This window comes from Ambystoma mexicanum, chromosome 14 (genome assembly GCF_040938575.1).
Source record: "Ambystoma mexicanum isolate Mex_15411 chromosome 14, UKY_AmexF1_1, whole genome shotgun sequence".
NCBI classification, from domain to species: Eukaryota; Metazoa; Chordata; class Amphibia; order Caudata; family Ambystomatidae; genus Ambystoma; species Ambystoma mexicanum.
The window spans coordinates 97,855,398-97,999,576 of NC_090940.1; the positions used below are offsets into that span (position 1 = coordinate 97,855,398).

The 144,179-nt window shown below is 46.7% G+C and overlaps 1 long non-coding RNA gene across 1 annotated transcript; it reads right to left on the reverse strand.

Moving 5' to 3' along the window:
• Positions 1-13,351: 13,351 nt before the first annotated feature.
• LOC138527247 (uncharacterized) lies at positions 13,352-103,378 on the reverse strand. Its single transcript, XR_011283827.1, has 3 exons — positions 103,274-103,378; positions 25,251-25,287; positions 13,352-14,333 (listed from the first exon to the last, which is right to left on the reverse strand). It is a non-coding gene; the product is annotated as an uncharacterized lncRNA (long non-coding RNA).
• Positions 103,379-144,179: the final 40,801 nt, after the last annotated feature.

Below are 144,179 nucleotides of genomic sequence, written 5' to 3' on the forward strand. Positions count from 1 at the left end.
ACACTTTACCTCCATAGGTAACCTTCTTCCTCATTCTGTAACACACTCCTGTTTTTTATGTGGAAAATGACACGTGAAGGCAAAAAACTTAGCTAAGCCTTTGTAGGTTAGCCGAATAAAACTGATATTTTTGAGAATTTCACTTTCTTGGACTTTCGTATTAAAGGAACAGCATTCAAAAACAACTTTTTTGGCATCAAGTTCAATTGGATTGCATTTAGGAACTGGTAGTTCAATTAAGCAATAAAGTCTGAGGTGGATGGACATTAACTGTCAGGCAATGGTCCCGGTGCTATGTGGGCCCTGGCATCATTTCTTGACTGATAATACCTGCCACAGACTGTTTTATAACTACTAGCATCCTGGCCTTTCGGGATTTGTGATAGTTTTTTAAAGTAGAGAAACGACACAGTGGCTGTTTCTCAACGTAAAAAAAAAAATACTAAACAAAATGGCCACCATGGATTGAAGGAGAAGGGAACTAAATGTAGTCCCATCTCCCTTTCCATTGCGTCCTTTGCCATGGAGGGAAAGAGGTAGAACTGCAGGTGTTTCGGGCGCTTTCGACGGATAAGGTGGCCACATGTAAGTTGATCCTGGTTTGGAAGGGTTTGGGGAGTGGGTGAGAAAGGTGTAAGTGTTGAGTGAGTGGGTGAGTGTGTGGGAGAATAGGGCACCGGGCCAGCGAAGGCTTATGCCCAGACTGGGAAGATGGTGGCCTCTTGCTTCTCAGGAGTCTCGGAATGCGGCCAGTGCAATGAGGCCCACCTTCCAAGCGTCCTGATTGGTTCAGAGGCCCAATCACATGACCTCTTGGATGCTAATAAAATGAAATGAAATTATATTTTATTTATATCGCGCTCGTACACAAGTGTTTCAGAGCGCGATAAAGGCAAAGGCAACACTAAAGAGTGATGGCTGAAAGGCATGGAATAAATCACAACTACAGGCATTGTCCTTGGCAACACTTCAAAGCATCTTTTGTTAGCCTGTCTTACTATAACAGAAGGGAAAACACCATATGAAAATTAGGCTTGGCCCCACCCCAAGGGGAAGTCCAGCAGAGGCATAGCCAGGATTTTCTAACAAGTGGGGCCTGAAGGTAACGCAGTTGGGCCCACTACAGTGACATTAACATCTGTAAATGCTCATACAGCGCTGCAGAGAAGGCATTTACAGATTCTGGGTGGGCCTTGCCCGCTCAGGCCCAACCCTGCCTGGACCTCTGCAGTCCAGTCCAAACTGCTAAGTCACATTCCTTCTGTAGAGACTACAAGCAACCCCAAACATGTGTAAACCTCATTGGGGTCATCAGAGAGATGTTGCTTGGGTATATAGGCACAGCAGGCTCTGGGCACACTTACGTGCGTACCTATCCACCCTATGGTGACAAATGCAACACTGAAGAGTGATGGCTGGAAGGCTTGGAATGAATCACAACAAAAGGCATTACTCTGGGAAAACCTCCAAATATTGTGTCTCCCATAGTAAGAGGGGGTATTACAAGATGTGGGTCCCTTGCCTGCTACACCACTGGAAACTAAGGGTCTCCTTACAGATGAGGTCCAACAAGGCCGAAGCATGTCTGGGGTTGCTTGTGTTTCCATGGAGCGGGGATGCAGCTCAGCGCGACGTTGGACTGCTCTGATTGGTGGCAGTACCAAGAGTGATTTGCCTATGGCCGATCCCCTTCTGCAATGGCGCAGATGAGATAAACACTGGGGCGGGGAAGGTTGCCTAGAACAGTGCCCGTGGTTAAGATGAATTCAAAACCTTCCACCCATCACAATTTTTAGTTATAATAACTGCAAAGGTACTACTTTGCTGACTGCCAAACATTGCATTTTAGCTCCAGGCAAGACCAACAGTGAACATGGTTGAAAGTCCATAGAGCAGTGTGGTGCATTTTGCCTGTGAAAGCAGAATATCGCCTCCATCCTGAATTTTCATGAGCGTGAATTGCAATCCTAATTTCAGCCACCTGCTTTGATGAGGGATGGGGCAAGTATTTATGCCAGACCAGGCGAGGCGCCATTTTGTCACTGGGATGAGGAAGAGCTTGGGGGACTGGGGCCAGGTAGGGAATGTGAGACTCACGAAAGTGGCACATTTCATGTTTTAGGGCAAATATTGCACCCGAGTATGGCCCTCTGCAAGCGGCACCCAATGCTGTCACTTAAAACTACCTTATAGTGGCACTATAAATAAATAAGTAAACTATGTCTGTTCTATAAGCACAATGATATTAAAAAAATCACGGTAGCTATAGCAGCGAAGATTGCATATTCCCGATGAAGAGTATGCAACGCTCAACCTTTAAGAATTATTTTAATTCCGTGGAGAGGGTAGCATGCTTGAGCAAAACTGCATGTTATCCAGAGAGGAACTAGCCCGCGGGAAAAAAATGTGACAGTCTGATGGAAAAGAACCTGGGAAGCTACTTACCTTCTAATGAGAAACCTGCTACTCACCAAAATATACTTCGAAATCATGCCAGGCGGGAGCCGGAGACGGTCTACAGGCGTAATTTGCAATCTGTATTTTTTCCCGCTTTCTATGTCCATTTCCGGTGCTCTGTTGGAGTAAACGGCGCATTCCGAATCAAATCAAGAGCGAGAGAAATTAGAAACGTAGACTCTGCCAGATCTGGTTTTCAAGAAGGTTTTGATAGCATTGTGTTATTAGCCGCTATGACCTGCGTCGGGAAAACACCGAGCAGCAGGTGCAGAGGCTGGCATGGCACCAGCCGCAGATATCAGAGTAATGGGGCCTATTAAAATATATATTAGTACTAATTTCCTTTTACTCATGTTCCGACATTATCACATCCAGTTAGAAATGCCAATTTTGAGCTCCAATAAAGTGGGGGAATAGTGTGCAGGGCCATTTTCCTATGGTTTTGAACTAGTAATACAATTTGATTGGTGTATACAAAATGAGCACTGGGGGAGCGTGCAAAGTTAGCAGTTTTGGCTGTGTACGCCTTGCATGTGGGCGTGTCTGGGGCGTTCCGGCCACGACTTGCGAATATGGTTACTTTGTGCAGTGAATTCCATGAATACGCATGGCGTGCATTTTTTATTCAGAGCGCAGCGTCGCGCAGTGTCCTTGTCAGCGCACGGCCCTTGCAGGATTTCTGCGCACATTTTCATGAATCAGGCCTTTTGTGTGCAGACTGCCCATGCCCAGGAGCGCAACCCTCACCCGTGCAAACAGTAAACTATATATCACACGAGAGCAGCAGACATATGCCTCTCGCCTCCAGTTAAGGAAAAGACACTGCTGCTAGAACAGGATCTGCCCAGCACCCTGCTCTGGAAGTATGGGAAAGGCAACTCTTCAGTAGGGATGTGCTGGGAAGGGAGAATCATGTCCCTACAGAAGCAGTTTACTGTGTGAATGGAATATATACAATATAGATGTTTTCAGTGAAAACACTTTCGTTACAGGAGAATCAGTCCAGCCTTTCAAAACCCTAGAAATTCAGGGAAAATACTTCGGGTGAAGTGCCGCTAAGTGGCCACTTTAATGCTATGACACCTTCACTCCGATCCACCAATTCCACAGTTTATGAGCACACCAAGGACATCACATATGACATCATTGTTGACATCACTAGGCACTATAACATATGGATGACATCACTGATGGCATCACATGTGATTTCACATTAGACGTCACGTGTGATAGTGCTGGAAACTACTCAGAGAGATTGCTCAATTTAGAGACATGACAACCATTGGATGAGGAAGAGGAGGAGTGACTGGGATGAGGAAGACCATGAGTGACTAAGAAAAGGAAGAGCATGAGGAGCTGCAATGAGGAAGAGCATGAAGAAGCAGACCAAGAACAAGCATGAGGGACTGCAACAATGAAGATGAGGGAGAGTGATGAGGGAGAGTATGAGAGAGAGCAACAAGGAAAAGGGATTGCGCAGAGGAAGAGCGTGATAGACTGGGACGCCAGGAGGAGCATTAGGGAATACAAGGAAGAGCAAGAGGGACTGCGATGGGGAACAGCATGAGCGATTGTGATGAGGAAGAACATGAGGGTCTGTGATGATGAAGGGCATGGCGGACTGTGACAACATGAGGGATTACAACAATTAAGACTATGAAGAATTGTGATGAGGACGAGCATGAGGAACTGGGACAAGGAAGAGCATGAAGCAATGCTAGACGAGGAATAGCATAAGGGACTGTGTTGAGGAAGAGAAAGAGGGACTGGTGCAAGGAAGAGCTTGATGGATGGCACAGAAGAAGAGCAAGAAGGACTGGGGCAAGGAAGAGCATGAGGGGTGGCACAGAAGAAGAGCATGAGGGATTGGGCTAGGAAGAGCATGATGGATGGCACAGAAGAAGAGCATGAGGGACTGGGGCAAAGAAGAGCATGATGAATGTCACAGTAGAGCATGAGGGACTGGGGCAAGGAAGAGCATGAGGGGTGGCACAGAAGAAGAGCATGATGGACTGGGGCAAAGAAGAGCATGAGGGATGGCACAGAAGAAGGGCATGAGGGACTTGGGCAAGAAAGAGCATGATGGACAGCACACATGAAGAGCAAGAAGGACTGAGCAAGCAAGAGCATGAAGGATGGCACAGAAGTAGAGGAAGAAGGACTGGGGCAAGGAAGAGCATGAGAGAGGGCACATAAGTAGAGGAAGAGGACCTAGGGCAAGGAAGAGCATGAGGGATGGCACAGAAGAAGAGCATGAGGGACTGAGGTAAGGAAGAGCATGAGGGGTGGCACAAAAGAAGAGCATGAGGGACTGGGGCAGGGAAGAGCATGAAGGACAGCACAAACGTAGAGCATGAGGGATTGGGGCAAGGAAGGGCATGAGGGACAGCACAGAAGAAGAGCACAGTGGACTGGGGCAAAGAAGAGCATGATGAACAGCACAGAAGAGCAAGAGGAACTGGGGTAAGGTAGTGAAAGTGGGACTGGGGTGAGGAAGAACACGAGGGACCGGGGCAAGGTAGAGAATGTGAGACTGGGATGAGGAAGAACACAAGGGACTGGGGCAAGATAGAGAATTTGGGACTGGGATGAGGAAGAACACGAGGGACTGGGGCAAGGTAGAGAATGTTGGGCTCGGATGAGAAAGAACACAAGGGACTGTGGCAAGGCAAATAATGTGGAATTGGGATGAGGAAGAACATGGTTGACTGCACAAAAAAATTGCAATGAGGGACAGCAAGGAAGAGGGCAGTAGGGTAGGTGCTGATGTGTCTGGGTTCGAGGGTGAGCTGCAGATGAGGTGCAAGGTGAGGTAAGTGCTATGCGGCCAGGCGCCACGTTGGGTGGAAAGTGTAAATCTCCAGTGCAGAGGATGTACCGAGGCAAGTGCTGAAGGAAGAAAGATGCTGGGGAGATTGGGGGTGCATGGCCAGAGGCCGAGAGGATGCATAAGGGTCCAAGACACCAATCACAGCAACAGTGGGATTAGCAGAGGAAGGAAGAAGAGAAAGAGGAGGAAAAGAGGAGAGTCTTCAGGTGTTTTTAGAACTTCAAAAGGTCCTGCTAAAGATGCAGTGTGAGGGGAGGGCTGTTCCAGAGGAGGGAGCCAGCAGAGGAATGCGAGCAACCTCCTGCTCTCTGGTTAGTGAAACGCTTTACACACAGAGAGTTGGTGCCAGAGGAGCATAGAGGTCTAGAAGGAGACTATTTGGTGAGAGAGAGTTGCAGATAGTGTGGTCTCTTGCCCCAGATAGCCTTGTGGATGATGCAGAGGGATTTGAATGTGATCCGTCCAGCAACTGGAGTCAGTGGAGACTGTTTAGGCCAGGAGAGATGCGGTCCCTGGGTTTACAGCCAATGTTAGTCTCTCTGCTCTATTCTGGATTAGCTGAAGGAGTCTCAGAGTGGAAGAAGCTAGATTGAGGCGGAGGAGGCTGTTACAGTAGTCAAGCCTAGAGAGAACCAGGGCTCCGGAAACCTTGAGCTTCTGGGGAAAGGTGAGAAATGGGAGAATTCCTTTGAGAAGGAAGAGTTGGAAGTGGGACTTGTTAGCAATGTCCTGAGTGTGACGGAGGAAGGATAAAGAGGAGTCAAAGATGACTCCAAGGTTTCTGGCTTCAGAAGAAGGAGCAGGGGAAAGCCCAAGGCGGGAGTCCAGAGAGAAGGGAAGACAGAGGGAGCAAGGCATCCATTAAAAAGGATCTCAGTTTTGCTGGCATTGAGGCAGAGACCATTGGAAGATGACCAAGCCTGGAAGGCAGACAGGCAGTCAGGAATGAAGGAAGGTGCGAGTGAGTCAGCCGGAAGTCTGAAAAAGCTATCAGTGTGGTCTGCATACCACTGGAAGTTGGGGAGAAGGAGGAGATGAGTTGTACCAGATGAACAAGGTAAATGTTAAAGAGTCAGGGGGAGAGGACGATCCCTGGGGGACACCACAGGTGGAGTAGGAAGTAGGAGAGGAGAAGGTGCCCAGGATAACATGGGTAGAACGTCCAGTTAGGAAAGAAGTCAGCCATTCCAGTGTCCATTCCAAGATACCAAGGGTATCATGCAGCCTCTGTATGAGGATGGAATGGTTGACAGTGTCAAAGGTAGAAGAGAGATCAAGTAGAATGAGGACAGCTGGGGAGTTGGAATCCAGGGATGTGAGCAGTTCCTGTGTGCCTCTGGATGCTCAGAATCCAGAATGATGATTGTGTAGACCACTGAAAAGTTCAGTGTGCTAGTTCAGTTGGGGCACGGCCAGCTTCTCCAGCAGTTTCCCTGGGAAGGGGGTGATTGAAATAGGGTGGTAGTTGGCAGGGCAGGTAGGGTCTGGTGAAGGATTTTTCAATAGTGGGCGCACAATGGAGTGCTTGAGGAGGGGAAAGAGCCAGTGGCAAAAGAGTGGTTGCAGAAATCGGCGAGTGTGGGGGCAAGAGAACCAATGTTGTCCTTGAAAGTTCTGGACAAGCAGGAGGGAACCTGTTTGGAAGAAGCCTTCGTAGAGCTGACAACTCTGGTAACTTCTTCAGATGTGACAGGGGTGAAGCAGGAGAAGGGAGAAAGAGGAGGGGGAGTGGCCAAGAAAGGCAAGGGGGTGTGAAATGGATTAGGTTGGTGAGTAACACGGGTATTCAGGATGTCGTGAGTGTTGGTGGCAAAGAGCGTGGCCAGTGCATTGCAGAGGACCTGGGAAGGAAGAGGGGAGGACGAGACTGCAGAAGGGTTGGCTAGCTACATGCAGATTTTGAAATGTTCAGCCTTGTTATTGGCTGCACCTGATACCCGTGCCTTAATGTGGGCCCTTTTCTTGGCATGGATCGCAAGTCTGTATTGCCTTTGGAGCAGGCGGCAGGCTAGTTTGTCAGAGAGTGAACCTGAGGTTTGCCACTTCCATTCTGCTGCTCTGCACTGTCCTTTCAGGGCTGCAAGTACAGAGTCATACCAGGTGTTATGCTTAGAGGCAGGTTTCAGGCAGATCGTCATGACTGGGGCAAGGATGTCAAGGGTATTGGTGATTGCTGAGTGAAGATCGCAGAGAGTAGAGTCTGAGGTGGAGTCTGAGATAGGGGGGAAGGAGGATGAAGATAGAGGCAAAGGCAGCGACTGACATCCGTTTCATCGGGCAAATGTTTGAGAGTGAGGTGCGTTAGGAGGGCCCAAGGGACCCAGGTTGGAGGAGAGGAGAGCATGGTCTGACCAGGAGAGAGGGATGACCAGGGGGGAGCGAGTGAGAGGTCGGTGTGGATGATGGTGTCCAGGGTGTGTCCAGCTGAGTGGGTTGGGCTGGAGGGGAGGATCGTGAGGGAGAGAGAGGTGTAGAGGTCAATGAAAAGAGTGGATGCTGAGGCAGAGGCTTCCAATTGGATGTGGAAGTCACCCAAGAGGAGGAGGTTGGAAGTGGAAGAAAGTAAAGAGGAGCAGAAATCAGTCTATTCAGAGAGGAACAGGGTGGTATCACCTGGAGGCTGGTAGATGGTAACAATGATCAGAGTGGAGGAGGGAGAGATGACCAACTTGCAGACCAGGCTCTCGAAGGAAGTATAGAGTTGGGTGGGTACGATGGAAGAAGGAACCCAGTCAGAATAGATCAAGGTGACCCCTTCGCCAGCATTGTGAGGTCGAGGCTTGGAAAAGATCTTGAAGCCGACAGGAAGGAGGGAGTCAAAAGCAGTGACTGAGCTGGCATTGAACTAAGTCTCAGTGAGAGCAAGAAAGTCGACAGGCCAAGCATGGTGTGTTTCTGTCTTTCATCAACAATGTGTGCATGAGAGAGGCTACTAGTAGTAGAAGGGGTCCTCTTTTGTCTCCATCAAAATGTTGACAGGTGGGCATGCCCCCTTTTTCCAGTCTTAGTCCTTCCCTTTTGATATGCTTTGATATAAATTATATGTTTTGATATAAACATAATATACATTTTATATAAAAATGATATGAGCCATTTTTTATATTGATTTTGTATCATATGTATCAAATGTATATTTGATATAAAGTGTGTATAATTTATATCAGTTTTGAATTAATGTGAATATACATTTTATATAAAATCTATCTAAAGATGGGAGCAGTGATCGACTATGTTGCTTGGTCGAGCACCGAGAGGGAAGTGAGGTCTGAAGACAGGGACTGTGAATCTAGGGTTTTGCAGAGTGACGCAGTGATGACATCGCAGAGGAGTTCCGCTGCAATGTGATAGGAAGTGGAATATGCCATAAAACAATTTTGATATATTTTTAATATAACATTTATATATGAATCGATATAGAAATTGATATTTCGGGTATACAAAAGGATATACAAGTTAATATAAAACATATTTTTGATATATAAATGTATATAAACAATAGTAAAAATTATGTTTTTGATATAGAAATGTATATGCAAATTATTTTTTATATACAATTAATATAACATTTGTATATAAAGTTCAACCAAAGTTTTGATATCAAACATGAGCTTGAATAGAGAGTGTAAATAATGCAAAGCAGTTTGCTTTATAAGGAAAGTATACTTACCAGAGTCTGTATAAAAGTTGAAGCTACTGACTTTGACAACACGTTCCTTTTTAAATAATGAAAAACTGTTCACTTAATAAGTAAACTATGTTTCCCAGAGCCCGTACAAAAGTCAAAGTATTGCTTTTGTTGAATCTTCAGAATTTCATGTGCAGCCTGCATGTGTCTCTCTGCAGCTCTGTGTCCCAGCAAACAGGGGTTGACAGGGGAACTGCTGTGGGAGGGTGTTTTGTACTGCTCAGCCACAGATGATTTAGACACAGTGGAATGTTAGGAATCCCAGCAATTCTGATGACTCACACCAAGGCTCATACGGGCAGCAGGAAAAAACACATACAGGGCTTTATATTTAGCTTGCTAGAATACTGCGACAGATGTGTAAACACACCCAGGGAAATAGACAAGGACATTTGTTTATCAACTAAACCCAAGTTCTGGAATGCTGGCACAGGAGACATCTGCAGGCTGCACTTAATTTGCTGAGTATGCAGGAAATAGAATGTTGTGTTTTGTTGATAAGAAAAGTGTCTCTGGATCCAGCAAACAGCTAAAATGAGATTGTTACAAAACCCCCCACACATGAGTTCAGGAAATCTGTATGTGCTGATAAGAAATGTGTCTCAGGTCCGAGGAAATAGCAAAAATGTGATTGTTACAAAATCCTTACATGTGGGTTCAGAAAGCCCTGGTGTGTTGATAAGAAAAGTGGCACTTAGTCCCATGCAACAGCTAAAATTGGATAGTTACAAACACAATTTCCCAAGTAAGCAGAAATACATAAATCTGTGTGTGTTGATAGGGAAACTGCTCAAGGAAGGGTTGTGTTTTCACCCCTTAAAAGCGGGGTCTGACTCCAGCAGGGGTATTGCCAACCCCACTGTCAGAGTGCTGGCCTGATGATCCCCGTGCAGTGACACTAATTGACTTGGAACAGCTGATTGCAAGTGGATAGGGAAACTTTGCTTTTTGGCTGGATTTGATCATGATACAGGGAGACCCCTGCAAAGTCTTTTAATTAGAAACTGGGCCTGCTGTTTGTTTGGAGTTTATTTTATCAACATCAAAATGGTGACATTGGGGGCATTTTAAGAAATGTGCCTTAATATATTGTTTTTGTATTTTTCTAAAAATGTACAATTTATCTGGATTTATTCAAGCATTGATAGGGCTTTTTAAAACTGTATTTATTGATATTAAGGCCCTTTTTGAGACAGGCCGGGGGTGCAGTCACTCAAAGGCACTAGTCTGGGCATTTTAAAACTTTACAGCTATGTACATTTAATGACGTGTTATTAAATATACAGCTTGCCTAGAATGATCTGTGGTTTTGCATCTCAGCTAGGATAATGCAGGGGCATTGGTAGAACCAGAGAGAGAGAGAAAGAGAGAGAGAGAGAGAGAGAAAGAAAGAGAGAGAGGGAGAAAGAGAGAGAGTGTGTGTGTGTGTGCGTGTGAGATATCACATTAGAACAGTTTTTGAGATTTTGACTGCAGCACTTGGAAACAACGTAAAGTCACTGACCTATATTCAGAATCTGGAATTTCGCTGAGTCTCTGATGGTACAAACATTTTCATACTATGCAAAGAATGCATGTCTAGTTAATGTTCAATTTTGTATTTATTTCTTTTGTATGGGCTCACCGCTGCCCTTTTAGCCATCCCAAATATTCAGTTCTTAAAAAGAAAACAAAGTCTGTGCACAAAATGAACCCTGACTGCACTTTTGGTGCCCCTGTCTTTTTGTGATGTGACATATTTGCACACACACAATGGAGTGATTTAGTTTCACAGTGTGTGAAATAATTAGATTGTATTCAATTGCATGCAATGTGAAATTAGTATTTGAGTATGTGTCAAAGATCACATGTTTTGTTTAATAAAAGAACGCTGGAATGGTGTATTTTTTAAAAGGGAACCAAGTGCCTGGGTGCTGCATCTTACTTGATAGGTTTGGGGATGTGTAAAGTTGGCTTCTTTCAAGTCAAAATGACTGTACCAGTGCATGTTTTAAATTGTGCTGGATTTGTTCTATAAGTAGGTGCTAGAATTTATATTATTCCATGCGCAGTGTTGCACAAAGTAAAACAAAATGTGTCCATTCTCTATCTGCAAGGGAAGCACAGAGTGTTGGCCCGCATCTTTACATCTTTTAAAGCAGTGCTTTGTTAATTGTATGTTGGTAATATAAAATATAGTTCTAACTTTTGCAATGTTGTGCACAATAGTGACACGCCCCAATAGGCTGCGGATTTGGGTATGTGTCAAAGATCACACATCTGGTGAAGTGGTGTAGCCGTGATTCTTTTATATAAACATATTGAAATTGAATTTCCTTAGGGGCCCTGTACTTGGTTGTTACATTGGATTTAATATGTTAATGCTAACATTGCAACACACCGTGATTATTGTAATGCCCTGATGCTCATTGTGTAAAAGATGCTTTATTCTCAGTCTATATTTTCTTCTTGTATTTTAGTGACATAATTTACCCCAACAGATGGATGGCACAACCAGCAGACTCTCAGGATGTGGGTTGTGGCAACCAACAACCAGCAGCTGCTGGATTAATGGCGATTAACTCATCTAATGCAACATGCCCCATCTGGTTTAGGGGCCAGCAAGACCCAAGGATGATGGGAGTTAGCTACAGTTTCAGAATGATCTATGGTGGCACTTCAAAATGGGTCAACGGATGGGGCAGTTCAAAGATGGAGATTGTTGTTTTGATTTCTCAATGGAGCTCGGTAATCAGTGTCTCACGGAATATCGCGGCATGGATTTCGCTGCTTTATTGTCACAAGGGCTTATACATTTGGGACAGCACCGCTAACAAGGCTCAATCATGGAACACTATAGGTAGTGGTATTGCGTCCCCAAACGACACTACAGGAGGCGACAGAGGCCGCAACAGTTTTTAAGTGTGAAGCATTGTCCTACAGGTTTCCACCCCCTAATTTTTTCACAGCGTCCCTGCCGTCTATACCTTTAAATCATCTAGGTCACACAGGCGATGCGCCCGTCCCAGCTGAATGTCTGAGAGTTGGTTATTTGAATCTACATGTTTATTTTTCTCTGCATTAAAACCTTTTCTCTATGCATTAAACTGATTGAGCATACACTTTTTTCCTTTCTGTATTAAATGTGTCTTTCTACATAAAAAAATATGTTTTCAAAATCATTAAATGGTCTGGGTCTTTATTACGTGTTTCTAGTTATCATGTAAAATCACCCATTGCTTGTTGATTTTTAAAGCTATTTTATTCAGAGGTGTAATGCTAGGATGTGGTGGGGCCAGCAATCTGATATGGGCTAAATAAACGGTATTACCCAAATTGACCTTTTACAATTGACCTTTTGCACAATTGACCTAACTATAGTGGTCCTAATTGACCTTCTGCACAATTGACCTTTATATTATTTTAGTTATTTTATATATGTATTGGGTTTGTTTTGGATTATAAATAATATAATGGAATTGGGTGGGGGACTGCAGGGGGTTTTGGAGTGGGTGGGGGGTTGCGGGGGATTCCCCCTGCATATATATCCTAATTGACCTTCTAAATTAGGTCAATTCTCCCGATGTCAATTCTCCCGAGGTCAATTGTGAAAAGGTCAATTAGTATACAACCAAATAAACAGTTTGTATGTTTTAATCACATGTTGTAGGTTAAGACACAGTACAACTCTGTTTCTGTTACAGATGCTAGCTTTTTAATTTTCACAGATGATGCTACATGCGCTTAACATCAGGGCTCAAGTCGCGGGTACAGGCGGGTGGGCGGAGTCCACAACCTTTTTTCAGAGGGTGGACTCAGTCCCTCCCAGCTCTTTGAATTTATGAATTAAAGCAGACCTCTGGGATTGAACTACAGTGGTTTGCAGGCCGGACACTTCACCACTGCAGTACGTAACATGATGAAAAATAACAAAACAACTAAAGGTGCAATTTCCCATGTCAGTTAAGCAAGTTCCAGGGAAAACATTTTTATTGGTTCTTGAAGTTTAAAACATGCACACCTTTTAACGTTTTAAAAACACAGAAGAAAATATCCTCACTTGGTTTTGTGTGTGTGTTGATTTTATGAAAGGCAAATGCCATTCGTCCTGTGCAATTTGGGTGGTTATGCAAAGTAAATTTTATGAAATGTGGATATTTCACCTTGATAGTCTAAATTCTGGTGACGTCACATCCCATTGCGTTTGTTGATGAGTCCCCCCACTTTAATTTTTAGGACTTGACCCTTGCTTAACATCCTTCCATACCTGTCAACGTCCCTTTGTCTTAATATATTTCCAACAACTTCATGCCTGGGCATATTCGCCTCATAACAGCTGAACATAAAGATGCAAACTAGGTGTTATAAACAACACATTTTTATTAACATTTAAAACAGCCATATTTATTCAGATTTTATTCACAATAGTCTGGGTTATCAGATGTTGTACGACGATCCTATCAGCTACAAAATGTGCGGTAGCAGCAGCCAACACATGGCATGTTGCTTCTGCACTTTTATTTTTTTTAAAGCCATCCTTCCTTGGCATTTTAAGGCCTCATTCATCTCCCTACGTTGCAAACTAAGTTGAGAACTCTAAACATTTACATGTATGTTCATATAAATATTGGTGCATTTTGTGCAGACTGTTGCTGAGAGATAATTGTGTATGCGTATACAGCGTCCTATACATGTAAATGTTTCTCCTGGCATCGTGACAGAGTAACAAGTTTGGACAGAACAGTTTTTGTGATCACTTTAACAAAAATGACCTAAGCTCCGTGCACACTTTTGAGTATAAAACTATGCAAAATGAGTACTCTCTCTCTGTTTATCTTGCAATTTTTCTCATATTTGATTTATTTAAACACAAAGTATAAATGATGGTGGCAGATGTCACACATCAGTTTAAAGTTTCTTGAATACTCAAAATGTAAATCTTTCTACAATTTGGCATTACCTCATGCTTTAGGTAATGTCAAATTGTAGAAAGATTTACATTTTGAGTATTCAAGAAATACCTCTTGTGACAACATAGCAGCAACATCTGTGACGGCTCCTTGGGTCTGCATCCATATGCCGAGACATTTCCTGAGACACTGATTACCCAGCACCATTAAGAAGTAGAAAAAAAACAATCCCCATCTTTGAACTGCCCTATCCGCTGACCCATTTTAAAGTGCCAACATAACATAGGTCATTCTGAAACTGTGGCTGACCCCCATCATCCTTGGGTCTTGCTGGCGCCTAAACCAGATGGGGTGTGTTGCATTAGATTAATCAATCACCATAAATCCAACACCTGCCGGTTCTCAGTTGCCGCAACCCACGTGCAGAGAGTCTGCCATCTGTGCCATCCATCTGTTGGGGTAGACAATGTCACTAAAAATACAAGAATAAATATAGATTCAGAATAAAGCATCTTTTACACAATAAGCATCAGCGCATTACAATATTAACCAACAATAGTACAACTGCAGCAACACACAGTGTGTTGCAATGCCAGCGTCAACATATTAAATCCAATGTAATAACCAAGTTTCAATCTGTTAATATAAAAGAATCACGGCTACATGACTTCACCAGATGTGTGATTTTTGACACATACTCAAATTCACAGCATCTTGGGGCATGTCAATATTGTAGAAAACATTGCAAAAGTTAGAACCATACTTTAAATTGCTAGCATACAATTAAAAAGGTGCAGCTTTAAAAGATGTAAAGATGCAGGCCACAACTCTGCGCTTCCCTTGCAGATAGAGAATGGACACTTTTTGTTTTTCTTTGTGCCACTCTACGCACAAAATACAATACAATGTAGCACCTACTTGGAATTACAAAATGAATCCAAGAAAATCTAAAACATGCACTCGTACAGTCATTGGCACTTGAAAGTAAACATATTTTACACATCCACAAACCTGAAGTAAGATGTAGCACCCTGCCACTTCCAAACCTTTAAAAATAATACACCATTACAACATTCTTTTATTAAACGCAACATATGCGATCTTTGGCACATAGTCAAATACTAACTTCACATTGCACGCATTTGAATACAATCTGATTATTTCACACACTAAAAATATTGTATTGGTGCTGTGGAACTAGAACACTGCATTGTGTGTGTGCAAAAATGTTGCATCACAAAAAGACAAGTGCATCAAAAGTGCATTCAGGGTTTATTTTGTGCAATGACTTTTGCTTTTTTTAACTGAATGTTTAGGACAGCTGTAACGGTTGTGGTGAGCCCATAAAAAATAAATAAAACATGGCATATTAACTAGAAATGCATTCCTTGCAGAATATGAAAATGTTTGCACCACCAGAGACTCAGTTATATTCCAGATTACAGAAATATATATATATATATATACACACACACACACACACACACACACACACACACACACACGCACGCACACACATTCTATCAACATCTCTGCATTATCCTGACTGATATGCAAAACCACAGAGCATTCCAAGCACACTTTACATTTAAAAACATGTCATTAAAATTGCATAGCTGTTTAGTTTAAATATGCACAGCCTAGTGCCTTTGAGTGCCTCCTCACCCCAGGCCTGTCTCAAAAAAGGCCTTTATATCAATTAATACAGCAATAAAAGCCTTATCAATGCTTGAATACAACCACATGAATTGTACATTTTTAGAAAAATACTAAAACAATACACTAAAGTGCCTTTCTTAAAATACTCCCAAGCTCACCTTTTTGGTGTTGTTTAAATAAACTCCAAATAAACAGCAGACCCAATTGCCAATTAAAATGCTTTGCATGAGTCACCCGGTATCACGATTAAATCCAGCTGAAAAGCAAGGTTTCCCCAGCAATTAGCAATAAGCTGTTCCAAGTCAATAAGTGTCACTGCACAGGGATCCTCATGCCAGCACTCTGATAGTTGGTTGGCAATACCCCTGCTGGAGTTAGACTCCCCTTTTAAGGAATGAAAACACAACTCCCCCCTGAGCAGTCTTCTTATTAACACATACAGATTTATTTATTTCTGCTTACTTGGGGAATGGGTTTTGTAACAATCAAATTCTAGCTGTTTCATGGGTCCAGTGCCACTTTTCTTATCAACACACCAGGGCTTCCTGAATCCATGTGTGGGGATGTTTTGTAACAATCTAATGTTTGCTGTTTCTTGGGTCCAGAGACACTTGTCTTATCAACACGTACAGATTTCCTGTACTCATGTGCGTGGGGTTTTGTAACAATCTTATTTTAGCAGTTTCCTGAGTTCAGAGACACTATTATTATCAACAAAACACAGAATTCTATTTCCTGCATACTCTGCAAATTAAGCTCAGCCTGCAGATGTTTCCTGTGCCTGCATCACGCCAGTTGGGTTTAGTTGGGATAAACAAATGTCCTTGTTTATTTCCCTGGGTGTGTTTACACAGTTGTTGCAGTATTCCAGGGAGCTAAATATAAAGCCCTGTCTGTGTTTCCTGCTGCCTGCTCGAGCCTTGGTGTGAGTCATCAGAATTGCTGGGATTCCTGGCATTCCATTGTGTATTAATCATCTTTGGTTGAGCAGTACACAGCAGTTCCCCTGTCAGACCCTGTTTGCTGGGACACAAAGCTGCTGAGGGACACATTAATGTAACCGGGGGGGGGGCGTTCTACCCTTAAATTTTCAGTATTTGCAATTATTTTATGCAAAAACATTTATACCTTTGCACTATGCTAATGGGACAAGACCATCTTTGTCTCATAGATATGCAGCCTAAAAATACACACTCTAAACTGTAATTTGCACGTGAGATGCTGTAGATTCAATAAAAGCAATACTTTGACTTTTGTACAGGCTCTGGGAAACACAGTTTACTTTTAAAGTGAACTGTTTTTCATTATTTATAAAGAAGCACGCCTTGTCAAAGTCAGTAGCTTGAACTTTTGTACAGACTCTGGTAACAAGACTTTCATTATAAAGCAAACAGCTTTTCATTAGTTACACTCTGTATCAAAGCTCATCTACATGCAACATATAACATTGATATACATTTGTATTTCCAAAAATATTGTTTATGAAAAAATTGTATATCAAACATGTTTGATGTCAACATTTTGGGGGAACGGTATATAAAAATGTTATATTTAAAAAATATACATTTCTATGTACATTTCTATACAAAAATATAATTTTTAATATTAATATTCATATACATTTCTATTTCAAAAAATATTGTTTATAAAAAAAGTATATGAGAAATATAAATGTTTACATTAATGTTCATATACATGTTATATTAAAGAGGGATCAACATTGTTTGATGGCATTTTTTGCTTCCTATAACATTGTGGAGGTACCCCTCTGTGACGTCATTACCGTATCACTCTGCAAAACCCTAGATTTACAGCCCCTGTCTTCAGAGCTCACTTTGCTCTCGGCGCTCGACCAATCAACATCGTTGACTTCTGCTCCCATCTTTATATAGATTTTATATGAAATTTGTTTTCATTTTATATCAAAACACATGTAAATCATACACACTTTATATCAAATATACATTTGATATAAAATCGATATCAAAAAGTGTTCATATTTTATATCAAATGTATATTAAGTTTGTATCAAAGCATATCAAAAGGGAGAGGGACTAAGTCCGGAAAAAAGGCCATGCCCCCTGTCAACATTTTGATGGAGACAAAAGAGGTCCCCTTCTACTACCCAGCTATGCATTCCCTGACAACTACCTTTAGGGGATACATGAGCTTTGAGCTCACTGGCCAGCATTGAAGGACTGTGGGAGCTCTGGGTGGTCCCCCTTTAACTTCCTCCAGGGGTTACATCATGAAGCGGGTGGCCCGCCCTGGCCCCTAGAATTTCCAAGTCTCCCTTTACTGGTGGGGCCACTCTGGCTCCATCAAACTGACCACGCTGACATTCATACCTCTAACCAGTGTTGGTCATTGGGCCAGATTTTTCCAGGTCTGAATTCAGGCAAAATATGTCGCCCCGGATTTGAGCAAACCATGTATGCCCTTCAAAGGTTTGAAAGTTTTTAAGGTGCTTTTGTTGATGCCGAAATTGGATTTGAACACAGGTCCTCAGGATGAAAGTCAAGAAACTTCCAAGCTAGACCACTTGAACACCTTGTTAAGATGCATGTGAATATCAATCTGTTAAGAGTGCATGCTCCAGGAAATATTTATTCAATCTTTGTAGGTTTAGAAGGTGGGCACCTTTTATACTGTGCGAGCAGCATCATAGGAAACACCCCTCTAGTGGGTTATTTTCTATGTGTTAATACCTAATTCATCTCCTCAAAAGGAAAAATGTTTATTTATGGGCAGGGCTTAGAAAATTCTCCTGCGTTCACCAACTCCCCGACCGCCTGTCTTCCCCAGTGCAAACTCCCAGATAATAATTTCCATTTCCAGCACTGCCTCTAACCTACAGTCTGATTAATGAGGTGGCTGCGTCAGAGCCTTTTCTTTTTAACCATTTCACATTAATTTGGCTGAAGGATCAACGGGGAGGTGGTCCGGTTGCGAGATCCACTGTTGGTTTTAGCCAGAGGATGGTGTCAGGCAATGTCCCAGCCAGCCATTTTGGCAATCAAATACACACAGTTTTATTTGCCGGTTTAAGGCAGGTTGCTTTATCTACACACAAAAATATAACCAGGAGCCCTCTGTCCCTTGACCATGAGTCCTGCTGCAGGTGCCCTTCCCTGATTTAACAATTTCATACATTTTCTACAGGGCTGTTGTGACCCTCTCTCTTCCTCCAATTGTTCTCGTGCATCAATCGGCACTATGCTCCTATGACATAAATATTCTATCTCATCATCTTTTAATCCCCTACTCCCGTTCATTTCTTCTTCTCTTCTCCCTCAATTCATCTTCGTCTAACCTTCTTTGCAACCTACGTACTTTAATTCTTTAGTCTTCTATCTCTTCTCGTTTCTTCTCTTCTAATCTCTCCTTTTCTTTCTTTGCCTCATATCTTCTTCGTTCTTCCCTTCGCTTGCATTCTTCATCCCCTTCTTCTATGTATGCCCTTTCCTCTTCCTTCTCTTTCTTTTCCCGCTCTTCTCTTTCCTCTCTTTCTCATACCCCATTAATGCCCTTATCGTCTAGCTGAAGTAATATTTGTCCTCCCATCCAATGATTCTGTGCTATCATTAGTCCCTTAGCTTTATCCTTTATTTATTTCTATTTCTTTGCTTCTTCCTCTATCTCCATTTGTCTGTCTTGCCTATCCTTTCAGTCATCACGCTGTTTACTTTCATTGCGTGTTGATATATCTTTTCTCTGCTTTTGCTCTCTTCCGCATTATCCTCACTGTTATAAGCAGGGGGTGCATACATTGGATTAACATACCCAGCTGCTGCTTTTAATTCCTTTAGAGGGTATATTCCCTTCTCCTCTGCATCTACTGTAAGGACGGCATGGTATCAACAGTAAGACAGACAAGTGACCACAGTTCAAGGCTGTTTCTTGAACTTCAACAAGGGTGTGATAAACACCTCTCCAATCCTAATTATACAGATGGGAGCAAGCTACGACTATCAAATAATAATAAATCAGTCCTAGTGGTGTATCTTCAAAATAAAAGAGCCTATACTAAAAAACCTATTGCCAATCCTTCCCTCTACATACAAACAGCTTGGTGGGTAATGTTACAAAAAGAAAGAACCGTTCAAAGTGATATGTCAGGATGTTCAGGCCATTGGCCTCCCTTCCCCATGTTTTTAGCACTGGACAAGGTGGTTCACTCGAGTGTAGCACAGTTTCTCGCTTCTTTAGCATGAGAATACAGTTCAATCATAGCATCGGGACCATCTGTATGTAAGTCTCTTTACTCCTCAAAGTCTTTTCATTCAGAGGGCCTGATGCAACCAAACAAAAACAATAAGTTATTTTCCTCCTTGCATTTCTACAAGTATTCACTTTAGGTGACTCACTATTCACCCATATCCCCCTCAGTTGGGCTCAGATCGCTTTAGTACAATGTGCTTTCCCTTTTGATCCCCCTCAGTCGGGCTCAGATCTCTTTAGCACAATATTCACAGGATATTCTTTTGGCGACTCACGGTTCACGGCGGATCCCCCTCAGCCAGGCTCAGGTTCCCTATTAAACACAATTAGTCTCCCTGAGCCAGGCTCGGACCAATTTCAATCAAGTATCGAAGACTTTCGAATGTGCACAGGGTGTAGCTTGACCCGTTGTTGCACGACTTTGATTTTACAATTCCTTCTCTTTACATTTGTCCCCTTCGGGTTTGGACACCTAACAGAGTCTTCTGAATGAGCACCCAAGTGGTGCTAGACAACTCCGTTTACAGTATCTATCGTCACTTCAAAGTTCAGTCACTCATTTAGTGCTGTAATTATGTTTGCATCACTTGCCACATACGCCTAATGAACTGTCTTCTTGTGTTCCAGACAGCCCGGGTTGGTATCAGTCTCTCCAACTCACCGGCTGTGCTGTCTTCTCTGGCTTTTCTTTGTTGTAGGAGCCAAGGACAGTAACATGGAGGCAACTGCTTCTCCCGCCTTGACTATCAACGAGGGAGACCCATGGGTAATTTCAACACACAATGCCGGAGTGTTCAGCTTTGATTCCAGCTCTTACGTTTTCTACTCTCAAAGGCTCATAAAAGTTATGGTATTTTGGTGAAAAGGTCAAGGGCTCTTCCTTTGTGCTCCTTTTCGGTCTCAACGTCTTTCGCCTTGTATTAAACTGCCATCTTGGAGCCGTTGCTTCCTCGTGTGCTTTGCCTCACTCAGAGTATGCTTGTGTACTCTGCCTTTTATCTGTGTGGGGAAGTGTGATGGAAGTCAGGTGTGTGGAATGATCAGTAATTGCCTGGCCCTGCCTGACCATCGTGTTGGGACATGTCAGGTATACGGCTCGGGTGTTAGTCTGTTTTCCCTCACAGTGAGTTGCCCGTGAGAAAGTGTTTGTGTTGGAAAAGGGGGGTTTGAATCCCTAAGTATCCTACCTGGTAGGATGGGGTAAAGGTCTTACAGGGAAGGGGCTACTGCGTCTTGCCGTCTGGTGTCCCACTGCCACTCCCCAAAGACCTCCCATCCAGGAGATCCTCCTGTACTGGTCCACCCCCAAGAACTGGATCCAAAAGAGATGGGCGTGTCCAGGCCACCTGGATGACAGATCCCCAGGGACTAGCAGGTGAGACACCGTCAGGTGTCTCACACTACGCTCTTATCTTCAGGAGGGGAAAGGGGAGCCGAAGGCGTTTTAATCTCCCCTTTATGCTGAACAAGCATCCACTCCCTCTCGGCTGGATCTTCTCTCTCACTCTAGTACATCTTCCATAATTCTAAAATGGCCAGACTTTTCTGTAATGTTTTTCCCTTATATGTGGCATGCAAATACGTTTCCATATGCCGCAATAAGGTTTTCGACAGCAAACCCTCCTGGTGCAATTGCATGAGTGTCTTATTAGTCGCCCATTCCGAATTATATTTCCTTATCTTCGCTGTGTATCTCGGCAATGTCTTACACAGGTGTAAAAGAGGAGTGTCCCCCATGATGATGAGTCGATTTCAACCGTCAATATTTACCCGTCCTTTTATTTGATTATTTATTTTATCAAATATACCACACCATTAAACCATCAATCACTGTTTATAATCCCAAAAAGAAACATTTTAACTGCTTACTTTTTTATTTAAAAATCTATGCAATGATATTCTGTTTACTCCTTTGTTTACACTTTCTATCTAGTTTTGTTATCTCATTCTTTTATTATTGGTATTTTAAGGGTCTCTTCTTTATATTAATTTCCTTTAATTTTTATCCTCCTGATTGACGTCAATCTCTTGGTCCAAATGTTTACCAATCTCCTTAATCTTTTACTATTGTTTTAGATGTATAACTCTAAATACAACAAAAGCTTTATATTGACATTTTTATAACCGCACACATGTGCATTACTTCAATTTTACTGCGCATTACTTCCTTTAATATTTTTAGTAAATGTATCCCTTCTCTGCTTAACTCCATTTTTGGAGTTTGATACGCACTCTTCTGTGGGCCTTGTCTCAGGAATTCTTAACACCCATTTTTGGGGTCTTTACTTGTAGTGCATACCCTTCTCTTCCCTTTGACCCAGGAATTGAGGTATCCACTTCTTCTCTTTATAAACTTCCCAAAGAAATCCTGTTACTTGTTATATGTATCATTTACAACACACTCCCTCTCCCTATTTTTGCCACCTTCATTGTTCTACTTACATCTGTGACTCAGCTCGAGTCCCTTGGCATCGATTCTCCCTTAACCGACCAGTTTGCCTTCCATCCACGGGGTACCTGCGGGGTCCGGACAGTAATTTCATCAAAGGGGCACCTGCCAACTGAATCTTATTGCACGTGACTCTGCGTGTCGATCTCCACATGAAGCTCTGTGGTCTTCGGGCTAATGGCGGGAGCAGCCAAGCGTCCGGGGGTCTGGATCTGGCCTAGGTCAATTACACTAACTATCCGCAACGCTACCAAAATATGCTCTAGTACCTTGAAGCGTCTTTTGCGCTAGATGGAATTATAAATAATGATCTTAGACCAAATAATCAGTCAGACTCAAGGAATATGGCATAGTACTACCTTATTCTCATTTAAGAAAGCAGGGAGAACTGACGGGCATCAGACTGATGCATGCAGACTCACACAGAGACATCATTCTATGTGGCAAATTATAAAACCTATTGAGGGAAAGGATTGGTTAAGGAAACTTATCCACGTATAGAACATATACGAATGAATACATCATTGGCTGCCCCTTGTCTGTAGGACACACCTTGAACTACCTCTAAATATGTGTAGTACTGATTATAGCGGACAAAATTGCAGTGGATTGGTCTATGCCACATTGTATGTTAGATTGCCCCTTAGACCCACCTACTGGTGGAATACTATCCCAGCCTTCGACTTTCGGCTCTTTAGCAGCAAGTACGTGAAATGAAACGCAGGGGTTTGAATCCCGTCAGACTACTCCCTGTTTTCCCAATTAGTCCATCACCTCTCATTGGTCGGCCATAAACCCAAGTCTTCTATTTGTAGTTGACCTTGCAGCCTGCTCACTGCCCTGGAAAATTCAAGGGAGTGTGGACACATCGCTATCTTTGTCTGAGGCTCTAATGAATAACCCTTGTTTTCGACTTCTGGGTCACATGTGAAGAGACCACGACTGTGTCAATTTCAGCCTTCTATTTACTGCTATTTGATTCAATTATGCAGGGTGCTGTTACTGCTCTTGGCCTCTAGAGACGTGCTCACTTTACCTTGTATAGACTTCATAAACTTTTAATTGTCCGATACTTTTTCCATTGCAGATGTTTTCTTCTTTAATCTAAGAGAAATGTGCCCTTCGTTCATAGCTTATCCTGGTTAACTCTCCCTGTGCCTTACAAATATGCCTTAAAATAGCATCCTTGATCCTTGGCCAACATAGTCTTCCTGTTGTTCTGCACACAGAGCTTTCCAGTCTCTCCTGATTCTGTAACCTTGGTCTGTCTCTGAGGTAGCTTGGTTCAATTCAACTTGAGCCAGCGTCCATTTTCCTATCATGGACGTCCTTACCACGCTATATATTCCTCTATAGCAAGTCTCTATATGTTTCCTTACTACCTTGCGCTACTGCATATTTACAATTATTGACCGGTATGTTTCTTCATCTTCTTTGTATTCACAATTACTTTAATTTTAGGTACAAGTTTCTCTTGATGCTTCAGTTACATTGTTACTCTTAAGAATGTTCATATCATTTCAGCATAGGTTCATATATCCTCTTTATGACATCACTCTGCCCTGGTCAGATTTCTCTTTAATGTTCCATGATGTCCATAGGTGCATGCTGACATCCTTCCATGCAGCATCCTTCCACACGTTCAGTGCGAGGGAACATTCTGTATGGCTCTCTGAGTGTATAGCATCTCTCATATAGCATACTTGATGCAGTATAGGAATGATACAGGGGATCCCATGTCCTTCTCTTCTTCTACTGTTCCACTATGACAGCACTGAGGGGGCATGAGCTAGGGCAAATGCATCCACCTGCTCCTCTACAGACCCATCACAGTTTCAATCCTGGTACCAAGCTGGCCTCTCGAGGGCAGGACAAATGTGGGGCGCGGCTAGCTTTTTATCCATAAAGCGATTGGAAGTATGCCTACATATAGGTAGACTCTCCATCTTTCTGTACTTGCAGCTGAAAGGGGTGCTTACGAAGCCAAGCTGGGTGGAGAATCTGCAAAGGGATCCCACCTCCTTTGAAAGAATACAGTTGCAGAGCACAAACACGAAGGGTCGGATAGCTAAGCTATATGGGGAACTAAGGTGCAACAACCCTGTTGGCATCATGCTGATGAGGGCTAAATGGCTTGAAGACAATAGGGATATATCCGATCAGTTGTGGTCTAGGATTTGTAGGATGGCTAAAGCTGTCCATGGTTACTCTGCAATATAGAATGTAGGAAGTCAAACTGATACATCGATGGCACTATCCCCCTGCCACAGTGGCCAGATTGTACCCGGGAGCGGACTTACACTGCCTGAAATGTGAGCAACCGCAGCATGACTGTTATCATGTGTGCTGGGATTTCTCTCACATACATTAGGTACTGGGCAGAAGTCTTGGAATGGCTAATAAATGTGGATGGGATACAAAGGAAACTATTGCCATGGTTATTGTTATTTGGGGTGTGTGTGGAGGAAGAAGAAGAGGAGGAGGGCCATATGATGCGCACCTTTTTAGTAATGCTTAGAAGCTGCATTGCGCAACATTGGAAAAGAGACAAAATTCCTACTGAAAAAGAATGGGTGCAGAAAGTGAGGGCCATCTTTAATATTGAGTACTACCACATTTACCGGATGAGGCAGGCACAAACATAGAGGGAGCCTGGCTTCCATCTTTCACCAAATACAGGCGGTAACCTGCCATGGGAGAGCTAACAAACTGAATATGTATGTGTCGGAATTTCAAGTTGTTTCCACTGCATTACATTGGGGCGGATGGGATGAAATGTACAAGAGTCGGGTGTTATTTGAATGAAAGGTGTTTAAATGCAAAATATTACATTAAGAAAATGATAATGAAATATGATTTTGAACAAAAAAAATAGTGATTATTCAGTACATGTCATTTGATGTAACGTGAAAGAGCGTTTTAGCTTGTATGAACTCCTGCTCAAGTTAAATCATTTTTATTGAATGATATCGTTAAAAGAGACAAATCAATGCAGATAATTAAAATGCATAGTGCAGTGAAAGAAACATTCATTATTTTGTAAGAAAGAGTGATACTTACAAAATGGAGCTACTAAGATCATATGAATAAATGTTAACTGTAAGACAAAGAAATAACCAGTGAATGAAGAAAGCGAATAATAAGGGAACAAGACAAGAAACATGAGGGCTAGAAGACACACATTTAATATAATAACAATGATGCAAGAAATGACTAAAATACAGTTCATGGGGGGTTTAGAAACATTAACATTTTCATCAGTTTGGTTGGGTGCAAAGACAGGATTGGAGTTGTTGTGGTAATTCACAAAAATTAACAACATATACTGTCAAGATCTTTGGTCAGAACCCTTGTAGATCATCTAGTATATATTATTACAAGTAAATATGCACTGTCTTTCATGTTAGAGTAACACTCAATTTAGTTAAATGAAAACACTTTTTTTTTTAACAGCAGCCACAACGTAGCCCGATGCATTTCGGATATCAATATCCATCTTTGGGGACTTTAATTGATTGTCTGTTTTTGATCTAAAAACGATCAACTGAAAAAATGCCACTACCAGGAATAAACTATCCGGGAATCGGGTCTATCTGCAAAATAAAAGTGCATTGACAAAGAATATTTTGTTCTTAATTGCAATGATTACATATCAAACTACGTTACTTGAAAGTGAATATAAAAATAACCGGAATTAGGGCTGCTGTAATGTGGATTCCCCACCAAAGCGTAGCACACAGCAGTGTGCGGATCACACAGATGGAGATGAATTCAAAATGATCAAATGCAGAGACGTCAGTGATGGCGATTCTGCGGCAGTAAGAAACACTTTGCCAGATGACATGAACATTATGGAACAGAATGAACCAAATAAGAAGAACACAAAAGATTTCAATCCCTACAGAATCACCACCTTGAGTTGTGTAAGGGTAAAAAGATGAGGTGTCTATTGGAATATCTTAACGTTGTTAATAAAGTACATAATTACAACACAAAGATCTCAGTTGTTGATACAAAGTCATTGGGCCTCATTACGAATGTGGCGGCTGAGGAATGAACGGTGCCGGTAAGGGGCCGGCACCGTTCATTCTGAGCCGCCACATTACGAGGTCTGCAGCGGGTACCACTCTGGACACCTGGCCAGACCAGACGTGCAGAGCGGGACCCGCTAGCAGACCAGGATGCTAACAACGGGCCCGTCATTAACGGGCCCGTTGTTAGCATCCTCCCCATTCCCTACCGGGTCCGGGTCCCACGAAAGGGAACTCCAAGGTCGGAATGGCCCGGTAAGTCCCCTTTTGTGGGACCCGGACCTGTACCTGAGTTTGGAGGTAGCCTTGCCACTAAAAACGGCATGGCTACATTTAAACTCGTAACGAGGCCCATTGTCTGTGATCTAAGCCCATGATCTGAATAGTTTAGGTACCATTGCGTAAATGACATCATCCGATGAATTGAAAAGCAGTAACAATTGTCTGTTCAAATCCATCAATTCAGATACATGCATTATTTCATAGGAAACAGTTTACATTAAGTTCCTTGTTCTTCCCTCTTGGTATCATAGAGTCAAGTCTGTGCATCCAGAAGGCTCCTGTCTGGTCTAAGCATTGTGCAATAATGAATTCAGCAATCTTGGTCTGTAACAACTATAGGACCTGGAACCTTGTCTGTGATGTTTGATGTTTCAGTTCAAGGAAATTACATGTCACTGATGACTTTATATTTTTCATCCTACACATGATGCTATAACCAACATTCGAGCTATCTCAAGTGGCAAAACCTTTCTACGGAAAATCTTTTCCCCAGAATGAGGATGATATACGATGCTTCCATTAGTTATTTTGCTGCAGTTGGTACATTGTAAGCAGAGAAAGATGCCCGTCCTAGCGAAAGTTACCTTGGTTTTCTGCCTTCGTGTATCTACTGACATGTCTTCAACATCTTTGCTTATAGAAAATGCAAATACAGGAGGTTCTTTAAAAGGTGTGCTCAATTTATTGTCGTTGTGTAAACACATTATGTATAAGCGCTATATACATAAACTATCATATCATATCATTGGAGAAAATATTCCAGTGTTTCCTTACTTTGTGACTGTTCGATACATACACCAAATGTGGTTGCGGCCTATGTTTCAAGGTGTGTAATATCTCGTGTCTTGTTACATTATCCAATCCGTGCTTGAGTCTTCCTTGTAGCCCTGTTCTAAACATTTGAGTGACATCTCCTCTAATTGCTTAGAACATTCTATTTCGTCAGTAGCCATCTCCTTTACTCTTAAAAATGGACTATATGGTAAACCTTTCAGTGTGTCTGGTGGATGAAAGCTTAATCTGTGTAACTAGGGGTGTTGCGAGGTCTGGAAAAGATCCGGGGCTAGGCTAATGTCAGGACTGGATGGACTCGGGGTAGCTCGCTTTTTGGTTGTAGCCCCGAGCTTCTATACGTGGCTACAACCAAAAGACACAGGGCTATAGCCCCCGCCTGAAACACCCCCCCCCCGCCTAGCAACACCTCTGTGGGTAACAGATTTTGAGATCTATTGGCTTGCAGTACTGATTGGCGACCAGTTTATCTCCCTGTATTCCCATGAGTACGTCTAGAACTGTAACTGGTGTTATGCCAATGTCTGCTGTGAACTGTATGCGTTTGTCAAGCTGATTGGTGGTTGGGGGGACATCACCCCAGGTCTCAAGCAACAGTATGGGCCTCATTATGACCCTGTCAGTACGGTAACAACGGTGCTGGTAGGCTTACTGGCACCGTTGTTACCGGACCGGCAGAGAACAAGTTTGCAGGCAGGATGCCCTCCCACCTGCCACGTCTGTACTGGAGGGAGGAACAGCACCCGTTCGCAGACTTTCACGGTAGCACCGGCACTGTTATTAATGGTGCCGGTGCTACCGTCTTCCCCATTCCCATTGAGTCCTACGGGACTCAAATGGGAATGGGGATTTACCATTTACCGGCGCCTGACTTCCAGGAACACAGGGGTCATAATCCCCCTGTGTTTCCGGGAAGCCAGGTGCCAGTAAATCTTACAACTCCGGGGGCAACCTGATGATTTTACCGGCATAGCTACCGCCGGGTTTGTAATGAGGCCCTATATCTACATTTTGTCAGAGCTCTCAAGTTTCCCAGGGCTATATGTGAAACCTTAGAGCTCTGATATTGTATGTTTCTAAAATTGGTAAAAGGTACAGTCAGTCAATTTTGGCTTTATTTCGATCCTTGGATCATAAAAGCAACAACACAAAAATAAATTTTAAAAAGCAACTACTGGCCAAAGGGTCCTTGAGTCATAACAATTTACATAATATATAACAATTGAATATAATCCTAAAATGGCAAAAAACGCAAAACTTAATCGCATAGAATCAATGCTTAAGGTCACACGGCTGCATGATAAAATCACCAAATGTGGGTATCTTAGTATTGAAAAAATTAATTATAAACTTAATTTTGAATTCTTCGTGCGTATATGCTTGGGCATAAAAAACTATACCAGTTATTTAAAAGAACCAAAGGTAAAATAACATCGCTATAAAATTCATCTTCAAGCTATGTAAGGTTACGGAAAGGTTTTTAAATGCATACGCTCTGCTACATAATCACTATTGTATAATACTAATGTCAGTGTCTCGGTAGACTCTAAAACTACTAACACATTCGATATTAACATGCATAGGTCTCAGTCTAGGCTAATAAGGAGGCCACTTAATACTGCCCTCCATTGTCCCCATCCCCGTTTCCCCTCCTCCTCCCTGCGCTGACAACCACACAGCTGTCAAATAGCCCTGTCTCTTGCGTGGCACCTTCAGTCAGTCCTGTTTTTCCCATTGCATGCTGGGACTTGTAGGCCCATACTTTCAAAGGGAAAAGTAAAACTACAACTCACTGGAAAATGCTCTCCTCGTTTTGATAAGCTTATGGCTCCACGGCTGTTTGCATGCATAAATGTTATTAAGGATTGGAATAATGTCTACTTTATGGCAACTTTTTCAGCATTCTGTTATAATTTATTAACGCGGATGGGTTATTCGGAAACGGAAGTAAGGAATAACCCAGATAACATAAAGAGTGCGCTGTATAGGTTGGACTGGATGGCAATAATCGAAGGAATGCATGGCTATCAGTCATTGAAACACCTTCACGAGGCCGTAAAAAGATTGGCCTTTTGGCACCTTATCTTTGATTACCTACATACACTCTTCCTCGTCCCAGCACTTATCAATGAGGTGTCCTACCTCCATACAGGAACCCTCTTTCTACTTCTAATTTCCTCAGGCCCCGCCCCCTCCACATAACAGCCCGCCTTCCCCAAGACCCAACAGTTTGTTTTTTTCCTGCCTTTGGGCACGGACTCTGTCGAGTGTGTTGAGTGTGGCGTTCTTGTGAAATACCTTGTTGCTACTGTCTAAATGTGTGTATTTCAATAAATTGGTGTTGGTGGGGTTGCATTTTCCATTTGCCGTTTGGTGTTTTTCTTTGCGCTCGGCCCATTCTCTCTGGAGTTGACACACCTGGGACGAGGAAGAGTGGATGTGGAGGTAATGTTCCGATTACTTACCAGTAATCTTCATCACTCCTAGTCTTTCTCTTCCTCATCCCAGCACGAGTTTCCCGCCTCAACCTTCCCCGTATTGAATGGGCCTATTGGGCTGTGTTACATACTGTTGGGTCTTGGGGAAGGTGGGCTGTTATGCCCAGGGGCTGGAGGGGGAGGGGCCTGAGGAAATTAGAAGTAGAAAGAGGGTTCCTGTATGGAGGTCGGACAGCTCATTGAAAAGTGCTGGGATTGGGAAGAGAAGGACTAGGAGTAATTAAGGATACCGGTAATCTGAGCATTAAATACAAATAGAACAATACGCAGTCCTTTAAGTGGGCTGGGGCCGGGCCCCGGCAGTCTCCAAAAAGTGGGGCTGAGCCGGGGCCCTGCCGGGGCCCCCAGTCCCACCGCACGCAACATTGGCGGGATGCATTATCCCGTCGCGGCCGCAGCCGCGACGGGAGATGCGCCTGCCATGAAGTCAGGCTAGCTGACAGAAGTGGCAGCCAACCACAGCGATGCTGTGCCTGGCTGCGACTTCTGTCAGTCATAGTAACTGCCTCTGGTGACCCCTCGCGCGAGGGGTCATCAGAGGCAGTTACTGTTCCTTTGTTTCCCCAGGTCGCCGAGGCGTCTTTAACCCTCGGCGAACCTGGGGATTCCTCGACATATTTCGAGGTTTATAAAAGATGGCCTGCAAAGTACACAAACCATAGTAAGGTACGCACACAGATATATAACACGTATATATATTTGTGTGCAGACCTTACGATTTGCGTGCTTTTTAGGCCACGCCCCTCCCAGAAGCCACGCCCCCAAATGAGGGCCCCCTCTCGATTTCTTACCCCACTTAAAGCCCTGACAATACGTATCTGTATTTAACAAAGCAAGTTTTATTTAAATATGTTTCACTGGAGTGTAGAGTGTCTGGGTGACTATTCTGTGAAAAGCCAAAGGAATTGGGCCTCATTCCGAGTACGGCGCTAACCAATGGCGCTATTAACGCCTTGGTTGACGCCGTACCCGGACCGGCAGCGCCTTGGTGGTTGGCGGAATTACCGTCCCATTCCAAGGTTGGCGGGGCGGTAATTCCCCAATCCCCATTTACCCTTCCCCATTCCCATTCCTGCCCCATAGGGCATAATGGGAGTGGGGAAGGCGTCAATTACGCCACCGTAAATTACGGTGGCGTAATTAACATCAAGGTCCCTTAGCGCCATGGTATTTAACGCCTGCTAAAAGCAGGTGTTAAAAGCACCATGGCGCTAAGGGAACTCGGAGTATGGCGGTAAGGGATTACCGCCACCGCTCTCGTTAGCGGTGGCCGCTATCCCTTACCGCCATACTCGGAATGAGGCCCATTGTCTTTTGAGGGCTATCGCCTTGATTGTTTTAGCAGTGGCTGCTTTTATGAAAAGCTTGAATTGGGATTAATAATTGTGAGAGTTTGTTGTTTATATAATGATTTTGATCAACATGTTTTTAATCTATTAGATTTGTAGGACAAAGGTTTTGTTTTAACCATACGAAAAAGATATTTTTTTGTGTTAAAAATGTAAATAAAAAAACGACTTCCTGCATTCAATGGAAAAAACCAGCACTGGGTCGAGGTGCCATACGGCAACTTGCAGGGGTGGACTGGGAACCAAAAGAGGCCCTGGAAATAATTTACAAAGTGGCCCCATATTGCACATTTTCAGCAAGCCCAGCACCTTTGCTGTGAGAACATTTGGAAATACCACACAAAAGAGGCCCAGGGTGCAGAGGTCTACTGGGAAATCTCCAGAGTTCCCTATAGGCCAGTCCACCCCTGGAAACTTGGCAGCCATGGCAACCTTACCGGGCATATGTTCATAACGCCCACAGGTTTTCGCTCTTCGCACTCTGGGATTTGTAGACCTACATTTAAAATGGGAAAGATAAAACTACAACGCCCAGAATTCCCCCCAAAACAGGACACGGTGGCTTTCTCGTGTGTGGAAACTATAATGGGGAAACTTGGAAGCTCTGCGAGTTTCTGGGTTTCATGGCTGACACATGGGCTTTTAATGTTCTGTATGATTTTTTTTGGCAAGTGACAGCAGCCTTGCCATCACAGTTTACCACGAAGCCTTTTTTTATTAATGCACCCATGTTTACTTCCCAAAAAACACGAAAAAGGTGCTCAAGTGCTTGTGGCGAAGTCTTCTGTATTGACATATTGGATGGTATCGCACGTGTCAGTTTTTCCAGGGGAAGTACTTCTTTCCTTTCATTTTTTGGCACTAGGTTCGGTCCACGCACGTGCTTTCAGATGGCACCGCACGTGCGCTGCTGGGAGGGTTTAAGGCTCGACCCCCAGCACACAGCCTTGAAGTACAGACCACCTGCGGCGACGTGATTCACGCCCCTGGGCTGCTAATGAGGCCAGCTGTCGCGCGGGCGCACACCATGCAGGCAGAGATCGGGCGCAAAGAAGGAGATGTCTGAAGTCATCAGACTTGCTTTTTCCTTGCACAAAAAAACGCGCACTTAACATATTTGCACATATCGTTCTGCATATTTACTTAAAGAGGCTGTAAGAATGCCGAATACGAATGTCTGCCTCTTCCCATTCCGGTATGGGAAAACAGCTGTGTATATTCAATGCCTAGACACCAATTAAGCACATGAAAAGAATATGGCGGCCGGAGGCTCGGTAGGAGTCTGGCCTGAGATTATAACAGATGTCTGGCGTGGGATATCTTGAAATGCGCTCGCTGATTGGTATGTTGCGAACTGGTTCAGCCTATAGCGTTACTATAAATGTAACCAAGAGATACCCAATGCAGCAGACCCTCAGCCTAAAATCTCTATCAACTGACAGGGGCGGAGGGAGGGTGGAGAATGATGGGCTGATCAGAAGAAGAGCTAATCTGGTGGGCGCCAGATGACGTCACAATACTACTACTACTGGCTTTCACTTCTCAGTCAATTGCCTCCGGGGAGTTGGGGTGTTGGGTCATTTCAATTAAATGAAATGGACTAAAGTAAAACGAAGTTAAAAGCAAAGCCCAGAACTATTTCTAATTGCAGACACTAGTCCATCCCTGATGTTACCTTTGCATTCTGGGACTTGTAGTCCTGGATTTCCCCCATTATAAACCCTGGACTAAAAGTTCAAGAATGCCAAGTTAAAACTGGACTGGTGTCTGCTGAATGGTATGGATAATGTTGGCATGTACGGGAGCTGGATGTCACTCGTGAAATGGAGTTCCCCGGGAACCCTAATCTATATATGCCTAGCAAGCATCATGACTTCCCTTGGGAGCAATAATATCCCTGGTGTATCTACTTAAAGCCCATATTTACTTTTTATTGGCCTTAAACTTACCTAATGGAGGGGAGTGGCAAACAAGGGCACCCAAGATGACTGGGCCCATAACGAGCGTTATTGTCCACATGCCAACATGCCCCCTTTCAATTTGGGAACTGATAGACCCATACATGGCCCATTTTATTCAAGAGATGCTAGTCCAGGTCTGGTTTTAACTTTGCATTAGTCTCAGATTTCCCCATTGTAAACCCAGGACTACAGGTACCAGAATGCAAAATGAAAACCAGGACTGGGCTAGCATTTCCCGACTGGAATGGGGCATGTTTGCATTCATGTAGTCCAGCTTTTTAGTTTGAGCTATTGGGTGGCGCTTAGCCACCTATAAGCCTAAACTATTGTATTAGAGTACAGCTAGAGAGAAATGGCATGTGAGGAGGAACACAAAGCTTTTAGGTCTGGTATGGATATTTACCCACTCATTAACTGCCCATGGCCATGCTGATTCCTATGGCCATTCCCACCCACTTCCTGCACCCCCACTCCCTCTGCTTAAAACACATCTTTCTATGATCTTTGAGCTAGCTTTATCAAGCCTTGCCATTAAATGCTGTGCCCAAAGTGCCTACCAGTGTTTTTTCAAAGCAGCCGTCTCATAGTTACTAACTTAATTGGAACTGTAAATGCGCTACTCGTGTAATACAAATGTCTTAACCATCTTTGCCTCGAGCCAATCGATTTATAAGCAGTATGATATGAAATGGCATTTATAACGCACCTATACACAAATGTTTCAAAGCGCGACTGTGGACTGCGTGTTCTTCACTGAAGTCCTGTTAAAAACATTGATGTCCAGTTAATACCAATGGTAGTGCCTCGAAAATGCCTTTCCCATGCTTACACAAAAGCCAAAATGGTTGCCATTGTTGCAGTCTGGGACTTGTGGTCCTTCAATTATAATGGGAATATCCAGGACTACAAGCCCCAGAATGCAAAGTATAAAGCCCGGACTGAACACCCATCTCCCAAATGAAACAGAGCCTGTCGGAATGTATGGTCATTGAGCGGCTGTATTTTTGCCAAAATGTTGAAATATGTTGGAACATTTCAGGAACATATATTGTGATATTTCATTTCTATTTATTTTAAGTTAAATACTGTCTGCAAAGCAAAGTTCAAAGATCAAATTCAGACGTCCTGATTCTGTAGTGTGGGCAGCGAGCCCAGAAAACAGTCCCATAGTGTCCATCGGTCCACACACCCAAGAGGTAGGCAACATCTGTGCTATTTGCGAATTCCATGTTGCGCTGGGCAAAGAAAGTGCACACAATGAGAAGTTATTAGTGTATGTTCAGTTCAGAATAATTCAAAGTCAATAATCTACACTAGTAGTACACACTTGCAAACCTTGGGTAGTTAAGTGCTTGCCTCAGAGATCAGCTTACACCCACCAGTCGCAGGTTCAAAGGCCAGCAGGGTTAACTCAGCCCTTCATCCATCAGAGCATGGTGCATTGAGTGCCGTCACCTTGGGTAATAATATCACAGCACAAAGGAGCAGGCGCAAGTTGCCATTTCAAAAGATGGTTGTTTTATACATTATTTCAATACATTAGCACGACCCAAAACCGGTGCTGGTTCGTATGTGAAAGTGCTGGAATGTATTGGCAGAGCCAGCTTGGACATATTTTCGTATAATGATAATGATGTGTTATTTATATAGCGCCTTAATCCAAAACGCTTTACTGAGCACATAGTATCATTGCTTGCATTAGTACCCGGCGAGGGACAATGAGCTTGTAACAAGCGAGCTCACTGGCACTCCCTGGGTCGTTACCAGCCCGGCAAAGTCTTTGTCAGCCGGTCCTAGCCACGTCCTGGCTGCCATGGACAGGGAGAAGGGACTATGTGTAATCCCATTTCCCTGACGACCATCTTTAAAAAAAATGTTGTATTCACATTTCAATGGCCACCATGCAAAGGAAGACGGGGCTACGTGTAGTCCCTTCTCTCCGTTCCATGGTGGCCAAAGGTTTTTTTTCTCTTCTTTTTTTTTCTTTTTGAATGGCTGTCTTGGAAAGGGAGAAGGGACTATGTATACTTCCTTCACCACGTTCTTTGGTAACGCAACTTAAAAAAAGACACTATTAGTACCCCGGTCACATGGGCCAGGATACTTATAGCAATAAACCCCTCGCTGGTGGGGGTGGGGGGTGGCATTGCCGTTTCAGGTAATGCCCGGGGGCTGAATTAAGGCCCTTGCGTCCCTCGGATCCGGAACTATGGGTCTCGGGGGGGGGGGATTACCTAAAACAGTAATGCCCCCGCAGCTCAAGGCTTATTGCTTAAAGCAAACACAGCACAGCCCGTTTGAACGTTTTTTTTTTTTATAGTGGCATATAGCATGGGGGAAACGCATCATGGAAATGCGTAAGAAAATACGCCTGTGCGCTCTTGGTAACTTGCATCTATTGGATGTTTTTCATTTGTCACCCTGCTTTGTTGTACCCAATCTTTCACAGAAAGTGTGCTGTTTATTTCTCCTGTAAACACTATTGTCTTCATATGTAACCTGCAAGTACCTTTGTTGTGACAGTGCCACGATGCCTAAGGGCTGTTGTGCGCTTTAGAAATGCTAATAAATAAATAAATAAATAAATAAGGCACCATTTTAACCCTTATTCAAGAATGTCTTGGGGAAAACACTCCCCCACCTCCAATAAAAAAAAAATCACCAGCCCCCTCTTGACGCTGCTTGAAACTGTTCCTCTGATGGGGAGTTCTCACAGCCAGGAAGTCCATTGTGCTTTGGTCCAGACAAAGCGCAGGAAATGGGACACACTCTTTCCTGCAGAGAATCACACAGTGGAGGAAGCGTGTTGCCGTTTTCCTCCCAGGTTTTCTTTTAGCATGACTTTTTATTTTCCCACGTGTTTCCATTGTGGATAACGTTTTCTCATTTGCCCTCCAACCTCCCAACACTAACACTCTTCCACACACACACACCATATACACACCAACTGTACCACGCAGTCAGCAATTTAAAAACCCCTCCCTGCAGGCATCAAGAAACAGAACTCTCATCTACAACAACTTACATACCACCTCCCTGGGCAATGCATCCTGGCACCATGGGTAGACAAGGCTCCCTTCTGGACACAAAATGATAATAATGTGCATTTATATAGCGCTACGAACTCTCAGGCATCTGAGCGCTGCTTATTATTACCCACGGTGTGTGGTGCTCATTTATTGACCTCAGACGTATGAAAGGCTGAGTTTGGCCCTGCCGGGATTCGAACCTGCGTCGGTGGCATGTTCTGCATGGATGTCAAAGCGAGCGCTAAACTCGCTGTGCTATTTGACAGGCAAATCATCTATGCACTCGACACAGACCACCTAGAAACAGACCTGCACCCAGATGCCAGATAATTCTGATCAGCAGGCATCAATAAAACAGCCAGGCTATCATAGTGTTCCCTACTCTTCCCACTAACTGAACCCGCCCCGCTCGCTTTCGGATTGGCCAGAGTGACTATAGACTATGCAAATGGTAGCGCTGCACGGTATTAATCCCAGCAACACAACATTACAAAAGAATGCTAGGAAGGCCTGAGCAACATCTTTTATTTCCTTCAGAGTTTCAAAAGGATTCACAACACCGCCTGGAGACGACTTCAGAGTGCACAAAAACAAAGTGGCTCATTACGAGTTTGGCGGCATTTCGACAATCAATCTGCCGAAAATACTGCCAAACTCGATTACCGTTACTGCCACTTGGTCCCATGGATTTACTGCAGGATTACAATTAGTGGTAGGCAGTGTTAGTCCCCATTTGTGGAGTAATTCCACCGGTGGTAATTCCACCGATTTTGCAGATTTTTGGCTATAAGGTGGAAGATTTACCTCCAACTTTTTGCTGGCAGTAAATCCTCCACCGTACCACCAAACTTGTAGTATGGTGGTGCAGCAATGCGGCAGTAACGGAATTACTACCATGTTACCGCGGTTCTTTCCTGCACCAACGCACTCATGATGAGGCCCAAAGTCTAATTGGAAAAACAGTGACTGTAGGTAGCTAGAGTCCGTCGGAGTATGGGGGAATGGTCCCCGTCACTGACTGCTTGAGAAAACCCCAGGCACAGTTCATTCGAAAGTGCTTGTGGGCAGTAAGTGCTCGACTGGATCTATCGGGAAAGTGCTTGTGGGCAGTAAGTGCTCCACTGGATCAATCGGGAAAGTGCTTGTGGGCAGTAAGTACTCAACTGGAAGTATCGGGAAGGTGCTTGTGGGCAGTAAGTGCATGACTGGGTGTATCGGGAAAGTGCTCGTCGGCAGTAAGTGCTCGACTGGATGTTATCGGGAAAGTGCTCGTGGGCAGTAAGTGCTCGACTGTATGTAGCGACTGGGTGTATCAGGAAAGTGATTGTGGCCAGTAAGTGCTCAACTGGATGTATCAGGTCCATCACTCCTGGTCTTTCATTGGAAGCCAGTCTGGAAGGTTATGTTTTTGAGAGCTTCTGGAATCAGCAGTAACCTGGTTTTACTGGTAGTTGTGGGGCGAGTTCCAGGTTTTGCAAGCAACCTGTCACCATGCTTCAGATTGGCGGATCAGCTGAGAGTTGGGACAGAGGTTTCGGGCTGGTGCGTAGCAGGAGAGGCCACTTTCATAGGTTCTTCAGGACCTTCTGTTCGTAGAAGACTATGCCCCGAGGGGCAGGTCCCTGGAAATGCGCCCATAGGAAAAAAAATGTCGCCCTCAGTAGTGCAGCACCGCAGTTACTTACCATTGTGGTGAGCGGTGGACAAGAAAGTAAAAAAGAAAAAATAAACACCCTGCAACGTCAGCTCTGACCCACGTAAGGGGGAGGAACCGACACAGCAAGAGATAGTGTGGAGTCGGGGCTGCAAACAGAAGTGTGCCGCAGTAAAGGTAAGTGGGGGGGTCAGGTAAGGGAATGCGGGACAGGGTAAAGTGATCTATTTGATTACTGCACTGTGCCGTCATTGGCACCAACAGTCTTTGAGGCAGTTGATTGCAACAGGCCTGGTGTTGGCGCAAACACCAAAAGGGATGTGCACAAGACGAGATCAGGGCACAGATCATCCAACACTGCTCGGCGGTGGCGGTGTGCGCCACCAGATTCTAAGGGAGTCAGACATTCCCGTACACAGAATCCTGGAGCTAAGAAGAACCAGGAGCTCTTCACGTCCAGAGCGGCGCAGATGGAAGAGGCGTCAAAAGGAGGACACTCGGAGCGGGTGCAGGCAGTGTCGACGAAATGATGGCCATGATCTTGCAGGAGATAGAAGACCTGGTGCCGGAAGAACACCAGAAGCCGTGCGACGCCTGTGGTGGCTCGGCACATCATGACCAGCCGTGCCCAGAAGCTGGAGCGGGCCGTGCAGCAAGCTCAACCATTATGCCAAGGTGTGGAGGGCACCTTGGCAGTCCGCGCAAACACCCCGACCGCCCCCGACACCGCCCAGGCCTCTGTACTAGCAGGTGACCGTGGTGGATGAAGACGGGAGGCCAGGATCCGCGTCCCTTCAAGGATGGAAGGAGCAGGTGACATAGAGGAGGCATTCTTTATTCAGCGATATGCCTGGACTCCAGGCAACAGCGAAGGAAGCCCTGGTGCTCGATCACCATCATGAAAAAGAGGATATCGATTCTGTGGACACAGGAGCCTCAGTCAACGTGACGCCGGCAGCCGAGTTCATGAAGCCTTCACCAGCACTACCAGTGCTGCCGTGCCCGAGCCTTCGCATCTTCCTATAAGGTGGCTCCTCACCACTACCTCTGGATGGGTTCTTTGTCACATCGGTGCAACACGAAGATGTCATCATACAGGCAAGATATTGGAGAGGAAAAAGGTTAGGGTAGGGAAGACAAAGAATTTGCTTTATTACACAGACAGATCGAAGCTGCACTCCATATCATACAGATGTTCTTTTTATATCTGGTGCTTCATGCTGGATTACTCTTGCTTCGAAGTGCTGCAATAGGTGTTCTTATTAACTATTTTAATGATACTTCATGTATTGATCTTGGAAGGATGAAGGGCTCAGTCGAGTCAGTGTCTTGCAGGCTGAACTCAGACGTATTAGGCAAGCACTTAACTGACTGAGCTATCCTGCCAGCATTGCGCTATAGACCTACTATAGAAATGCATTCAAAGGGGAAATGAGGGTTGTTTAGTTATTTGAAAGCTTGATCGAGACCGGATACATTCCCTATCGATTGAAAAGACGGGCAAAGAGTGACATGGCCTGGATGCCATAGCTCACATTATACCAATTGGGGGTCATATGCATCATACATTATTATATACATTGACTATTATTACATAATCAGAAAAACAGACAGATGCTTCTGGGCCATGCACATCCTGCAGGAAAGGCTTTGGATTACTTCAAAAAGAGGAGGAGTTTAAGGGCCTCTGAAAATGTTGCATAGGACCTCATTACAAGTTTGATGTTATTTAGGTAGTAAATACCCTGAAATACTGCAAAATGGAATTAGCATTAATCCCATTGGTCCTGCAGATTTACTGTGGGATTACATGTGGTGGTAAAGTGTTGTAAGGCCCCATTTGTAAAGTCCACAGGACTCCATGGGTATTGCGGCAGAATTACCGCCGGCAGTAACTTAGCTTCTTTTGCCGATTTTTGGCAGTACGGTGGCGGATTTACCTCCAGCATTATGCTGGAGAAAATTCTCCACTTTACCACCAAACCTATAGTACAGCAGTGCGGAAATACAGCATCAATGTAATTGCCACCACGTTTCCCGCTGTTTTTTAATGCTCTGTCATATTTGCAATGACGCCCAATGTGCTCTCAAAATGGAGAAAAATATAACGGTGTAAAGAGATTCCCAGTTAAGGATGGGGAGGTGTGTGCGTGCGTGTGTGTGTGTGTGTAGTTGGGGGGGGGGTGGGGTTGTTAATCAGCACCCACTGGAAATTTGATATCCCTGAAGTTCATTTCATGGTGTTTGAGCCTCACGCGTTTACCTGAATGGATCCATAAACTTTCAACGGATCTTGCAACAGGTGCCTGCAAATGACACCACAGTATAATAATTTGTTTTTAATAATAATTTGTTTGTTTATATAGCGCTTTAATATAAAGTGCTTTACATAGGACGGTTTATAGTCATAATATCGAAAACAAAATTTAGAATTACAGAAATGTCGAATTCAAAAATGTCGAATTCAAAAATGTCGAAATCACATACATATAATAGAAAAAGTCATTAATTCGAAAAAATGTCGAAAAAAAATCAAAAAACCAATGCTAAAATAACTATGTAAAATGTCACAAATACTAACGTTTTTTATGGGGGGTCCCCCCCAACCACCCATCCCAAACCCCTACCCCAACCCCCCCTCCCCATCCCCCCCAACACCCCCCATGGATATACCTTTAATTTAAAAATAAAAATATTTAATAAAACATTAATTAATTAATTATTTTAAAAAAACACCCCAAACCCCTACCCCAACCCCCCTCCCTCCTCCCCATCCCCCCCACCCACCATGGATATACCTTTCATTATTTAAAAAAATATGTTATCGACTTTTTTGTAATTCGACATTTTTATTTTCGAATAAATATTTTCGACATTTTGACTTTCGAAAATATTGTATTCGAAAATATAACTGGACACCACATAGGACATATTCGCATACATTACATACAGTACACTCTTGGAATTTGAGATGAAGGGAAAAATGGACCGATTCACGGCAAGGATTCGCGTTACCCAAACCAGGGGGACGCGCTGACACCAGGGGAGTCGACGCGGGAATGGCAGTTTTTGCCGCAATACATTCTGTCGAAAGAGAATTCCATGCGTTTTTCAATGGATTTTGCTGCATATATATGTGGGGGGTGGGTTTAGGCAAATATGGGATTAAAGGAGGGCTGGGGGTGTCTCTTCCGCGTATATATGCGGCAAAATACCTATGGGTTAGGCGCGCTTTACAAATGCTAAATAAATAAATAGAATCCGCCTGTCAAAAAAGAAAATCGATGAATTCTCCTTCAAGGAAATGTATTCGAGCAAATCAGCTTAACCAGTCGAGACACCATGGGAAGTGTCTTTTGGCTGGTTGTGAGCGTCTGTGTTCGTAGGCCCCTCCACTCACACGCAGGTTTTTCTAACTCAAGCATGCAGCTGCCAACTGTTGCTAGACCAGGAGGGGTTGCCCAAAGTCCAGGAAGCACCTGGGCAGCTTTCTGGAGCGGGTGACTGGTGGGTCTTGGTCCCAACTCCAAAGCTCCTAACAAACAGATCATGTTCTTTGGGCGACGAGCGTTGTTGTCTTGATGGGCAAACACCTAGGAGAGCCCAGTAGGCACAGCCCTCGTGTGAGGCCTATTGCTGCCCTTAGTCTGGCAACTGCTCCCCAAAGTAGAAGACGTGGTGAGCCAATAGTTACCCGCCCCCGCTGCCAGCACTGCCCAACTCACTTAATACATAGATCTATATAATGGGATCTATAGTACAGGTACCTAAATCAGCAATCCCACGAGATGGACAAAGTCAGGCAAGTGGCAGAGAAACGCTTTAAAAAAGGGGTGGTGCTCCAAGTTGAAGCTCAATTAGCAGTGCTTTAAGTGGCATTGTAAAATGAGCCGGGACTCATCAGGGTCCTGCCTCAGAACGAGATTTCTGAGCCTGCAGGGGCTCGGCCCTGGCCTACTTAAAGCCCTACTGATGAGGCAACACGAGGAAGGGTAGCCTGGAGGTCCGGGTTCTGGGTTACGGTCAGCCTGAGCTGATGTGTCAGGCTAGTATTTCACATGTACATGATGGTGGGCGGTTTAAACGAGTTGGCAGAGTGCCCAGCAGATGAAAGGGGGTGGTTTTAGTGGCATGGTGACCCTCCGGCAGCTCGCAATTTGAGATACGGGTGGTGGCTGGAAAAAAATAAATAAAACAGGGTTAGGAAACCTGCACAGGTTAGGGCCTAAATTAGGAACAAGTTCTCACCTGGTGTCAATGTGGCATACTGCACGATTTGAAGGCCATTCAAAAGCAGAACCTGAACACAAAGGGTTAAACATGAGAAGGGGGTTAAAATCCTCAAATATGCATATATGGGTAGTTAATATACTCGCTGGCAAGGAATCTGAGCAAAAAAATGCCTTGTTAAATGACATCATTGGGATACCCTCATAGATCTAGCAAGCTATTAGGTCCGGCTGAAAAAGTGTGGGGGCCCATTTCAAAATGATGATTGGGGATCCGCTGCTTAGAGCAAAACCAGTCTGAGGCACTCCTGGTGTGTATACAGTACAATAGCGACAAAGATACGGTTAATAGCCACTGATTATCACATGGTGGCCAGCCAGCAGGGAGCTTAAACACTAAATGCTAACTGAAGAGCTATAAACCCTTCTTTGTCAGCCAGGGGCTGATGTGGAGTATCCAGTGTTAGAAGGCAATGAGGTGATAACACTTCTGTATATCCCGTGGGAAGAGAAAACACAGCTTGCCCGAGAATTAAAGTAATTAAATGAATATATTGCTGTGTTAGAATAGTGACTGGCAACTTTGGGGCAGTTGCTGAGGCCTGTTACGGAGTGTGTGGGCATCATGTCAGGTGACCTACGTTGGCCGCCATTAATAAAGGGGAGGTCTTCCCACCAGGGGACAGATACTCCCGGTTGCACACCTAAGACGTCTCGTGTCTTTATTCCCTGGGCCGGAGCTCGCCGCCCCAGGCCTACAACAACTGGCGACGACGAGGTGGAGGGGAGTCCCAGGCATGCCGTGCAGAGTGTGAGCTACGGCACTCCTCAGCAATCCGGACACGCTGCTGGCCGGCCTCAGGCCCAGCCACAATGGAGGTGGCAGCGCGAGTGTCGGCGCAAGGCGTGGCTTCCCGTGTTGGTTGCGCGCCCTGCTGGTTCATCCTCGCCCGAGGCAGCCAGGTACGTTTGTGCCCCAAGCGTGGCGCTCTCACTGTACAACGGAAGCAACAGTAGCAAGCAGACGAGGGGGAGGACCGCCCGCTGCCCTACGCATGAGAGAGACATTAGAATAACAAAAAAGAAACTGTTCACTTAACAGCAGGGGGAGGTGGTGATAATGCGTTGCCCCCCAAACACCCACAGGCTGACAATCTAGCCACGGAGGAGCCTGGAAGGCCCAGCTACACGGGAGAGGGCCACCCTGTTCCCTCACAGCCACGCTAGCTGGGTGCACGCAGAGCTCTCACCACCAGGGGCGCCCCAGTGGTAGCATCCCTGAAAGTGACCGACAGGGGTGCTCATGCTGCGGGGGAGGTGAAGGAAGCTGGCCAACGGGCCCCAACCACCACATCCACCAGAGAACAATTGGGTGACTCGGCTAGCAGCCCGAAAGGCATTACAGGGGCACTTGTGCCGCAGAGTGCGACAGCATGGGGAGGGCACACTCGCACAGGCGGAGGAACAACCCTGCCAACATGGGGGATGAGGACCACGATAGCGGAGCATGCGCCTCAACTGTCCCTGTCAGCGGCCCAGAGTGTGGGGCGCAGTAGCTCCGGCGCGGCCCGCGACACGCCCCAAAGCTTCACTGGGTGTTCAGTACCCAAGTTCGATGTCACAGGTGCCGCGGCCACCCTTGGACCATGGTGGGACATGTGGGTGGAAGGGCTGGCGATTTACTTTGCCACGGTCAAGGAGGATGATGACACAGCTCAGAGGGCCATGCTCATATTTTATACGGGCAGCGAGGTACACCAGATCTTCAAACCATTGCGACCTGGAGGTGTCTCGTACAGAGTAAGAGGAGTACTTCCGACCACTGGTCAACAGGGACTACGAGAGATTTCACCTGCGACAGGCCCACCAGGATCCGGCTGAGTCACTAGATGCATACCATGCTCGGCTACGGAGGCTAGCCATGACCTGTCAGCTAATAGACGAGACGGACGAGATCAGGGCACAGATCATCCAACACTGCCCGGCGGGGGCGGTGCGCCGCCAGATTCTAAGGGAGTCAGACATTCCCTTACACAGAATCCTGGAGCTAGGAAGAACCAGGAGCTCTTCACGTCCAGAGCGGCGCAGATGGAAGAAGCGTTAAAAGGAGGACTCTCGGAGCGGGTGCAGGCAGTGTCGACGAAATGATGGCCATGATCCTGCAGGAGATAGAAGGCAGGGTGCCGGAGGAATGCCAGAAGCCGTGCGATGCCTGTGGTGGCTCGGCACATCATGACCAGCCGTGCCCAGCAGCGGAAGCCACGTGCGGGCCGTGCAGCAAGCTCAACCATTATGCCAAGGTGTGGAGGGCACCTTGGCAGTCTGCGCAAACACCCCGACACCGCCCAGGCCTCTGTACTGGCAGGTGACCGTGGTGGATGAAGACAGGAGGCCAGGACCTGCGTCCCTTCAAGGATGGAAGGAGCAGGTGACATAGAGGAGGCATTCTTTATTTTAGCGATATGCCTGGACTCCAGGCAACAGCGAAGGAAGCCCTGGTGCTTGATCACCATCAATGACAAGAGGATATCGATTCTGTGGACACAGGAGTCTCAGTCAACGTGATGCCGGCAGCCGAGTTCATGAAGCTTTCACCAGCACTACCAGTGCTGCAGTGCCCGACCCTTCACATCTTCCTATACGGTGGCTCCTCACCACTACCTCTGGATGGGTTCTTTGTCACATCGGTGCAACACGAAGATGTCATCATGCAGGCCAAGTTCTATGTGGCAAAAGAGACCTTGCTCTGCAAGGCAACGGCGGATGATCTTCGACTGGTGCACTTCGCCTTCCAAGTATGCCACCAGGGCATAGGCTGTCTGCTGATGCAGTTCCCAGGCCTAGTCAAGGGAGTGGGCTGCCTAAAAGGACAGGTGGTGCGACTGCACATTGACCCAACCATCCAACCAGTGGCGCTGCAATACCGGTAGCATACCATTACACATGCGGCAGAAGGTAGAGGCCGAGATAATCAAGATGGAAAAGGCAGGCATCATCGAAAGAGTGGAAGGGCCCACGCCCTGGGTGTCAAAGCCAAAGTGCCCGGAAGAGGTGGGCATCTGAGTGGATATGAGGCGGCCCAACTGGGCGATCAGGACGGAGAGGCACCCCATGTCGACTCTAGACGACATCCTGGCCGACCTATGGGGAGCACAGCTATTCTCGACATTGGACCTCAAGGTCAGGTACCACCAAGTCCCCTTGCTCGTGGACTCTAGGGCGATCACAACGTTATCCTCCCATATCAGCCTGTTTCGGTACAGGCAGCTGAGATTTGGTGTGTCGTCGGCGGCTGAGGTCTTCCAGCACACCATCAAGGGTGTGTTGGTTGGCCTCCCAAGGGTCTTCAACGTGAGCAATGATGTACTGGTATACTCAGTGTCATAGAAGGAGCACATGACCAGCATCACAGCGGTACTGGAGAGGCTTTCCCAGGTGGGACTAACCCTGAACCGGAGGAAATGCAAATTCATGGAACCAAGCGTGGAATTCTTTGGCTTCATCTTTCCCGATGGGGCACTGTCACCTGACCCCAAGAAAGTGGAGGACATCAAGGCGGCACCTGCGCCAACTCCGCTCTCCGAGGTTCACAGTTATCTCGGCATGGTAAACTTTTTTCGGGAGTTCACCCCAAACCTCGCCACCCTCACTGAACCTGCATACTAACAAAAAAGGACCAGGCCTGGAGCTGGGGCAAGGCGGAACAAGAGGCCTTGAATGCCACCAAAGACGCCCTTACGGCCGATATTACTATGGCATATTTTGACCCTACGATGGAGTTGGAGGTGATGGTGGATGCGAACCCGGTGGGGCTGGGTGCGGTGCTCCTCCAAGTTTACGAGTCTGGAGTTCGGCAACCGATTGCCTTCACGAGCAAGGCACTCACGGCCATATCTACATTTATGGACATCCAATCATTGTGGTCACGGACCACAAACCCCTGGTCCCCTGCCCTTGCTGACTTCTGCAATCACTCCTTCACCTCTGGAGTCTTCCCATCCCCTCCCAAGCACTCCCTTGTGCACCCCCTTCTTAAGAAACCCTCTTCCGACCCCTCCTGCCCAGCTAACTATCGCCCAATCTCTATCACTCCCTTCCTGGGCAAGCTCCTGGAGAAACTGGCCCTCTCCCAGCTTAATCTCCATTCTGAATCTGTTGGCAGTCTTCATGACTATCAGTCTGGCTTCAGAGCTGCCAGAAACGCGGAAACTGCTCTCCTGAACATCCGTGAGGACCTGCTATTGAACCTTGACTCCAACACCCCTTGTGTTCTCATTTTGCTTGATCTCTCTTCTGCCTTTGATACTGTCAACCACACCATCCTGCTCAACCGTCTCCGTGATAACCTGGGTATCACTGATCAGGCTCTGGCGTGGCTGACCTCTTTCCTCTCCAATCGACCCTCCCAGGTCCAACTGGGGTCCTTCCTTTCTAACATCTTTTTCTCCACCTGTGGTGTCCCCCAGGGATCTAACCTCTCCCCCTGGCTTTTCAACCAGTATCTGGCACTCCTTGCCCACCGCATCGCTGCTCTCTGCCCCAATTTTCAGTGCTGTGCGGATGATACCCTGCTCATTTTCAGGCTACCCTCGGCCTCCTCTTCTCCTTCCCTCATCTCTGACTGTCTTTCTGCTATCCAGGACTGGTGTGCCGCCAATGACCTCTGCCTCAATGCCAGTAAGACTGAGATTCTACTCATCGGCACACCTACTCCCTCCTTCCCTGCAGCTCTCTGGCCGGCGTCTCTTGGCCCTCTTCCTGCTCCTACCTGCAAGGCAAAAAACCTTGGGGTCATATTCGATTCCACACTCTCCTTCTCTCCTCACATATCCGAGGTCTCTAAGAAGTCACACTACCAGCTACACCTCCTCAGAGGTATCCTTCCTTTCTTCTCCTTCCCCCAGAAGCTCACTGTCTCTAGAGCCCTGGTTCTCTCGAAGCTGGACTACTGTAACAGCCTCAATCTAAATCTGCCTACCTCTACTCTCCGCCCTTTGCAACTCATCCAGAACAGGACTGCGAGACTTGTCCTTGGCCTCAAGCCCAGGGACTGTATCTCTCCAGGACTGAAATCACTACACTGGCTCCCAGTGACTGCGAGGATCAAGTTCAAAACCCTCTGCATTGTCCACAAGGCCTTCTGGGGCCTTGGGCCAAAATACCTTCAACTCTCTCTTTCTAAATATCTTCCTTCTCGAGCTCTTCGCTCATCCGCCTCCAACTCCCTCAGGGTCAGTCGCTTCTCCAAACAACGAGTTGGTGGCAGATCTCTCTCCTCTGCAGGGGCCTCCCTCTGGAACAGCCTTCCTGCCTCCCTGAAACTTGAGGAGAACCATCTCCGGTTCCGGAAGCACCTCAAAACCTTCCTCTTCGCCTCCGCTTTCTCTCCCCCTCTCCCCTGCTAAAGTTACTGAAACTGCACCGAATCTGCATCTGGGCCACTCACCGTTCTCGGTCCTTGGCCCAGCCACTCTCCCCTGCACTGCCTCCCTGGCACCCCCTGCACTACGACACTGTGTCTGTATCCCTACAGCCCCCCTTCCCAGCACTTGTCTGCACTTACTTGCACTTGCCACTAGCTGGCCCTTGTTATTTTTCCTGTATGCTATTAACCCTGTCCTAGTAGGATCGTTGTCTGTCTCCTCTTGTTCCCCCCTGCCTCGTTGCGCCTTGAAACACGTGTGTATAGGCGCGTTACAAATGCCATATCATATCATATCCCCATCCTGGACAGGACCGCACCCAAGCCCCTGATCAGGCTCGAGCACTGGCTCCTCCAACTACAGGAGTATGATGTGACAGTGACCTTCAGCACAAGCGCCAGCAACCCGGTGGACTACCTGTCCCGACACCCGAGAGAGTCGGCCGGAGGGGAGGAGACAACCGTCGACGACATTGAGGCCACGGTCACGATGGTCACGCAGGCAGCGACCCCCAGGTCCATGTCCATCACTGATGTCGCGGAGGCGACCCACCAGGACTCAAGCATGCAGGATCTGACTGAGCAGCTGCGATTGGGATGATGGAAGGACTTCTTATGCATCATACAGACCCGAACACCCGAGGCACACGCATTTCTCCGAGGCCTATGGAATGTAAGGAGCGAGCTCACGATAGGGCCGGAGTTTGTGCTGCTCCAGGGAATACAACTGGTAATCCCTCCAAAAGAGGGGGATCGAGCTCACCCACATGGGCCACCAAGGAGTTACCAAGACGGTGGCGATGCTTCACGAGAAGGTGTGGTTGCCGGAGATGGAGAGAAAAGTTGACAATGCTGTTGCTGCATGCACCTGGTGCCAAGCAGCAAGGTCCCTTGCCAAAGGACCCCCCCACCACATCCCCGGCATGGAATTCGGAACTGTACTTCAGTCCCAGCACTTCCTGGTGGTGCTGGACGAATTCTCGAGATACCCGGTGGTGCACTTTGTGAACTCCACGGCGGCCAGGGCAGTCATACCAGTGCTAAAATAGACATTCCCGGAGTCGTTAAGATCGGATAATGGGTCCCCCTTCCAGAGTGAGGAGCTAGCCACATTTGTCACGTCATATGAGGTGGAGCACCACGAGATTACATCATACTGGCCCCAAGCCAATGGTGACGTGGAGCGGTTTATGCAGACCCTCAACAAGATCTTCTGCATTGCCCTGGAGAGGGGTCAGGCACTGGAGCCCATGCTCACGGAGTTCCTCATGGCATTCCGCACGGCGCTGCAATCCACCACAGCTGTATCAGCGGTGGAAACACTGTTCGTACGCAAAGTCAGGATAACAATCCCAGAGCACGAGGTTCGGTTGTCGGGAGTGGTGGAACCTGCACTAGCAAGAAGCAGACAGGAGCAATCAAATGGCAGAGAGTCAGCTCACCATGGCCTGGTGGAGCAACCACTGGAAATTGGAGATCAGGTACTGGCCAGGGCCAGAAACCCCACGCACAAGCTATGCCTACCTCACGATCCAACCCCTTGAGGGTGGTGGCTTGTCACGGGGCAATGATCACAGCAACCCACGAAGGCTCTTCACTAACCAGAAACTGCAGCTGGTTCGGACACATCTGAGGGACCCCTGACAAGGGACGACCCGGAGAACGGCCACCGCTGAAACAGAGAATGAGAGCTGCCCACTGCGGGTAACGATGGGAACGACAGTGCTCTGTGCTCCCGATGCAGAGAACGCCAGCAGCTCGGTGCCAAGCCTGGCGAGGTATCCCCAGCGCGCTGGCGGCCGACTCCCAGAGAGGCTGAGAGACTAAGTGATGGAGTAGGCAGTGGTGAAGCGCAAGTATAATAGGTGACACTGTTCAGTAGTGTTTTGTTGTTTTCATATGCTCTTATTTGGAGGAAAGTTGGAAGGGGATGTTACGGTGCGTGTGGGCACCATGTCAGGTGACCTACACGTGCTGCTGTTAATAAAAGGGGAGGTCTTCCCACCCGGGGACAGACACTCCTGGTTGCACAGTGAAGACGACTCACATCTTTATTTCCCTCGACGCAGCCCGTCGCCCAGGGCCTATAACAGGGCCCCCCTGAGGCTCTAGGCCCCTTTCATCTGAAAATAAGGAAAGGCCCTGACGCCTTCCCAGCAAGCTATATAGCAGTACCGCGTACAGAATGCCACAAATGCTCTGAGCATTTTGCGAGGGGTGGGGTGGAGGACGTCGTCAAGAAGGGGAAATAAGTCTATCAACGTGTCCAATTTGTTATTTCCAAAAACAAAACAAACACCCTGTGCGCTCCGTAGCTTCTTTTGTGTGTCGGTCTGGACTAGAGTAACACCAGATTAAGCTGCACGCCACGGGCCCACGCCCATTTTCAGAACCTAGCACATGCAGACAAAGGGCCAGAAAAAGCAAATGCACAGCCAAGAAGGAACCTGAACTCCGGTGTAAGTAAATATTTTAGTGAGTCAGGGTTTCCCACAGGAGGAACTCTTCCAAGGAGCGCACACACCCTGCGCTGCTCCCGTTCCTAACGGCGAGCAACGCACCCCCCCCCCCCCCCCGCCAAGCAGCACATCAGGTAGATATCCAATTATCTGGCAGTTTAGGAACCAAGACCCCCTGTGTCGGCGACCACACACAGGCTGCTGTGATATCACCGCCTTCCTACGAGCACACGCAAGGACGTTTTTATGGGAGGGCAAAAGGGGCACTTGCCCAGGGCCCCCACCTTGGAGGAGGCCCCACAAGGCTGCCTAATCTAAAGAAGTAAGATTCCTCTGTTCACCAGACTGAAATAGCACACACAAGGATATTGCATTGCATGGTGCTGAGGCTCTAAACCTATTGCCTGTCTGTTTTGGAAAGTACATTTTACCTCAATCAATTCACCATGTAATGCTTTCTGTGTTCACTGTAGTATACATAGTTTGTGTGTTCCTTGCGGCACAACTCCTGTAGCATTCTTTCCTTCCTCTGTGAATTATGTTGATCATGTGCAATAGCCAAATTTGAAATGCATACTGGTAAATTGAGTGCCACAATGGTTCAGAGGTTAGCTCAGTGTGTTAAGCACTCATTGCAGTGATGTATTCCTATGCAAGATTAGAAGAGCACATTCCTGTAAGGCTGGCTGAACCTTTCCTATTTCTGAAGTTTATAAACCGGCCTGCATATGTACTTGGTCTTGCTGCACAACATCTGCTACTATTACCAATATACCTGCACTAGATAAGGGTTGCTATAAAAAAAAACATGTAATCCTTATGGTGAAGGTCTAGAAATTGGTTTGCTCAGACGGGGTGTTTTAAAACCTAGGCAATCACCTCCAACGATGAGCATAAACTGCTAGTCCAAGAGATTAATAAGTCTCAGAATTTGGAACCAAAGCATTCATGCTTATATCCTGGCTTTGCAGTGATCCTGATCAATCATCTTATACCTCGTACATTATTGTACTGTCTTCTGTGAAGTTTGCCTCCTCGCATGCTGGTGGCATCGTTTAGCCCATTACTTCATCTTTCTTCTTATGTAGGCCATTTAAGTGGAAGGGGTGGTAGACAGAAGGTAGCAGACCAGATAGTGACGGGCTTGGGCAAGCTTATTTTAAAGTCTGCTCATTTGACACAAAAAAACGCTTTGCATGTTTGTAAAAGCCAAAGGTTTTTCTGCACGTTTATAAATGACAATTTCACAAGCCAGTGTTTTGGAAGTATGTAGAGCCTTAAAATACAAAAGACCAACCCAGATTAAATTTGTTAAATCACACTGTTTGGTATGCTGGTACTTATATATGTCTCTTGATGATGGAGAGAATGAAGCTAGAATCATTCTGTGATACACCCCTCCATAATATTTTGTTTTTAAAAAAAATGTCATGTTTGGTAATGTGCTGTGGGTACTTTCCACGTCAGTTTTATAAAATGAGATTATTTTAGTTCATGGTAAGAACTGGTAACGATAGTGTTCAAAAGCAGAAATTGCAGAGTTGGCACAAATCCCAGCTTCACCCCTTAACCAATGTGTGATCCTGGGCATCTCATTTAATCTTGTATTGCCTAGCCTCTGAAAATTGTCAGTCCCTAAACCTTTCAAAATTGTCACCCATTCTGAATGATTTCCTTCTTAGGGTATGATCTTCACAAAAGCTTCACTCATGGTTTCACTAGTATAGTGTTGCTTCCACTATAATAGTGAGCAGTGATATATTGTACACCAGAGGCACTTGTTCCTTTGATCTCTAATGGCAACACTGTTTGAAAACTATGTCCCATTTATAATCTCAGTCTGTCTGGATACAGACACCTTCCTGGTAGCTTCTAATCTGCATTCACTATCCATGCTATGGTACGTGTAGCTTTGTCCCTCCTACCAATTGGTCTGCTCTATCCATGCTTGAGCACGTTTGCATTCTGTGAGGCAGCAAATATGAGATCTCTGTCGATTCTGGGTTACTTTTACCTTTTACATAGAGTCCTGCATTAATACTACAGGCTGAATACCTTCCTGGATTCTATTGATATAAAGTCTCCTGTATCTATGCTAGAATAGAAGTAACCTCTTCGTAGACTGATAAACAAGTAGCATTTTGAGGCCAACATTATCAGTCTGATTAGAGCAAGAATGAAGAGGGCAAGGGGATTTAAAGGGAGTCAACATCCTTATTTTGAAAGCTGTGAGGCAGCATATCAACCCATGGGTTGTGATTGTGGCAGGGGGAGGGAGAGGCGTGTCAGATATTATTGATCACTTAATTCCTATGGTTTGGTGGAGGGGGGCCCCAAAGAAGTCAGTTCCCAGGGCCCCAAAAGTGCTTAAGATGACCCTGAGCACACGTGAAAGCAATTCACTATTTGCCAAATGCGAAGTCCATTATTCAGTTCTCTGCCTCCAGCCAAAAATGCCCCCCCAACCCCTCGAGTCCTTGACACCGAGGCAGATATTGCGCAGTGAAGCCGCAAACATGTTACTGTGGCGCTACCCTTTCCCACAGCGGCTGCGACAAGGCCCCTTTAACAAGCTCCATCTATTTTGCTCATCCTTATCATCATAGCGACATGGGTTTAATCAGTGCTTTAAGTGGGGTAAGAAATTGAGGAGGGGCATCGTTTGGGGCGTGGCTTTCTTTGTGGGAATGGCTTAAAAGTGCACAAATTCTAGTAAGGTGTGCAAACAAATATATAAATGTATGTGAGCATTTATATGTTTGTATGCATACTTTTCAAGCCATCTTTTATAAACGTAGCAATGTTACATATTTCTATGTTTATAAAAAGTGGCTTGAAAAGTGAACAAACCATAGTAAGTTACACACACTTGTGAGCTTACATTACTATGGTTTGTGTACTTTTCAAACCACCTTTTATAAACATAGACATTTGTAACATATTTCTATGTTTCTAAAAGATGGCTTGACATGTAAACAATTCAAGGCATCTTTTATTAAGCGTTGATGACAGACAAAACGCAAGGTGGCTTTGTCCGTCGACAAAGCTTTATAAAAGATGCCTTGAATTGTGTACATTTCAAGCCGTCTTTTATAAACATAGAAATATTTCTACGTTTATAAAAGATGGCTTGAAACGTACACAATTCAAGGCATCTTTTATAAAGCTTTGTCAACAGAGAAAGGTGCCTGGGGCTCAGTGATCTCTGCTCAGAGCAGGTAGATCACAGAGCCCCAGGTGTCTTTCACCCCCTGCGAACCTGCGGGCTCTGTGATCTAATCTGCATATTAGATCACAGAGCCCACGTGTCAGTGACCTGGGGAGGGCAAACAAAGGGACAGTAACTTCCTCTGATGACCCTGATGATTACACTGACTGACAGAAGTGCCGCCAGCCTCAGTATAGCTGTGCGGGCTGGCACTCCTCTCAGCTTGCCTGACATAATGGCGGGTGCCTCTCTCGTCGCGTCCTGCCAATGTTGTGTGGCACCGGGGGCCCCGGCAGTGCCCCGCCTCAGCCCCACTTTCTGGAGACTGCCGGGGCCCGGCCCCGGCAGGTCCCGGCCCACTTAAAGCACTGGATTTAATTATAAGTTTGCCTCTGGACGGACTCATAGCTGAAGTCGAGGGTACGCGCAGGTGGACGAAGTCCCCCCACTTTTTTCAGGAGTCCCCCACTTTTTTCACAGGACACCTCGATATGCTAATTTCTGGTGGCGCCACATTCAATTGCTGTGTTAATGAGTCCCCCCCGCCCCACTTTTATTTTGAGGCCTTGACTCCCTGTCTAATGATGTTACTTTTCCTACCATAATTCAACTCACTTTCTTTTCGGGGTGTCCTCCGCATTAGAATCATCTCCCCCCCTCCAAAGAAGCCAAACACCTCCCATAGACTTGAACAGGAGCATCCTCTGATCCTCCCACAAATGGCTAGTGTGTGGCTTTTGGGGTGCCATATAGTGCCGGCATGCTGTTGTCCGACTGCCTCTGAACGCTTTGAGACACTGCCAGTGCTGGAAATGGACATCCTTAACTGTAAGTTAAGGTGAGGGGGAACTCACAAGCGTTTGCTCCCCACCCCTCTCGCACCCCATAATTAAAGAGCTATGTTATGTTATGTTATTTTGCATTTATATAGCGCCTTATATACCATTGGTATGGTCTGAAGGCGCTGGGTATGGTCTGAAGGCGCTATGATGCAGTAGCCGCTGTGGATCCTCATAGAAACATCCAACCATACTCGTCCAAATGCCCTGATCCTCAGCCAGGCGTGTGATGCTTCTGAACGCACCAATTAATTGCCTTTATTGCCTGCACCTGGGAGTCCCCTAGGCGCATCTGTAAAATCCCCCAAAACACAGAAACATCTGGACGTGTCTTTACCGAGTGTGTAGAACTGGGAGCGCTACGTGTGCGCAACTAGGAGGCAATTCAAGCTAACACGTTTTGGGATTACTGCCTTAAGCGGGATTCTATCTCTTCTCAGACAGGCTTACACCGCGCAAGATTGCAAACTGAAATGAACAACTGTAGAGACTCCAAGGGCCCGATTCATGGAATCTTTTGCACAGTTCGAAGCAGTGGTCGCAGTGTAGAAAAAGAAGTAGTGGAATTATGTTCCCTGCTGGCCTTCCCCTACTCCCCACAAACCCCATCACCACGCCCGCTCCCACACACAATACCAGCCCCCAAACACATGCACGTGCTGTTTAAGGAAACGTGCAGTGCGTTGCAGTGAAAGTGCAAGTTTAAACTTCTTCCTACACTTTTATTTTAAAACGAAACCATTCCAGAACGGTTTCTTTTTAAAATAAAAGGATAGGAACAGTAAACCTTGATTTAAAAAAGTAGAGGCGCACCGCTCCCACCTGCTCCCACCCGCTCCGACCACTGGTTCAAAGTGACTTAGCACTGCCGACACAAACCCCGTGTATTTTTGCGGTGCAAAGTGTTCCGTGAATCAGGGTTTGTGTCGGCAGTGCAAAGTCACTTATCAAGTGCAAATAAAACTGCACGAATCAGGCCCTAAACGTGAGCCTGCAGGTGTGAGGAAGTTTACTTATTACTTGGATATATTCACTAGGAGGATTTTTAAGGTTATGAAGTATGATTTGGTGTCATGAATTTTGATTTGGTTTAATGTACATATATATTGATATGATATGATATTTTATTTATATCGCGCTCGTACACTGGTGTTTCAGAGCGCAACCAGGCGAAGGGAGTTAAACGGGAGAAACAAAAACAACGATCTTACTAGGCCCAGTGACATTGAGAACGCACAAGTGCACGGGGAAGGGAAAAGGGGGAAAGTGCATGGGAGGGGGAGATAGTGTAAAGTGCAGGGCATAAGAGAGGACAAGATAAATAATAAGTAAATAAATAAATAAGGTGATCCAAAACAGTGGTAGTGCAGCCTGTGAGGGCCAAGTGCAAGGTTCGTCAGATAGGGAGTATCTGATCAGTGCAGACAAAGAGTGGGGGGGGCTGGATGGGTACAGATACAGGCCCGAGTGCAAGAGGTGGCCAGGGGGCAGTGCAGGAGGGAGGCAGGGCGAGCAGGTACCTGGACCCGATGGCCAGGTGCACAGTGCCAAGAGAGAAAAACAGGTCAGCAGGGGAGAAGCGGGGCAAAGGCGGAAGCGAAAAGGAAGGTCTTGAGGTGCTTCCGGAACTGGAGATGGTTCTCCTCCAGTTCCAAGGTGTTCTGTAGGCTGTTCCAGAGGGAGGCCCCATCCGAAGACAGAGATCTACCCCCAGCTCGTTTCTTTGAAAAACGACTGACCCTGAGGGAGTTGGAAGTAGAGGAGCGAAGGGCTCGAGAGGGGAGGTATTTAGGGAGGGATAGTTGAAGGTAATTTGGACCTTTGCCCCAGAAAGCCTTGTGGACAATGCAGAGGGTTTTGAATTTAATCCTTGCATCCACTGGGAGCCAGCGGAGGGATTTCAGGGCTGGACAGATACGATCCCAGGGCTTGAGGCCAAGGACAAGTCTCGCAGTCCTGTTCTGGATGAGTTGTAGAGGGCGGAGAGTGGAGGCAGGTAGATTTAGAAAGATGCTGTTACAATAGTCCTAAAGTATAGTAGTATATATAGTAGTATTATATATGTTATTATGTAAATATGTTTTGATTATACAATTTTATTTGTGTAAAGCTCAATTTGAGCTATAACACAATCAAGATTATTATTTTTATTTCTGAAGATTTATTGGAAAATTATAAAAGAAAGGATTAGTTTCCTGTAATGTTACAAGCTAATTAGAAACGGTGCACTTCTCTGCATATTTTCTGCAGAGTACAATCGTGAAAGGAATGGTACTTTTGATCCGAGTTCGATTCCCGGGCTTGGCCGGTTACCTTACCCCTTAAGTGCCAGTCTATTATGCAAGTTTATGCAAAAAGGACGCGCATGCTCGTCCTTGGCACTTTTTTTGCCGCAAGCTGTGGGAGATGTGGTGATCGGGGGGGGCCGCTGGTGTAATGCGGGCCCCTCCGGCGTATGGGCCCAGCGCGCTGCAACGCCGCGCAGAAACAGACTCGGAGACGTCTGCTTGCTCCGGCGCTCCGGCTCCAACTGCCGGGCGCCGCCTTTATTGTCAACTGCGCATGCGCCGGCTTGTAGGCCGCGCATGCGCATTCTGTGTACTACGTACACAACATCCCTCCTTTTTCCCCTCAAACAACAAAACATTAAACATGGGGCCAACGTGGCTCAAACATTATATACTTAACAGACTTTTGTTGCTCAGGTCGCTGAGTCCATAATAAAGTCTTGGAACCTTTGTGGAGGGCGGCGCCCCTCTCTGCGGGGGTACCTGGGCGGTCCCCTTTCGACATTCTCTGGCTCCGCAGGGTCTCCGGGCGTGTCGACGTTCTCCGGTGGTGCTTCTGCCGCCTGCCTTTGGCCAGGATCCGATTCTTCTTCAGAGGTTGCTGGTCCTATGCGTTTGAAGAAAGACACATTTCTGGTCACTGTCCCACGCGCGTTCGCCGCCGTGACCATGGACCCCTTGACGTGGGTAACTCCCATCGGGTGTGTTTCATATGTCATTGAGAGTTTCCCCTCTGGCTTCCTGTTTCGGACCAGGACGGTGTCTCCTACCGCTATCTCTTTTCCCGGCAGCCTCCGCCTCATTGTCTCCTTCTCGTTCCTCGCGGCCCTGTCCGCTGCCACTTGTGTGTCATCAATCACCCCCGGGCGTCGCTCTCCCGCTTCCGGTATCAACCCTCTGGGTATGCGCTTGAATAGTGCTTCGGCGGGCGCGATTCCGGTGGACTGATGTGGGGTGGACCGGTACTCACGGAGGAATTCGATCAGATTATGGCGCAGGTCTTCCCCTCCATTGACGGAGATGCGAAAAATTTTGTTAAGTGTCCGCATGAACCGTTCAACCTCTCCATTGGCTCTTGGCCACAGTGGGGTCACTTTACGGTGCTTGATGCCTCGTTCTGCGCAGTATCTGGCAAAACGCTGCCCTTGGAATGGAGCGCCGTTGTCCGAACAGATCTCGAGCGGGAAGCCGTGGGTGGCGAAAATTTTGTCCATGGCCAGGATGGTGTGATCGCTGGCGGTGGATTCTACGAGTTCCACCTCCGGGTACCTTGACCACTGGTCTGTTACCACTACGAAGTGTAGGCCTCTGCCGGTCGAGCCGAAGTCTGCGTGGACGGTACCCCACGGCACGTCGCTCCGTGGCATGGCTTGGATGGGCGGGCTCTTTTCTGCCGGACTCGCGGCTTGGCAAGGGATGCAGGCCTTTACGAACTCGGTCACCCGGTGTTCCAGATCGGGGAACCAGACTTTCAGCCTCAGGCGCGCCTTCATCTTAGCCATGCCTTGATGTCCTGTGTGGGCTAGCTGGAGAACCCTTGTGACCAGGGACCTGGGGATCACGATCTGGTCTCCCCGCAGTAGTAGGCCGTCCGTGGACACTGAGAGCTCGTGTCGAGCCTTCCACAGCAGTTGCAGGTCCCTCTGCGTCTCTGGGTTTCTTCTGGCGTTGTTCAGGAGGACGTCTCGCCATTCCCCTGTGGCAACTGCTCTTTTCACTCGCAAGAATGCCTCGTCAGAGTTCGAGTCATCTGCAATGTTCTCCCTCGACAGGGCCACTGGCAGGGCTGATTCAACGACGAGATGCACAGCGTCCCCCGCGTCGGATAACTCTACCAGATTCTGGGCGTCCCTCGTGCCGGGGTGGCGGGACAGGTAGTCTGCGGGGTTGTGGGTGCCTGGGCGGTACACCAGCTTGACGCTGTATTCGATGAGCGATAGCATCCATCTTTCGATCCGGGGAGGCGGCTTTGAGGAAGTGCCGGACAGGATGGGAATCAGGGGTTTATGGTCAGTGACCACGACGACGGGTTTGCCGAGGATATATATCCTGAAGTGTTTGCATCCCCACAGGATGGCAAGGGCCTCTCTCTCGATTTGCGAGTAGCGCCTTTCCGTGTCGGTGAGGGCCTTGCTAGCGTAGGCAATGGGTCTCATCGCTCCCAGTTCATCGGCCTGCATGAGGACTGCCCCTAGTCCTACGGGGCTGGCGTCAACTACGATCTCTGATTCTCGGCTGGGGTGGAAGTAGGCCATCGTCTCCTGCTCTGACAGGGCCTCTTTGATGGCATTGAATGATCTTTGTTCTGCCGCTGTCCATTGCCACGGTACGTCGTTCCTGGTGAGTGCTCTCAATGGTTCTGATAGGGAGGCTAGGTCTTTGATGAATCTGCCGCAGTAATTGACCATCCCCAGGAAGCTCCGAACTTCTGCAGGAGATGTGGGCGGAGGCGCATCTCTTATGTCTTTTACCTTGCCGGGATCAGGTGAAATGCCGTTCGCATGGAAGGTGAACCCGAAGAATTCCAGCCGATCTTTCAGGAATTCGCACTTTTCCTGGTGTAGTGTAAGACCTACCGCCTGGAGTCTCTCAAACGTGCGTTCTAGCCTTTTAAGGTGTTCGCTCTCTGACTTGGCGAAGACCAGAATGTCGTCGGACATGTTAATGACACCCCTCAGGCGGGACAACGCTCCTCTTATGGCGTTCTGGAAGACCTCAGCCGCGGATGAGATCCCGAAGTTGAGTCTCTTGTATTGGTACAATCCTTCGTGCGTCGTGAACGTAGTAATGTACCTCGACTCGGGGTGCAGTTCCAGTTGATGATAGCCAGATCTGAGGTCCAGTTTGGAGAAGACCTTGGCGTCTTGGAGTTCGCCGACGATATCGTCCAGGGTGGGCGTGAGGTGGCGCTCTCTTTTGATGGCAGCATTGGGTAGCCTCATGTCTACGCAGATGCGCACAGCCCCTGGTTGCTTCGGCTTCGGGGCCACTACGATGGGTGAAACCCACAGGGTGGGCCCTTCTACCCGTTCGATGATGTCTCGGTCCATTAGCTGTTGCAATTCCGCCTCCACTTGTGCTCTCAGGTGAAATGGAATTCGGCGGTGTTTGAGGGCTGTCGGCCTTACGGATTTGTCGATGTGCAAGCGAATGGGGTCTGCGTTCAGTTTGCCGATACCCTTGAAGAGACTCGCGAACTTGTGTAGCATGCTCTTTAGATCTGCATGGTATACCCCAAATGTGAAATTCACGATGTCAAGCGCTTCTGACGCAGCACAGCTCAGCAGCGAATGGGGGCTGACGTCGTTGACGAAGAATCTTGCCTTGATGGAGTTCTGTCCATGAGATACTGGGGCGACAAATGCACCTTGGATGGGTAAGGGGGTGTCGCCACCGAATGCATATATCCTCGCTGTTGATGTCGACAGTTCTGGTGGGCCTGGCAGGGCTACGTAGTGTTTGGTGGCTAGCACGCAGACTGAAGCCCCGGTGTCGATGAGGATGGGGGTGGGAGTGCCCTTGATGTCGACGGTGCACTTGGGTTGGCGTTTCGTGCTGGAACATCTCGCGATGCTGGAGATGAAGAAGACTTCTTCCTCCTCCTCCTCTTCTTCTTCTGCGAGGTCTAGGTCTTGCAGGCCTTGATCAATGGAGGAGATGCCTCTCACTCTGCGGGAACTGCTTCGCCCCACTCTCTCTGGTCCTCTCGCCGTTGTGACAGGGGCAGCCGCACGGCACGTTCTGGCAAAGTGACCCGGTACGCCGCACCGGGCGCATGTTCTTAACTTGGCTGGGCAGTAACCGCTGTGGGGGAGGTCATACCCACAGTTCGAGCACGATGGGGCGGTGCTTGGAGTGGACGCGGTGTCGGGCTTTCTCGGCGCCCATCTCGACCTATTCGCAGCCGACCGTCCTACTGCAAATGCGTCTTCGTTGTGTCCTTGTCGCGAGGCAGCGTCCATTTTCGCGCCTCTGGCCTCTGCTAGTTCATGTTCTCTGCCCAGGTCTAGAATCTGCTGGAGGGTTAGGCCAGGCTCCCTCAACACTTGCCTCCGAAGTTTACCGGAGCTGCACCCCTGCAGTAGTTGGTTGCGGACCATCTCCTCTTCGTCGGCCCATCTGCAAGAGGTCGCCAGGTGTCTCAGGCGGGCGCAGAATTTGTCTAGGGGTTCATCGTCCAACTGTTTCTCAGCGCCCTTGACGAACCTGTCAAAGTCCACATTGGCCATGGGTAAGAAGTGGTCTTTGAGTGCCTGCTTGACAGCGTCGTAAGTGACCACGGGGATGGTCAGGGAGTCATAGATCTTGTGGACTTCTGCGCCTGCTGAATAGATCATGGTCGCAATCTTTTCATCATCGTCGTTAACCCCTGCTGCCCTGAAGAACATGTCCAGTCTTTTGACCCACAGCAGCCACTTCGGTCCTAGCTTGGAAGGGGGTCCAGTGGCATCAAACTCTGGCATGGGGGCTAGGGAGCTGCGGGCTCTGCGGGGAATCGGGGCTGCGGCACCCTCGTCGTCTGCGCCGTCACCCATTTTCTTTTGCTAGGTACTCACAGGTGGTAGATGCGGCATTGTGGCAGTGGTGGGAGCGAAATCCCCTTCTTTCTTCTTATGTGCCACAGTCTTGCACCAGCAAGACTGTGGGTGTTCCAAAAATTGACTTGTGTGTTTTTTTTTTTTTTTTCCTTCCCTCTGCTGACGCCGTCGGCGAGTGGCGCACGAGCACCCTGTTGGGCCGCAACCACGGTCGCCGCGCGTGACGGGGAGCGGGTCGAAGAAAAAAAAATGGCCGCCGGTGCGTCGTCAGTCCGTGACGCGGCGGACTTAATCACAGCGTTGCAGCCGGGCACGGGAGTGGGCCGTGGCTCTTCCTCGTCGCCAGTGTGGTGATCGGGGGGGGCCGCTGGTGTAATGCGGGCCCCTCCGGCGTATGGGCCCAGCGCGCTGCAACGCCGCGCAGAAACAGACTCGGAGACGTCTGCTTGCTCCGGCGCTCCGGCTCCAACTGCCGGGCGCCGCCTTTATTGTCAACTGCGCATGCGCCGGCTTGTAGGCCGCGCATGCGCATTCTGTGTACTACGTACACAACAGGAGACATTACAGCTGCGGTAAACAGAGCGAGCTTCTGCTCTGGGGAATACGGGCCTGTTTATTGTCCTTGACTTTAATGGGGTCAACCACCAAAACCTTTGTAATTTCACCCTTCTTGGGGGCCCGTAGTTCAAAGGCATTTGTCTTATTCTGTGATTTCCATGTTTTTTTAAAAACTCTTCCCCTTTGCCAACAGCAGACACAGGTAAGGGCGCATCGGCATGCGTGACACATTGAGACAAAACAATCCGTGGCAAAGGCCATAGGTATTATATGCATGTACCCTGGTACACAATGTAGCACCACAATGAGCTTGTATTGTCACGATATGCCACAGTGCTCGCATCATGTGGGACATCACGTGTCAGGTATTGCTGTCAAGTGCCTGGCATTGCCACCATATCCAAAGATGAGGTACCAACGTCTTTGGCGGTGGTTGCCATTAACTGTCAGGTGACTGGGAGCCCCCCCACGCCCACCCCCTAGTAACATATTGATGGGTCAAGATCTGGGACATTTTGACCCTAGAAAGGATTACATCATTAGATTCCTGAGTAGACTGAGGGGCTGGTCCCCATCTATACACCACGCGAGGGACCCTCAGGCTGCACTGTATAGGCCTTGACCTATGCAGCACGTATGCTTTGGATAGCGGACCTCCTGTGGCGGAACTCATGAGGAATACGTAGGGGTGACGTCATGGCTTTCTGGGGACCCAACCTCCCCAGGCATGGTGGGTCTCCAGATGTGCTCGGCTACACACCTGTACACGATGGGGCAGGCTTCAACGGCTGCCCTACTTTCTTGAAAATGTACATTATGAAGTTTTTTCTGGGCAATGGGGGGTTAAAAACTGAACATCCATCATTCATCAGTGATATTATCTTTCCATATCTAATATTGTTGGTATCACTACATATTATCCCCACCAAAAATATCACCGTATATATGGTCGTCTGGAACGGCCATAGGTGATATTTTTTTGGGGGGGGATAATATTTGGGGTTTTTGGGAGTAGGGGTTGCGGGGGTGTCCCCCGCTCCTTTAAAAATAATGCAGGAGTTGCAGGGGTGTCCCCCGTAGGTTCGATGCCTTAATATCGCGGCAAAAATATGCCAATATTTTTGTATGGCAATATTTTTGCAGGGATATTAACACATGGAACCATATTGTTCTGTGCATGGTTGATGGAAATGAAAATAAAGGTTTTAAAGGTCACACTATTGCAATCAGGATGGCACAGGGAAGACCCCAGGGCATCACCGTGTAGCTCGGTGCTGTAGAAAGACTTTAGCTCCATTTTATACAGAATTGGTCCTCGATTCCTCATTATCGGAGACATGTTAAGGGTTTTGGCTGCCACCCAAATCAAAGAAATGAAAGGATCCAAGAGCTGCTGTTCACCGTTTGCTCTCCTACTCTGCAGCCATCTGAGCACAACACTCAGCTTGAAATCTTGCCCTGCAATCAATCGAAATAAGAATTCTCCTTATCCGTGCTGGAATCACAGTAATAGACAAGATGGCAAGGGCACACTTAGCAGCTCACAATAGTAGAACGTGTTTGCTAGCACGTGCATATGACACATCTTAACAACTACAGCCATGAGGAGGCAGGAAGCAGATCAGCAGCCATGTGAAAAGGGCAGCCCTGGGGAGTACGTGTTCTGCGCTGCCCCCCGGGGAGCTTTTGGGCGCTGCACCTCAGGTAGCGAGCCGGGCCAGGGTAGAGTGCCTCCTCTGGCTATTTATATGAGTGCCGGCCAAGGTTTAGGAACATTTGGTGGTTAAAGTGGTTCCGCAATGACTGCCACTGCAGCTGAGGTGGTGGCCTAGAGGGCACCCGTGAGTGGGTCGGCGGGGGGTTATCAAAGTGAGTGGAGGGGGTTTTGTATGAGCATTAGGGGGTGACGGAAACGGGTTGCCCGAATTCTTCTCTGGCTTCCTCTGGTGGGGGATCGCGATGTATAAAAAATAAATATATATATATTATTATTATTATTATTATTATTTTGGTGTCAGGATGCAGAAGCCCCATTGCGCAGCGATAAAGGAAGGGTTTTTTAAAAAAATGTGTTTGAGTAGCCTTGGTGGGCTGGCCCCTCCGCCTGTTTTATTTAGGGGTGGTGCAAGTGCGCGGCCTCCTTCCTGCCCTGGCTCTGGGCTGTGCATAGGGAGGGGGGCCTGATTTTTCCTCAGCACTGCTCAGTTAGGTGGGCTGGCGGTTGCAACAGCCCCGTTGGGTGGTGGGTCCCCATACAGGAAAGCGCAATGCGCTCGCAGGCCTCTAGGTGGCAGTGCGGGCCTCAGTGCTGTCAGAGGGAGGTGGGAGGACTTCAGCTGGACCCCTAAGGCTGCTGACAGGATGGCACCCATTTATTTAGTAGGAGGGTGGGGCCATACAGACACGTGGCCACTGTGGATCTGGGGGGTGCCTCGCCCTGTTCAGCAGGCCATGCTGGGCAGTTTGGGTCGCAGTTGGGTGGGGGACGGGAATTCAGGTGGTTTCTTGCAGGGGGCGGGTTTGCTGTGCCAGAGATAGCAATAAGGATGGTCATAGGTCGAGGGAATTAGGCTCTGTCAGGACACCAGAGGAGTGGGCGAGACAGCAGCACAGGCTGTTGCTATTAATGTTTACCGGCTTTCAGTATGGGACAGGGGTACCCCTCACATGGGTTAGTGGGCGGCGCACCAGTTAGGGTGGTTTCTGGGGCCACAGGTGGGAGGGCTGCAGGTATGAGAGGGGGGAATGGGGCCAGAGGAGATAGTGGGAGAGGGTGTTATTAAGTGTGCGGGCGCCCCCAAGAGGGAACGCGGGAGGAATAGGTGGCTTCCGTGGGGTTGGCATAGGGGTCAGTACAGCCCCGATGCAGGAGAGTTGGCAGGATGCCATCATCCCAGTGAGCATCAGTATGGGGGAGGGGCTAGGTGATCCCCCCCTTACAGCAGGAGCAGAAGGGGAACAGGACGTCCCAGGGCTGGATATCGCGGTGTAGGGAGAGGGCTGGAACGCTGTCACCTGAAGAGAGTGGGGAGAGATTGTGGATGGCTCCCCACCAGCGGTGGTGCAGCAGTGATGGCGTCCGCACAGAGTGGCAAGAGAGATTGGACGGCTCCCCCCTGCGGCGGTGCAGCGGCGATGCAGCAGCGATGGGGTGTGCGCCAATGGTAGAAGTGTACCGAAAAAAGTAGTGGAACTTTGGTCTCAGCAAGGGAGAGGGTAGGAGGAAGCCTAGTGCAACATATAACAAGGATTTGTGGCTGGGGCATTGCAGTACTCAAAGTGCCTAGTAACTAAGGCTCCTACTACAACTTTACACTTGCACAGGGACATGAATGGACACATTCTCTATATGGAATGGTGAATAGAGACGTAATAAGTAGAGGAATGCTAAACAGAAAAAAATAAAAGTAGTGGAACACCGCTCCCGACTGTTCCCGCTCACTTCGATCACTGGTGAGCGCCCCACAGTACGACGTTTTGGACGAGGAGGTGAGCAAAGATTTGAACTGAAGGTGCATTGGTGGTTGGGAAGGGAAACGTTAAGATTGGTGGTTTCAAGGTGATGTTGGAGGTGTACTTGGTGGTTAAAGGATGCAAATAAATAAATATAATAAATAAAAGAATAAAGGCTAATAAATAATAAATTAAAAAGAAAGAGTGGATATCCAGGTTGGAACAGGATTGGCCGCATAATAATATTAAAAAGAGATGGCATTGGAGAACCTGAGGGCCAGGAAGGTGGATGAAAGGGATGACGATGAAAGGGATGACGAGGAGGAAGAGAGTGAGAGTTGGGGAGGAGCCCGGGCGGGGCAGGACGATAGCTTTGGGATCTATTTTAAGCGAAGACAGGGATTTCGTGCTAAGGTAAGGGGTGATTGGGTAAGTGGGAGAAACGTGCAATAGTTAAGGGGAAATAGGGGTTGGCCTGCTCTAGTGTTGGGGGGCACAAGGTATTGGATTGAGCCCAGATCCGGCATAGAGCAAGGAGTGGGGGAGGGAGGGGTGTTAGGGTTGTATGTCCTCTCTGGGCATTGTGGTTTGGGAGCTTGTTGATACTGCAGGCCAGGCCCGTGCCCTTTTTATGGCCCAGTTAATGGTCGCCCCACCCAGGACAGGACTGTACGAGGACAGGATGCAGAAGGCAGCCAGCAATTTTTGGGCGAGGGGTTGCAGCAGGAGGGGTAGCAGTACCCGGTGGAATGTGCAACTACAAAGATAGAATATTGGGGGATAGGTACATATCGGGTCAGGAAGTTGTTGGGATTGGTTGAATGGCAACAAAGTAATAAGTTTTGTCGTATCTGTTTGGCTCAAGTGGAAGTTTGTGTGGGCGACAGTTAAGTTTGGAGACATTTAAGATGGGTGAATGCAGGTCAACAAAGATGTTTAGATGAATGGGGAACTTGGATGTGCAGGGATGTAGAGAAGGTAATTTTAAAAGGAGAAGGTTGGATACGGAGAAGGAAAGGTGACTGGGAGGGAACACACATTGTTGTGGATTGGAGTTATACACTTCGTGACGCAGGGATGGAGAGGATGGCTTCACAAAAAAGAAAATAAGGAGAAAAGTTCAAAAGAAAGGAAGGGTTCAAGGATTTTTAGTGAGGAAAAAATGGTGGGGTGATTAGCGGGCTATAGCAGAGGATGTGCGCAAAGGTGAAGTGGCAGAAACAGAGCGGCACATCGGAGGATGAGGGGCGCAGTGATGCTATGTGGAGTAGTAGGGTGTGTGGATTGAACTACATGCGCAGGGGGTGCACGGATGGCCCCTGGTGCAGTGGGGGAACAGTGACCACATTGTAGCATGTATAAGGGTGCAACTGGTGCAAAGGGGGTGGAAGCAGGTGAGGTGCATGGCAAAGAGCGGGAGAGCAATCATTCACAAGGGTGAACACGGGACACATTGGCAAAGAAGGACGGTGGTGGAGTTACGGCGGGGATGGGGAGAGGGAATTAGACTGCAAGGACAGAGGGTGCAGGTACGACACCTAGTCCAGTTGGGGGAGCAATAACGAGGCATGCATGGCAAGGAGCAGGGGAGCAATTGGGATTGGTTATGGTGAGTACAAGGGAGTACTCATGGAGGAGTGCGTTGGTTGGGAGATGGCCATGTGATGCTGCTCAATAGACTGGCCCTTAAGCAAACGTGGCTGGTATTGGTCTGCGTTTATGACGTTTTACAGTGATTGGCAAGGAAGAGGAGTGGAGGTAGGTTATGTTTGGAGTGATGACTATGGGAATGTACAGAAGATGGTTGCGGTAACAATTTGTGGGTCATTGAGGGGAGAGCATACTGTTGGTAGAGCAGACCGGGAGGTGATGTCTTCAATTAGATTTACTACATTGACACCACAGTACGTTCAGGGCTCTTAGCTTTTCTAGGTGAAAGTAAGTAAGGAGAGCATCGGTGGGGGGCTTGGGATCGGAACACATTTGTTTGGCGACACCAGAAGACTGGTGGGCAGGCTAGGAAACAGGAGTGAATGAGCATGTGTGGAATCAGGACAGGAGGGCACGGTATCAAATAAATAAATAATACTATATAGCTGGCAAAGGGCCTATTACGGCTCAGAGGAAGAGTTTATGTGGGGGAGCAAGTGGGGTAGAGGGGTCGAAGGGATGTGAAGGGGATGGTGCAAAGGGAGGGTTAGCAGGGAAAGGGGGAGAGGTCGGAAGAAGTGTGGTGAACGGGATTTAAGGCATAGGGTGCAGGGGTTGTCCATCTCAGGAGTGATGGTGCAGGTTTACGATGGTCTAATTGTGGGGATGTTTTGGGATGGTGAAGTTGGTGTATTAAAAAGAAGAAAAAAGGGGAAAGAAGGTATTGGTTTTGGAAAGGGGGAAAGGGAGGGGCAGTGTTGTGCCCTGTTATGAAGAGGTACAATAGGTAGACACGTAAGGACTAAGACTGGGTTCTGCTTTATGAGGTCAAGAGTCGGAGAAAGGGACACCAGTGAAATGTGGTAGGGGTTGGTTTATTTGGGAGAGCAAGAGCGGCATCGGAAAAAGGAGCATGGTGTTGGGGTTACATTACAGGGGGGCATTGCCAGAAGGGGGATTTGGTGAGCAGAGTTTGATGTACAAGGAAGGAATGGGGGAGAAAAGAAGTGAGAGGATTATAGTGGCAAGTGTTAGGTAGGGAAGAGGGGGAGTAGCAGAGTGCATTAAGGTGGTTCGGGTTCAATTGGTGTGGTGCTTAATTTGTCTTTTCGTTCACAGATGCGGCAGGAGGTGGTGTTCTGAAGAAGAGACTAGGGCGCCCATTGCTATATGTAGGGTGTCTATGGATGTAGGGGTATAAAGGTTTTTATCACAGTTTGGATACAGTGTTTTCCCAGGTGAGTTTCCAAGCTAGCCTGGGGTTACAAGAGAGGGGAAGAGATAGGGAAGAAAGACGGGCGGTGGCTCGGGGAGAGGACATGGCTAAAGTTTGGGAAGATGTGGGTGAGTTGAAGGGGGAAGGAATATTTGAATGGAGGGAATGAGGGGGTGTGGAAGTGGGTTTACCTACATGTTTAGTCTGTAGGGCGGAGGGGCCAGGTTAGCGCAGTTTGTAAGCTGGGGCCTGTCACACTAAAGCGACCTGTTCCACTAATGGCGAGTCTGGTATTTTGTGCAGTCAGCCCAAAAGTGCACAATCTGCAGCAGAGGCGCAGCACTCAGATGAGCAGTCTCCCAGAATATACATCTGCTGAAGCGTGAATACCAGAGGTATATTGGAAGCAACACGGAAGTTACACCTACCATAGCACAGATAGCAGATACAGATTAGAAATGACCAAGAAATTAGACGTTCCCCAATGTAGACTGAGATTAGGAGAGGGCTGTGGTTTTTAAGTGTGTGTTGACATCAGTGAGTCAATAACTAAATGACCAAGGTATGTAATGTACAAATGGGCACTATTATTGTATAGGAATGAACACTATCGACAGTTCAACCATGAGTGAGACTTTTATACCTTGGGAACTAAATCCCCTTTAAGGACTGGCAGTTTTGACAGGTTAGGGACTATGAGATTAAATGTGCTGCCAGGGTGGTTATATGTTATGTTATGTTACTTTGCATTTATATAGCGCCTTATGTACCATTGGTATGATCTCAAGGCGCTGGTAGGTTGAACGCCCTCGGGAACCGTAGTTCAAGTCAGTAAAGAGAGAGTCATAAGGTGCGTGTGTCCATCGGATATGTGTGCAGCAGGTGTGGCACTCATATGATAGCTGCTTTTTAGCGGTAGGTGTGGTGGTTGGGAGATCAGGATTATGTGATCGTTCTGGCAGGTTGTTATCCAGACCGATTTGGCTGTGTTAGGCCTGAGCAGAAACGCCTGGCTGGGGGCGTGTAACCAGCAGTGTTTAGTTAGGGTGATGGGGAGTATGAGGCAAATGATGGTATGAGAACAGCTATACCGAATGGTGTCATAGTATCGCTGTGTTCTATTTGAGTGGTGGTGTAAAGAAGAGAGTAAGGCTGGAGATGTGGATATGGTGGTTTACCTTAGCTGCTTGAGACCGAGCCGACTCAAATAGTTCCATGTACTCCATCCGTTCTATGTACTCCATCCGTTGCATGTACTCCGATTGTCCGTGCATTACAACCAGGTCAAGTACTCAGAACAGTGCGTTTCAATGCTCTTTCAAACCGTTCCGTGTAAGTCACGCTATTCTATGCATTCCAATCCGTTCCATGCTTTTCGTTGCAGACACAATGCTGTGTAGCACAGCTCGTGACACTGTACTTAAAGTCGGTATACAAAAGTTTATAAACCTCCGACGGAGGAAAGTCTGAGTTGCTGCCCTTTCTGGACTTTGGTAGTGTGTATATGCCATATGAGCCCGGATCTCTGCAACAAGTACTTTACACACTGAGCTATCTTTTTAATCCTGGTGGCACACACAACTATAAATATGCATTTCAACGTTGGTTGCTGCATACAATGAATATAGTTCGCATATAAAGGTTTAAAAGCTACACAGAATGTTCTATATTGAATGCACAAACTGCATTAAGCGCTTTGAAATACATTGTGTATAGGCGCTATATAAATAAACGATCATGTTATGTTATGTTATGTTACTTTGCATTTATATAGCGCCTTATGTACCATTGGTATGGTCTCAAGGCGCTGGTAGATTGAACGCCCTCGGGAACCGAAGTTCAGGTCAGTAGAGAGAATTGAGAGAGTCAAAAGGTGCGTGTGAGCACCGGATATGTGTGCAGCTGGTGTGGCAATCGTGTGATAGCTGCTTCTTAGCTATAGGTGTGGAGGCTGAGAGATCAGGATTATGTGATCGTTCTGGCAGGTTGTTATCCAGACCGATTTGGCTGTGTTAGGCCTGAGCAGAAACGCCTGGCTGGGGGCGTGTAACCAGCAGTGTTTAGTTAGGGTGATGGGGAGTATGAGGCAAATGATGGTATGAGAACAGCTATACCGAATGGTGTCATAGTATTGCTGTGTTCTAGTTGAGTGGTGGTGTAAAGAAGAGAGTAAGGCTGGAGTTGTGGATATGGTGGTTTACCTTAGCTGCTTGAGACCGAGCCGACTCAAATAGTTCCATGTACTCCATCCGTTCTATGTACTCCATCCGTTGCATGTACTCCGATTGTCCATGCATTACAACCAGGTCAAGTACTCAGAACAGTGCGTTTCAATGCTCTTTCAAACCGTTCCGTGTAAGTCACGCTATTCTATGCATTCCAATCCGTTACATGCATGGCCAATCTGTTCCGTGCACTGAATCCGTTTCATGTACTCAAATCCATTCCATGCATTCCAGTCCGTTCCATGCATTCGCGACTGTTCCATGTACTCGCATCCGTTCCATGCACTCCACTTCTTTCTAAGCACTCAAGTTCATTCCAAGCGCCCCAATTTGTTACAAGGATTTCAACTATTTTATGCACTCGAACCATTTATGCACTGCTGATTTTATTCGATCTATCTCAACACTATGCTTTCTCCATGCATCATTGATCCACATATGTCATCTTCACACTTAACTGGTTCCACCCACTTCACCTATTCTACATCAGTTAACCCGATCCGTCTACATACTTCACTCGTTCTATCCACATATTTCCATCCGTTCGACCCAGTTTACCCGTACAACCCAGATTCATCCGTTCCATCCAGTTCATCCGTCTCACTCACATACTTCACCAGTTCGAATTTCATACTTCCTCCGTTCTGACCAGATTTTTCATTTTCATTTTATCCATCCACTTCGCCCGTTTCATCCACATACTTCAATCGTTCTATTCGATATATTTGACCTATTTTGTCCACATACCTCATCCGTTCCTTCCGCATACTTTACCCGTATCGTCCAAAAACATCATCCGTTCTTCCAGCTGCATACTCCGTTCCTACCACCCACTTCCATCCACATACATCACCCGTTTGAACCGCACCCGACACCCGCTCCGCACTCAACACCCGCTCTGCACTCAACACCCACTCTACACCCGCTCCCTGCTCTGCATTTTACGCCTGCTCCTTGCCCCGCATACTACACCTGCTCCGCACTATATACTCGCTCCGCACTCTACATCCACTCTGCAGATGCACCATACCCTATTTCAGCTCAACGCTTGACATCGGCTCAACGCCCCCACACCTTACATCTGCTCAATACCCCAGGTCCGCTCAACACTCCACATCTGCTCAGCAGCATCAGGCTCTACATCCGCTCCACACCATAAATCTGTTCAACATCCTACATCCGCTCCACTCAGTTATCCACTCACACCCTACATCCACACCATAATCTATACACGCACCACAAACTACGCATTCATCCGCTATCCGCCCTCATCCGCTCTGCGCCCTCATAGGCCCTGCGCCCTCATCGACACTGCGCCCTCATTTGCTCTGCACCCTCATTGGCCCTGCACCCTCATTGGCCCTGCGCCCTCATCCGCTCTGTGCCCTCATCCGCTCTGCGCACTCATCTGCTCTGCGCTCTCATCTGCTCTAGGCACTCATCCGCTCTACGCACTCATCAGCTCCACAGGCTTCATCCGTTCATCCGCTCTGCGCACTCATCTACTCTACACACTCATCCGCTCTACGCACTCATCCGCTCTGCGCACTCATCCGCTCTACGCATTAATCCGCTCTACGCACCCATCCGCTCTATTCACCCATTCGCTCTGCGCACTCATCCGCTCAACGTACTCACACGCTCAATGTGCTCATACGCTCAACGCAATCATCCGCTTTACACATTCATCCGCTTTATGCATTCATCCACTCTACGCACTCATCCGCTCTACGTGTCATGAACTACAGAACACGCCCCTTTTGGACTTCCTGGTCCTTGTCTCAATGGGGCTTACACTCCCTTGTACTTCCAACATGGCCGTCCACGTGAAACTCCTTCCTCGCTCTACACCTTAGACGTAGCGTGTTCTGTTTATAGACCACACCTCCCGTGGCTCCGCGCGGCTCAATGCTATTGCGAAGTAGCGACCAGACGTGTGCTCCATAGCTCACGGTATTGTTTCCCTTGCTTCTTCCAGCCTACCCCATTCCTAGTCCGTTCGCTTCCTTTCTTGATTCCTGGACTTGTGTGCTAGTTGCGCACTCTGTTAATTTCCCGGATTCCTTGATCCTTGCATCCCGGAACTTTGAACATATGCTGGAGTCGGAAGAGACTCGTGCAGCCTTATTCAAGACTCGATCAGTCCGCAAGAAGACATCGATCAAGAAATCCAGCAACGATCGAACTCAGGTGAGAAGGGGGAACTCCTTGACACTACGCGATTCATCCGCTCTACGCGATTCATCCACTCTGCGCATTGATCCGGTCAATGCATTCATCCGCTCTACACTCTCATCTGCCCTACGCGCTTCATCCGCTCTATGCGATTCATCCGCTCTGCGCACTCAACCGCTCTACGCACTCATCGGCTCTACGCACTCATCCGCTCCACGCGCTTCATCCTTTCATCCGCTCTGCGCACTAATCCGCTCTACGTGATTTATCTGCTCTACGCGATTCATCTGCTCTACGCGATTTATCCGTTCAGCGCATTCTTCCGTTTAATGCATTCATCCTCTCGAAGGGGTCCGTCCGCTCTACGCGCATCATCCACTCTACGCGATTCATCAGCTCTGCGCACTCATTGGCTCTATGCACTCATCGGCTCCACGTGCTTCACCCGTTCATCTGCTCTGCGCACTCATCCGCTCAATGCACTCATCCGCTCTACGCGTTTCATCCGCTCTACACGCTTCATCCGCTCTGTGCAATCATCCGCTCTGTGCACTCATTCGCTCTGTGCACACATCCGCTCAACGCACTCATCCGCTCTACGCGCTTCATCCACTTCACCGATTTCATCTGCTCCACTTAGTACGTTCACCCTTATTAAAATATATATTTTTTTCTCCATTTATCATTCTAATTCATTTGTCCTTTTTAGTTAACCAATAGTGATTAATAGTTTTCGATCTCTCGCTCAGATCATGATGCTACTTTTTTTTGTTTTTTTATTTCTCATTCTTATTCATTTGTCCTTTTTAGTTTACCAATAGAGATTTTTAGATTTCGATCTCTCGCTCGGATCATGATGGTACATTGCTATTTATGATTTAGTCTTGGTATTATCCAGTTTGAGTAATTTGAGTAAATCCGGGGTCGGTTTTAGGGGAAGAGCCAAGTTTTTAGTAATTTGCGGAAAGAGCTGAGGTCTTCAGTGAGTCGGATGTGGGGTGGCAGTGCGTTCCACAGCTTGGGGGCCAAGGCTGAGAAGGACGATCCGCCTAACCTGACTGACATTGTTTTTGGTATGACTAGGAGGCCGGCTGAGCTTGATCTTAGAGTATGTGCTGGCTGGTAGGGTTTTAATTTGTCTTGAAGATATTGAGGTCCGTTTTTATGCCGTTCTCGGTGAGAAATGCATAAGGTTTTGAAGCTCACCCTTTGGGCAACCGGAAGCCAGTGCAGAGTTTTGAGGGCTGGGGAGATGTGGTCTCTCGGGCCAAGCGCTAGTAGCAGTTTGGCTGCAGCGTTTTGTGCTCTTTGTAGTTTAGTCAGTTGGTAAGCATGGATTCCGAGGTAGAGGGGGTTAGCGTAGTCCAATCTTGATATAACAATTGATTGGACCAGGGAGAGTCTGGTGGGAAAGGAGAGGTACAGAAAAATGCGTCTAAGAGTTTTAAGGTGGTAGTGGCAGGACTTTGAGACGTTGTTGACTTGACGCGAGAGTGTTAGGTCGCAGTCTAGGGTGCATCCGAGATTTATTACTGAATTAGAGGGGGTCAGTGAATTGCCCATGGCAGATGGCCAGGGTAGAGGGTGTGGAAGAAGTTTGGTGTTGCCATATACCAGGATTTTGGTTTTGGAGGGGTTTAGCAAGAGGTGGTTTGTGGTCATCCAGAGCTCTATGTCGAGGAGGCAGGAAGCAAGGTCAGGTCGACAGTTGGGTTTGGGTTCAAGAGTTTTAGAATTAGTTGAGTGTCATCAGCATAGTTGTAGCACAGGATGTTGTGTGAACAAATTATCTGTGGGAGGGCGGCCATGTAGAGATTGAATAGAAGGGCTGATAGGCATGCTCCTTGTGGAACTCCTGTGTCGACTGGTCGGGCTTGGGAGGAATAGGTGGACAGTAGGGTTATTTGGTTCCTATTTTTGAGGAAGGATGCTATCCATTTGAGAATGGTTCCACGGATTCCTAGGGAGTGGAGGCGGTCAAGGAGGATTGAGTGGTTGATTGTCTTGAAGGCGGCAGATAGGTCAAGAAGGAATAATGCGGCGCATTCCGCAGAGTAAGCTGTGTTTTTAAGGTCATCCCAGATTAGGGTGGTTTCGGTTCTGTGTCGGGCACTGAAACCTGATTGAGCAGGGTCTAGGAGATTGTTGGCTTCGACAAAGGCATTTAGTTGAGAGTATGCAGTTCGGTCAATGAGTTTGGCAAGGAATCTTGTGTTTGAGATGGGGCGGTAGTTTTTAGGGTCGAGAGGGGCAAGGGAAGGTTTTTTTATTAGTGGTTTGACATGAGCAGTTTTGAATGCATCTGGAAACATTCCTGAGGCAAGGGAATCATTTATGATGGTTCTTGTGTGTTCTCCTGCGCAGGTAGATGTGAAAATTTCTTTGAGGGTTGTGGCCGAGCAAGGGTCCAGCGGGGAGCCGTATGGTTTGCAGGCAGAGAGAAGTTTGGTCAGAAATTGGTCAGCTGATGTTGGACTAAAGGAGTCGAACGTTGGTTGGGTAGTGGTCGCAGGCGGTGGGTTGGGTGGTATGGAGGGTGGGTTGCCTGGTGGGTGCAAGAGAGCTAGTTTGTTGGTTAGAGCGTTTGTTCTTTCGAGTGCTGTGGTGTAAAAGTGGAGAGAGAGTGAGTCGCACAGCGATTGCGAGGGGGTCGGGACGGTGGTGATGCATGATGGTTTGGTGAATTCGGTGATGATTTTGTGAAGTTCTTTGCTGGGGTTTTTACAGTTTAGGATTCGGGAATTGTAGTGGGCTTTATTTGGCTTTCCGGATTTCGGCCTTGTACTGATGAAGGTCCCTGGCCAATGTGGATCTGCTCAGGGGAGTTTTGTCTTTCCGCCATTTGCGTTTTAGGTATTTATATAGTTGTTTACTGGTCTTCAATTCAAGTGTGAACCATCTAGGTAAAAGGCCACGGCGGGCTGATGGTTTGCAGGAGGGTGAGAGCCGCATTAGTGAGGTGTTGAGCCATGAGTCAAAGGCGTTGGGGGTTAGTTGATTATTTTTTTTTTTTTTTGGAAACTTTATTCACAAAACTATAAAATCACATACATTACAATACACATTACAATACACTCCATAAGACATTTAAAGTACTTGAAACCATCAAAACACATTTCTTTTTAAAAAACAACTAATTACATTGAAGCATATAACCACACATAGCCCCCAGCCTAATTCACCACATCCCCAGTCACCTCCCCCAGCCCTTATTTACATAAGTACAACACCAAGTCTAGTATAGCTGAAGAAATTTACCCCAGATTTTCTCAAATAAAACCAATTTCCCTTCCCTTCTGTAAAGTGTCCTCTCCATAGCCGCCAAGTCATGCATTTCAGTCAACCACGTCTCAATATTCAGAGTCAATACCGACTTCCAGTTCCGCAAAACAATTTTCGGAACAACCACTTCTTCTGATTCTGAGTAAGATCCTGCAGAGACTCATCACCCACCAATATCACCATTTTGAAATCCAAAGCAGGTAAACCCTCAATCACCACATCGCACACCCGACCAACCTCACCCCAGAACAATCTCACCAACCTGCAGTCCCACAGCATGTGCTCCAACGTACCTGCCACATGAATACACCTCCAACAATCCGAGCTCTCTGACATCCCCCTACTCACCATTCTCTCCGGTGTCCAAAAAACCCGATTAAGAATCTTTATCTGTCTCGACCTCTCCGTGAGCCCCAAAGAACATAACTTAACATTTTCACACATCCTGTGCCACAAATCCTCAGAAATATCCGAACCAATTCTCCTACCCCACTCCTCTCTCAGCAAGTCATTACCACTGTAGTGCGACACAATCTCTTTATAGACTCGACTGGCCAGGCCACCTTCCCTCCCAATCGGTTTCCTAGTAAACAAACACAGATCAATTTTACTGTCAAAGTCCACAACCCCAATTGCCCGTTTCAGCTTCATATAATCTGAGATCTTAAAATTCTCTATGTCAAAGTGCCGCTGCAATTCCCTTGCAGACATCCAAATACCATTCTCAAACAGATCAGCCACCCACCGCACTCCACCCAAAAACCAATCCGCCCAAAAACCACATTACCATTGATCCGAATAGCAGGATTAAACCACAATGACGCACCAGGTTCTCCAAATGCGTCCACACCCAAACATTCACAAATACCTTTCCATGCGCTCCTCAAATTCTCAATCTGCGGATCTTTCCCACACTTCTTTTTTGAAACCGAAGACAAGACCGCCCGCGGAGTCAACGGTCCAACAAAGCTAGTCTCAGCCTCCACCCACACATCCTGCAATTCATCCACGAACGGAACCAAAAAATCAGACATGAAGGCCAAGTGGTAGGCCCTGAAATTAGGAACCCCTAAACCACCCTCATTTAATGGCAGTTGTAATTTCCACAACTTTAATTTTGGAGGCTTCTTATCCCACAAAAATTCTTGAAGCATCCTGTCCAAATCCTTCCAAAATGAAGATGGTAACACCAAAGGAGGCATACCCAGAACATAATTAATCCTTGGAGCTGAGATCATTTTCAGGGCGTTCACCTTGCCCCACAGCGAGAGATTCAATAAACCCCATCTGTCAAGCTCAACCCTCAACCCACTGCATACTGATTTCGTATTTTCCGAGATCAAGTCTCTAACCACGGGAGATAACCACACCCCCAAGTACCGCATCTTATCAGGACACCAACGAAATCCCAGGCCCACCATAAATCTCTTGTCCACAAAAGGTGTCAAAGGCATAACCTCCGATTTAGTCCAATTAATCTTAAATCCTGAGCACAGCTGAAAATCAGCCATAATCCCTATAAGCGCCGGGACAGACCTCTCCATATCATCCAGAGCCAACAGCATATCATCTGCAAACAGCCACATTTTTAGTTTCAAACCCCAACTCGAAAGTCCCACCACCTCATCCGCCTCCCTAATCGCCTCAGCTAATGGTTCTATGGCAATCACAAATAATAGCGGCGACAAAGGGCACCCTTGTCTAGTTCCTCTCTCCAGCACAAACCTCCCAGATCGCAAACCATTAGTGTTAACCTCAGCCGTGGGAGCAGCATGCAGCAGCCTAATCCAAGAAACAAATTTTGCGTCGAAACCCATCCTTGACAAAACCGAAAAAAGAAAATCCCAATTTATTCTGTCGAAAGCTTTCTCAGCATCCAACGACAACATCGCACAATCTCCCTGACGTCCCTCCGATTTAGAAATAGTATTAGATACCTTCCTAATGTTACTAGAGGTCTTCCTACCTTTTACAAATCCAGATTGGTCAACATGAATCAGTGTCAGGAGCAGATTTTCAATCCGAATTGCCAATAATTTTGCCAGAACTTTGTTATCAACATTTAAAAGACTAATAGGTCTGTAACTCGCGGGCAGAGTATCATCCTTTCCTTTCTTCCGAAAAACAGAAATCATAGCATGCCTAGTAGAATCTGGTAGGACACCATTATCAAACGACTCCAAATACATGTCTCTTAAGAGCCGAAGTGCCGATTGAGGGAGCAATCGATAAAATTCAGCTGGAAACCCATCAGGACCGGGGGATTTCCCCACATTTAACTTACTAATAGCCTTCTCAATTTCCTCAACTGTAACATCCGCCTCCAGTAGCGCTGAATCACGGTCACCTATCCTCGAGAGATCCAATCTATCCATCAAAGCTTCACCCCTCCCGGTCACTTCAGGTTCATTCTTGTACAGATTCACATAAAAGTCTTGAAAAACCTTATTTATTTCACCAGGATGATATGTAATCTTACCATTCCCATCACAAATCGCCGGTATTGCCCTTTAAGCATCCCTCTTCCTCAGTCTATAAGCCAACCACCTATCACACTTCTCACCCTTCTCGTAGTAAGCACATTTAAGATAAAAGTGACATTGGTCTGCTCGTTCATCTATCATTGACTTCAGCTCTCTTCTCGTCTTTTTCAATTCAGCCATCACTTCAGCCCCAACCTGGCCCGCCATAACTCTCTTGGATAGATCATTCAACTTTCCCCCCAGCAATGCCTCCCTGTCATCAGCCTGCCTCTTAAGTTCACTAGAAACAGCAATCAAGTGCCCTCTCATTGTACACTTCAGAGCCTCCCAAACCATACTTGGACGAACTTCTCCCGTATGATTACTCGCCACAAAACAATCTATCTCCCTCTGCAACGTATCCACCATGTCATATCTATGCAATAAGGCAACATTCAACCTCCAGGAATTACGCCTCTTTAGGGCATATCTCAACCGTAGCTGCAGAGTCACATGCGCATGATCAGACAACAATATACTGCCAATTTCGCTCTTCTTATAAGATTCTGTCATCTTGCCGGCCGTTAAAAACATGTCCAGCCTAGAATACACCGAATGCGCTCCTGAAAAAAAAGTATACTCACGAGAGGTCGGATGCTCCAACCTCCAACCATCTTTTAGATCATGTTCCAAAACTAAATCATCCAAAGCCAAGTGCTGCCTGTCAGCACCCCACTTAGCCGAATTCCAACTCCTGTCCATACTGGAGTTAAATACAACATTAAAGTCACCACCCAAGATAATGTCCCGCGAACCCATGTCTTGTAAGGCCTGCGCCACTTTTCTAAAAAAAGTTCCATCATCCACTGACGGTGCGTAAATATTACATAGAGATACCAGTTGGCCCTTTTCATCTATTACCAGAATCACCATCCGCCCATCCCTATCCGACATCTCTTTCAAAACCTTTATAAGAGTGTTCCTCCTAATCAGTACCGCAACTCCTCTTGATCTCGAATTGAATGAAGCGCCATAAACCTTTCCCACCCAGCCTTTCCTCAGCCTTTCAATCTCATCTTTCATTAAATGTGTCTCCTGTAAGAAACAAATATCCGCCTTTAACTCATCCAAATAATGCAACACTTTCATTCTCTTCTTCACATTATTCAACCCATTTACATTCCATGTCACAAGTCGTAGATCATCACCCATCTTCTTTCCGCCAAACCAATCCCAGCACAAATTCAACTGAGCAACTATTAAATCAGAAAGACCTGGTAAAATATGTACACCCACACCATATAAACCCAACCCACCCCCGCTGAAACAGATGCAGAAAGCAAACCACAACGCAACGTAACAATACAAGAAATACATTTCAAAGCCCCAATGTCCCGGCCCACCCCCCAAACATAACGAACTCACATTTCAAATCCCTAAAGCATACGTAACTTTGATCCGAAACCCCCCATCCCCCACCACTGAAGCACACCCCCCATATTACCCATGTCTTCATGCAAATATGACTATCACCACAGAACCCCATACATTATCCAGTACATCATAATCAAAGTACATAGAACCATACTGCTGCAATACATGTCCCACCACAAACTCACCTCCCACACAAATCAATTGCACACGTTTTCCAGATAAAATGAAAAAGTTGTTCCAAGCAACCCACATACCACAATAATAAATTCTCATCACCTTACTAGAATATGCATACCATTAACCTCAATGTACTCTGAGAACCCAACCCTACGAGTTGCTCCACACTGCAGACAGGCTATAAATCTGTACCAGACACACCACTACGTGAACTATACGAAACATCAAAAATAGTAGCCAGACCACCCCCTCCTGCCCTCCCAACATACCTGAGCGCCCAAGCAGAACAGCATAATATGGCCTTGTCAAACTCAGATCTAAACTTGGAAACATATTTTAGAAATCATATACTGCGCACAATAATTTTTCATGCACACCACCGACAGAACAACCCTTGACGGCACATAGTAAAGTCATGGTGGTAGACTTGAAAAGGGTGCACAAAGCAACTGCTGCATTCATCCTCAAATTCACTGCACATATATATTCCTCCTCATTGACCACACATGTCCCATAAACCCCATTAGTGCATCCAACATTAATTCGACAAATGTGGTAAAAACAGGTGCCATTAACCAGTTTGATGGCACTGCGGGTAACAGAAGGAAGCAGCGAAAACTGGGCAGGCACAAAGAGTGACATAGACACACTAGGCTAGTTCCCTTCACTAGGATATGTACACAAGCTGCCCACACCCGTTGGACCCAAGTTTAAATCAACTATTGAACGCACAGTATGCACACACTCTTTCGTTACCATGTTACTTCCAACACTCAGGTCGCACCTCATTTTCCTCAGAAAACACACAAGGGCCTTTTAAGAATGCCTTTCTCTGTGGCCCGGTACATCCTGAGGCAAATCAGTGTGGCAAAAAGAAGACCCTGGTGTATTTAATTTCGGTGACCTCAAAACTGCGGCACGACAAAACGCACCTAGCTACAGCTGTCTTTCGTGGGCTGTAGGGGGTGGGAAGTGCCGCCGTTTTATATTGTGGTCAATCAACCAGATTATTGAAAGTTGATTATTGAGTAGGCAGGTAGGCAGGGGAGACTGGAGGATTGTGTCGGCTAGGTCAGGAAGGATTATTCGTTTCTTCCAGCATTTGCGTAGATTCGGCGGTTCAGGTTCAGGTACGGGAAGCGTGTTGGGTGAGCGAATGGCGAAAGAGACAATGAAGTGATCGGACCAGATGATAGGGGTAGGGGGGGTTTAGCTGTATCCGGTTGTGGAAGCTGAAGATGGCATCAAGAGTGTGTCCTTTATAGTGAGTCGGGGCGTTTATGTGGAGTTGGAGGTTAATTGCGTCTAGGCCGTCAACCAGAGAGTGTGTCATAGGGTGGGAGTGTCGAGCCATATGTTGAAATCTCCTAGAAGGGTGAGGTTGGGATGGTTTAGTTGGATTGTGGCAATAGAGTTGCAAAGGTTGTTTGAGAAATGTCTATCGTAGCCAGGAGGTCTGTAGATTACTAGGAAGCTGAGGGAGAACGAAGGGGAAAGGGATAGTTTAACGAGGAGTGATTCGCAGGAAGGAATAGAAGGTTGGTTCTCGATGATTGAGGCGTGGAAGTGAGACTTGAAGGCGAATCCTATTCCTCCTCCTCTAGAGGGATGGTTGAGTGGGATGAGGGAGTAGTAGGGGGGAAGGCTTCATTGGCGATTGGGGTGAAGTCGTCAGAGAACCAGGTTTCGGTGATGAAGACCAGGTCTGGTTTGTCAGAGGCGAGGAGGTCAAAGATGCTGTGTCTGTTTTTTGCTACGGATCAGGCGTTAAATAGGATGCAATTCACTTTGGTAGAAGAGGTTGCTGTTGGAGTTGCAGAGATGGGGGTGGGGGGAAGAGGGTGGAAACTGGAGAGCGAGAGGGGTGGGTTGTATGATGGTCAATGGGAAGAGAGGGCGAGGGGAAAAGTTGGTGGGTTTCGGGTGGGAGTGGAAGGACGCGTGTGTTGGGATGATTGGGTTTGGCACGGTGGAATTGAAGGTGGGGTGTGGGGGGTTAGGAGTTTCCGTTGTGGTCGGTGAGAAATCAAGGGATAGGGGTTTCAGGCAGGGAGAGGCGTGCGGGGAAGGAGGAGAATGCGGGGGTGCGGTGGTGGTTAGAGACAGGGGGGGTGATGAGTGCTGAGTGATTGAGGGGGACCAGGTACGTTTCCTTTTTAGTGTCTTTGTTGCGATTGGTGTGTGAGAGGGTAGGGGGGAAACAGGGGGGGAGGGATGAGGCTTCTGTTCTTGCAAGGGCTAGGAGTGCAGTTTTTAGGGAGGGGAAGGAGTGTGGTCGGCGGGGGATGTTGGTGGAGGTTGATAGGAAAAGCACAGGGTGCATGAACGCCGGACCGGGTGTGTCAGGGAGGCTAGTGCAGGAGCGTTTATGATATCAGTAGGTGGATCAGAGGTTATGATCTTAGTAGGCTGATCTGTGGAGGAGCTCGGAGGAGCAGTGGTCTTGGGGTCTTTGGCTCGACATTGTGCCCCTCTGGCTTGGTGTTTGGAAAGTGGAAGGGTAGGGGATGGGGTGGGGGGTGGGATTATTTGGGGAGGGGTGGACGGGAGGTAGGGCTCTGAGGAAGGGGGCCGTGCACGGCAGTCTCTTCCGGTAGACCTTTGGGGATTGGGTGTACTCATGGTTAATGACTGTGATATCACTGATAAGACTTATGATTTCATGCCCACTTCACACAGCCCAACTTGGGTTGAAGGGGGGGCAGGCAGAAATCACGCTCTAAAGGGGCAATTGGGTCAAGAAGTAGCCTGCAATATGGCACAACTACAGTACACAACTACAGTACCATGGGTCCACTAAGACAGGAGCAGACTGCCAGGTACACCAGGGGGTGGGAGCGGACAGGAGGAACCGGGAAAGGGGAAGCACAGAGCTAGCCACATGAAGTGGCCAAGGGGCCCCCGGACGAGGGGCCGCAGTACTGCACACACTCTGGACCCATCACAGAGCACCTTCCAGCAGCTGCAAACACAGTTCACAAATGGGAACCAGACATCCAAGCCCCCCGAAGGGTTTACGGACACTTCATCCAGCTAGGCCTCCTAACTAGCACCAAGGGGGCAATGATCTAGCAGAACCCGGGGGAACATCCACCCCCTTCCCCTTGCAAAGGTCACAACTAAGCAACTGCACCCCCCCCACCAGAAGATGTCACGCATCAAGCCCAAAGAGGCTACAGAGGCCACCCCGGGCCCCAAGCATGTAATAAAGCAGGAAGGGACTCTCCAAAAGCACCAGAAGAGGAAGACAGAGCAGGGACCAGGAAGCAAGGGCAGGGGGAAATCCCAATGATACCACATTGCCAACGTCCTCACGGAGCTTGGTTTCTCCCAAAAAGTAACACAGCCAACCTATGACAATGTTATGCTATGTTATTTTGCATTTGTATAGCGCCTTATGTACCATTGGTGTGATCTCAAGGCGCTGGTAGGTTGAACGGCCTCGGGAACCGCAGTTCAAGGCAGTTGAGAGAGAGAGAGTCGTAAAGTGCGTGGGTGCACCAGGTATGTGTGCAGCCGGTGTGGTTGTTGCATGATAGCTGCTTCTTAGCGGTAGGTGGGGTGCTGAGGAGATCAGTTGAATGTGTTCAGTCTGGAGGGTTGACAACCAGACTGAGTTCTGGCTGCGTTAGGCCTGAGGAGACGCCTAAGCTAGTCGGTGTGTGCTAGCTAGCTGTGTTTTATTAGGATGATGGGTGGTTTGATGGGTCATGTTAGTATGAAAACAGCTTTACTGAATGTGTCATAGCACTGCTGTGTTCTAGTTGAATGGTGGTGTATAAGAGAGAGTAAGCATAGTGGTGTGATATTGTGGTAATCAGTGAAGTGTATGCAATCAGGCAAAATCTACCTACTAAATGTAACGTTTAACACAGTGACGCTATTAGGTTACATTCAATGTTGTTGGTGATACTATCTTAATTCAACTCTAATACAGTGACTCTAATAGGGAATGCTTCTAGGTTGAACTTTAACACAGTGACGCTATTGGCGCATCCTCAATGATGTTGGGAATACCGTCTAGGTTCAACATTAACACAGAGATGCTACAAGGGTGCGCTTTCTAAGTTCAGCTTTAACACAGTGACGTTATTAGGTGCACTTTCTAGATTCAACTTTAAGATTATGATGCTATTAGGGCACACACATTGATTTTGGGAATATCTTCTAGGTTTAACATTGAGACAGTGACGCTAATTAGGGTACGCATCCTAAATTCAACTTTAACACAGTGACGCTATTAGGGCACACTTTCTAAGTTCAACTTTAACACATTGACGCTATTAGGGCACACTTTCTAAGTTCAATTTTAACACAGTGACGCTATTGGGGCACACTTTCTAAGTTCAACTTTAACACAGTGACGCTATTGGGGCACACTTTCTAGATTCTGTTTTAACACAGTGACGCTATTGGGGCACACTTTCTAGATTCTGTTTTAACACAGTGACGCTATTGGGGCACACTTTCTAGATTCAGTTTTAACACATTGACGCTATTAGGGCACTTGCTATTTATCACAACTGTGTCTAAGTGCGGCACATGCCATCATTCACAATTAAACTAAGAGTGGGATATGCCATCAATCACAATCCAACTAAGAGTGGGATATGCCATCAATCACAATTAAACTAAGAGTGGGATATGCCATCAATCACAATCCAACTAAGAGTGGGATATGCCATCATTCACCGTTCAGCCAAGAGTGGTACGCACTAATATTCACAATTCCAACCAGGCCTGGGATATGCTAACAATCACAGTTCAACTAAGAGTGGGATATGCTATCATTCAGCGTTCTGCAAGAGTGGGACGGGCTAACATTCACAATTCCAACCAGGCGTGGGATATGCTAACAATCACAAGAAATCCCAATCTGCTGCAAGTTTAATAATGCTATAAGGGCGCGCTTTTCTAAGTTCAGCTTTAACACAGTGACGCTAATAGGGCACACTTTCTTAGTTCAACTTTAACATAGTGACGTTATTAGGGCACACTTTCTAGATTCAACCTCAACACGGTGGCGCTGTTGGGGTGCACTTTTTAGATTTAGCTCTAACACACTGACACTATTAGGCATACTCAATGATATTGGGAATACCGTCTAGATTCAACATTAACACAGAGATGCTATAAGGTCGCGACTCTATTAGGGCACACTTTCTAAGTTCAACTTTAACACAGAGACGCCACTAGGGCACAATTTCTAAGTTTAATTCTAAAATAGTGACGCTATTAGGGCACACCTTCCAAGTTCAGCTCTAACACAGTGATGCTATTAGGGTGGGCACACTCTCTAGATATCATTCACAAGTCTATCTAAGTGCGGGATATGCTATCATTCACAATTCCTTTCAGGTGTGGCACATACTATCGTTTGCAATTCTAACTACCATTTACAGTACCAACTAAGTGAGCTATATGCTACCAGTCCTAATTCTGTCTAGATGAGGTACATGCTATCATTTACAATTCCATCTAAGTGTGGGACATGATATCATTCATGATTCCATCTAAGTGTGGCTCTTGGTAACATTGTTGCACCTGTCTTAGTGTGAGGCTGGTTAATCTTCATCATTGTATCTGGGATTGGCACAAAGTATGTTAGTGTGTTATGCAGGACAACATTTACAGTCCAGCCTTGAATGGATTTAGCTTGGTGGTCAAATCTCTCTAGGTGTGCATGGTGTGAGTCTATGGCAGTTTATGTTAAGGAAAGATAGGGTAGAGTGGTAGGGGCTTTCTGGAGTAGAGTGATTGCTCTACACCCCACCCATGCCACACTTACAGTTTTGTTGGTATCTGTTCACTGCTGGCTTCACTGGCTTCCCCTGCTGACACCTGCAGACACTTTCTGGAGCCACCATTGCAGGAGCCGCCCTTTGCCTTGGGGTCCTTAGCCGCAGGGGCTGTCGGGCAGAGGGCTGCCTTGGGAAGGTCAGTTATGACCAGGTGAATGTACCAATCAGGGGGGGCTGGAAGGGGGAGGGTGGGACTGGGAAAAGGACAGACACAAACAAAGGACTACACCCCACAGACTGCACCCTTTGTATGCAGCCCAGACCACAAAAACGGCCTCAGAAGCCAAAACAAACACTAGACAGACACCAGATTAGCACACAGTGCTCACCAAAAAATAGAAATACATAAATGGTTCAGTAAATAAATATTACAATTTGAAGAGAAAAAAAAAATTATAATTTGAAAAAAACACACCACTCCAAAAGAGTGCATAAAGCAGGCCAAAAATGAATTACAATCATTGTGAAACTACTCACTCACAATCAACCAGCACCTAAGGTTGATTCCAGACTGGAGTCCCTGCCACATCCTTCCACATGGCTCCCCACAAAGCAAATGGAAAATAGCTGCTGAAACCAAGCCACAAATACACACAAACACAAAGATCAAGTAAAGTCAGCCCTCCTCCTGCTCCTGGACCAGTCGGCGACATTTGACTTGGTGGATCATGGGGTCCTTTATAGGCATCTGAACTCAGCAGCTTATTTTTCTAAATAAGCCATAGTGTGGATTGAATTCTTCCTTACCAACAGGGCTATGAGAGTCTTCTCCCCCACTGCAGCTGCAGACCCCATCCCCATCTCCTACGGAGTCCCCCACGGCTCTTGCGTCTCTACCAACATGTATAACATCTTCACGAAGCCCATGTTCGATGATCTGGACCTTCTTGGTATCACCTACACTAACTATGCAGATGATACTCAGATTCTCCTACCGCTTACTGTGGCTACTATAAGTGTAACTTGTGTCTGGCAAAGCACCAGTGGAATTCATCATGGAATTACTTTCACTTTCTCTTACTAAAAACTATTTCAAATATCAAGACCAGTTTTATGAACAATCACAAGGCATGGCCATGGGGGCAGCATTTGCCCCAAGCCTGGCCATTACATTTATGGCAGCCTTTGAAACTAAATTTATTTTCTCAAATTTAAATCCCTATTGTCAATACATTGACAGTTGGTGAAGATATATTGATGACATTATTTTCATCTGGCATAGTATAGCTGATGACATTAATGCTTTTGTGATGTGACTGAATCAATGCCACCATGCAATCAAATTCACCATGTCCATGAGCAAAAGTCAGATACCCTTTCTGGATCTGCTGATTCAACATCAGTGCAATAAACTAATTTGTTCACTCTTTACCAAACCGACTGACCACAAAACTCTTTTGCATTTTACCAGTTTTCACCCGCGCAACCAAAAAGAAAGCTTACTGTATTTCCAGTTTCTAAGGCTCAGGAGTAATTGCACACTAATGTCTGATTACGACCATCATGCTTGCATCTTAACCATGAAATTTAAACAACGGGATATCCAAAAAAACTTGTTTCAGATTCATATAAACGAGCAAGGTTTACCCCCCGCGAAACCCTACGTGAATCCAAAAATCAGACATCTTCTGACAAACTAGTTTGTGCTCTTACATATAGCACTCACACATTTCTAATTAAAAAGATCATTAAGAAATATTGGTCTATGGCCCAACTTCCGCTACCAGAAGAGCCACAAGCAAGCTTTGCCATTAAAAGGCAAAAAAACTTAAAGGACCAACTAGTCCATGCGTCCTCCCAAATAAAATCTTCAAGATCAACAATAACCAGTTGGGACCTACGGCCCCTTACAGGTCACTTCCCCTGTGGGACCTGTTCAGTTTGCAAATGTGCACTAAAAATGAAAGCTTTCCAAATAAATGGAAAAGCCTGGGGGATACATCATCATTCCAATTGTAAAACACCTTGGGCAGTGTACTGCATTGAGTGCCCATGTGGGATGAAATATATTGGCAAAACTACGCGCCCAGTCTATACACGAATCACAGAACCTCGGTCTCGCATCCGTTGCAAAGCTATCAATTCAGCTTTGGTTAGCCACTTCATGGAATATGGTCACTCCACAGATGATTTACGTTGGTGGGTCATTGATGTTATCAAGAACGCTTCTAATCCGCATCAAGCCCTGGCCAACAAGGAGGCGCGTTGGATCTTTTTGTTAGACACTATTGACCATGGGCTCAATGAAGCTTATCCGGTCTGGTAGGTTCTTTATTCCTCCCCTCCCCCCGCCCTTCCTTTACCCCTGGTTTTTATTTCCTTTTACTTTTTTTCTGGCCATTTGTACACCGAACCCACTAGTTTTCTTATCATCCCTTAGGATCACTGACTTATCCAAATGCGTTCAAGGAAGAGTAGGTCACCATACATGTACAAAGTAGTATAGTCTTGCAGTAATTTACAATAATTTACCCATTGAGCGTTCTGTCATTCGTAGGGTTTCACTTTAAACAACATACGCATCACTAGTCTTTCAGAGTGTATTGACTGAGCTCACTAATTGTCCTCTTTCTTTGTCCACTCCGGACCTATTACCTTCTTTGGAACCTTCTTTTGTGTGCGGGTCTTACGCGGCTGAGCAGAGTCCTGCCTGCAGCGATTTGTCCTTCGGTGGACTACATTAAAATAAACGGCATTCCTTGCCTCGAGCCTGCACCATGTAAAACAGGTATGCCCAGTTTCTAAATACATTCGGTTTAACCCTTTAGTTCGTTCTAGTTCTCATTCCTAAAAGAGTACCTATACCTACCACAGTAACTGACCGGTCTTTTTCACTTTGCACGAGATTACTCTGCAGCCCCTTGCAGAGTTCCAGCAATTGTTATATGGGTGAACGAACGAGAACAACATGACGCTACAAATACAAGTTTGGGGTATGCAATATATTTTGCTTCTTACTTTTTCTTTTATGTCTTTTCAATTCTGTCTTTACTAATCTTCCTATAAACATTTAATGGGAAGTACACCACTGCACAACGCTATTTGTTAAGAATATACACCTCACGTATGAATTGGTACTTGGTTAGTCCATGCACCTGGGTGTTGCTTGAGCTTTATTATCAACCAGAGGGTTGTAATCCCGTTTGACCTGCACAGGTGCGGCGAATGCCTGGTCCCGCATGTAATATGCTTAATTGGTACCTTAGATATCAATGTTTTTTTGCTATACATTGCAGTCACAACTGATTGATTAGGTCTTTTTGGTTGTACTCTAGGGGCTGAACAACTGAATCATAATCCTGATGAAGGTGGTTTATCTCTGTTATTCTACCACCGAAACGCCAGTTCTGCCACGCTCCTTGCACAGGCTCTATGATCATACCCGTGCCCAGGGAACGCGGCGCTTCATGCTGTTGACAACTCAAGATAGCGGAAGGTGTAGTTTAATGTATCAGCCTTAATAGTGACTGTTGGTTATCAGCTCTAAGAAGCTAGGGACAGGGAGTCTCTTATGATTTAGCCAACATATTAAGTTTTATAGATAGACTGAGTCTGCCCTAGAACCGATATCACACTGAACGTGATGGACTTAATTAAGTTTATTTTTGTAAACTGTACTTGTTCATTTTCTTTCAGAATCTTCTGATGTTTATTTGGAATACATTAACCAGCTATTTATTTGTTTGAAGCTGTACCGGAATATACGAATTCCAGCCATTCTTTCATGCCCTACAACATCTTTTATGTCTCCTTGATTCATTTTCTTGCCTTCTAACATATCCGTTTATTATTTATTTTTTATTGTTCAGTAGAATTCATCATTTCGTGAAAAATTGTAAAAATTAAAAACATTACGTAAATACACTTTAGATTTTGCTTCTTTTTTTGGAATAGTGCTAATAAGCATACACTGTACACACATTGCATGTAAGGTACCATATTTTAACTAAATGAGGTGATTAATTCATGAAAGTGATCAATCTAGTAAACAATGTTAGCCTACAAATCATTAGACTTTTAGTGCCTTCACAGGAACACTTCATTGTTAGTTTTTAGTTCCTTGCTTCATACCGTTCCCGAGGCATTTTGAAGCTCCTCTTTGTTGCCACTATAACTGTAATACTACCATTACCACCATCAGCCCACTGGTTTGGACTGACCACTCGCTCATAGCTTTCACTTTAGATGCCAAAGTCACCCTGGCCCAAAACAACCCCATAGCACCGCCCATGCTAACCAGGGATAAAAAAATATATAACTGCCGACAGACTCTTACCGTTAATACTCCCCACCTTAAAGTCACTTCCAGACTCATTAGATCCATCTACCTTAGTGAACGAATTCAACAAAGTTATGACAGAAGCACTTGACACCATTGGACCCTTAAAAAATGAAGAATAGCAAGCCAAGAGCACACTTAAATGCCTGGTTCACGCCATATCTAAAATCACTAAGAAAAGAAAAACGTAAAAGTGAAACCATCCGGAGGCTAACACCATCTGAGGTGAACAAAGCTAACCGTATTAACATCTCCACAAAATACAAAACTGAAATACGGCGAGCAAAAAAAGAAAGCTTTGATAATAGGATATTGCAAGCCAAATCAGGTACTAAGGAACTATTTGCAATACTAAAGGAATTAGAGAACCCCATCCCTGTACCCAATAACTGTGTTAAAGATAAGACCTGGTGGTCTGACATACAGAAACCACTCACAGACAAAATTGCCACTCTCCAAGTAAAAGAATGGCCAAGAAAAGATTAAACGTACCAACATCAACCCATCAAATTGGTAATCTACCCACATCACCCAAACCAGCACTTCGCTTCAACTTCACTAAAGTCTCCATACTAGAGGTTGAAATAATAATACTCTCGCTCAAACCTTCCAACTGCTGAGGAGATAAATGTCCTACCCAAATCATAAAAGACGCTGCAGGAGACCTATCACCTTTCATCTCTAAGCTCATTAACGGGTCGTTCACCTCAGAGACTATCCCAAGTAACCTCAAGGAATCTTTGGTCCTCCCCCTCTTGAAGAAACAAACACTGGACCCTGCTATACCTACGAACTATAGGCCAATCACAACGGTGCCATTCCTCCTAAAGATACTAGATAGGGTGGCGTACCTTCAGATTCAGAATTCCTGGAGCAAAACCAACTCCTCGGCACCCGGCAATCAGGTTTCAGACCAGAGCACAGGACCGAAACAGCACTCATTGACCTTACCGGCCAAGTGGATGAGCTGAGAGATCAGGGAAAATGTGCCCTACTACTTCTTCTTTATCTATCAGCAGCGTTTTACTTGGTGGACCATAATGTCCTCAGCAACCACCTAGAGTCAGCAGTATCATATACTACATATACCACAGTGAACACAACGAATGACAGGATGGATTAATCCTAATGAAATGTAGCTGCCAACAACGGCAAGGAAGGGGCCCTCAGAGCCTCAGCAGCACGCCATATAATATCACACATAACGTGTAATGTATGTCTCGTGTGCGCGCTCACATCACTGAATAATGCAAGGGGGTAGGGACCAGTTCCAAGGTGGGTGCCCTATTTGCCCTCCTATAAAGATGCCCCAGCTCATTGCTAGGTTTGCTAGATATACCGCCATCACCAGACACAAGGGTTAAAACGCTTATCCGAGTTACAAACTAACTTTTCGCCAAGTTAGAAAGAATCATTGGGACGAGCTTCCACAGTGGCTGCCTCATCTTGCAGAAGCATTGAGACACGGGCGTTTGCCCAGTCGTTGCGGCCCTGGCTTTCATTGTGACCGTTAGAAAGCTGCTTTATAGAGAAGGTAGAGTGCTTTAAGTGGGATTGGAAATTTAAGGGGGGCATAGTAAGGGGTGTGGCCTGAGGACACGCCCCCTAACGAGAGCCCCCCCATCGATTAAGGGGGGACGGCTGGTAAAAGTTGGAGCTGGGATACACTGGCATTATTACCTTTTGAAGTGCTCAGCCCCTCCCTTTAAACAAAAGAAGCGGCTGGGCACATCAAAAGGTGTGACACCAGTGTGTCCCAGCTCTCAAGCAACAGGCAGTCCTTTCATTCAAGGAGTCTGCTTTAACCACGGGCTCCTTGAACGAAAGGTCTGTACTTGAAACAGGAGTAGGGCTGGTGGGCCCAGTCTCTCCTTTTGTTTTCGAGTAACTAGTCATCACCCAGCATCAGCATCAGTTAGCGCGTCCGTGTTATTATTTGAACACGAACATCCGCCGGCAGGCGGAAGAGCCAGCGGCCATCCGAAGGCCTCTTAAAGCCAATTCGAACCTGTTTGCCCCTATTTGCGCTTGGTTGCGCTTTCTGACTCTCCGACCCCCCCCTACCACCGAAGCCAAAAATCAAGAGACAAGACCGTCCTGCGCCACCCCGTCCGGATCCACAATAACCAAGGTATCTTTGTTTGTAATTGTCAGCCAGACCTTACATTTATGTCGCCCATTCCCTGGTCATGAATGCTGGTCCTTATGCCCTCGTACGCGCTCTCTATGGTCTGCTCTCTACATCTGTCTTAAAGTCACCTGTGCGAGGCTAGCATACCAAGTCATGATGTTATGAATGCTGGTCCTTATGCCCTCGTACGCGCTCTCTATTGTCTGCTCTCTACATCTGTCTTAAAGTCACCTGTGCGAGGCTAGCATACCAAGTCATGATGTTGCTATCACCTTATTCTGCGCCACTCCGTCAGTTCTGCAACCATATGGCCCCTATGCTAACGATGCAGTCACTCTCTCAACTGTATTAATTGAGCAGAATGTGGCGGTTGCGCCCCCTTTGAAATCCACAATCATTGTGCACTAGTCTGCAATTTCTATTTGTACCTCAGCTACTACAATACCCTAGTAGCCACTTAATGTACCCTAAAACACATGCAATTACTTGGACCTACCAACATTTTCATCTACCCAGTGCATTTGCGCACTACTATCTGACTATCGCATTCAGCCCATTGTGCCTCACCTGTGACTGCTGCATTCAGCCCATTTATGCCTCACCTGTGACTGTTGCATTCAGCCCATTGTGCCTCACTTGTGACTGTTGCATTCAGCCCATTTGTGCCTCACCTGTGATTGCTTTTAGCATCTTTGTGCCTCACTTTTGATTGTTTCTAGACCATCTGTGCCTCACCTGTGATTATTGCTTTTAGCCCATTTATGCCTCACTTGTGATTGTTGCATTCAGCCCATTTGTGCCTCACCTGTGACTGTTGCATTCACCCATTTGTGCCTCACCTGTGATTATTGCTGTAAGCACCGTTGTGCCTCACTTTTGATTATTGTTTCTAGCCCATTTGTGCCTCACTTGTGATTGCTGCATTAAGCCCACACATGGGCTCCTGAGTATATGCCCACAAGCCCTACAACACTCTCTAATACACTGTGAGCATCATTAGACTTATACCCATCTACTACTCCTATCCTGCCCTACCTCAGATATTACCCTCCACTCCACCACCAAGACCTTCCACAACACCACCCACACAGCCCCCACCCACTACACCACTATGGAGCTAGTCGATCACACCAACGGATCCAGGACTGGATCTACTAGCGAACCACTAAGCCTTCCTTGTTATCCGCCCACCAGAAACTCCAGACTGAGAGCCAGACTCACAAGACTACACGAGCCGCCAACTAGATCCCTTCCTGCCACCAACAAAAGAACCATCACACTACAAACCAGTACTTTTCGTACAACTATCTGATTACCATATACCCCTATCAAAGCTAATCAAACTAAAACTACCACCCCAGGCCCTCCACTCAAAGGGGGATTAATAAATACCAGATCCCTAACAGCACATGTAACTGACATCTATGTACTTATACTGCCTAATGAGCTGGACTTCCTTGCCATTACAGAGACCTGGTTACACGAGGCAGCCGGACCCCTCTTATCATTAGCAATCCCTGATGGCTACACCATCTTGAGACACGATAGAAACAACATGCGTGGTGGCGGCATTACCATCATTGCCAAAACTATCACCTTATCACGAGAACTACCACTACTCCAGAACTAAACTCCTGCGAAGTATGCTCCATCAAACTCCCACTTTACAACTCCCAGACCCTGACTCTTCATCTTATATATATATATATATGCCTCCCGGCACTGTGGGCACCTTCGAAGAAGACATTAATTGTCTACTTTCTACCAATCTCAAAACCTCGACTCAACTTCTGATTCTTGGAGACTTCAGTTTAGGCTATAATGACCCCTCAGACAAGCAGGCCGCCAATGTGGCTAATATCTTCACTGAATTAGGGCTTACTCAAAAAATCATAGAACCCACCCATAACAAAGGGAGAACCCTTGACTGGCTAGCGAAACATAACTGCGCCGCTTCCATTACCTCCATCTCCCCAAAACTATGGACAGACCACTACTTGATAACCTACGATCTACACACCACTGGGCCTAATCCTGCAGCCAACATGGCACCTTCATGCCATACCAGGAACAAAAGAAATATCACCAAGGATAAAGTAAATCCTGCCATTCTACCCAATCTCAACCAACTCAATGAACACCTTGGCCCCAAGATCCTCGTAGAGGAATACAACAAAATTATACAAATCATCCTCGACAACTTTGCCCCACTAAAATGTAGACCCAGTAAACCTAAAGCCCACCTCAACAAATGGTTCACCCCCGAGCTGAAAGATCTCTGTCAACTCAAAGGAAGTTGTGAATCCACTTGGAGACTCACCCCATCAGATGACAATACAAACAAACTCATAGAAATCTCCTCACAATACAAGAAGGAAATTATCTTGGCCAAACGCAACTCGTATAACAAACGCATCTCCTCAGCCAACTCTGCATCAGGGAGCTGTTTGCTATATTAAAGGAACTGGAGTCGCCTATTCCCAATACAGATACATGTATAAAAGACAAAGCCTGGTGTACAGAGATACAACAAGCTCTGGCCAACAAAGGTACCATGCTCCAAAAAAAAAACTCTGTTAAAAAAGCAGCCCTTAATCAACCTCTTATAACCAACACCAACCCCTCCCGTTTGGACCAAAACATGACCACCCAATTTAGATTTGCAAAAACATCCGTCCGAGAACTGCCAAGGCGACCTGTGCCCTGCACAATTTATAAAAGATGCCGCTAGAGAACTCTCTCCCTTCATAACTAAACTTGTAAACTGCTCCTTCACTTCAGGCATTGTACCGTCGAACCTGAAACAATCCTGGGTACTGCCACTGCTACAAAAACAATCCTTAGACCCCCTTATTCCCACTAACTACCGCCCCATCACTACAGTCCCCATCCTATTAAAAATCTTAGACAAAATCGCTTACACACAAATCCAACAATTCCTAGAATGCCACAAGCTCTTAGGTGTAAGACAGTCTGGATTCCACCCTCAACACGGAACTGAGACCGCTCTCATTGATCTGAAATCTCAGATCGATGAGCTAAGGGACAAAGGTCAACTAGCCCTGCTCCTACTCTTGGATCTCTCGGCCGCATTCGACCTTGTTGAGCACAAGGTCCTTTGCAACCACCTTAATTCTGCGGCACACTTCTCTAAAGAAGCCATAACCTGGGTTGAATCATTCTTTAGTGAAAGGCCCATGAGGGCGTTCTCCCCCTCAGATGCGGCGGACCCTATCCCCATCTCATGTGGTGTGCCCCAGGGATCCTGCGTTTCCCCAACTCTATACAACATTTTTACTAAGCCCCTCTTCGATGATCTGGACCTTCTAGGTATCACCTACACTAATTATGCAGATGATACCCAGATTCTCCTCCCGCTTTCTGGGATTGTTATGAGGATTTTGCCTTGGTAAACTGGGTGTATCTCATCATCCAGGCATGGATGGCTACTCACGGTCTATGTCTGAAGGATGACAAAACAGAGTTAATCATTCTGGGCAATCACTCCAATCTCAAAAAATTAGGCCAGAACTATTCAGCATTTGAGATCGATGGGAATACTATTAAGGTTGCCAGCAAAGTGAAAACTCTTGGCTTCCACCTAGATGCTACCCTCTCCTTCAACAAACAGGTGAACTCACTGGCCTCAGCCGCAGCTTACACATGCTGCGTCCTCTTACCCCAGGGTCTGGTGCGCATTATAAGTGAATAAAACAAACAAACAAAAGGAGAGCTGGGCAGCCCAGCCCTCCTCCCGTTTCGAGTCCATAGACATCAGACAGCCCGCACTGCACTGTTACGCCTGCTGCTTGCAGTTGTCAGCACTTTGGTTTAGAAAAAGAAAAGGCGATGCCTTTCCTTTTTTCTAAACTGAAGTACTGACACCTGTAGGCAGCTCTTATAACCGTGCAGCCTCTACAAGTGCTGCCTAAGGTGTCGGCTGGCTGGGGCTAGTCGGGGGTGGGCCCCGGCATGGCCCCGTCTCGGCAGTCATTTCTGGAGACTGCTGGGGCCTGGCCTTGGCTGGCCCCCGGCCCACTTAAAGCCCTGCTGTAACACCGTCAGTCAGTGCTTTAAGTGGCATGGGAAAACAAGCAAGGGCTCGTCAAGGGGTCGCCTGCAGCCCATTAGGTCACGCCCCTTTAACAAGCCTGGCTTAATGGGATAATGGGCTGCATGCACCACCCTTCCGTGAGGCAGCCCTCTGCAGCAATCAGCACCCTCTTCCCCTCACAGAAGGTCCTGATCCCTGCATCTCTTAACGAAAGGAATGTGTGGTGGTGGCGGGGGGCAACACTACCTCTTTTCTTCCTTAATGGTCACACCGACCACTGTCAGGCATCCTTTTAACTAAGAATCGCTGCATCTTTTAGTTAAAGGGATGCCTGCCTGACGGAGGCCAGCGCCACTATCATGGAAGAAAATGCAAGGCCAAGACCCTTTTTCTAAATCCTGAAGCTCCTGCTTCAAGCTTTAGAAAACAAGATCTTTGCTTCTAGCAGCCTCACCTTTGCTTCCACGATTGTGGCGCCGTCCCCTCCAGGCACAGTGAAAAAAAAGTTCATAAAAATGGAAGCTGCGCCATAAAAATAGAAAAGGGACTAGATCCCTTTTTTTACATGGCCATCATCTGAAAAGGGACCTAGTCCCTTTTCTATTTTAAAGGCGGCAGAAATTGACTTTTTTTTTCATTCCGATGAGAGATGTGCTCACAAAAATGAGAACTATTCACACCCCAGGAAATCCTGGGGTGCGAATTGCTTTCAAGCCCCGGCTTGGGTGCGGACACAGCGTTAAACAGCCCTCAGCTCGGGCCTACCAAAGCTCGGGCTGGCAGGCTATTAAACGTCACGTCCGCCCACCAGCCGGAGCATGAAAGCTACAATCCGATGTGCCAGGGCTTCTTGGCAAGGGCAACTCAGGTATCCTTTGTAACCCACAGACTGACAAAGAGGGCCACACCAATGCATATTGCCCTGCCTACACCTGCCACAGACCCCGTTTGCTCTACATCTTTGTACTTGCTTTGTCAGTGCATTGTAACCCTTCTCATTTGCACCTTTTTTCTAGTAACCTTGGGCCTCATTACGAGTCCGGCGGTAGCCATGCCGGTAAAACCGGCAGGCGGCGTAGTGAATTACCGGCAATTCTGTTAATCCCCATTCCTGTGGTGTCCAATAGGACTCAATGGGAATGGGGACCGCGGAAACTCTGGCACCATGTCGTAATGGTGCCAGTGTTTCCGTGTCCGTCTGCGGGCGGTGCCGTTCCAGACCTGGCGGCAAATTTGTAATGAGTCCCAATGTATTACATCATTTACTAGCCCCAATCCATTAGCATTCCTCAGTGTCTATAATGCGCCTTTTCACATCCAATAAAGCATTGGGCCTCATTACAAGTTTGGCGGGGCAATAAAAAAATGGGAGGTAATTCCATTACCGTATTTTTTTTTGCCAGCAACCAAATTACCGCCACGTTTACTGCACCTCACAATTTAGAGTTTGACCTTGAAGTGAAGGATTTAACTCCAGGAAGTTGCTGGGGGTAAATCATTCATTTTAAGGTCAAATATTGGTGGGTTTCCTGCACAGAATTACCGCTGGTGGTAAATCCACCAAAAATCCCAACGGAGTCATATGGACTCCAAACATGCAGACTAACACCACCACGACACCATTGGTAAAAATACCCTGGTAACTGTAATGGGTTCTTTATTTTTATAATTGTAATGTGTTATTTATAACACACTTTGTACCCAGAGGTTTCTTAGCGCGGACCTGGGGATCGACCCTGTGTTGCTCCGCATCATCAAGACGAGCGCCTTGCCCTTGAGCTATCCTCCCAAGACAAGTGGTAAGTGACGGTAACTGTAATCGATTATGGTGGTAAATCAGCAGGTTTGGAAACATACCAATCACCAGGGGAGATGTATATTTGACACATATGTCTGTGATTAAAGGGTCACATGCTTGAAGGTAATAATGCACAGTGGGATTGGTGCACATTTCATTTTTCACAGGACTCACCCTAGCATTAAAGTGTTTGCAACCATGAACCAGGAGTACGTATTGGGACAGCATCATGACAGCATCATGATCTGGGGGTGCGGATAAAATGACTGTGACACCTGTCGCACCCTGCTGGCCCAAAGGCCAGCCTGCATGTCCTTTAAAAAAGGAAAGCGAATTTTAGAAGAGGAAGGTCTCACCCGCCAAAAACAAAATCGGTGATTTCACCCGCCTTTGCCACCTGCCCTTCCGACTTATCTCCCCTCCTTCACCATGGCCACCGTTTGCATGACATCCTATCAAAGCCCCCCTTCGTTGCTATTAGAAACGGGTTCCCATACGAGAAACAAATGTCCATTTGCAACCGCGGACCCCTTTGCCATAAGCACCTGGGCCCTCAATGCCCCAGTCCGTTTCCGTACTTGACCTGTGACCCACTGCCAAATTTGATACAGTGATTGCTTCTTATGCCACTATTAATTCATCTTTTATAGCGCTTAATACTAGCGCCCAGTCTCTAAGCGCTGGACATGGATCCGAAGCTGTGTTGCTCTGCGGCGTCTTGCTGCCAACCTGCACGCGTTGCTCTTGAGCTATGCTCCTGCTAAGGAAATTACACTGCAGCGTGGATGCGTGTGGCACTGCATTTCCGGGAACCACAGCCCGACATGAAAACGTGTGCATGGTTGTGCGCGCAGTGGGCCCTGGCCCGATGCCAAAGTGTAAAACGGGCCTTTCACTGACCGTGCATTCACTAATGGGCCGTCCAACCATAAAGTTTCGACCAGCTTCCCTATTAAACCGTCCGCCCCTGCAGACCAACTGCCTGCCAGAATGAGAGTAGCCGTAACGATCCCGGCTGCACCCTCGTTTGAGACGTGCACCCGCACATGATCCGCTATAACGGAGCCCTCTGTGATGCCCCCCAGCACTGATACACACCAGTCCTTCTTAGGCTCCTCAGTCCTGGTCAGTAGAACGCATGCTAATCCAATACTGGTAGCCAGCCACTGAACTGCTGCAGCACCCCAGTTTATTCCAGCTTTCTATTAGTACTGACCCTGTAGTAGTGAACCCCACACACTGACACAGAGACGTCTTTATGGGAGGGCAAAAGGGGCACTTGCGCAGGGCCCGCGCCTTGGAGGGGGCCCCCACAAGGCTACCTGATCTAAATTAAGATTCCATTGTTCACCAGACTTAAATATCACACGCCAGGAGATTTTATGGGGTGCTGCTGAGGCGCTAAACCTATTGCCTCTCTGTTTTGACAAGTACATTCTGCCTTGTTCAATTCATCATGTAATGCTTTCTGGGTTCACTGTGGAATACATAGTATGTGTTCCTTATGGCACAACTCCTGTAGCATTCTTTCCTTCCTGAGGGAATTATGCTGATTATGTGCAATAGCCAAAGTTGAAATCCATATTGATAAATTGAGTGCCACAATGGTTCAGAAGTTAGCTCAGTGTGTTAAGCACTCATTGCAGAGATGTGTGTTCATATGAAAGATTAGAAGAGCACATTGCAGCAAGGCTGGCTGAACCTTTCCTGTGTCTGAACTTAACCTACCTGCATGTGTACTTGTTTTTGCAGCATAGGAAGTGCTATTATCAGCAATGCTCCTGCATCAGATAGGGGTTGCTATAAAAACTAACATGTCATTCGTATTGGTTTGTTCAGATGGGGCGCTATAAAACCTAGGCAATCCCCTCCAAAGATGAGCATGAACTATTAGTCCAAAAGGTGAATAAAAGACTGTGGAACCAAAGGGTTCATGCTTGTATCCTGGCTTTGCCAGCAGACGATGCAGTGATCCTGGTCAAATCATATATCTCTTGCATTACTGTGCTGTCTTCTGTGAGGTTTGCCTTCTTGCATGCCGGTGGCATCGTTTAGCTCATTACTTGATCTTTCTTCTTATGTAGGCCATTTGAGTGCAAGGGGTGGTAGACAGGAGAGAGCGGACCAGATGTTGTAGGCATTGGGCAAGCATATTTTAAGGTCTGTTCATTTGACACAAACAACTTTTTGCTTTTTTTTATAAAAGTCAAAGGTTTTTCTGCACGTTTATGGATGACAATTTCACAAGCCATTGTTTTGGAAGTATTTAAATCTTAAAAGTACAAAAGACATACCTAGATTAAATCTGTTAAATCACATCGATTGGTATGCAGGTACTTATATACTTCGCTTGATGACAGAGAGAATGTAGCTAGAATCATTCCCATTTTGCGTAACAACCTTCTGTAATATTTTGGTTTAAAAAATTGTCAGGTTTGGAAATGTGATTTATGTACTTTGAAAGTCAGTTTTATAAAATGAAATTGTTTTAGTACATGGTAAGAGGTGGAAAAGAAAGTGTTCAAATGCAGAAATTACAGAGTTGGCACAAATCCCAGCTTCACCCCTTAAGCAATATGTGATCCTGGGCATCTCATTTAATCTTGTATTGCCTAACCTCTCAGTGTTGCCAGTCCCTAAACCTTTCAAAATTGTCAGCCCCTCAGTGTGATTCCCTTCTCAGGGTATGATCTTCATAAAAGCCTCACTCATGGTTTCACTGGCTTATTATAGTTGCTTCCACTATAATAGTGAGCATTGATATACTGCACACCACAGGCACTTGTTCCCTTGATCTTTAATGGCAACGCTATTTGAAAACCATGTCCCACTTCTAATCTCAGTCTGTCTGGATAGAGGCACCTTCCTGGTAGCTTCTAATCTGCCTCCACTATCCATGCTATGGTACGTGTAGCTTTTTCCTTCCTTACAGTTGGTCTGCTCTATCAATGCTTGAGCACTTTTGTATTCTATAAGGCAGATAATGTGAGTCCTCTATTCTGGGTTACATGTACCTTTTACATACAGTACTGCATTAATACTATAGGCTGCATACCTTTCCCGGATGATATTGATAAAATGTATCCTGTTTCTATACTGGAAGAGAAGTAACCTCTTCGTAGATTGCTAATGTTTGCCTTCAAATGCTACTGGTTTATCATTCTGATTAGAGCAAGTATGTAGAGGGCAAGGGGACTTAAAGGGAGTAAACATGCTTATTTTGAATGCTGCGAGGCAGCATGTCTATCTATGGGTTTTGCTCCCGGGTTGGGGGGGTGCCACCAGATACACTTGATCACTTAATTCCTGTGGTTAGATTGTGGGGGTCCCAAAGATGTCCATGCCCAGGGCCCCAAAAAAGCTTAAGATGGCCCTGCTGACACACGTGCCTTCTAGTCACCGGTCCCCTGCCATTTCATCACTGCGCCTGGGCACAGCCATTTCAACACCCATCTGCCCTCCATCGGCCCTGCAGCAGAGACTGCCAATCTACACTGGACGGCTCATACGTGCACATTAGACTCTGCAACAATCCGCTATTGATCCCGTGCACAGCCTGCACGTTGCTCTATCAGTGCACAGGCATCTTGCACAGAGCAGACCCCGCTTTCACCAAGGTTGTGGTGCTCACGCGGTACAGCCAATACACCAACCCCACCCCGCGGAAGAACCTGCTGTTCCAGGAAAAAAGATCCCCAAATCTATCGATGCACCTCAATTTCTGCAACTTGCCATTCCAGCGTCCAAACCCACGGTTGGCAATGAAATTCTGAGTTCAGGCTATATAAACGCTTACCAAATTGCCTTCTGCACCTTATACCAATCTCCTACGTGCCTAACTCAGGGTGAACCGCCCTCGTTCACGCCGCCGTACAAACCCCACTTACCACTCTGAGGCTTTGTGCGCCCCCACATCCCACCATGCCTAGGTCGGCTTTTGCTTTTAGAGCGCACCTTTGACTGTGACCCCCGATCTTACACCGTATTTAAGCTCAAGAACCTTTAGCCCAGCCCCCAAAAGGAGACGAGTGTGCCACCTGTGCGCAAAATCAACCTTGACAGTGAAACGATATTCCTTACTCATGCTAACTAAGCAATGTGCCCTTAACGTTCGAAGCAGCAAGGAGGCCGCATTCACCGCTGAATGCTCTGCCCGCCAAAACCGTCCACCATGAAAAATACGCACCGACCTCGATGCTACTACTGCATGCGTATACTTTACAACAAATGTTCCGGGCAACTGCAATCACATGCCTACCCTTGTGGCCCAGCAATTTACAGCACGTTAATATTGCCCTCACCGGCCCTCCTGGGAATTGGTAAATCATGCGTACCTCTGTCGCCCAACCATTCATACCACGTTAATAATCTGCCCCACCTGCCGTCCTGACCAGGAGCAACAAACCCATGGCTACTTTTTTAGCCCGACCATTTCCAGCATGTAATTATTCGGCCCCACCGGCCATCTTGGCAAGCGACCCACACGTTCCTACCTTTGTCGGCCAACCATTTCCAGCAAGTTAAAATGAGGGACCAACTCCCCCAGAGTCACATACCCAGCCTTAATGTACCCCCTGCTAATAGTCGGCCCAAAACACGTGCGTACCCTTTCCGTACCCCACGTTCATACTAGCCTCCACAGGCCGAATTGCCCGCCCCTCTCACTAGCAGGGTCAGGCATGCTGTACTGCTTTATCTAGCAAGGCACCCTCCGCCAAACCCGCTTACTGATGCCTGTAAGCTGGACACATCGAAAATACCTGTTCCCCAATGCTGCTCTCAGCCGCGCCCTGCTCCCTCGCTCACAGGCCCGCTTAACCACCGTAGCCTTGCCCGCGCCTTACCCGACGCACCCTCCTGGCTGCCACATATCGGTGCCTCGCTGGAACTGATGCACCGGACCCCTTCCTCACTGGCTATAACACTTCTTCCTCAGGTTCTGGAACCGCAACATGGACATACCACGAACGAAGTACACCAACAAAACAAAATCCTTCTCTCCAGCGATAGGGCGGGCGTCCTACTGCAGGTGCTGGATGCTTCCTGCTGTCGGACGCACGCTCATTATAAAGGGCTTACCCCGCCCATTTCCATTGTTTGCTCTTCGTAGGCTTTTGGTTGTTTTTGGCGCCGTTTCGCACCCAAGCCCTCCCCTCACCCAGGGGGCGGGGAGGAGTGGTAGCTGAGGACCCTGCAGGGGTTACCGGCCCGCCTCGTCCATTTTCTTGTTTTCTCGTTGACAGCTTCACAACGCGGCTACAGGCAAATGCTGATGGAAACCGGTCTGATCGGTGGGGCGTGCACGATAAGTGCAGGTCAGATATAGTAAGGGCCCGATTCGTGACATTTTGAGCGCAGTACAAGGTGTATTTTTGCAGTGTAAGGTAGCCACTTTGCACTGCAAAAATACACTTTGCACCACTCTGTGAATCAGGCTTTTTGTTGGCAGTGCAACGTCACTTTGCACCACGCTAAAAGTTCCACGAATCGGGCAGTTAAACGCAAATTAGGTGGAAGCGTAAACAGAGTCCCTGGCGGCAGACGTTATGAAGTGGGAGCACTGGGGTGTCTCTTCAAGGGCAACGCTATAGTAAGCAATGGCAAAGTCAACAGGCCTGTTTCTGAAAATGTACAGGGTCAGAATGTATTATTCTTTGTGGGCTTTCCTATACTATCTCACTCTGTGACCACAAAGCCGCACCAATTGGCTTTGCCAATGCTTTTTCAGATAGGGGTTGTGTGTCAGTTCCCCACTGCTCCCGACAGGCCAAGTTTGCGTGACTTTCCAAGACGCCCTCACGTGACTTACCGCGAGATTCCAGGCTGGGCGCGCTCACGTTGCCCGCTGGCAGGTGCGTCCACGCTGAAAGCCCGCGAGATGTCTGTTTCTATGAAGCCTGGGCTGCAAAGGAAGGAAATGCCGCGAGGCAGGCAGAGCGAAAGCCTGCAGGCCGTCACCATGGCGACGAGGCATAAATAGACCCTGCTCTGAAATTGCTCACAAGCCGAATGCTGTAGGATGTGTTTCCACTCAGGCTGTCAGTAGCACACTCTCACACACATACACCACAAGAAAAGGAAGCGCTGCTTGCCTCCCTGCCAGTTCAGCATTCCATTTTAAATGTCATTTAATGGGCCTCATTACGAGTTAGAAGGTACTGGCAATACCGCTTGTTTTTCTGCTTTGTCTAATTATAGGGGTTTGAAACCATAACCAAAAAAAATGGGAGGTGTTATGGCCACAAAAAGTGGAGGCGATGAGCCATGCAGATTTACCGCATGTGGTATTAGCGCTGTAGTCCCATGGGACTTGGGAATGTGGAGTAATGATCACGGTGCAACAACAATGAATCGACTGGTAAACGCGGTAACAGTCATTGAGTTTTCTAATGTTACCAGATGCAATGCCGCCAAATTCCTAATGAGATCCAATGAGGGGCCAGGCTCACATCCAGGGTCAGAACAGGGGTGCAAAATGATAGGGAAGTTTCATACCAATTGGGAACCATCTCCTGCTTATATCCTTTCCCCTAAATATGGGCTCGCCACCTACTCTAAGAGGCATAGAGGCTCCGTCCCGCCACCGAAGACAAGTAAAAATTGAGCCAACCGGTCCATGTCATAGGATATTTTTCAAAAGAAATCGTGCAAAATGCCGTAGCTTTTATGAAATAATCCAATGCCTCAAAGTCTGCCACAGAACCCAGGAGCATTTGTTCTCGGCATCGGCAAAAACATTCATGTGCTCAATTGTACACTGTGGACTCCTGTAGAACCAATTAATACACAGCAGGCAGTCGCTGTCTGATAGATTGTCCTTCTGTGTCTCATAATTAATCCTGTGCCCAGAGAAAAAATACCAGTCTTGAAGCACTGTGCCAGGAAGCAGGACTGTCATCGCTGATCCACTGACAAAGGGGACCGCAGAAGAATACCACAGGACCGCAGAAGAAATACCACAGGACCGCAGAAGAAATACTACAACTAATAATTACTGTTCTGCTTTGCCCCTCCTTGTCTGTTTAGCCCAGTCTTTTGTCAGCGCTGCCTGCTTCATACTGGATGTTTCTGCTTTTTCTGATAAAGCTAAAATTAAAAATCAAGCGCTACCAACCAGGAACAAACCTAAGATTGAGCAGAAACAAAACACTACAAGAAAAGGAAATTTGGAGGAACCGCATTTTCCTATTTGATAGCCAAAACTGTGCAACTCAGTACCAAAGGAAATAAGAACAACGGAAAACCACCTAACTTTCAGAAAATTACTGAAAACCTGGCTATTCAACTCACGGAACAAGCATAAAAACGTGCACCCCACAAACCATACTCCGGGACCAAAGCAAACATGGGACAATACAGATCGAAGAAACAACAATAAAACAAACGCACACCCAGAGCTAAACAGAAACCAATTAACCACCCCCTCGTCTTTTCCACACCTGCATACCTCACACGTACTACACGGACAAAACGACCAGCAAAAATACACACACAAACACGCAAACCATTGACCCACTGCTAACAACGTGCTGTAGAGGGACGCGATCTGCCTGCACCCCAAGCTCTTTAGGAAAAGGCAAGGGCTGCTGCAGATACTGTAAGAGACCAGAGGGGAGGGGTGGCCTTAGGGCTTCTGCACAGTTACATTATTGCATGTTTTGTTGGTGTAGTGCACATGCTTGAATAGCAGCCATTTTAGATATTAGCAGCCATATTGCATCACAAAGCTTTAATGTAGCGTGACAGTCAGCACTCCAGGCGTAGGCCGCGAACATGAGCAAGGGAATAGGTTGTATCCCACATCCCAGTGAGAAAAGCCAGAGCTGCAAAGACCCATAACACCCTTCATTGTCCTAAAATGTTGCCAACCTTCCCGTCCTGGGATGAATGTGCCCTGCAAGACCACGGGAGGAGCACTGAATGTCTGTGAATGTTGCGATCCCATGAAAAGGAGGGCACGGGCCTCCAAGCCCCACCAGTCCCAACCCTAAATTATAGCACCCCAATGGCCTGGCTTTAGGACCCTTGAATTCCAATGTACCAGTTAACCATAGACCACTGACCATAAACCTGTTGGACCCCCAATCGATCAAAAAGATCAGAAAGCAGAGCACTCCTGCCTTCACTTCTAGGTCACGTGATTTGTGCTGTGAGGTGCAAGGAGGGATGAAATCATAGCCCAGAATGAGGGTGGGAGACCTCCTTGGAGAAATGCTAGCCTGTCTGGGAGTGAGTAAAGTGTGTGAGTTAGTATGACCTCAGCTTTCCTCCTGGGCCTGTCTGTTAATAGATGTCTTTCTTAGTTAGCAATATTATATGAATACTGTATGAATGAATCATGAATTCAGTGTAAACTCTTTTTCTAATTGTTTATTTTTCCTTTTTGATTCATTCTTTTTATGAGATACTATATGTATATTAAAATTATTTCTATTGCATATTTATTTTTGTATTTGTTTTATCCTTTTTGTGTAAGGTTTAATTTAAACCAATGCACAATAACACAAAAAAAACATTATTTGTCCGCCTGCTGACCAATGATGACTGCAACATCGCCCACGTGTAAGAAGATGGACGGACAGGGCTGGGACCAATGGCCTGGCATACCTTATGGAGCAGGTGACCTATGTGTAGGATCTAAACGACCAGCAGCGCGGGTTTCTACTGTATGTAATGATGTCACTGATGACACTATGTATCTTCATAATGTACTGCTCATGCAGATTTTTGCCAGAATGTTCCACGGCAGCAGAGTTCTTTGTTGGCACTTTTTCCCTTTTGTATGGCAATGAAACTTGTTATCCTTGCAAGAGGTTGTATTTTTTCTGTTGTGAGCTTCTGGGGTGGCTTGCCTACAAATGCCACAAGTCCAAATAGTTGCAAACAACACAGACACTGGACGCTACCCCTCCGGACACAACAAGCCCAGTGCACAAAACAAAGCACATCCAGAAATCTGACCAGCACAAATGCTTGTTTCTCCTGGTTCTGCAAGCACTCATAGAAGCACAACTTCAATCCTATTCATCTTCCCTCACTAACCTACCCCACCCGATTTTCTTACAGAGCCACGTGAGCACCTGGAGACTATGCAAATGGCAGCGGTGTGCGGCATAAATCATCATAACATAACTGATTTTTAGTTTGTGTCCAACTCTCCTTAGTAGCTGCTGATTTGTATGCATCATTTCTCCCTTCTGTCTCTCACTGACTGGCCATTTCTGCTCTCCCTGCCTGTCCTTTCTCCTTTCTCCTTAGGGTTTGCTTGCTTGTACTCTTCCACAGTTGCCTTTCTTTTTAGCAGGCAGTTCCTGATCTATATTCGTCAGTTCCTCCCGCCCTCCTAATCCTCCCATTTTATATGTTCTTGCCTTCCACGCTTCCTTCTTCTGCGCGCCTTCCGCTTGAATTTGCAAACGCGCTTCATCTCAACTTTCTGAAATGCAGGCAGTCCTCTTCTCTCTCCTCTCTCTCCCTACACTTCAGTTTCTCTAGCTTCTTCTCTATTTATGATATATGTAGTAGTAATAGTAGTATGTCATTTGTAAAGCACCTTTCACCATTAGTATGGTGACAATGCGCTGTAGGTTGGACGCGCCCGGGGGACCGGAGTCTAGGTATGGGAATTTTGCAGAGGTGCTAGTATGCGTGTGTGCATAACGGCCAATAAGAAGATATGAAGGGGTGGCCGAGTCCCTGCTAACCACTTATGTCGATCTGGCCTGTGGATGGGTGGTGAGAAGTGGTCTAGAGAGGGTATGCGAGAGAGGGATAGTCATTATGTGCAGCTAACTATCACATTTTTGTCGTGAACAGAAGCTGCAGTCTTACGGTAGAGCTATGATATGATATGATATTTTATTTATATCGCGCCCATACACAAGTGTTTCAGGGCATGTTGAGGCATGGGAGGGGTGCAAGGGAGGACAAAACAACAATCTTACTAGGTCCAGTGACATTGAGAACGCGCAAGTGCAGGGGAGAGGGAAAGGGGGTAGTGCAAGGGGCAAGGGAGGAGGGGAAAGGGCTGAACACGTGATCAAAATAACAACAGGTTGCGCGGCCAGCAGGAGGCAAGTGCAAGAATAAGGCACAGACAATGGGTGTCTAAAAGTGCAGGAAGGGTATGCTGCTGGGTGGCCTGGTGCCCAGTGCTGAAACAGACAGAGATCAGCAGGGGAGTGGAAGAGCGAAGGCAGAAGCAAAGAGGAAGGTCTTGAGGTGCTTCTGGAACCGATGATGGTTCTCCTCAAGTTACAGAGCGGCAGGGAGGCTGTTCTAGAGTGAGGCACCAGCCGAAGAAAGTGATCTACCCCCAACTCGATGCTTGGAGAAGCAACTGACCCTGAGGGAGTTGGAGGTGATGGTGTTGCATGAAGAGCCTTTGAGTGGTGCATGATGGCAAATGCGTGCGGGTCGACAGTCGCGACTTCGGCTAGAATACCATATGCATGGAGTGCGAGAAGGTCGAAAGCACTGACTAATTCGAACAGTGTATATATATATATATATATAATGAAAAAAGTATCAGGGCAAGCCTGAATATACTGTGACCAAATATTTTTATGTGTTTACCTAATTGGGACCAGTAAATATAAAGGTTCGACAAATGGATGTGTTATAATACATTCAAACAATGGAACACCGGAAAATTATAAAACATATATTACAAACATGAATTCTTCATACAATCTACAAGAGGTGACTCGTGTGAATGTAGGACGGCCCCTTTACATTGTCTGGGAGCCGTATTTCAATATACATGCTTAATCAATAACAATGGTAAACAGTGTAGAAAGTAAACACTTTGTGGTTATAAGTTGTCGACACAACTGTGCTTTGGCCGTTAGGAACAGTTGAAACGAGCTGTTGTTGGATCGCCCTGCATCAGGACGATCAATTGAAATGGTATGTCATTAAATGGGATCTCCTCTGATTGTCGTGCATGTTAAATTCATGCATGTCAGAAATACATTTGAAATGCTGTGTATATGATATCTAGTAGTAGATGACGCCTGGGTCAAAGAACCAGTACACAAATGTGGCACTCCAGGTGTCTCGAATTAGGGACAGGCTTGACAATGAGCCGTTGGTTGGAAAAAGGGCCAGCTTCCTGTGTAATGGGAAGGATGTAACCGCCGGCTCCGAGCAGCACTGGAATTAGTATAAGATAGATATATTGGCTAGATCCCAAGTCACCTAGTTTGAATCAGTGGCTAAATTCTACAGGCGCTTGGATTCAAAGCTGGGTTACAATGTATACATAATTCTGAGTGCCTTAGGTGGCTGCATACCCTTAGAGTTAAAGTGGTGGCTACATTCTTGGTTCACCTAGAGCCATTATCGAAGCTAGATTCTACATTCGTCTGGAAGTCAGAAGAGGATACATTCTTCATTCTCCAAATAACATTACAAAAGCTAAGTTCTAGCTGTGTGAATGGTATTACCCAAATTGTTCGTTTACAATTGTTAGAATGAACAATTGACCGAATTTAAAGGGTCACAATTGACCTTTTCACAATTGACCATATATATCTGTTTGGTAATATATATTTATATATATAGGGGTTTTGGGGGGTTTGGCGTTAGGTGGGGGCTGTGGGGGGTTTCCCCCCACATATATGTTACAATTGACCTTCACAATTCGGTCAATTGTGAAAAGGTCAATTGTAATTCGAACAGTTGTAAAACGAACAATTCGTATACAACCGTGTGAATTACTGTGTGAATGACCACCTGGTTATTAAATGCACCAGGATTCAAAACAATTGCTGGGTATTAGATGCATCTAGACGAGTATTGTGCTCTAGCACCTTGAAGCGTCTCTTGTGCTGGATGGAATTACCAATAAAGATCTCAGACCAAATAACCAGACAGGCTCAAAGAAAATGGCAAAGTACCACTTTAGTCTCAGTTTAATAAAGCAGGTTAAACTGGCAGACCTCAGATGGATGCTTGCACACTCACACACAAACTTGATTACACAGAGGTCTTATGCCACAATATGCCTCATCTATGATGTCATCCTACGTGGCAAACCATAAAACGTATTAGCGTGAGGGATTGGTTAGGTTAACATATCTACTTATAGAATATATATAGGTTAGTACTTCATTGGCTGTCTCTTATCTGTAAGACATACCTCGCACTACCTCTAAATACGTATAATATTGATTATAGCGAATAATACGACAGCAGATTGGTCTATACAATATTGTGTAGCAAGTTCCCCCATAGACCCACTGATTGGTTGACATTCTCACCCAACCTTGGACTTTCGGTTCAGCTAGCAGCACGTAAGGAAACCAAAGCCCAGGTGCTCGAATCACGCCAGATTACTCCCTACTTTTCCAATTAGTCCATCATCTCTCATCAGTCCGGCCATGAGCCAACGTTTCTCATTTGTAGTTGACCTTGTAGCTTGCTCTCTTTCAGTTCCATGTAATATTGTCCCTGCAAAAATGTCGCCTGGCAAATAAGTCGCCAAAAAACTGCTGTTTTTTGCAGGGACATTATTCCATTGAACATGCAAGGGACACCCCTGCAACCCCAAACCCTTTGTTAGTCTCAAGGGAAGCGGGGGACACCATGCTCCCCTTGACCCCATATATATGGTCACCATATATAATGTTGCCACAACCTTTTCGCAGCGACATTATGCATGGCAACCGTATATATGGGGACATTACCTGATACCCTCTGTTCTAGGATGTTCAAGGGAGTGAAAGCGCATCACTATCTTCATCCGAGGCTTAATGAATAGTCCTTGTTTTCAATTTCTGAGTCACATGTGACGAGACCACGAATGTGTCAATATCAGCCACTTATTTGCTGCTATTTTAATAATTATACTGATTGTCATTGCTCCTCTTGGCCTCTAGGGACATGCTCACCGTACCTTGTATAGACTTTATACACTTTTAATTGTCCAATACTTGGCTCTTGCTGGTGATTTCTTATTATTTAATCTCAGAGAAATATGTCTCGTCCATGGCTTATCCGTCTGCCCCCTTCATGCTTTGCAGCTATTCCTTAAAAACAGCATCCCTGATCCCAAGCCAACACAGACGTCTCTTTGTCTCTTTGTTTTTCACACAAAGCTGCTCTTACAGCATTTCCTGACTCTGCGACCCAGCTCAGTTTCTGAGGTAGCTGAATTGAATATTTACAAGAGCCGCTGTCCATTTTCCAACTATGGCCGTCCTTGCCATGTTATATATTCCTCTATAGCAAGCTTCTATGTGTCTTTTCTACCTTGCGTTACTGTGCATTTACACTTATTGGTCAGCAAGTTACTTTGTCTTCTTTTGCATTCATGATTACTTTATCGTTTCATACATGTTTCTCCTATTGCTACAGTTACATTGTCACTCTTAAGTATTTTCATATCATTTCAGTATGGCTTTGTATGTTTTCTTTATGACATCACTCTACCCACGTCAGATTTCACTCGGCGCTCCATGATTTTCAATGGTGCATGCTGACATCCTTCCCAACTGCATCCTTTCACACTTTCAGTGCGAGGGTACATTCAATACGGTTGTCGGAGTGCATGTCGCCTCTCGTACACTCGATACGGTATAGGCATAACACATAGAATCTCACATAGGGCCCTTCTCCTGCTGTTCCAGTATGACGGCAGCGAGGGAGCGAGAGTTAGGGAAAATGCACCCAGCTGCTCCTGTACAGTATACATTTCTTTTTTTTAAATGCCCATCATTTATTTAAGGAAGATTCTAGAAACTGGGAGTTTGGGTTATTATGTGGCCGGTATTTCAACTGTGGCCGTGTAAATAATGTGACGCGGTATGCTGTGGCCATAGGATGTGCATTGATTAAAGAGTAAGGTCTTGAGTTCCTTCCTGCAATGCAAGAGTGTTAGCGCGCGCCAGATGGGCATCTGCATGGTATTGCATTAGACAGAGGCGTAGCAAGAGAAGGCCTTTTCTTGTTTCTTTCCTGGCATGACACTTACATCGCCCACCAAGTGAGGGCCTGGCTCCTGGAGGAGCAAAACGCACCTAAGCCACAGAGATTTGCAGCTAGGTACGCAGGTGTGCAAGCAGTGATTGCCTTATGGGTAATGCTGACAGTCTTAAAAGAGTATTCTGACTGGGCTGGGAAACTAGTTCAGCTCTCATAGAATGGGAGAACTGTGGCGAAATTTCTTGTTTCCCGTTATGAGTCGCGCCACAGCGCGTTGGGTAGGCCGGTGTATCAGTGGAACACTGGTGAGGAGGGCATTTCCCCCATTAATGTAAGATATTACCAGGGTCTGGACTGTAGTTCTGAGGTCCTCGGGTGAAAGGAGGGGTTTTAGCTGCCAGAGGAGGGTTAGTTGTACTATCATATGAAAATACTAATAATAATGAGTCACTGATGTGCATTATTCTGAGCCAAAGATGATGATTGCAACACTTCAACACTGGTGGCCAATATCCTGTAGCCCTTAGGGCGATAGTTTGTGACACTTCTGAGGAATAACCTCTGGTGCAAGGATATGCATGACCTCTGATTATGGCAGCTAGTGTGGGGAGCCCATGTTGATCGTCAAAACATTAAATGTTGATCCCTGGCAAGATCATTCAGAAGGTTGACCGCCCGTTGACCACCCATTGTGTATGAACGTCTGATTGAAGGTTTGAAATCCGGGCAGGGTTGACTCAGCCTTTCATCTTTCCCAGGTTAATAAAACCAGTTGTATTTAGACTGGGTGCAAAAAGATTGTTCTTTTGGTGGGTGAGATTTATACATGGTCTTGTTATTATCTTACTAAAGATTCCCAAAAACCAGTTAATGCAAGGATGACTTGAGAGCTACTTTCAGCATTTCCCGCCTGATTTTCGAAAAAGAAAATCTGCCTCAAAAATGTAATGCTTTAAAAATGTTGGCCATAAAAAAAAAAGTTGCCATTGTTTTAAACAAAAAGTTCCTATGGAAAAGAATGTTTTAAATGACCTTTAAAGCCTTCATGTTCAAGTACTTGGGAGCAGACATTTTGTAAGATGACTCAGTTTCATGTGTGGAAGTTAATGCTGTTCTCTCGCGGAAGCAATCAAGCAAAAGCTCCCAGGTGCTGCTCCCAAGTGTTTGAAAATGAAGGCTTTAAAGGCCATTTAAAACATCATTTTTCATAGGAACTTTTTTTTAAAACAATGCCAACATATCTTTTTTATTATGGTCGACATTTTTAAAGCATAGCATGTTTGAGTGAACTACCCCTGAGTGAACTAAACGTTTGTATTTTTGCTAATAAGAAATTGTCTTTTGTGTATTGACTCTAATCTATTTAATCAATGCACCAACATAAAGTGCTTAAAATGGCACCTTTTTGTGCAGTTTTTCAGGCAAAACCTGAAGCCGTTTCCCAACAAATCTAAACTCATGTACCTTTACTATTCGATTAGACCAGAATGTCTTGAAAATGTTGCTGTTCCTCTTTGCAAAAAAGTATTTGGCAACAAATTCAAAACTCCCCACACAAGTTGCAGATAAAAATCTGTTTTGCTCATTCTTGGATTGCATGACACACTTATGTTTCACGTCTCTGGTCCTTCTTTTAGAAAACCTATTTGAGGATAACAATTCAAATCTGATTCCAATTTGATTTCCAAAACCTGATCTGCTTTATCAATCGATGGAGCCGGAAGGGCTCTATGGGGATAGTGTTTGCGCTCTTTCCAGAAAATGGTTAAGAGGAGAAATCGCATGGTTTGGCTTGTACCCGGGTCTATAAAACCAAAAGCATGACATACAGGTATTCTTTAAATCTTTTCAAGCAAAGATTGGAACTTTCGTCTGTGTGGGAGCGGAGCTGATGACTTGCATGTGCTCTAATGCTGCTCTGACAGCCTGCTGTGCAATGTAAACGGGGAACTCAATGTATCAGGGACTTTAGCAGCATGTGGCCTCCGTTAGTCTCTGGGTCATGGATAAATGTCCTTAAAATCCCACCACTGATCTAGCCCCGCTCACGTCGGAAGCTGGTGCACGTTTACTGTTTGTGTATCACAGAGCTCCAACAGTTAGCCATTCCATGTGTGAGTATGTTATCCAGTCCTGATTTTAGTGTTTACATTCTGGAACTTGCAGCTTAGAGTCCCCATTTTAAATTCAGGACTAAAAGTCCCAGAAGTCAAAGAAAAAGAATGGGACCATATCATCTACTCTTGCAAGGAACGGGGGAGCTTGAGGGGTCTGGTATCAATTCCTGACTCCTGCCAGTTTTCCCCATTATGTTATGTTATGTTATTTTGCATTTATATAGCGCCTTATATACCATTGGTATGGTCTGAAGGCGCTGGTAGGTTGAACGCCCTCGGGAACCGAAGTTCAGGTCAATAATGAGAGTAGAGAGATTCAAGGTGCGTGTGAGCACCAGATATGTGTGCAGCTGGTGCGGTATTAGGGTAATAGCTGCTTCTTAGCAGTAGGTGTGATGATTGAGAGGTCAGGAGTATGTGTTCGTTCTGGCAGGATTCATCCAGATCGAATGTGGCTGCGTTAGGCCTGAAGAGAACTCCTGGCTGGGGGATGTGTAACCAGCAGTGATTACTTAGAATGATGTGGGGTCAGCGGCCGATGTTGGTATGAGAACAGTTATACCGAATGGTGTCATAGTATCTCTGTGTTCTAGTTGAGTGATGGTGTAAGGAGAGAGTAAGCGTGGTGGTGTGTTATGATGTGATATAAGCTCTTTTGAACATTCTCTGCATTTCAAACCATACTATATATGTCACGCATTTCTATCACCTTTGTGCAGCCCAGATGGTTCCATACCCTCGGTTCGCTCGAGCAACGTATAACATTTGTTCTATCCATATAGACTCGATCTATATTCTTCATTCATTCTGTCTGCGTTATGTATTCAGCATCTCTACGTTCATCCCCTCGACGCACTCAACCCTGCCTACGCACTCAGCCCCTCACATGCACTCAGCCCCTCACATGCACTCATCCACTCCCCAAGCTCATCCTCTCCCCGCGCCCACCCTCTCCCCGCGCCCATCCTCTCCCCGCGCTCATCCTCTCCCCGCGCTCATCCTCTCCCCGCGCTCATCCTCTCCCCGCGCTCATCCTCTCTCCGCGCTCATCCTCTCTCCGCGCTCATCCTCTCTCTGCGCTCATCCGCTCTCTGCGCTTATCGTATCTCTGTGCTTATCGTCTCTCTGCGCTTATTGTCTCTCCGCACTCATCCACTCTCCGCACTCATCCACTCTCCGCATTCATCCTCTGTTTGCACTCATCTACTCTCAGCACTCATCCACTCTCTGCACTCATCCGCTTTGTGTACTCATTGGCTTTATGCACGCTTGATTGCCAGTCATTCAACAGCAATAAGGTCATTCGCTGATATGCAGTAATCCTGTTCTATATATTCATCTGCTCTCTACAATCATACGCCCTATACGCTCATCCGCCCTATACAGTCATCCGTCCTATATGCGCATCCGCCCAAAACGCTCATCGGCCCAAAACGCTCACCCGCCCCACACACTCACCCGCCCCATACACTCACCTGCCCCATACACTCACCCGCCCCAAACACTCACCCGTCCCATACTCCTCTCGCCCATACACTCATCTGCCCCATATGTTCATCCGTCACATGCGCTCGTCCACCCCATGCACTCATCCACCCCATGCACTCATCCACCCCATGCACTTAACAGCCCCATACACTCATCCGCCGCATACACTCATCCGTCCCATACACTCATCTGCTATATATACTCATCAGTTCCATACACTCGTGTCCTATACGTTCGCCAGGGCTGTACATTTATCTGGATCAGCCCATTCTCCGCTTTTCTGTATTCATCCGTTCTCCACACTCCTGCGCTCTGCATACTCATCTGCTCTATATACTCATCTGTTCCACACGTAAATTCATTTTACTCTCTCCCTTTCTGCCTATTCCTCAGTTTTATGCACTCCTGTGTTTTACTCGATTCTCTGTTATTTACGCACTCATCTGTTCTACACGCTTGTCTGTTCTATACACTTAACCATTCTACATACTTATCCGCTTATTTTGATCATCTATTCTATACCCTCCTCCGATCTGTTCGCTCATTTGATTTATACACTCGTTTGAGCTATATAGTTATCTGTTCTTCCACTCATGCATTCTTCCATTCAGCGCATTCATCTGTTCCATAGGCTTCATCAGTTTTATCTATTGCATCCACGCAATTCACTTGAGTCACTCCTTCTGCATTAAGTCCATTTCACTGGGTTTCAAATCTCTTTTACTTTTCCGTATGATTATTCTTATTAACCAATTCCCCTCTTTGTCTCGTTTAATTCTGTTTGTCCTTCTAGCTTATATTATGGGTTATTGGCTGTCCTTTCGTTGCATTTCTTGCATCAGGTAGTTTATTGGATTGGTGTCATTGAGATGCTGCTGGTCAGTTGGGTTAGCTTGGTAGGGGTTGGTTTTAGGGGAAGAGCCAGGTTTTCAGCAGTTTGCGGAAAGACATTAACTGCTCAGTTAGGCGGATGTAGGGTGGGAGTGAGTTCCACAGCATGGGGGCCAAGTCTGAGAATGACGATCCACCTAATCTGACTGAGTTTGTTTTAGGAATTACTAGGCGACCAGCTGAGCTTGATCTTAGGGTGCGTGGGGGGATGATAGGGTTTTAGCTTGTCTTGAAGATATTGAGGTCCGGTTTTATGCAGAGCTCGATGGGAGATGCATAAGGTTTTGAAAGCTGCTCTTCGTGCTACTGGAAGCCAATGCAGCGTTTTAAGGGCTGGGGAGATGTGGTCTCTTGGGCCAAGTGCAAGTAGCATTTTGGCTGCCGCGTTTTGGGCCCTTTGGAGTTTATTCAGTTGGTACGTGTGGATTCCGAGTCTGGGAGGGTTTTCTAATTGAATTCTAAATCAGGTGGGGGCACGTTATTGGGGGCACTTCCAAGTTCAATTTGTGCAGAGCTAATAATAGACTATTAGGTGTACTTCTAGATCATGGGTGCACAACATACGGCCCGCGGGCCAGTTGCGGCCCGCCATGCCCTTTTGACCGGCCCGCGAGGCACAAAGACTTTCCTAATGGAGGGCGGCCCGTGGCCGCCCTCCATTAGGAAAGTCTTTGTTGTCTTCCGGGCCGGTGAAAACACTGGCCCTCATTGGCTCAGCACACACACGCACCACGTCGCTCCTACGAGCCACGTAATGCGTGTGTGCTGCACCAATGGAGGGCCAGCACTATGGCTGGCGTGGCCCATAAGGCTTGATGCCGGAAGGCATTTCAGCCTTGGACCATGCCAGCCGTAGTGCGATTCCAGCGACTTCCAGCTTACCTGCCTGCCTGCCTTCCAGCACGTCTCCGGTAAGTGGTCTGTTTGTGTTTGTGTGTCGGGTTTGTTTTGCTTTATGTTTGTGTGTGTGTATGTTGAGATGCGGGGGTGGGGGTGTGTGTCGGATGTGTATGAATGTTTGTGTTTGAATGTATTTTGAGTGTATGTTGAGATGCGGGGGTGGGGGGGGTGTCGGATGTGTATGAATGTTTGTATTTGAATGTAGTTTGAGTGTATGTTGAGATGCAGGGGTGGGGGGGGTGTGTCGGATGTGTATGAATGTTTGTGTTTGAATGTATTTTGTGTGTATGTTGAGATGCGGGGGTGGGGGGGTGTGTCGGATGTGTATGAATGTTTGTATTTGAATGTATTTTGTGTGTATGTTGAGATGTGGGGGGTGTGAATGTTTGTATTTGAATGTATTTTGTGTGTATGTTGAGATGCGGGGGTCGGGGGGTGTCGGATGTGTATGGATGTTTTGATTTGAATGTTTTTTGTGTGCTGAGTTGGGGGGTGGGGGTTCGGGTCTGTATGGGTGCTTGTTTGAGAGTTTTCTGATTTGGGGGGGTGGGGGTTTGGGTCTGTATGGGTGTATGTGTGTGTGTGCTGAGTTGGGGGGGTGGGGGGTTCGGGTCTGTATGGGTGCATGCTTGAGTGTGTGTGTGCTGAGTTGGGGTGGGGGTTTGGAGTTGGGGGGGGTTCGGGTCTGTATGGGTGCATGTTTGTGTGTGTGTGCTGAGTTGGGGGGTGGGGGTTCGGGTCTGTATGGGTGCATGTTTGTGTGTGTGCTGAGTTGGGGGGGTGGGGGGTTCGGGTCTGTATGGGTGCTTGTTTGAGAGTTTGCTGATTTGGGGGGGGTGGGGGGTTCGGGTCTGTATGGGTGCATGTGTGTGTGTGCTGAGTTGGGGGGGTGGGGGGTTCGGGTCTGTATGGGTGCATGCTTGAGTGTGTGTGTGCTGAGTTGGGGTGGGGGTTTGGAGTTGGGGGGGGGAGTGGGGGGTTCGGGTCTGTATGGGTGCATGTTTGTGTGTGTGTGCTGATTGGGGGGTGGGGGTTCAGGTCTGTATGGGTGCATGTTTGTGTGTGTGCTGAGTTGGGGGGTGGGGGGTTCGGGTCTGTATGGGTGCTTGTTTGAGAGTTTGCTGATTTGGGGGGGTGGGGGTTTGGGTCTGTATGGGTGCATGTTTGTGTGTGTGCTGAGTTGGGGGGGTGGGGGGTTCGGGTCTGTATGGGTGCATGCTTGAGTGTGTGTGTGTGCTGAGTTGGGGGTGGGGGGTTCGGGTCTGTATGGGTGCATGTTTGTGTGTGTGTTGATTTGGGGGGTGGGGGGTTCGGGTCTGTATGGGTGCATGCTTGAGTGTGTGTGTGCTGAGTTGGGGGTGGGGGGGTTTGAGTCTGTATGGGTGCATGTTTGTGTGTGTGTTGATTTGGGGGGTGGGGGGTTCGGGTCTGTATGGGTGCATGTTTGTGTGTGTGTTGATTTGGGGGGTGGGGGGTTCAGGTCTGTATGGGTGCATGCTTGAGTGTGTTTGGGGCATAGTGTTTGGTTGGGGGTGAGGGGGCCATGGGGCATAGTGTTTGGTTGGGGGTTAGGGGGGTGAGGGGGCCATGGGGCATAGTGTTTGGTTGGGGGTGAGGGGGCCATGGGGCATAGTGTTTGGTTGGCGGTGAGGGACAGGGGGCATAGTGTTTGGTTGGCGGTGAGGGACAGGGGGCATAGTGTTTGGTTGGGGGTGAGGGGGCCATGGGGCATAGTGTTTGGTTGGCGGTGAGAGACAGGGGGCATAGTGTTTGCTTGGGCGGTGAGGGACAGGGGGCATAGTGTTTGTTTGGGGTTGGGAGCCATGGGGCATAGTGTTTGGTTGGCGGTGAGGGACAGGGGGCATAGTGTTTGGTTGGGGGTGGGGGCCATGGGGCATAGTGTTTGGGGGTGAGGGGGCCAAGGGGCATAGTGTTTGGTTGGGGGTGAGGGGGCCATGGGGCATAGTGTTTGGTTGGCGGTGAGAGACAGGGGGCATAGTGTTTGCTTGGGGGGTGAGGGACAGGGGGCATAGTGTTTGGTTGGAGGTGGGAGCCATGGGGCATAGTGTTTGGTTGGGGGTTAGGGGAGTGAGGGGGCCATGGGGCATAGTGTTTGGTTGGGAGTGAGGGGGCCATGGGGCATAGTGTTTGGTTGGGGGTGAGGGGGCCATGGGGCATAGTGTTTGGTTGGGGGTGAGGGACAGGGGGCATAGTGTTTGCTTGGGGGGGTGAGGGACAGGGGGCATAGTGTTTGCTTGGGGGGTGAGGGCCATGGGGCATAGTGTTTGGTTGGGGTGGGAGCCATGGGGCATAGTGTTTGGTTGGGGGTGAGGGGCCCATGGGGCATAGTGTTTGGTTGGGGGTGAAGGGGCCATGGGGCATAGTGTTTGGTTGGGGGTGAGGGGGCCATGGGGCATAGTGTTTGGTTGGGGATGGGAGCCATGGGCATAGTGTTTGGTTGGGGGTGAGGGGACCATGGGGCATAGTGTTTGGTTGGGGATGGGAGCCATGGGGCATAGTGTTGCACTCCAAGAGTGAACTCAATAATAAAGCTAAAACAGGCACAGTTAGGAGATGTACATCCTTTGCTTTTTTGAGGAAACCTGACTCAACGAAGGCCATACTCCTCTTGGGTAACCCAAACAGTAAACTATAGCAGTCCAAAATAACGGAATGTCCAATCAAGGGTCAATAAAATATATATAATTTAACTAAACAGACGATATACAATAACTAAATCGAAATAAATGATAGCAATGGAAAATGTGTAGTACAAAATGTAAGTTTGAAATGCAATAAAAATCGTTACCCCTCAAAAACATATCTTTTTCCGTGTGTTTAATACAAATTGGGGGTTGAAAAAGCCTCCTGACATGTCCCGCCTACCGCCCCGCCCACTTTTACTTTTCGGCCCACTATAGCCCTCATGTAAGGTACTTTCGGCCCTCTGTCAAAATCAGTTGTGCACCCCTGTTCTAGATTTAGCTGTACACAGAGATATTATGCTATTTAGGTAATATTGGGTATACTTCTAAGTTCAAATCGCACACAGGGATGATGGGACTATTTGGTTGCTTCCAAATTCAACTTCTACATGCACTTCTAAGTTCAACTTTTACCGAGGGGCAATTGGGATGCTTGTAAATTCAATTCTAAATGTACCTCTAAGTTTAACTTCTAAATTCAAATTTCAATGAGCGGCTATTGGGCGCACTTCTAAATTCAAAGAGAGGCTATTGGGCAAGCCTCTAGATGCAGCTTCAATGAGCGGTTATTGAGCACACTTCTAAATTCAGCTTTCACAGCGGGATTTGGGATGCTTCTAAATTCAACTTCTACATGCACTTCTAAGTTCAACTTTCACAGAGGGGCTATTGGGCACACTTCTAAGTTCAACGAGAGGCTATTGTTCACACTTCAAAATGCAGCTTTCAAAGAGCGTCTTTTGGGCACATCTTTAAATTCAGGGAGAGGCAATTGGGCACATTCCTAAATGCAACATTCAATGAGCGGCTATCGGGCACATTTCTAAATTCAACTTTCAGTGGGCGACTATTGGGCACGCTTCTAAATTCAGGGGGAGGCTATTGGGCACACTTCTAAATGCAGCACTCAATGAGCAGCTATTGGGCACACTTCTAAATTCAACTTTCAATGAGCGGCTATTGGGCACACTTCTAAATTCAACTTTCAATGAGCGGCTATTGGGCACACTTCAAAATGTAACTTTCAAAGAGCGGATATTGGGCACACTTCTAAATTCAACTTTCAAAGAGCGGATATTGGGCCCACTTCTAAATGCTACTTTCAAAGAGAGGCTATTGGGCACACTTCCTAATTCAAAGAGAGGCTATTGGGCACACTTCTAAATTCAAAGAGAGGCTATTGGGCACACTTCTAAAAGCAACTTTCAATGCGAAGCTATTGGGCACACTTCTAAATTCAATGAGAAGCTATTGGGTACACTTCTAAATGCAACTTTCAATGAAAGGCTATTGGGCACACTTCTAAATGCAACATTCAATGAGCGGCTATTGGGTGCACTTCTAAATTCAACTTTCAATGAGCAGCTATTGGGCACATTTCTAAATGCAACTTTCAGTGAGTGGCTATTGGGCGCACTTCAAATGCAACTGTCAAAGAGCAGATATTGGGCATACTTCTAAATTCAACTTTCAATGAGCAGGTATTGGGGACACTTCTAAATTCAACTTTCAGTGAGCACACTTCAAACTTCAAAGGGAGGCTATTGGGCACACTTCTAGAATCAACTTTCAAAGAGAGGATATTGGGCCCACATCTAAATTCAAAGAGAGGCTATTGGGCACAGTTCTAAATGCAACTTTCAATGAAAGGCTATTGGGCGCACTTCTAAATGCAACATTCAATGAGCGGCTATTGGGCGCACTTCTAAATTCAACTTTCAATGAGCAGCTATTGGGCACATTTCTAAATGCAACTTTCAGTGAGCGGCTATTGGGCCCACTTCAAATGCAACTGTCAAAGAGCGGATATTGGGCATACTTCTAAATTCAACTTTCAATGAGCAGGTATTGGAGACACTTCTAAATTCAACTTTCAATGAGCACACTTCAAACTTCAAAGGGAGGCTATTGGGCACACTTCTAGAACCAACTTTCAAAGAGAGGCTATTGGGCCCACTTCTAAATTCAAAGAGAGGCTATTGGGCACACTTCTAAATTCCACTTTCAAAGAGAGGCTATTGGGCACACTTCTGAATTCAACTTTCAAAGAGCGGATATTGGGCACACTTCTAAATTCAAAGAGAGGCTTTTGGGCATACTTCTAAATTCAACTTTCAATGAGCAGCTATTGGGCACACTTCTTAATCCAACTTTCAATGAGCGGCTACTGGGCATACTTCTAAATGCAACTTTCAATGAGCGGCTATTGGGCACACTTCTAAATGCAACTTTCAATGAGCACACTTCTAAATTCAAAGAGAGGCTATTGGGCACACTTCTAAATGCAACTTTCAATGAGCGGCTATTGGGTACACTTCTAAATGCAACTTTTATGAGCGGCTATTGGGGACACTTCTAAATGCAACTTTCAATGAGCACACTTCTAAATTCAAAGAGAGGCTATTGGGCACACTTCTAAATGCAACTTTCAATGAGCGGCTATTGGGCACACTTCTAAATGCAACTTTCATGAGCGGCTATTGGGCACACTTCTAAATGCAACTTCCAATGAGCACACTTCTAAATTCAAAGAGAGGCTATTGGGCACACTTCTAAATGCAACTTTCAATGAGCGGCTATTGGGCACACTTCTAAATGCAACTTTCATAAGCGGCTATTGGGCACACTTCTAAATGCAACTTTCAATGGGCAGGTATTGGGCACACTTCTAAATTCAAAGAGAGGCTATTGGGCACACTTCTAAATGCAACTTTCAATGAGCAGGTATTGGGCACACTTCTAAATTCAAAGAGAGGCTACTTGGCACACTTCTAAATGCAACTTTCAATGAGCACACTTCTAAATTCAAAGGGAGGCTATTGGGCACACTTCTAAATGCAACTTTCAATGAGCGACTATTGGGCACACTTCTAAATGCAACTTTCAATGAGCACACTTTTAAATTCAAAGAGAGGCTATTGGGCACACTTCTAAATGCAACTTTCAATGAGCACACTTATAAATTCAAAGAGAGGCTACTGGGCACACTTCTAAATGCAACTTTCAATGAGCACACTTCTAAATTCAATGAGAGGCTATTGGGCACACTTCTAAATTCCACGTTCAAAGAGCGGATATTGGGCACACTTCTAAGTTCAAAGAGAGGCTATTGGGCATACTTCTAAATTCAACTTTCAATGAGCAGCTATTGGGCACACTTCTTAATCCAACTTTCAATGAACGGCTATTGGGCACACTTCTAAATGCAACTTTCAATGAGCGGCTATTGGGCACACTTCTAAATGCAACTTTCATGAGCGGCTATTGGGCACACTTCTAAATGCAACTTTCATGAGCGGCTATTGGGCACACTTCTAAATGCAACTTTCAATGAGCGGCTATTGGGCACACTTCTAAATGCAAATTTCAATGAGCACACTTCTAAATTCAAAGAGAGGCTATTGGGCACACTTCTAAATGCAACTTTCAATGAGCACACTTCTAAATTCAAAGAGAGGCTATTGGACACACTTCTAAATGCAACTTTCAATGAGCAGGTATTGGGCACACTTCTAAATTCAAAGAGAGGCTACTTGGCACACTTCTAAATGCAACTTTCAATGAGCACACTTCTAAATTAAAAGGGAGGCTATTGGGCACACTTCTAAATGCAACTTTCAATGAGCACACTTCTGAATTCAATGAGAGGTTATTGGGCACACTTCTAAATGCAACGTTCAATGAGCAGGTATTGGGCACACTTCTAAATTCAAAGAGAGGCTATTGGGCACACTTCTAAATGCAACTTTCAATGAGCAGGTATTGGGCACACTTCTAAATTGAAAGAGAGGCTATTGGGCACACTTCTAAATGCAACTTTCAATGAGCACACTTCTAAATTGAAAGAGAGGCTATTGGGCACACTTCTAAATGCAACTTTCAATGAGCACACTTCTAAATTGAAAGAGAGGCTATTGGGCACACTTCTAAATGCAACTTTCAATGAGCACACTTCTAAATTCAATGAGAGGCTATTGGGCACACTTCTAAATTCCATGTTCAAAGAGCGGATATTGGGCACACTTCTAAGTTCAAAGAGAGGCTATTGGGCACACTTCTAAATTCCACTTTCAAAGAGCGGATATTCGGCACATTTCTAAGTTCAAAGAGAGGCTATTGGGCATACTTCTAAATGCAACTTTCAATGAGCACACTTCTAAATTCAAAGAGAGGCTATTGGGCACACTTCTAAATGCAACTTTCAATGAGCAGGTATTGGGCACACTTCTAAATTCAAAGAGAGGCTATTGGGCACACTTCTAAATGCAACTTTCAATGAGCAGGTGTTGGACACACTTCTAATCAATGAGCAGGTATTGGGCACACTTCTAAATTCAAAGAGAGGCTATTGGGCACACTTTTAAATGCAACTTTCAATGAGCACACTTCTAAATTCAAAGAGAGGCTATTGGGCATACTTCTAAATTCAACTTTCAAAGAGCGGATATTGGGCACACTTCTAATTTCAAATTTTACATGTATCGGACTGAGTTTCCGAATGCAATTATATTACAGATATGGGATTCTAGGTTGAGTGGTAGGGTAATATGGCGAGAAGTAATTGCTTCTGTCCCTGCCCTTGCCACACTTACTTGTTGTCGGCTTCTTGCTTCTCCTGCTGATACCTGCGGATACTGCCTGGAGCTGTCACTGAAGGAGCCGTCCTTCGCCTTGGGTCCTTAGCCGATGGGATGCCGGGCAGAGGGCTGCCCTGGGAGGACTGGCTATGAATGGGGGTCCTCTTTTCAGGACCAATCAGAGTGGTGGGCGGGGAGGGAGGTGGGCTGGGGAACCAGGAAGCGTGCAGCGGTGGCGAGGGCTGTGTGTGGGGGAGAGGGGCATTACAGGGTGGATGCGATGCGGATGCGGGGTCAGCAAGCACTTCATGTGCTACTAATTACAGTTAACTCGCTGGCAGGAGTCTTGGCCAAAGTGAGCTACGGAAACCAGGAAGGGGAGGAGAGGGGCAACAACGTATCACAGGCCAATTTGGGACGCTAAAATACACACAATGGAGGTCAGATGGCGGCAATGGGCTTGCACACTCACCTTTCTTCACGAGGTGAAAGAGGGGACCGGAGCCTGCACAGGTTGCTAGACTCAGGAATCACTCGTGAAAGCAGCCAATCAGGGCACAGTGGGCAGGATGGGAGGCGGGAGGGAGAAGGAAACCAGGAAGGGGAGCGGAGGGAGGAGAGGGGCAAAAACGGATCACAGGCCAATTTGGGACGCTAAAATACACACAATGGAGATCGGATGGTGGCAATGGGCTTGCACACTCACCTTTCTTCACGAGGCCAGGTAGTAGTATAGTGTGATTTACAGGCAACATGGCAATACACCGTTGCCTTGGCATCAGGGCCATGGCTTTGCATGCTGGACTTCACAGGAGCTTGCCTGTACATTTGGACAAATGAAACCAGAAGCCCCCCCCCCCCCAGCCCCGCCAGCAAGCAAAGCACAGTTGATAAAAAAAAAACATACATGCCAATATGCCCATTCCATGAAAGAAATGTGAGTCCAGCCCTGAAAATGACAGGACTGTATTAATTGCGTTATCTGCTTTGCAATGAGCTGAACACGAGATCTTTCAACTTCCTCCCCGTTAGTATCAGACTCGCCCCCACGCATCTACAATTCAGAAAAGAACTCAAGACCCACCCCTTCAAGGAATCTCTCTGCCTCAACACCTAGGCCATCCTCACCCCGCCCGCCCCACTCCTCCCTGGCACCCAGTACAGATGTACCCCTCCTTTGTGCCCCTCTGTATCCCACCCCCGCTATATATCTGTTCTGTTATGCATCTGTACTGTTGTATACCTCTGTAACATACACTGTTGTGCATCTGTACTGATGTATACTGCTGTAAAATGCCCTGTTGCTCCTCGAAGCAAGGTCAGCGCTCAATACAATAATAATAATAATAATAATTATAACTAAAAACAGAAAAATATACCAGCAAATAAATTAGCTTAAACGTTATCACACACCACAAACTAATAAACTAATGTGGCACTGGCACGTACGTCACAGTTGTCATGCATGCCAACCATATCCATTCCATTGGGGGTGACGCTAGTTCCGTCCTAGTATTAACATTGCATTCTGGGACCTGTAGTTCAGTCCTAGTTTTAGCGTTGCATTCTCGCACCTGTAGTTCTGTATTTCTCCTTTATAAATCCAGAACCACTAGTCCCAGAATGCAATGTTAAAACCAGGACTGGACTAGCGTCTCCCCAATGGATAGGATAATGTTGGCATGTATGCGGTGTTATTATTAACCTATGCCCGAGTTCTGCTAGTTTTTTTTTTTTTTTTTACCCCTGCCTTAGTGGAATCTCATTCTGGCACGTTTCCCAACCCCGCCGGTGGCAGTTGTGCTGCATTACCAGCTTGCAGCAGATGACACTTTGATTTGCCCCAGAACCGCCCTTTCGGTTCACAGCTGGTAGCCTTTTCCTCCTATTTCAGGGGAGGCCGGTGGGAAAATACGGAATGCTAGTGCAGTCGCATTCCTGGGGCACTCCCCTGTAAACCCACTGGAGCACGCGGCTCTGCCGAAGTTTACATACACAAACGGCACGCACAAAGAATTCCTCTGCGAAAGCCTACTTCCACACGGCAAGTAAGCAAGCACCGAGGAGCATCGCATTCCCGGGAAGTCTGATGCCTACACATACAGCAAGTAACACCAGCATAGCTGCGAAGACCTCATGCTTCTCCCCGTCCCCGCCACACCAGTAGCACAGGCAGCTTTGGTGCGGGCGCCGCCCTCCCCTACCCCTCCCTGGCTCTGCCACTGTGCCACACCTCTGTGAAGGCAACGCCGGGCACATCGCCTTAGCGCCGACACCCTCAGCGGGGTGGCCCGGCGGCAGCCATCTTGTGCTTAATTGCCCCCCCCACCCCCAGTCGCCCATTCATACTCACGCACTCCTTCATGTCTAACCTCCTCCCACGGAGCCCCCTTCCTTACGTCCCAAATGAGAGGCATGACCAGTTGGATGAGTGGGAGAAAAATTGCCACAGCAAACTTTATTACATTCATAAAGTTAGGAGTTAGCTTACAGGTGTTCCGTTTTAACTCAGGATTCTGCGCTGAGACAATGCAGCTTTCCCCCCCGCCCCTTCGGGTGCTTTAAGGACCCGACCCAGGCGCCCAGCCCCTTCCTCAGCAGTCCCTCTCTACCCTTTGGCCATTTCACATTACACATTTACATTTTTACTTTCCATTTCACTTTCCCCCTCACCATTTACGTGCAATTTTCCCTTCCATGTCTTACATTAATTTTTCTTTTCTTTCCGCTCCGGCTCCTTCTAAAGGATGCGTTCTGGTCTCCTTTCCCCTTTTTGCTCCCTGACCCCTGGATTCCAAAACCCCCTTTTCCCTGGTGGGTTTGCTGATCTTTGTTAAACTTCTCTCCCCCAAAAGGTCCAGGCTGCGCACTTTGCATCCCCCTCCCGCCTCCTGACCCTGCTGCGGCCTCTGTCTGTGAAAACTCCTTACACTCCATCCTTGATGTGGCTGGCAAGGATTGCTGTGCTGAGCGCGAGACTCCCAAAACTGGCCCTGTAATGCTAGCGCCCATTGTGATGAGGCTTTCCGCTGACACCTGCCGAGGGTCCAACCAATCTTCCACCAGTTTGTGTTCCCATTTTAGGTTGGGGTCAATCTCCATTCTTTTCCTGAACCTCTGGTCCCTCAAAAGCCATGCTGTTCCTCCCCACCTCCTGTGCTCCTCCATCACGCACTGACTGTAATTGTATAGCGCTGGCCCTTGCTCTGGCTTGCTCTGAACTATTATCTGCGCCAAGATTCTGAAGCCCGCCAGCCAATTTTGCAAGTTCTCCTCCGGCCTCACCCTTTTCCTAGCCTTCACCACCTCCCTGCTCCCACTCGCCTGCAGGGTATCGTAACCTTTTGTCTCATTTTCTAGTAGCGAAAAGGTGTTAATGAATCTCCCCTTCGCAATTTCCTTTTGAACACAATCTGGTATGTGCCAGCACCAATAGTTGTTTTCCGTGATTGCCGGGAGCCCCTCTACGATCCTACCTCGCGGCGTATTGGGCATTGCGGGATGGTCGCACTTAGCTGGTCCCCCTGGCCTAGTCCCTTCACCCCGTCCCACCCCGACGCCACCGATTTTTGCTGAGGGTTTCCCCCCGGCTGCCCACACCCTGCTGGGGCCTGTCGCCCCGCCCTCTGCGGTTGACTCCTTCCCTTGGGCCAGGGCATTGCCCCCACGCAGCACCTCCATTATCATGTCCATTTTTTCGCCCCAGTCCAACTCACCCTCCAGGTTGCGGGCCTTTGCCAGCGGAGCCCCAAAACGCCTGCTTGGCCCGGCATCCTCTTGAGCCTCGCCCCTAGGGGGCTGGTTCCCCGTTCTGTTAAGGCGGTCACCAGCCGGTGATGTTGACGCCTCCCTATCCCTTCCTTCAGCCACCAAGGCTGTCAGTGCGGCCAAATCCTCCTCCAACTCCTTCTTGGTCTTTCTACCCCTGGGGCCCCCGCTCATTTTTGCTTGTCTCTTGCACGAGCCCGACGACTCTCCCGCACCGGGCGAAGACTGGGAGTCTGAGCTGTTATTGGGCGAAGGCGAAATGCTTGCTTGCGTGGTAATCGTGTCGCCCGCCGGCTGGGGGGCCCCCATCTTGATCATTGCCGCTTCCCACCCTACTGATTTTGCGAGCACTGAAAATGTTGCCCAGGCCTCGGCGTTCATGGTCTGCCCCTGCGATGGCGAAAGGGCTGTCTCCACATCTACTGTCCCTTCGTCCAATTGAGTGTCTGCGATTATTTCCATATCCGGACCTTGTGAGTAGGACATGGCGACCTGCGGGAAACAATAAGGGTGTCACATCGTGCTGGTAAAGTGAACCCTCCGCCCCCCCTCCCCGCCTTATGCCCTGGCTGCGTCCGACGGCCTAGCCTTGCACTGCACTCTGGCCCTATTACCTTTGGCTCCACAACCGTCCCTTTATCAGCTGCGATTCAGCCTGGTGCAGACAAACCTTCACCGCCCTGTATGACCTGAAGGATGAAAGAAATTGTGGTAAGCTCTGGGAAAATGGCAACGCCTTTGCCTTGCCCCTTTTAGGTGACCCCGCCCTGTCAGTGAGCCTTTTTTTTTTTCTTCTTTTTTTTTTCTTTTTTTTATTCAGCACACCCGCAGCTCTGGCCCTGGCTGCCCAAAACTGAGCGGCCCCCACCCCTCCACACTATTGATAAGCCCCCCCCCCCCCCCGGCATATACTTGTTTTGCTTTTTTTTTTTTTTTGTACCTCCCCGATTCCCCTGCCTCCCGGAGAGCCACCCTCCCTTCTGTACCCGCCCCGTTAGTGCCCACTTCTCCTGAAGCCCCCCCTTTTGCCCCTCCTTGTTACGCCAGCCTCTAGCCTTTAACCCACCCCCCCTTCCTTTTACCCCCTGTCAGGGTGCGCGTCATCTGCCCCTGTTACAACCCCCCCCCTCCCTTCGCCCCTCCTACCCACGCCCGCCGGAGCACCCCTCTCCTGCCAGCGAGAGAGGGGGATCAGGCTTGCTCACCCTACCTTCGCCATGGTTTTGCCCGCGCTCTAGGCCATTGCGCTATTGAAGTGTGGTTGCTGCAGCATCCTGCGGTCGTCCCCTAAGCGGTACGTGCTAGGACCCCGCAGTTCCTATTAGGGCCCCCGGATTACCCCTGTGCTGCTTAGTGTCGTTTTGCTTCCACGGGGGACCAGTGGCCCCTGGACTCAAATGGTGGGCTTTGTTGCCGTGGACCCAACGGCATTGTTTAATACAGACCCCACAGTGCCTCAGTCAGTCAGCCTGGCCAACATTCTACACTACCATACATTGCAACCCCCCCCCCCGGCAAGAACCCATTATCATTCCACACGGGTGTCACCCCTTCCTTCTTTGGCCCCTCTGTCGGGGTTCCCCTGTTTCCCTTCCGAGCCCCCCGCCATCCCCATCCTGCCTTCCAACGTGACACGGCATGCAGAGCCTGGTATGGCAACCCTTCATGCCCCCTTTTAAACACGCCAACACTCGAGTCGCACTGCCCCAAACCTCAACCTCGCCCACGCAGCGCACGCAACCGCACGCCCCCGCCCACAAGTTCAGCATGAGAGGATGCATATTGATAGCTCGACACTACCACCTTGCCGCCAACCCCAAGCCCAAACCGATGGTTGTTGCCAAACTTGGAAACGAGCCCCGCCCCCTCTCTGACTCCCTTGCCGTTAGTGGTAGCAAAAACGAATTAAACGCCACCCGGAACCCTGCGGGAACGCACTTAATAACCCATGCTATTCCCCTTTTCGTCTGCAACTAGCGCCCGGTTTCGCACCACCCATAGCCAGTATTCCCCGTGCGCCCAGGCGCAAAACCTAACTCTGACCCACCTTCCAACCGAAAACACCGTCCGCCAAGTTCGGACATGTGGCGGCCAATGCACTGCCCGCCTCGTGGCCACTTGTGCTCCGACCCCGTCGGCCATGTCTGGGAAACCCAATCCACTAACCCACAGCGCGATGCTCACCACCCCCACAGACTTTCGTGGACCCCACGTTCCAAACTCCCGCCCCTCCCTCATCATGCACCACGCACCCACATCTGGTGTTTCAATTACATACTAATATTAACAGTGCCCTCCCAGCGCACGGAGCAGTAATGCATTCACCTCCCTGTAAACCTTGATATGCAACGTTAGTTAAACTTGTACTGCAACCCCTTTGAGCCAGCGCGATCCCCACTGTTCAAAGCCCCCCCCCCTTTTGCAAACAAACGATTGAAATAAACTCTTCCTGGCACCACCTGCGCCCTGCAACCGCTCTCCATTCCCCATACCATGCTGGGCCCTCTGATACTTTGTTGATGTCCGCGACGCTCCCTGTTTCGCTACCCAAGCCCTACTAAAAGCACCATGATAACCCCCCCCCCCAATAGCACTGGGCGAACCCCGGTTCCCTTAATGTGCCTTCACCCACCCTGAAACTAAGCGATTATTATTATTATTATTTTTTTTTTTTTTAACCGTATCCCACCAAAGGCGCCCATGCATTAATGGCCATGAAACAGGTTGCCTTTAGTCTATGTTGTGTCCGAATATTGCATGTCCCTTGCGTTTGCATCAAGCGCGATGTAACAATCTGTGTCGCTCCACTGCATTCTGGGGGTTGTCTCAAAACCCATCCCTGCCAGCTGTTTTCACCATTCATGCGCCATGACTACATTCCGGGGGTGTAAACGGTATATACAATATTCGCTCTATAAAACGGATTGGATCAGAAAATCAGGAAGCAAACCCTGCACCTTCGACGTGCCCCCGTGCCCCCCCCCCCGCATGTACCGGGCCCCCCCTTTGCTTAGCCTTCCTTAACTCCACATTTACATTCAAAATAGCAGCCAAGTTGTCTGTTTCCCCGTAATACCCCCCCGACCTAGTTACACTCCAACCCCTTGTATGCCAAGTATACTGCTCCGAACCTCGCGGTGACTCCCTGCCTTCCCCCATTTGCATTAACAACCTTTAGGCACGATGCAGCCGGACACCTACCCTCCGCACCATGCCAAGCATACGACGTTAACCCAAGCTGTACCCCATCCCGCGCTGCCTCCGGATAATTAGGTGTTTCAAAAACCTTGTATGGACGCGTAGCCCCCTGCTCGCTTTTTTGATCGAGAGCACGCAAGCTGAGCTTAGTGAAACGCTCCGAGCGCGGATCTGCCATGCAATTGCTGTCGGTCAGTGGTAGACTTATGACAAACCATGAGCGTCGTGCGCAGATATTTGGTCGCACCCCCATGTCCGCTAGCCGCGGTTGTGCCCTCCCTGCCCTTAACTCACGGCCCCGCATGCCCTGCCTCCCCCCCACCACCTAAACTGAGTAGCAGTGCCCTCATGCGTCTCCCATCCAATATGTGGCCCTTCTGCTGACGGCCTGCCATGCTGGGCGAAAGACCCGGTGCTATCAACCTTCCCTACTGACCCGCGCGCGTGAGCGCCGCCTGGGAACCTTGGGCCCCCCCAAGCTTAGGCCCGACCGTGCGCCCCCCCCCCCACCATCACAATACAAATTCATGAGTCTCCCTTGGCCCCTACCCACTGTCTCTTCCTTCTGCCGCCGACCGTCCTTCGACTGGAACTGCAAAGCCCCCGACACAGGAACCATCGGACTGGACACCACTGGACTGGACACCGCAATCCTGAACGACGCTGGAAACCTCCTCGCCTCACACCGCAGCACGCAATTTCAGCTGATGGTAGCCACGGAAGAGGCCCAACTGGGTTTCCCGGGCTTTTTTATAGCGCCCAGGCTGCGGCGCGCGGGCCCGCGCGCTAGAGTGGCGTCATTGCCCCGCCCCCCCCCGAGGTGGGGGATGCTTCCTTCACGCCGCCTCCCCCACCCCCTCGACTCCCCTTCCTGCCGGGCCGCCTGAGGGAATCGTCACTAAGGGGGGCCCCGCCGAGGGGCCCTCCGTTGTAGGGCTCGGGAGCCCGTCGTTTCCTTAACATTAAGCGGGTGTCCATGGGCACCACTAGGTGAGAGTGCAGAAGGGGATACCCGAGGAAGTTTGCCATGGAGAGGAGGTTCTGGCAGGGGTAGACTGAGAACCAAAAGAGGCACTGTATTACACGTTTCCAGCAAGCCCAACCCTTTCCCTATGAGAAAATGTGGAAATAAAATAGGTTACCACAGAAAAGAGGCCCAGGGTGCAGAGGCCTACCGGGGAATCTCCAGAGTTCCCTGAAGGCCAGTCCACCCCCAGCCTAGGGTGCAGAGGCCTACCAGGAAATCTCCAGAGTTCCCTAAAGGCCAGTCCACCCCCGGCCTAGGGTGCAGAGGCCTACCGGGAAATCTCCAGAGTTCCCTATAGGCCAGTCCACCCCTGGGTTCGGCGGGTGTCCCCCTGGATAATTGAAAATGCTGGAGAAGCCTGGTGGTTTATGAGGGCTTCAAAAGTGGAGGAAGGATTGGTGAATGATAGGAAAAAAGGCATGAAAGCACACAATCGAAAATGCTAGCATATGTGTTTTTTTCTGACAGCAGTTCATGCAGAATATCACTGATACAAAAACTATTGGTGATTTGTTTTGTGCAGAAAAAACATTATTTTTGCCAACACCTGCATGGGTACGCCCCATGCCTCTTTCCTGGGTCAGGCACATGTGCATTCTGGCGGGAAACAAAGGAAAATACATGTGTTTCCGGTGCTTACACTTGTCCACCCACATCTGAGCCGCCCTGCACCCCTGATCCCGCAGGAAAAACAATTTGTGGGGCGTAACATGGCTTAACAATTTCTTACCCTGGGGCTGAACCGGGTACATGCTACCTCCCACATTGCAGTGCATTTCGTTTACACTGTCAGAATTGTCATGGATGTTTTGAGTGCAGATAAAGCTGCACTGTTCCTACATGTCCACAGTGTTCCCATGTTGTGGGCACACTTGTGCCGGGCCTTTGCACCTACGACAATGCGCACATCTAGGGAACGAACACAGACCAATTTTTTCACAATGCAGTGGTAGACCAAAAAAAACACACCACCCATGTACAACGATAAGTCATGCGCAACACGTCACATTACCTACTGTCTCGAAGTGTAGGCCCTCAATGTCATCGCCGAGATGGCACGCGGCACGTAGTGTTTGCCATGTTCTACTTAAGATTAAATACGCTTCTAGGTGTTTCATTTTCCTGAGCATTAGTAGTGTAGAGGTTTGGTCAATCAAAAAGGCACAGCAATGGGTGCCAGGCTCACACCCCTATGCCAGTGCTCTTCCTCTCTTTTTTTAATGTAAACTATTATGGACAGAATTCCTGAACTAGGTTAAAATTTTAAACATCGTGGTGATCATGTTCGATGACACCTTAGTTGCATGGAGGGGACTGCCTACATTTGCACTTTTGTGCAAAAGATCCCCATCACACAACTTTTTCTAATTTCTATTACACCACAGAATACTAAAGGAGTAAAACATTCACCTTTATTCTTAATTTTTCCACCACTTTAGTGTAAAACAGTAAATGCTGCCTGCAGAATACGTTTTGCAGGCAGCTTGTACAATGGGATCCAGCTTCTTTTACCAGGTGATCATTTCAGGCCAATTCCATCGGGATCCATTGCATTAATGCCAGCATGAAAATTCATGCTTGTGTTAATGCCCCTGCATTTAAATGGCGGAGCCACATAATTCCAGACAAACAGGCTAGCAAACTTTCGAAGGAAGGATTCTTGGGAGGGTTCAAGATCCCATATACAGGGCCCAGCTCCACACAAATACCCCAGAACCTAAAATCAGCAAAGGAAAATCCAAGAATAATAAAGATTAAAATACAGTAAGAAATAGAGCTAGGAAAAGTAGGGGGCCCTTGGGACTCACTGCCTTTCAGAAATTACATATGCTCACCGTTAGGTTTGGTACCTGAAAAAGAACAGGGACAATATAGGATGATACAGCACCGATCGTACCCACCTGGCAAATCAGTGAATGATGGCATTGCAGAATCATCAGAGGATGCAGTAAAAACACACTCCTAGCTAAAGTAGATATTGAATCCGCTTTCAGGCTCCTCCCACTGCATCCCGCATCACAGCCATGGCTATATTTTCAATTTGAAAACAAATTCTACGCCGACAGGTGCCTCCCAATGGGATGTGCAATATCTTGTGCATTATTTCAAATAATTCAGCTCTTTCTTTCAGTGGGCCTTTCTAAGATTAAGTCCAGGAACAGGCATAATGCATTATCTGGACGAGTATACATTAATAGGACAACAGAAGACAACTGAGTGCAAACAGGTGCTAGTAAAATTACTAAAAATGGCAGACAAATGGGGAATCCTGCTAGCAAAAGAAGAAAGCACTGAACCAACCACAACACTGACCTTCCTATGGCTAGAGATAGACACAGGCACAGTGGAATGCAGGATCCCAAAGGAAAAGGAACGATCTAATCAAGGACATCAAAAGACTGAAGGGTAAACTTAAAGGAATAGATAAGGAGAGTCAATCCTTGGCAGGAAGCCTCAACTTTGCGGCCAGGGTCATACCGCAGGGGACAGTATTTTCCAGGAGCCTGGAGCTCAAAATAAGAGGCATCACAAAATCTCATTTGCACGTAAGGCAAGGCAAAGAAGTAAGGGAAGACTTACACATGTGGGAGCAATTTCTGAACAAATGTAACGGGAATGTCTTATGGCACACGCCATTAAACACAAAAACAAGATCAATACTGTTTACAGACGCAGCAGGCAGTAGAGGTTTTGCAGCCATTTTAGACAAAACATGGTCTGCTGGTCCATGGCTAGAACTGCTGCACAAGAAAGGCCTGACCAGAAACAGAGCACTACGAGAAGCCCTCCCAATGTGGTTAGCATTAAGACTAAGGGCAAACAAAATGACCAAGACAGAATAGTTAGTATGGTCTGACAATATGGCAGTAGCAAGCATCATTAATAGGAGAACCATGCCATGCCATTGGGTTTTGAAAATACTCAGGGCTATAACGGCAATACTATTGGAAAGTAATATTGAATTAAAAGAGTAAACACACATCGCCGGTACAAACAATGATGTAGCTGATGCTTTATCTCGCTTTCAGTGGGAAACGTTTCGTCAGCTCAGACCAGACGCCAACCCAAAGATGACAAAAAATCCCAGAGGAATGGTGGGAAATCTTAGCAGAAAAGTAAACACAAACACTTGGTGAACGCCGGACGGTGGCGGCTGGAGCAGTGCATCAGAAATAACACGCACCTCAAGAACGGGTGCCAACACAAGCGCTCTCCTTAACAAGAGACAAGAACCCGCATCAGGGGTTCTGATGGAACTCGCCAGTAAAGCTCTGGTGAACAGAACAACAGGCATTACAGTGTTTGTCAATAGTATTAGAAGTTACAAAAGTAGCACACATAGAACAGATAACCACTAAAGAGGTATACACATTCATCTGTGAAATTCCTTATGTATGACACCTCTAACTCCATGTCTTCACTGCACCTGTACTACCTACCTGCTTTATGCATACCTCCTGTGTGCACTGTAATTGTTTCATGCTTGTACTCACCTATCATGTTGTAACTAAGCTTAAATATTCTTGTATCTGCTGCGCCCAGCTACCTGAGGGTTTGGTGAGCGTTATCAAATAAAGAAACAAACAAACAAACATAGAATGGGCCTAAAAACAGAAAAAGGAGGAGTGGCCAAGAGGTCACCTATCAGCAATAGCCTACTTTATAAAATGACAAGGGGGTGGACCCCACACATAGTGCACTAATCAGTTATGCACTCAAAGGCTGGGGGAAAATATAAGGGCTGCATAACAAGAGATGGCCTCTTAATTTAGAGAAACTCGCAATGTCGCTCAAAAATGAAGGGAAGACATGCTCAGACAATCATGAGACACATCTCTTCAAGGTAGCTTTTGCATTTGCATATTTTGGAGCTTTGAGAGTAAGTGAGCTGATAGCATCTAGCATGGAAGTAAACGATGGGCTGGGCATGTTGGAGGCGAGAGCAAGGGAACATTGCATGTCCTTAGAAAAAATAAAATCAAAAACAGGGAAAAAGAGAATGATAAACCTATATTGCAAGGAGGATAAGACAAATTACCCTGTATGTATTACAATGCAATATCTTGCATGCACGCACCCTCCTAGTCGGACAGTTCTTGATACACGAGTATGGCAAAGCACTCAGCTGCTTTCAGTTCCAAGCGGTACTCAAAAAAACCATAGCAAAGGCAGGGTGGGATAGCACAGAATTTGGGACACACTCCTTTAGGATAGGAGCAGCAACCTCAGCATGGACAGGGGGGCTTGGGAGCCTGGAAAGTCAAGCAGATTGGAGGCTGCGTATCTGGCTGCTACAACAGATGAAGAACACTCCCTCAACGCAGCATGGATTGTGGGACACTAGTTTATTTTCAGAACAGGGAAATAGTCAGAGGAAGCCAGGGTAAAACCACCATTTAGAAACACCATCACACCCTGGTGGGGCACCAGGGGCATGAAGTGGGACGAGATCCATGATACATTGGCAGAGTTAGTAGCATTCAGGGATCTGCCTGAGGTCCTAACCATCCACCTGGGGGGCAACGATTTGGTAGAAAGAGGGAGGAGACAATTACTCACAGGTACGGGCGCATCATTGGCAGGTATAGTGCACAATTGGCGGGATGCCGAAATATTTTACTCAGAGATGCTGCCCTAAAAAATATGGCTGGCAGCGGCATCCTACAAGGCCACAGACATAGCCCGAGAGAAACTAAACAAGGGGGTGGAAAAATTCTGCATCAGCAGAGGCATCTGTTTCACAAGGATGGCATCCACTTGACAACCAAAGGGATGGAAAATGCTCACACCGAGATCTTAGCTACATTGGCCACAAGAGGATGCAGGTAAAAACAAAACATTTGGGGGGTACCCTGTTTGGCTGGGAACCCAAACAGGTGTGGCGGCACGGGCCAGGAGGTCACACCCTGTGCCATGTGCCCAAAAGTATATACAGAGATGAGACTAATTGTTATCCATGGTGGAATTTTATAAATAAAATTACATATATATGGCGTTTTTATTACCTATGTATTGTGCAATAAAATCCACTGCCTTTTATTGCCAACAACAAACAAAACGCCTCAGTCATGATGTAACGGGGTCGGGGATAGTATCACATGCTGTGTTTATTGTGGGCAAAAACAGCCACAGTGGCCATCTCGGCTCAACAGCTTATGACCAGTGCCGCAGAATAGGGAGCCTATGTAGCTAGGTGGCACGGGCATGTAAGCAGGGGCAAAGGGGCACACAAAGGCATAATAATAATCTATAAGCAAAACGGAGGAGGAGGAGCACCCTCCCTTTCAGTGCCCCGCCGTGGTTTTTCCCACCACACTTCCAGCTCCTGACCTGGCTTCCCCCTCCTCATTTGCATAAGGCAGAAGCTCAGGTAATGGCAGCAACTACCCCCAGGACGGGAAGTAGGGTCGCAGCAAGGTGCCAAAAAGATTTGCCCGTCAGGTGACAACAACAGGGAAAATCAAGAAGGAAGGGACAAACAAAAGAAGAAAGAGAAACCACACACAAGTGTGGATGTTCATCGGCACCAGCCGGTGTGGGCAGCAAGCTCACTACCAAATGCATGGCCTCAGGGCATAACATGGGAATAAAAGAAGGGGCAGCTGGAGCAGACCCCATTCCTTCCCAGCACTCCGAAGAGAGTGCAAAAAGGATATCCTGCGAATGCAGGAGACAGATCTTTCTTCACCCGAAACCCACCCACCCCAAGGAGGAAGAGCAGAAGGGGGAGGGAGAAATAACAGGACACTGTACATTGTCTAACTCAGTCGTGGAAAGAAGAGGCGGCACGGGCCAGGATGTCACACCCTGGAATATGTGCCCAAAAGTATATACAGAGATGAGACTGTTTTTTATTCATGATGGAATTTTATAAATAAAATGGCATATATGGCGTTTTGTATTACTTATGTATTGTGCAATAAAATCCATGGCCTTTTATTGCCAACAACAAACAGAACACCTCAGTCATGATGCAAGTGGATCGGGGAGGAGGGGGTGTAGTATCACATGTTGTGGTTTATGTGGGCAAAAACAGCCACAGTGGCCATCTCTGCTTATCAGTTTACAAGCATTACACCATCTTAAGGCACAACTGGTAAGGAAAGCGTTAACCAGAGCTCTGTAAACTCAGAAGAAAAGAATCTGCTTTCATCACAGCGGGGAGCTGGTGTCTTTGCTTTGTGGTATTTCTAGGGCGTATGAGATCTGAGCAGAAAACCACAGGACAGGAAAGTGCAAAGAGAAAGCAAAGCATGGGTGGGAGTCAGAGGCGTGAACTTGCGACTGAGCAAGGAAAGTCATGTGTTATAAATGCGATGCACAAAATAACTCAAACACCGCTCATGATCTGAGGCGAGAGCAAAGCACCTAGTGCCCATATAAGGCCATGGAAAACACTGATTCAAAGGGGTATGCACAGTGTCATAGCAGTAACATGGTAAGGAACCAGGAATTGCGAAACAAAAGAGGTGGTGGCTGGAAGGTTTAGAATTAATCAGAACCTCTGGCATCGCTCTGGGCAATCCTCCAGACCATCATCCTTCACCTGCCAAGCCATTTTTTTTCATTGTGCATTTAGTTGAATTACAAAAATGTAAGCACCTATCTTTATATCAAGATATTTAATTTAGCATTAATGCTCCTCAACATTAAAGAAACAAAGTATGCAAACAAATACATGATTTCATCCATATAAAAAGGATACATAATGTCATAGTAAACAATACATCAAAAACAATCAGTGGAGGAAATTAATGAATAATGTATCTATTTATCAAGACTCTACTTCCTTTAACACAAGGGTTCCAAATTGCGAAAGCAGCCGCATTGATCACAGCAGATTGGGTCCCTAACAGTGTTGACCAAAATTGGTCCTCGCGTATATTATCCATGTAGCTGACGAAGCCCCCACAGCCCCTCAAGTAGTAATCCTTCATAACCAGGCAAGAGGTGAGCACATGCCGACAAGTTTCAACCTCTATCCGGCAGAGTCTACAAGATACGTCTTGCAGTGTAGAAGTTTGCCATGAGCTGATATAGTCTTTGGTAGGAAGGATGTTGAAGCGAAGGTACATGATGAATCGATTTAACTCAATGCTGCAACATTTAGTTAAATAGCTATGCGGCATGTTACCCGTGAAACTCTAATATGAATAGCATCTATATCTTTTGTAATTATGTAATTGTTCAATATTAAAGGCAAGGCCCCACTGCTGGGTTTTGAGTTTAATTATCCTTTCATAATCGGGGCTGACGTCAAAAATGTCTAATTCAAAACCCAATTTGTGAAAAATGCTTTTTGGTGAACATTTGTAGTTCTTCTATGAACGGATTGTTATGCTCATAATCCAGCCCCTCGTCCAAGAGCTGTAACAAGGCGTTAGATCTGCGATCCAGTTTGCGCAATTTAGCGTAGAGCAGGACCCTTCGGGTGCACCACAGCAAGTAGAGAGATGGTTACCCGCATTTCAAGCCTTCGTGTTTCGACAGGTAGAAGTTAGGGAGATTGATAATAGAATGCAGTAGTTTTGCCTCAAGTTTCCCTAGCCAGTCCCCTGCGCTGCTCGAAGAACTTCCATTGCATACAATAATAAGGGGATAATGCTCACTTTGTATATCTCAACTAACCCCTCCATGTTATGCCCCGGCGGTGTTCTATGTAGTTCAAAATAACGAGTCAGATAACGAGAAGGGGATGATCGAAATTTTAACTGGGAAGCCCAGGTATATAAATTCTTGTATTTTTTCCAAAACAGTATTATCTACTCTCCATTCAAATGTTTCTATGGCTGTGTGGACCCCTGCAAGGCGCATCGTCCTTGCCATGGATTTGTTAATTATAATGTAATTCGCACTTGCGTAAGCCGCAAGCGCAGTGATTGATCATTGGAAACTGATACGAATCGGATCAAAGAGAACATGGTTGTCAACATATGACATGCTGACGATATTAGTTCTGTTTATCTGCGGTGGGAAATTTCAGACATGATGCAAGGTAGGTTCCAGACCTGCAGTATAGGTGTTATAAATAATGGGGTCCAATACACACCCCTGCTTTAAGCCTGATTTGTTTGACAGTAATTGAAGTGATATCTGTAGCTAAGCCATATGGAAATTGAGGTGTTTGACTATAATCGCTCTATGACATAAAGCAGTATTGGGTCAATTCCCCATTCTTTCAATTTTTCCCAAGGTTTGGGTCTGGTGACAAGGTCGAAAGCCTTGGTGAAGTCCACGTAACAGCAAAACAGGCTGCAACCCTTCAGATTGGTGCAGTCTGAAAGAGGAAATTGGAGTGTGGTGATGTTAGTGATGGTGCTAAAGGTTTTTCTAAGGCCTGTTTGGAAAATACTAAGAATTTTTCTGTCTTCTAGCCAAATGGTGAGTTTTTCTAGCAGTATGTTGGCGAATATCTTTTGACTAGAGTTCATCATTGCCAGAAGTTCATAATTTGATGGCTCTAGTCAGTTACCTTTTTAAAAAATGAGAACCAGTATCGATCTTTGCAAACTTTCCAGAATAGTACCAGACTGCACAATAGGCAGAAAAAGGGCTTTCAATATTTTTTCCCACAATTCCGGATTATCCTTGAAGACTATATTAGGTATACCGGCTGGGCCAGGAGCCCGTGATGCTTTAGATTTGCAAATTAGTCTAAATACATTTCCCTCTTCTAAATCTAAGTTAGAAAAACACTGTGTCACCGTTACATCAACCAATGAGGCTTTTACTGTCGAACAAAGAATAAGGAGACGGTTTAAGCGGAGTATAATATAATGCCCGAATGTGTGTAAACTGTCTCCTAAGGTATAGGGTTCAATCCTTGTGGAGATGAGGATTTACGAAAGTCGTTGTAACGGGACCTTAATTTGCTTGCATTATGGGTTTTTAGCCCATTAAGCAGCCTCTGCCAATTTGAACCTCTAATAGAAAACTTGTGCTTTTTGAGCCAATTATTCTACTTAGTTGCCAAGTTGAAAGAACTTTTTGTTTTTCCTGAATATTAAGATTGGCTCTAACAGCAGCATGTTCCTTTTGATATGATCGTTTTTTATCGTCTATGATGCAGTCAAAAGGAGCAGTACTTTTGGTGATATTATTTCTAGGTTATTGGCATTGGCTGTGTTTTGGCAGTTACCATTTTTCCCAAGTCCCACTCAGCGGGGCATAAAGCATCAGTCAGCCTGGGTAGATCGCTATTTAAAATCACATTTATGTATTGAATAATTTTAAATGACCAATGCAAATGGCTACTTTGATAGTTAGAGTTTAAGTCAAGTTTTCTTAAGAAACATGAAGAATCACTTTTCACTTCCATAGACTAACCAAGGACACCATGATTGCTCAACATGTTATGTGTGATCATAATAGAGCTGCAGGGAGTGCTCAGGGCAGAGTTCGTTAAGACGTAGTCAATATGGATTTAACAATGGCCTTTGACCAAGTATAATTGGGCATGTGTGAACTAATGGAAATAAAATTAAGAAACTTTAGATCGAAAAATTCCATTAGTTTAAGCCAAGAACTGGAAAACAAATATCCAGTCGTGGCTGCCATATGTAAATCCCCTTTATTGAAATCACACACGATCAGAATGTGACCTGCAGGGGAGATTTCAAACCAGTTACAGATAGAACTATCCAAAATCCCCTTAATTAATGTTGTCTCAGAGCCAACTTGGGGGGGGGGTCGTACAAATTAATAATTAGTGTTCCCTCTGATTCAGGAGAGGAAGATTGCAAGACTCCCATCATCACATAAGGAGAGTTTGGCGAGTGTGGAAATGGAGACAAGTTTGGGTTAACTCCAATAGCTAAGCCACAACTTGTCCGCCCTTTTAATTGAGGGAGTTGCTTTTTGTGAGAGGATGTGGAAACCATCGATGGAAATTGGTTTGGTACATCAGGCTTCTTGTAGGATAAAAATGTCTGCAGCCTCTGATAGTTTTTGGCCCGCAAAGTGTACCAAAAAAGAGCGAAACCCCTTAGTATTCCATGAAATCCACTGATGGCACTTATTGGGAATAGTTGGTCAGTTTGCCCCATTTTCAGGACGCTCAGGCATCCAATATTCAATATCAGGCGCACACTCTCTGGCTCTACCACTTTGGGTTTGAAGGGCTCGAAGCACCTCTTGTTCATAGTGTTGGGTGGTAGAGTGGCTATTTAAATGGATCTCGTACCCCGGGAGAGCTTTAAGGCTTCTTTTAATCTTTCTGCAAGCCATCAAGGTAAAACCCAAATGAGTCACTAGGGCCCAGTTTGTAGGACTGTTCCACTCCGGTGATTGAATTTTCAAGATATCAGGAGATTGAATTACATCGAATTACAGTAGCTGATGAAACATAGTCAAAAGAACAGACCTATTAAAAAATGGGCTCGTAGCAGTTGGATAAATCTACTCATGAATAATCAATTTTTTTTTTTAATTTTTTTATTTGCAATATCTAGTTTCTTATAAACTTTTATTACAATTTTTGTTCACAACTTTCTTTGTCAATCACTTCATTTTTGCAAGGTGAATTATCAAATTCAAGGTTCAGGTGGCCGTTTGGTTCACCGTTTTCTCCAGAAAGTTTATGACTGCACAAGTCAGGTGAATTGAATTCCCACTTAGGATTCGCAACCATAATTCATCCATACTGTCAGTAAGTGGAGCGAACTTGAATAAGTGAAGAGTCCTTAGGTCTTTGAGCAAATGACATTCAGTCAATAAATGCTTTAACGATTCCAAATGATTCGCACAGAACCTACATAGAGGTTCTTTTACGCTGTCGATGTGCCGGACAAAACACAATTGCTTAATCTTGTAGATGTTTGTTCTTAAACGCAGAAAACCATCTCTATGATATCGAGACGGAAATTTGCTCAAGTATTTCGGCAATTGATCCAGTTTATTTAAAGTCAAACTCAGATCCAGGGCGGTCTTTAATTCGTTATATTTTTCCAAATTTTCAATCCAAAGCTGTTGTCTCAATTTTATCTTTGCGTTTTGAGGACGTTCTAGTAGCATCTCCATGGTGACATTTGCGGTTTGCATGTTTGCTTTTACTTTTTCAGACCACACTTCTTGTAGGGTATTCATGTTTGAATTTTGCAAGCTAAACAGTTTGAAAGCCGGTTCGGGCTTCTCCAGCGACATCTTTCGTAGCAATGCCATCGATTTCCAGATAACTGCTCCATACATAGGCTCCAGCCCTAATTCATGCCGAATTACTATCACTGATAGATATTTAGGCAGTTTTAGCGCGCGTCGCCAAAACAGACCTTCAAATTTTGACCAGATCTTATAGTCAATGTTCCAGCCTGACTCTGCTCCAAACGTTATGGCTGGAATCACCTTTTGCAGGTAGAAAGTTCGTAGTGGAATCAAGGAAAATTTTCCGTATTGTGAGTGGATTCTGGCTCCTTGTAGAGCTAGTGTTTTAATTCTTTTTTCAAGTTCAGACACCCAACTCCATTCTCTTATCGACGTGCTAAAGGGTATGCCCAAATAGCGGATCATGTTCACTGGCTCGATCGGGACGTTGTTTATTGTCCACTTGAAGCATTTGTTTCTATGACCCTCGCTGGAGCCGAACTTCAGTATCTTTGTTTTTTCCACATTTATCTTCAGATCATTTTCCATCATGTATATGTTCAGCGTGTTTAGTAACCTCTGTAAGCCTATTTGCGTTTTGTCAACCAAAACAAGATAGTCGGCGTAGATCTAGCAATTTACGGGATTGCCGTTGACTTTGGGAGGGAAGCAATGGGTTTTTGTTAACGTTCCTGACACATCTGCGATGTATAATTTGAAGAGGACCGCTGCCAGTGGGCAGCCTTTCTTCACTCCCTTATTTGTTGTAATGGGTTCAGATAGGTCACCATTCTCGTTTAGCCTTATTCTTATAGAGGTTGAATCGTGCAGAGCTTTTATGGGATTTAGTATGTTATCTGGGCAGTTCCAATTTTTCAGCTTTCCCCAAAGTTTTTCTCGGTTTATTCCATCAAAAGCTTGTTGCATATCTATGAATGCAAGAAACAATTTTTCTTTTCTTCGCAGAGATTCTAGCTTTAAGAGGTTTAGTATGGACAGATTGTTTTCAGTTCCAACTCCCTTAGTGAAGCCTGTTTGT